This window comes from Vidua chalybeata, chromosome 5 (genome assembly GCF_026979565.1).
Source record: "Vidua chalybeata isolate OUT-0048 chromosome 5, bVidCha1 merged haplotype, whole genome shotgun sequence".
NCBI lineage: Eukaryota > Metazoa > Chordata > Aves > Passeriformes > Viduidae > Vidua > Vidua chalybeata.
The window spans coordinates 57,568,647-57,689,380 of NC_071534.1; the positions used below are offsets into that span (position 1 = coordinate 57,568,647).

The 120,734-nt window shown below is 38.5% G+C and overlaps 1 protein-coding gene across 5 annotated transcripts; it reads right to left on the reverse strand.

Annotated features, from left to right (window-relative positions):
* Positions 1-25,818: 25,818 nt before the first annotated feature.
* Positions 25,819-96,776, reverse strand: CPNE8 (copine 8). 5 transcript variants are annotated; one of them, XM_053943444.1, is made up of 20 exons: positions 96,538-96,776; positions 83,231-83,271; positions 76,530-76,576; positions 75,500-75,603; positions 72,503-72,542; positions 71,666-71,742; positions 66,302-66,365; positions 63,404-63,507; positions 61,469-61,573; positions 58,222-58,263; positions 52,539-52,614; positions 49,814-49,867; positions 46,637-46,698; positions 42,835-42,881; positions 41,972-42,153; positions 39,926-40,053; positions 36,672-36,774; positions 33,997-34,054; positions 31,220-31,293; positions 25,819-27,770 (listed from the first exon to the last, which is right to left on the reverse strand). In XM_053943444.1, exons 1-20 carry the CDS (start codon positions 96,675-96,677, stop codon positions 27,582-27,584), a joined length of 1,737 nt encoding a protein of 578 aa, XP_053799419.1. In that variant the 5' UTR covers positions 96,678-96,776; the 3' UTR covers positions 25,819-27,581. The 5 variants fall into 5 exon arrangements, with proteins under 5 accessions (XP_053799419.1, XP_053799421.1, XP_053799420.1 ...); XM_053943446.1 differs by lacking the exon at positions 96,538-96,776 and adding an exon at positions 96,091-96,117; XM_053943445.1 differs by lacking the exon at positions 58,222-58,263.
* Positions 96,777-120,734: the final 23,958 nt, after the last annotated feature.

Genomic DNA, 120,734 nt, shown 5'->3' on the forward strand with positions numbered 1-120,734 from the left:
AGCTGGGGCTTCCACAGCCTCTCTGGGCTCTCTCACTGTTCTGTTGAAGGGAGTGCAGCCTTACCATGGCTGATGTGCCAAGCAGCAGGGATTTTGCTCTTCTGCTTTGAAAACAAACAATTGGGTTTGACTGTAAAAGCTACTCTGCATCACTACTGGAAGGCAGCACTCTTGGAGGTACAACTGCTGGAGGTTATGTAGATATAACTGCTTTTTTCCCCCCTGGATGTCAGTGGAAAGTAAAGCTGCAGTTGTGACCACTAAGGACATGAATATATCTCTCGTGCAGGTAGGTTAAGTTTTAATTTACCTCCTGCTGTGTCAGTCAAATGTCAAGAAGAGAATGTGCATCATAAAGTACCACAAAGAGCCAAGGTAGGTCAGTTAATAATTCAGGTCCTTTAAAAATCATTTAGGTGTCCTTTACACAAATCAAATTAATATGGTCACTTTCATGGCTGCTTTGATTATGTTGTTGCTTCCTTCCTAGAGCTCTTTAAGCATTGTGAGTGTGCAGCTGATAGGCCAATATTAACTGCTAAGGGACAGATTATTAAGGGTAACAGCCCTGAGACAAAGAATGTGGGAGAACCAAACCAAACAGAATTAAGTCAATCAGGTTCAAGAAAGAGATTTCAGTAGCCAAAGACAGATAATAAATAATAGTTTGTAGAAAAACAGTCTAAAAGTAAATAGTTAGGAGAACTGTCAGTTCCTTGTACAAAATGATGTTAAGATATAAGTCTACCAGCATGTAGTCACACTGGAAATTGCAGCAGGAGACCAGTTTGGACTACTTCAGCTCTTCAGTAAACTCATACAAGAAAGAAATACAGAGAAAATGGGCATGAGGTCAAGTGAGCAAGGATGGCTATCAAAGAACAGTATGTGCTCGAAGGGAGAAAATCAAATTCAAGAGAAAAATAAATAAATAATAGCAAACCCCACAATGTGTGGAGGCATTGGAAAGAGAAATATCAGATGACACATTGGTTCACTACTCACTGTAGAAGGAAAGCTAATGACAAGAAATACCAAAGAGACAGAATGCCTCTTTTGAATCAGTGGTTACAAGATGGTAGTGATTGAACAGCTACTCTAACAGAGGGGAAATGGTTCAAACTCAGATTAAAAGAATAGAAACATGAAAGATGTTAGAAAGTACAGCAATAAATAAAATATTTTCAAATTGTTGGAGCCTCATGGAATTTGAAAGTTGGATGCTCTCCAAGGATGCTTTGAGAAGTACATATAAAAGAGTAGAAGTGAAGAACAAGAAATTCCATAAAAGAAAATTGTATTGCTTGCTAAGAATAGGCAAAAGGAGGCTCTGGTAAATGCACATCATTTGGCTTATTTCTGAATCTCAGAATAGGTATTGAAACAAAAACAATCCTACTTTTAAGTGCTTCAAATATATCACATATACAAGAAATAACCACTGTAGATTTGTCATACAACAATAGTGTGGATTGATGGCTTTGGGCAGTGATCTTCTTGGCACCTCTCAGATGTCATGGGATGGGTCCTGAGATTGGACTGTAGGAATGGCTCTTTAGGAATAACAGGCAGGAGAGATGAGAAGGGGATGTTACCCTCTAGGTCAATAGGCTGTGGGGATGTGCAGCCATGGCCTGGGAAAGGGTAGTGGGAATGGGTCAGACCAACATCCCTCCCTGACATGGCCCAGCCTGTCCATAGGGAATGTGGGAAAGGTGCTTCTCCGGTAATGAGCCTGTGACAAGCTGCTCCAGGCACCTCTCCTGCCCTGTGGAATGGGTGTTACCAAGATATCCACAAGGGATAGTGGCAACTCTTTGATTTCTTCAACAGCTGATGTGGGAGTGACTTTGAAGGGGCCAGGGCCATTTCCCTGCTCCAGCATGTGCATCCATGGGTACTGCAGGGGGGATCCCCTTCCCTGACCCCAGCCGTGGCAGGCACAGGAGGAGCTGCTTCCCCTCTCTAGTGTGGGGATAAGCAGGATCATGGTTGCAGGTGACCTGACCAGTGTTGTTCCTGGTGACACCGAAGAATTAAAATGTAACCAGTTCAACGTGGATGTAGGTGACCCTGAGACAAAAGCTGTCACAGGACATATAGGAATTAATTCAGGGGATTGTCAAATCCCATCAATAGCATGATGAAGGAAAAAATGCATCCTGCTCTAACAGGTCTTAGCACTCAGGCCTTTCCAGTTGATTGCTAAGAGACACACAAATAATTTTAATCCTATCTAGAGAGTACTGAACAGTGTCCTTCAACTGATTTTAATTACCATAAATACTGTCACTGTTTTTCAAGTTTCACTATTCAGATGCATTGAGCAAGGCCTGCTCTACAAAAAAAAAAAAAAAAAAATCAGACTGCACAATGTGAAGATTAATTCCTGGTTGCTGTCAAGGAACTTGGATATAATAAAGGAGAAATAAAGTGTTTCTTGTAAACCTAATATTAAAACATTGTTCCTTTCTGTTCTTCTGCAAAGAACATTTTAATGGGACTCTGTAGGTGAAAACTGCATTAAAAACAATTATCTCTGTAATTGCTATCTTGCTGCTCTTGACCTCAGAACACACAATCCTGCACTCACTGTAAGGGAATTATTCCTGGGATAGATACCTCTGTGTAAATGGGGTCAAATGTGTGAGACATTTAAGATCGATGGATAACAGGAAAACAGAGGCTACAGGTGAGTTTTCACTTGTAGAGGACTTGTGTAGAGGCTGAGCTCCCAGCACTTCTCACCCCCGCTGCTCCAAGCACTCACACAATCACTGCGTCTCTGGCACTGAACAGCCAATATTGAGGGTGTCTGACAGCAGCTGTACCCTGAACTGCTTCCAAACACCGCACTATTTACAACTGCAAATGAGTGCCCACGAGCAACTGAGGCTCACATTCCCTCCTACAATGGTACCTGGCACTCAGTCAAAAAAAAAATCCTGGCAATTGCCTTTGTATCAGATGATGAACCTCAGCCCAGATTTGCTGCACAAGCCGCAGATTTCCAATGGGAGATGTATTAATAAAACAACAATGACAAAAGTTTCATCCCACCTTTTTACGTATGACTAGATTAATATCTATGACACTTGGCTGCTGAATTAGGATTCAGGATTCTATAAACTGTCCTGTGGTGCTGGAGAAGGGCTCACCAGTACCCCTGATGGAAATCATCCAGTTGAGTTAAAATGAAAGCAGGTAACAGGACTTCTTAGAAACCCTTTCTGCTTTTGCACTGGAAAATGGGGAAGCACCATCACATTTATTTTATTTCAATCCCTCTGGCAGGATAGCTCTCCATGATGCTCAGACACTGCACACTCAGTTCTGCCTCCCTGCTGCCTGCCAGCTTGCAGCAAAGTGAGGGAGAGCCAGTGCTTGTACAACTGTTTCATGCACCCTGTTTGTGTAAGGGCAGGCGTGCCTCTGGCTTGCCCACTCAGGTGGAGCTGCTGCTGACACTCCTGACACCAGTGACGAGGGGCTCAGCACAGCCCAGCACTCACAGTGCATGGATTTCTGTTGGAAAGATGCAGCTGCTCAGATGCTCTGACCTAGAGATTGTTACGAGTTACCCCCATCACAGATGCTACTCTTAATCACATTGCAACTAATTCAACAAGAGGGCCTAAAATATTTGTTGTTTGTGCCTGGCACATGATGCTCAACTGGGGAATTTGAGGACTAAAAGCCTTTTCCCCCCATTATAAAAGTGGCTGTCAGTCACACTGCTGCCATAAATGGCATGGGGAATATTTTTCCCACCTTTTGCATAAGACAAAGGATGTTTCTACATCTTTTCATCTGCAAGGCAAACATGGAATACTCTGAAAAAATGTCCCATTGTTCCCCTGAATCTGCAGAAATCCAAAAGCAACAGCCTAGGACAGTGACTACCACATTTATCTGAATGAACACTAAGTGTCAGGTCTGGCCATGCCACAAAGAGCTGAGCTGAGAGGACTGGCAAGGGTGTCCTGTTTTTTTCTTTTTTTCTCAGGGGTTAGAGTATTAAACTGTCCCTAATGCACTGGAGCAGACAAGACTGAAGGCCCTAGGGAGAATTACAGCCTATCACACACAAGGAATCAGGGAGCACACAGCGAAAGAGGGACTCTTGGCCTCTACTTTTGAAAACTGAGTGCAGATGACTGAAAACAGCATGTGAGTCAGGGTTTATCTATAGGTATGACAGCTACCTGCAAGTAGCTCTATACTGGTAAGTGTGTCAGCTTGACACAACACAGTAACAGCAATCTTCTCTGCATGCACCAAGAGAAACTGTGAAGGCAATGATCTGCCTCTAAACATAACCTTGTTGTAAACATCTCTTTACCAGAATTGAGTCCAGATTCTTCAGAGAAAAATGCCTGCTGACTCCTCCTTAGGAGAAGAAATGACCTCCCTGCAATGCCTGTGCTGCCTCCAGCTGAATCTCCAGCTCCCAGGCAGAAGGCAATTAGATGGCCTAAGCTACAATTCCTGGGTCACATCAGCAGTGAAGCTGCTCCTGGATGGTGTCAAGTGAGTTTTTTCAGTGATACAAAATGCAAATTTTAAATCAGTGGGAATTATCAGTTTTATTGGGTTGGTCTCATTCTTTAAAAGCTCAGAAAGAACTTTCATTTTATTTTTGGCTACAGTTTCAATCCCTCTTACATTTGGAAATGGTTGTTCCTTCTCTCTCCTCACAGTGCACAGTCAGAATTTTCACAGGCTCCTTTATATACTGAAATTGGTTTTACAAGAGGGCACCTTGCCAGTTATTTTTCTTCCATTTTCTTGGAAAAGGATCAGACATATTTATTGTTCTTGTATTTGTAACCATGGCAAAGTATCTTATCTTCTCTGATGCTTATGTGGTAACGCTGCTGTTTTCTCCTGGAAGTGTGTCAAATTTCTTCCCAGAGCTTTTAAGTCCATTAACATTTTCATAGCTACCTTTCTTACAGATGTATTGGAGTTGAACTGTACAATCTCCTCAGCAGATTTTGGGCTTTGTGTTTTGTAATGACATGAGTTCTGTGCTTACATGATCAAAGTTGGAGATCAGTGGTTTTGTTTGGATATGGAAGAAAAAGGAGGAGTAACATTGTCCTGCCCAAGAAATGTGAATATCCCTAAGCAATGCCAAATCCCTGGGGCCTGTCTGCTGCAGAGAAAGACACTGTATTTTCTCCAGAAATGTACTAATCAAAAAGCAGATTTTTGGGTGCTCAAGAATGTCGCCAAAGCGAAACAAAATAGGGAAGCACAGGTGTGCAGAAATTGTGTGAAAGAATAATGTTGCATGACGAAAACAAATATAGTAAGATAAAGTGTAAATGTTCTAGATGCATTGAGGCAGTGAGGACTAAAAGAAACTATATTGGAGGAATATTGCAAATTGCTGCCTCCTATATTAAACAATTATCTTCTATTCAGATCTTCAACACAGCAAATTTTCTTGATTGGATTTTTGACCACTCTCAATTTCAATTGATTAAGCACAACTAAATCAGTTTAGGACATCTTTAAAGATGACCTGAAAGGGAAAGAAGTACTTCTGCTTCATTACCAAGTAAGCATCTTTTTCTTAATGTCACACACACACACACTTCTTGTTTTCTTCAGTGTTTTTAGTTTTTTATTGTGCTTTGGGAATTTCTAACTGATTTTCAGAAGGTATTTTTGTGCTTTTTGCTGTGTGCATATATCAGATCATACAATTAATTTTTCTGCAAGACTGAAGACCAAATATGTTGACAATACAAAGAGAATGACATTTGAGCAACTGAGAGAGACAGAAGTTTCAGTCCAATTATTTTAAAAGGTTTGACTTTTTTTTTAGGGTTTACTACCTCCAGCTTCCCACAGTGCTGTTTGTATCAGCAAAAATGTGGCCAGCAGGACTAGGACAGGCATCATTCCCCTGTACTTGGCATTGGTCAGGCTGCACCTTGGCTCCTGAGTTCAGTTTTGAGCACATCACTACAAGACAGACACTGAGGTGCTGGAGCCAGTCCAGAGAAGGGCAGTGAAGCTGGTGGAGGGTCTGGAGCACAAATCCTGTGTGGAGCAGCTGAGGGAGCTGGGGGTGTTTAGCCTGGAGAAAAGGAGCATCAGGGGAGACCTGGTTGTTCTGTACAAGTACCTGAAAGGAGGTTGGCCAGGTGGGTGTTGGTGTCCCAGGTAACAAATGACAGGATCAGAGAAAATGGTCTCAAGCTGTGCCCAGGGAGGTTCAGATTGGATATTAGGAAAAAAATCTTCACTGCAAGATTAACAAGCACTGGAACAGGCTGCCCAGGGAAGTAGTGGAGTCACAATACATGGAGGCATTTAAAGGACATGTAGATGTGGCACTTAGGGACATGGTTTAGTGGTGGATTTGGCAGGACTGGGTTAAGATCTTAAAGGTCTTTTCCCATCAACAATTCTTTGATTCTGTAATATTGCTGCCTGCAGGCAGAGGTAGAGCCCAGTGAGCTGCACAATGGAAAGATCTAGCATTGTAAGCAAACACAGCATTGTAAGCAAACACAGCAAACACTCTACCCTGGACCCTTCATCCTGCAGCTTAGCTCACATCTTCATGCACCTGGAGAAAAGGTTCAATCCTCTTACATTATTGGGATGGTTGGTTGAAGAGTCACGATATTTAAACTAGAATTGGAGATGAAAGAGAATGACAGAGTCTGTCTCAACAGGGATGAAAGACCCAGAGATGTCAGAGGGCAACCATAGCCTATGTGTGTAAATGGCCACATCTGAGCTGGCCTTCCTTTATAGCCACCAGAGAGAAACAGACACAACCTCTGTGAAAACTCACTTCATTCTAATGAAGCTGACGGAAATAGTCCAGCTTAGTCACACCCCGTAAGAGCCCATTTCTCACTCTTCACAAGAAAGGGAGCTCAGGGTGATGGGCTCATCTATAGATATTTGCACCACAGAGTTCTAACATTAAGGCAGATGAATTCTTTGATTCCTTCATAGCTTCAGTTCCAACACCTCCTGCCTCTATATGTATTTTTCCTGTCTTCAGAAGTATTATATGACTTACAAGACAAGCTTCTTTGGGAAAGAACAAACAAAATTGATCAAAAATGAACTATGCCCTCTTGATACAGCAAATAGACTTGGATGAAATGAGACAAGATAAAAACCTGTCAATATTTGAAGACCTTGTAAATTATAATTTTGGCACAATTGTGCTAATTTGCAGCCTGTCTGCTGCTGTAGAATCCAGAAGTGGCCCCTTGATGCTGCTATTAGCAGTCATTGATTCCTACCGTGCTACAGACATGCAAATTTCTTTGCCAAAGAAATTGACCTTTGGAGGTGTACAGGATTCACAAAACCTGTTGTCTGCCCTGAAAACTGAGGCCACTCGTGTAAGACATAAGGCAGGCCCCAATCTCTCCACAGTCTGTCCCAGTTCCGATGTTCAGAGCTTTCCCAGCAGCTCCCTTTCCCTGGAGGATTGAGCCAAATGAATACTCAGGATGATATTAATGATCTTGTAAAAGTGTTTGGGTTCCAAATATCCCAGCCAATAATTTCTCTTTAAAAAGGTAGGCAGTAATCCAATACAACAGACTTTCCTATCATACAAGCACTCTCCTATATTTGGTTTTCTTCCACTGTTTGTTGGCTTTCTTCTTTGCCCAGGAAGACATTAGTTTTGGTGGTTCTTCATCAGCCCTGTGCTCTTTTATCCCTGGATGTTGGACTGCTGGTGAGACCAGTTTGACATCATGGGACTGAAAGCTGAGAGAGAGCACAAAATCTGTGGTGTGTCTAAGGTAATCCAAGGTCTTTAGCTAACATCTTCACAGTTGTTTTACTAACAAGTGGTCTGTGCTCCTTGGTTTGTTCAACTCATAAGGACAGCTTACAGGGCTTTGGGATCCTAGAAAGAAATTAAAGCAGATTCAATCAGCAATTCAAAGCCAGTCTTGAGAGGGGAAGGAAAAGCCATGCTGTCCATGGCTAACCACAAACATGAAAATTGTGTTCTCAGTTGACTGGTGGCACAAAGGTAGGACAGGAATAAATCATTTAGTGCAACACTTGGCAAGATCCAGAACCAAAAATTTTGGCCTGAAATAAAAAGGTCTAAGGTTAATGGAATCCTCACAAAAAAACCCCCATGCTTGTCAATCAGTGTGACTCTGTTATAATAGTCCCACTCAAAGAATTTTGCTCAAAGAATCACCAGCAAAGGTATTGGCAAAAGCAGGTGCTGTTCATCAGGGCTGGGGTGAAACAGAGTGGAAATTTAACAGGGTAGAAATCCATTTTGGATTTAGGTGAAATGTGCTGTTTTGAAGTCTGGTAACTCTGCTGTGCTCAAGGCTCCCTGTTCTCAAAAAAAAGCTTCTGCTCACTGCCTCAAAAACTGCCTCAGCCAAGGAAAAGAATGTGAACTTCCAAGATAAGGAGGGCCCCTTGAACTTTGAAACGAAGACAAGAGCCTAAAGGAGAGGTTGCAAGAGATGGACAAGATGACCAGAGAGCTCTCTCTGTACAAGAGCTGATAAGGACTAATTGCAAGTTGTAACGTGAAACCAGTAAAATGAATATGCATGAACCTGTTGTGAAACTCTCTGCCTATGTACAAGTAAAGAGAATGAAAAGGTTTGAGAATTCTCAGGGGCGCACATGTCCTTTGAGGGGAACGATCCCCACATGCATCCAGCGCTGTAAGAAATGTACTCTGATTTTTTCCACAAATCAGAGGCCCAACGAGCATTTCTGGGATCACAGTGCAGCTCAGGGGTAGGGGTGGTTCTACCACCACAGGCCTGAAGGACCATTCCCTCCTCCTGCATGGACGGTCACGCGCTTTGGTGAGGGGCAAAGCAGGCATCACCCTGCTGAGGACAGTGGGGCTCAGGCTGCAGGCAAAGTCTTGATAGTGCTTTGGGAGCGATGAGCTGCAAAGATTTATCATCTAGCCTGTAATGCCTATTTTATGTTATCGGTTTTAATTTGGACAGGGCTTGCGTTATGCACTTTGACTGTATCACCCTGTTCTTGAGGGAGAAGGCTCACAGAAGTACCTGATTTATCTTCCTTCCAGCACTGATTGCTCTTTTGCTTACTGCTGCATCCTCTTCTGTGTCTTAGCTAAAGCCTAATACATCCAACTTTCTTGGTCCTTTCATGCAGCAGTCCCAAGATGCTGCTAATGAGAACAAATTATATTTTGGCATTAAAGTTTTTGAGATCCAGGGGGAGGCCTAAGGTACAAGAACCTAGAAGATATGTACCATCAATTTGTGCAATGACATTAAAATGGGGCTCTAATGACTGGAAGCTGGTCCTGGATAAATTTAAGCTAGCAGGGAAACAATGGCTTTCAACAGAGTAATTCATCAGTAAAATAGCTGGGCTGGGATGATGGAATACTCAATTTAATTGAAGAGGAGGTGTCCTCTTTTCTGGTCTTTAAATCTATGTGGGAATTCTCCTTTACTGGCTATTTTTTTTCTCCCCCTTGTCCAGGTTTGCATATTTTGGAAATTATTCTGTCTAGTTGAAAAATCAATTATCACAGGGAAGTCCACAGGAAAGTACTGTCATATTGGCCATGCTAAAGGGAAGACCAGGTAGCTGGTATCTCCCTCACAGACATGTAGGGCTGGTTTTGAGTTTATGCTCTTGTCTGCAGCCTCCCTACTGCTCTGTTTGCATTTTAACCTCTGAGCGTTCCAAGGAAGTTCATTACTTCATGGCCAGGGTAATCTAGAATTGGTGTGTTGGATTTCAGCAACAGCAAGGGTTGTTGTAGACACAAATAGATTGGGCAGCTGCTGTTGAAGGTCCATCTTCATGTCCAGGTGTAATAGATATGTGACCCTGCTTCCCTGTGTGCTGCCCAACCTCGGTTGGTGCTCACCCAGGAGTCGCCCAACTCCTTGGGCAGAGAGGCAGATAAAAGCCCTGAACTGCAGTGGGTTTGTGCCTCGTCTGTTCAGAGGATATGTGTTTGTTGACATCACCTGGAGAGCTTGACATGCTTGTGTTGGAGAAGCAGGGAGGTGGAGCAGTGGGATCTGGTACTCCATTCTGCCACATCCCCCACATGTGCTAGAGCAGTATTGCCCTGTTCCAGACTGGGGAAAGGATCTGCTCCCAAAAACTCTTCTGTTCTCTGTTTTTTCGCAGTGTTTCTGGTAGGGAAGGTGGTTTGGAGGAAAAGTCACATGAACTTATAGCAGGTCCAGCTGATGGATATTTCTCATCTGCTCCAGTAAAGGCCTCCTCCTTAAGACACAGGATCTGCCTTGTGTGAGGCATCACAACGCAGAACGTCAAACACCTGCACTCACTGGCAGCATTCAGAAAGCTCTGGCCCTGAGCTGAAACTAATATCAGGTGTCAGAATTTCAGGAGGCCATGGCTGTACTTGGGAAGAGTGATAGAGCTCTTCTTTGTGTAAGGATTTCAAACCTGGCCCAGCCCACGAGGCTCAACAAATGAGCCAAGAACCAGCTGTCCACCTGAAATATATGGTGATGGCCAAACCCAGCACAGCAGTGTCTCACATGAAACCTTCCCACTCCTGGGTGACCCCTGACTCTGCAGACAGCTGTGGCTCTTGCACCACCAGCAAGATATTGGAAGTTCAACATGTTTTATTACCATCTGCCTGTTGCCTATTACAGCATTTACCACAAAAGGAAGGCAAATTTTTCTCTGACAGTAAATCTACACCATGGAACAGAAGAAAAAGCTTTGTTTTGACTTGTAATCTGAGCAAACCTGACAAGGTAGGAACAAAAAAAGCAAAAGAACAAAAAGCCATTTTTAATAGCATTTTTTTACAAAATAGAAATCATGAAGCTTAAGTAAAACAGCTGAAAAGTTCAAAGTATTCCTGCTAGAGCCATTTCTTCTCAGTATTTTTCCAAAGTCACCTTCTAAATAACTAATGCAACTATTACCTCTGTGACCACATCAAAAACATTTGACTGCTTGTTTGCAAGTATTAAGGATTTACAAGGAAAGAGGAATTGTGTACCTGAAATTCATTCTCAAAACAGTTAAAAATAATCTAGCTCAATCTAGGGTTGAGGATTCCCTGTGAAACCAAATGAGTAAGGCAGTAAAGTACAACTTGCTCTGATATATCTGCTTTATCTCATCTCTTTCTCCTCAATATACAAGGAATTATACTTTTCAACATATGTGCACCCCAGACTTGCTGTCTTGACATGCTCTTGATCCCCATTAAAACTCCAAATCATACATGATAATATATGTGAGTTTTCCCATACATGATGCAAAAGTAATACTGAATTTCTTTCTTTGGCATTCACTGGATGAAATGCATAGTTTCAGTATAGCAGAGAAGACAGGCATAAGATTTGAATGTGGCCTTTGAAGATGGCAAACTGGTCCCACTCCAGTGCTCAAGTTACCCAGTGCTTAGTGTATGGCCTATGACAAGGGCTGCAAGAACCCAGGAGTCACCAGAGGTCCATGATCTCCAGGTGTGACATAACTAAACAGGTACTCCTTGAAACCACTTGGCTTTCCCAGCTGCAGCAAAAGAGGCATTCATCACTGAAGATTGCTCCAGAGAGCCATGACACTGTTATCTCAAACCATCCCCAGCCCAGACCTTGTGCATATCATAGTGGTGTCAGAGCCACATTTGGGAGGCTCAACTACCCTGCAAACAGCTTCCAGGGAGGGAATTTGGAGAATGTGCCCCATTAGGGTTTCTTACATTTGGCTGATATGCACAGAGCAATCTCCATGTATTACCCTGTTCAGTGCTTCTCCCTGCCTCTTAGATGCTGTCAAGAGATTTCTCAAATGCACAGAAGAGAGTTTGGGAGCAGATCCTTCTCCCAGCCTGGAAAATGGGGATGCTGCTGCTGTGGTACGTGGGAGGTGTGTGGTCCTGTTGTACCAGACACCACTTCTCAGCCCTAAATCTGCTTCCTTCAGCAGGACAACAAGGCATCCGAAGTGTTGTGGCACAGATGGAACCTCAGCAGCTCTGGCTGCCATGCAGCCCACGCAGCTGAGAAACTGTGTGAGCAGCCGTGGTGCCCAGACAGATGTCCATCTCCACAAGCCTCAATGACTGCTGGGAAGACTCTGGAACTATGAAATATCCCAGTTATTTCTTAGAAGTCAATCCAGAGGCCACTCTCAGTGGGACCCCATCATTGTGATGAAGCAAATACTCTTCTATCATCCTTGCTCTGTTTTTTCTAAAGCAGCATGGTCCTGTGCATTCAGCAAGGAGCACAGAGTTGAATGCACCAGGAGATTGCTTCTGAGAATGTAGATCAAGCCACTCCTTTCTGGGCACTCACCTCCACAGACTCCATTTCCTCAAGATCAGGGGGCTTCATGATGGATGACAGCTGCTCCAGTGCCCTGCTCAGGTTACATCAGATTTCTCAAGGTAATACCCAACTGAGAATGTTGCCAAGAGAGAGGTTGGCTGTTCAAAGGGGACCTAGTCTCCTCTCTGCAAAACATGTCGGGTTTGAGCTGGCCTGAAGGATGGTCCCTGGTCTGGATGACTGTGATCAGGGCAGTGCTGATGTAGAGCTGAGCCCTGAGTCATGCCAGCAGTACCTGAACTGCTCTGCATTGCCAGCTCACTTCCACACACAGCCTGTGAGCCTCTGAAACCATTCAGATTGTTTCCTCTGGTTGAAATATTTTTAATCTGCCTGAACAGCCCTAAAAAGTGAGATTCTGCCTCAGAATTTCTTTTTTCTGTGGATGAACAGATAAAGGAGAGAAGAATAAAGAGATGGAAGAGCTGTGACCTGAAAATAGGACATGACTGTGAGATGAAGCACAAGAGGGTCATACACAGGAAGTGAAGGCAACATAAATAGTGAAGGAAGACAACACTCAAAGGCCAGTTTATTTTAACAGCTCTCTTACTAGGAATGGAAGTCATATGGAAAATGCAAACTTCTCTAATACAGAAAACTCTTACAGCATCACCTGATTTTTGTCCTTGTACCTCCAAATGGAAAGGGCTCTGCCTCCCATACCAGGGAGGATGTGCCACAAAGGCACAAACCCAAATGGAAATGGCAGCAGTTCTTCCTCCACTGCTTCACTGAGGGCAAAGTAGAAACTTCAAAGCACAGTGTAGCCAAGACATGTAAGGAATGTGGTCATTTTGAGTTACATATTTAGAGCCATGTCCGTGTCTGAGCCCTGTTCTGCCTTAGCATCCACCTGCTCTCAGTGGGGATTGCCCCATCACCCTTTTCTCCTGACAGGGAAGCAAGCAGGAAGCAGGCAGTTACAGTGCTCTCCTTGCCATTCCCAGCTCCCACAAAGAGGAGTCTGTGTGGTACAGGGGCCTTACTGCTACCCAGGGGAGATAACTGCAACTCCAAATTTAAGAGCAGAAGCTTCACAGCCTCTGTGAGTGTAAAATCAAACAGAGCAGACTAAATGGATTACACTAATTAGGAGATGCAATATCCAGAGAAGAACAAGACAGTACTTTCTTTGGGGGTATTAGCTGTTTCACAGATGAAAAATAAAGTCTTCCCAGCTGATCTGTCCTGGCTAATGTCCTTGCAGATAGGCTTTGGAATATATTTGCAAAGTGATTGGTTTGGGCTTATATCTTCAGTTATCTCACATCCTCTAAGACTTTTGCTATTGAAGTTAATTCCTTGAAAGAATAAATAAAATATGTTTAGTAATTGAATGGAAAACTAGTGTTGTTTTCCCAGCACTTGGAAGCATGCAACACTGTCTTACATTCAGCTACATGAGAGTTAAGTCTTGATATGTAACCGTAGTTGTAGGAGATTTGGTTCTGCACCCCTCTGGCCAGGAGGCTGCCAAGACTGCCTTCAAATTCACCACTGTCCAATGTGATTCATGGCATTGCTGGTGCAGACCAGGATTCAGCCTTTCACTCACAAGCCTCTCAGTGTTGCAGCTGCTGACAGCTGTATCAGGACAGCAACTGCTGCTGCCAGTGACGTCTGCCACACTCATGCTTAAAAATGGAACAGCAGGACCTGAAAGCAGGGTAGGGTTGAGTATTGGTGCTTGGGAATGAAACAGAACTATCAGGAGTAGGGCAAAGAGCTTGCTGGTGCATCCAAGCCTTTTAATACTTCTGGGCAAGAGGCAATGCAGTGTGCTGTAAGCAGATAAACACTGCTGAGGTCTTTGGTTTGTAAGATTTAGTCACATCACACTTGCCACAAATAAAAGCTACACCCAAGGACAAATTAGTGAAGGAGGTCTCTTTTCTGACTGAAATCGAAATGATTTTTATGCTGCCACCTCAGCTTCTCCAAACCTTACAAAACCAGTCTTGACCCTAGCAAGTCATCCCTGTGGGTGAAGAGTAGAAGGATGTTGCTGGCAGTCCAACTGCTGGGCAGTGAAAATGCTAAGCTCTCCTTTCCCCTCCCCTGCTGCCCAAATTGCTGGGCTGCAGGCCTGGTAAAGCCCCCAGATCCCTGCCCACACCAGCTGCCCTGGCAGTGCAAGGCTCCTCCAGGCTTGCTCCTGGTGCCTGGGGGTGCCTCCCCACACAGCACTGGAGACACAACCTCAGCCCAAGCCACCTGCCCCCAGCTGCATGGTCCTGATGCACATTGCTGTTTACAGAAATGATGTATTTTCCCCTTTGGTCTCTGTTTTCCTTTGCACCGAATCTTCCAAATTAGGAATAGTTTTTTGGCTATTTAGTAGATCAGTCCCATGTTTATGTATTAAAATTTTCTTCAGCCTGTTTATTCCGCATCAAGGGTTTAATCAGCAATTATGCTTAAGGGTAGCCTGTGTTTTTATTATCTACTTAATCAGATGAAAGAAGGCTCTTCTGTCTTTTTTTATTTTATTTATTCTTAATTAAGAAAATTATGAGACTTGTTCCATAAGAGGAGTGCAGCCTTGTACCTCCTAGGCAGGAGCAAGCAATGCTGCCAGGGGAAATACTGTGTACACAATCTTCCTTTCAGATCTGGATATAAAAAAGCAGTGGCATGGACTTGATCAATTTGATAAAAACCAACTGCTCACTTACTGAACCCTTCACCAACCCTGGACAACTTAAAATACACTTATTAGAACAGCTTATCCCTATTTATTTTTATAGATAAATATATAAAGTTTAAATATATAAACTAACATATGTAATCAATACACAAACACTTCTTTTCTTTGAGGTTAGTATTGATTCCAGCAAAGCACAATTATGCTGAAAAACAGAAAAGATATAATAAAATATATGAAATTTTAGAACAGCTCTCTGGTCTTCCCAAACCATCTGCTTCTCAGCCAGGTGTCTCCTGCCCTTACAGGAGGAACACATACCTGGCTGGAAATCAAGCTACAGGAAAAGGACCCACTGTTACAGCAGCTTCCCTACTACTGGTTTTAGGTTAGTGACAACTCATCAGTTTTATCCCTTTAATATTCCCTTCACAGCTTTGCTCTTCCTCTTGGGAACCAGTGCTGTGCTCAGCTCCTTTCCTTGCCACTGCATAGAATTTCTGATCTTTCCATGGGATCTCCTTCAGTGAGCTCCTTGTGGCCACTTGCTCTTCCACAAGCTGGGGTTGCTGGGCAATGGCATCTCCAGTGTTGTCCAGTGTGTCACCAGTGTTGTTGTGCCCAGTGGTGACAGTGGAGGCAGGGCTGCACACCCATCCTGTGCTGTGCTTGTTCCTCTACCCACTTCCCTGCCAAGGTGCCCACTGCCACCACTCCCTGACCACACACACACCCAGCCACCAGCCCAGCGCTGCTCCAGCAGCCAATGCACTGGCTGTGGAGCTGCCTTCTGACCTGGGAAAGACATGAGAGCAGTAATTGGGTGTCCCTTTAGCAGTGTGACTGTGTTTGCAAATCCCCTTCTCCTCTAAGCCCAGAATGAATGCTCATGCACCACTGCTCTGTCCTTCTTCTTCCACTAGAGCCCACGACAACAGATGAAACCCTCCAAGACAACCTTTGCTTGCATCACAGCCAACACTTGACTTGAAAGAGATTTTCATCAGCTTCACAGAGCACTATCATGGCATTACTTCGAGTGCCAAGTGCTTGAATTTTAACCTGGAGAACTCCTTGGAGAGGCTCATTGCAGACCAAGACTGTGCAATCACTCCTGGATCCTCCAGTGATAATTGGACATCAGTTGAGGCTGCCAGCTCTGCAGAGAGCTGTATCCTAGGACAGCCTGTACCAGGACAGACTTCCAGAAGAGAGCCCAAGAAAGGAGGCTCACCACAAGACAGTTTCTTATGGTTATCCATACTCTGCAGTCTCTTAATTGAAAGCACCTATTTGGCAAATGCCTTCTTTTTGTGTCAGTTTTGTTGGGTTTTTTTTCTCAGTTCCTTGTGAGGGCAAACACCAGCCTGGTGATTTCTCACAGCAGGTAAGATCTATGTTGTTGAATTTTACCCATTTCACATCTTTGATCTTTGTGAAATTTGCCTCCTACTCTTTGATGCAACAGGACAGGGGGTTATTTTTGCTTTTCCTGTCAACTCCTACCAGCAGCTGGGAAAATGGTGATTTCCTTGCAAAAGAAGTGCATTCCAAAAACCATCAAAGCTGTGATTCTGCCTACATTTTGCTCAAGTTTTCTTAGGTTTAACTGAAGGTTTGTCAGCAGCTACACAGGTATAAATGAGAAATACCTGACTCATCCAATACTCCACCACATCTCCTACCTGTCAAGAGTTGCAGTTCATCTGCTGCAGCACAAATTTCTTGCTCTCAGGAGGGGGCTGAGAGGTCAGAGATCCCTTTCAGAACTGTGTTTAAAACAAAAATCTGTGAGGTCACAGCTTATGCCCTCTTATGTCCCAGGCTGATTGTGCCCACTGCCAGAGCAAGACCTATCCTGTCTCCCTGGCTAGGGGGCTCTGCTGGCACTTGGACCAGAGGTCTTCAGACATCAACTCTTCTGCCTCTGCCAGATGGAAACACTAGAGGAAACAAATGTGTTCCCAAAAATAGTGCCTCCCTTTGTGGCTTTGAACAACCATGTGTCACTCACACTCCTGCTGAGTCCAACTTTAGGTACAGCTGGCTGCTCTGGGTAAAGAGGGCTATTACTTCTTCCCAGAACAGATTGTTCAGATGATGGACATACACAATGATTCAATCTTTAGAAAAGCCTTAAACTCCAGGAGAAGGGCTATTGAACCAACCCTAAGGGCCAGGGCAGAGGCAGCACAAGGCACCAGATGGCAGTCCTAGAGGAGGTCACTGCCAGCCCTAGCCCCCTAGCCCAGGGCCCACCAAGCCCCCACTGGGGCTTGCTCCCTCAGGCACCTGCCTGTGGGGCTCAGGTGGGTGGTCATGATGAAACAGGGGTGGCTGTCACTGCAATGTTCTCACACTCCAGCCCAGTGTGCAGCAGAAGGTGCTGGACAAACCATGAGGGTGGAGGGATGGAAAGCACGACAGTGGGAAGAAAGGGAACAGACGGAGCTGCTCCTACTCTGAGTCTCTGCTGAAGCTCAGATTTGAGGTTAAACAGCACACAGACTTAAAACAAACAGGTGGGAGAGTTTTCAAATCATGCAGGGACTTCTCCCTCCTTCTTAACTCTTGTGACATCTGCCTGGGCACAGGCACAAGTCAGCAGGGAAGGAAAAGCAGTGCATGGCCAAACCCCTGCACTCCAACTCCTAATGAAATTCACGCAAATTTTAGAAAGCGATTGAGATGTCTGGAGCTTCCTCCACCTGTCACTGCCTTATTTCTAACAGATGCCATAATAAGGCACCTGGAGAACAAGATCATTTAGTTTTCTTTAGAGTAATCATAATTTAGATGGTCCATAATTTAATAAGAGTGAGAAGGGAACAGCAACCGGAAGAGCTCGCTGGCTTCTCAGGCCTGATGAGCTGCAGAACAATGAGCCCTGCGCTGCCATGTTAGCAATACAGCTTTGCAGTGCACACTTACAATAAAATGTGCCTGCTGCTGTCCTTGGGGGTTGAGCATGCTGGCCTGAGGCACAACCACCCAGCTGCACCTCTTAGAGCATGCAGCAGTACAGCACACAGCAAAAGCCAGCAGCTTCTGGAGAGAAAAGCACATATTGCAGCTCCTACCAACTCAGCTGGGCTTTTGGTGACCCACAAATGTGCCCAGCACAGCCAGAGCACCCCACAGCGGCACATCTGCCCTTGGGGAGTCTGGCTGGAATGGCAGAGGACTGCCTTTGGCTGGGAAACCTTACCCAGAGACCATCCACAGAGCTTGGTGCACCTGCTTGTGTATTTTAAACACAGACTTGCCTGCAGCTATTTCTGCAGGACAAACAAAGCCCCTGCTGCCCTGGGCTGGACTAGAGCACTTGGTAGGATCCCTTTGCATCCAGGCAGGGCTGGTGCTCCACAGCTGGGCAGGAACTGCAGCAGCAGCTGTCTAACATGATGTGCAGAGCTCAGCCAAGCTGCATCCTCACTGACTCCTGTTCTGAAAAGAAAGAAGTCCCTCTTACTAATAAAAAGTCTCCCTGGTGCCGGTAGGTATTTTTCCCCTTTTTTCCCAAAGCCCTCTGGATTTACTGATGACCCTGCTTTGTGGTATTCACATGCCCTCTGAACAGAGAGAGACTCAGCTTTCTCAGGATTTCTCCTGAGAGAAGCTGTGAGAGAAGCAGGGAAAAGAGGATCAAAACAATTCTTATCTCATTTGCTGCTCCCTGTTTGTGCCCATGTGGAATATGTTGTGGAGATTGTTTACCCAAGGTGATTGCTTGATTGGATTCTGGTGGTGGTGTTTGGATTCATTGACCAGTTGGATCCACCAGTGTGTTGGGTCTCTCAGGAGAGAGTCACAAGTTTTTGTAGTTAGTAGTTAGTGATAGTTCTTGTTAGTGTAATGTAGTGTAATATAGTTATAGTATAATATAGTATAATAAAGTAATTAATTAGCTTTTCTGAAATCATTGGAGTTCAGACATCATTCTTCCCGAGTCGGGGATCCCAGCACCGATACTGCTTCTCCAGGCTGGCCTTACAGAGAATTTTCCATGAGAAAACTCATGGAAACAAAGATCCTAAATGGTTGGCTTGTACCTTATTTGCTGTGATGCTGCTGGGAGCGTCTCAGAGCTGAGCACTGTGCTGCCCTTGGTGGAGCAGAGCCGGGACCGTGTGCGCTGCCTGGGGCAGCGGCTGTGGAGCCCCGCTGTGTGGCAGGGAAACGCTGCTCCTGAGCTGCCACCCAGCTTGTGGGACACACTGTGTGGCAGGGAAACGCTGCTCCTGAGCTGCCACCCAGCTTGTGGGACACACTGTGTGGCAGGGAAACGCTGCTCCTGAGCTGCCACCCAGCTTGTGGGACACGCCTGCTCTGCCCCATGCAGCTGTGCTGGATGGAGTCCAAGCCCGATCGGCACCTCGGGGTCTATCCCTGCCTGGGCAACATCTGGCTCTGCAAATGCTGCCATCTCTGCGGCGAGACCATGGGCAAGGTGGCTCCTGCCTCGGGCTCTGGGGCTTCTGCAGCACCAAGAACTCAACATCCATCTCGTGTGGTCCCTTTCCATCAGTCCCTGACAGCTGGTGTGAGGGGGCACCTGCGGGGGTGCCTCCACATGGCCTGGGGTGAGCAGAAATGCCCACACAGAGCTGGAGGGAAGGAGCTCCCCTCTATGGTGCTGGCTTGAGAATGGGAGAGAAAGGAGGAAAAGGAGGGGAGCACCTACCCTCAAAGTACAGTGATACTTCAAACACCCTCTTTTTCCTATTTCAGTCTAACATGTTTTAAATAAAGCAACATTTCAGTTGGTTATGTCATTGTGAAAAAGCCTGGTACTTCCTTGCAATGAGATGTAATAGACAGATCTATTGATAATGACACTGTGCGTGTATGAACGAGCATTTAGAGTCTTCTGTACCGTGAAGTACCCAACAGGGCCAAAAAAAACCCTCACTAATATGGTGGGTGTGCGCCCAAACACATTTCTTTTCTTGCTAATTCTGCCAGGATGGTGGGAAATGTTGCAGTGCAGCTGACAGCATATCTCCAAAACTGAAATGCTGCGATTCAGTGTTTTTTCACACTCACAGTGGCATCACCTTCTTCCTGCCTGCATTCTTCTGAGAGACTTCACTTCTGAGTGTTCAAGCAAGATGGGAAAAGCTGCTTCAGAAGCAACTGTGGTGTGTCTACAACTGAAGTGTAGGTTTGGGGTTTTATATGCTATAAAACCTCTTCCTATGCTGGAGAGCACTTAGCAACAGGTAAATAGCCAACTTCATTAGCAGGTGTGATTTCTCCATAGTGTCAGTTCTAGTGATTGAATCACTGAGTAAAATGCTAGAAAGCAGTTCATTTTAGGCTTTTTGTTGGGCTACCGCAGTGGCATTTGCTGAGATTTGTATAGGTCTGAGTTATAGAAAGGAGAAAAGTTTTGAGGAGGTCTAGATAGGAGAAAAGGAGGATGACTCATGTTTAAAACCAGAGGGGTTCTTGTTATCAAATACTTTTCATGATTACAACAAAAGAGTGAATGTCTGCAGCTCCAACTGGAGGAGAAAACCATGAGCTCAACAGAAGGTCAGTGAGGGAGTGCAATTACAAGCTTGCATTGTAAAGTGATTTCCCCTCCACACAAAGGTGGCATTTATTTCTGAATTTTGATATGATAAACATGCAAAGCACAGATTTTAGGGCATCTGATAATGTTAATCTAACAATAGCTTTATTCCAACATCCCTTAAGGATTCTTCAATTCTTTTATGCAGAGATTTGCCTGCTATCAGTGAGTGAATCAGAGATACAAGGCAAATACCAGTTCTTGTTACTGAGGGAACTGCATGTTTCAGTACAGCCTAGTGCTATGAATCTCGAGGAGCTGACAGCATATTGTGTGTTGCTCCTTTTAAAGGAATCATAGGGAATGTTTCTGGGTTTTGGTTGGTAAGAACAGTTGACCGAGTACATCAAGCCAAGGTGTCACGACTGTAGAATTGACTGTACTTAATTATCAGTGGGACAGTTTTACTGCTGTTCCAACACCTTGTTGCAAATCCTCAGGCATACAGGTGGGGCTCCCATCTTGCTGTCCACTTTTACCAATTTGCTTGGCATATCCTGCTCCTCACCTGACCTTCACCACAAGACTTCTCCCTCCTCATAGCCTTTGGTCACACACAGGGGCTGGTTATCTCACCTGCCCACTGCATGCCAGTCTCCTAAGAGCCTCTGTGCTCATGAGCCTCTTGAGTCCATTACTTTGGAAACAGGTGACTGGAAGCATACATGTATTTCAGACAAGGTCTCATCAGGGCTTTCTTCAGCCCTCCTGGTGCCTTCCTAATCACCCATCCATTCCAGTCTTCTCCCTCTGTCTTATCCTTTCTTCTTTCTTAATTAGGCCACCTACCTTTGCAGGATTGACAAAGGGGGCTTCAGGAGGATATTTAACTATTTAATGTATTATTTCCCTGTTCAGATGGAGGCTGCACAATTAAGGAATTCCTAGCAACTCTCCATAGTGTTCTAAACAAATTTCTAAGATAAAGATGATGTAATTTCCCTGAGATGGACTAGAAGGGACCTCCAGACAGTTTGGGAGGTTTGTCTATCTGTTCATGGAAGCCCCCCTTGCTGCCAAAGACAGCAACATCACCCATCACTGCCGGCCTTTGAGAACAGCACCCCTTGCACAGACACAGTTACCACACTCCTTCTGGTTATCTGCATACAAAACACACCTAAATGCTTTAATTTTTTCCTCACAGGTTAAAAACCATCTGCTTTTTTTCTCTCCTGGACTCTTTCAAAATTGTCTGTGTTGTTCCTAAGGTGTGGCCCCATGGACCAGACACAGCACCAAGCTCAGGCATCAGCACAGCTTAGCCCAGAGAAATGATTCTCTCTTGCCATATGAACACAACTGCTGTCAGCATCTTCCAGGGTAATCTTTGCAGTACCAAAATTTGATTCATATTCTGTTTGCAGCCCAGTTGTAATCCACAAATTATTTAGTACCAAACTGCTGCTTATAAAGGTGTCTTTTATCTTCATTCCATTTGTGCTTATTTATCTCCCTCCTGAATGTAACATTTCCCACCATTTTTTCCCTGACCTTCCCTCCAACTCATCTAAACAATTTTAAAATTGATTCAGGCTTCCCAGCCTGCAATCCTGGTGAGCTAGTACTTTTATTCACTCTATAAATGTAGCCTCTAACTCCTTTGTTTACTGCATTAATGACAACATTTGCCAGAAACAGTCATGAGAGACTCCTGCTGAACTTTCCCTTTCCTCCAGGTTTGACCACATATTGATATTTTCCATTCCCTCCTGCTCACAGAAAGCCACCCACCAAGGCTGCCTGGTCACTCCTGTACTTTCAGGGCCTTTCTACCTTGTACCCAGGGAAGTATTTAATCTACTCCACAGTCTGCAGTAGCCCTTTGCTCATGGAAGAGAGACAATTTCCTTCTCCTTGAATTCCCTCTGGCTGGTGATTGTGTCCTGATGGCCCACTCAGTTTAAAACACAGCATTCAGCGCTAATCACTCTGCACATCCAGTCAATTGCTTTGATTTCATGATCAGCCCGAAGCAAAGCAAACCACAGCCTGTGGCACAGGGACACACAGGCACCTCAGTCATTATGGCAATCCTGTTCTTCTCAGAGCTGGGCAGAAGTTTTGCTCCCTGGGAAACAAAGCAGGAGTGATGGAATTGTTCAGTGCACAGGCACAGCCCGCCGGGGCTTGGGAAGGTTCTCCCACCACCTGTGGCACACACTGCCCCAGGATCCACACTGCATGATTCCTGGACAGGTGTCTCACAGCACTTGTACATCTTCTGCAGGATGGGATATCTGTAAGAACACTCAGTTATTTCAATGCCTTTGATGGTTTGCAAAATAAAATCATCAAATAAAAATTCCAATGATTAAATTTATTATTGTCAAGTGTTCAGCTGTAGGCATATGCTCCAAGCTGAAGTACTACTCTACCCTTTCTCTAGCTGGCCAGCTTGAAAATACCAGTTATCTACAGTCACTTGCACACTCATGGCAATGGATAATAATGCTGGCTGGAAAGAACACCTAAAATCATACCCTACCAACTCAGTGGCAAAGAAACAAAAATACGCCATGGAGTGCTGCAAAAAATGTGTAAAAGTGCTATAAGCCAGTTTAAAAGCAGAGGATATTTCACATGAAAAAGATGAACGGTATGAAACAGCAACCCAACAATGGGAATGGACTTCTGAAAATATTTCTGCTGCAATGACATCCACCATCAGCTTCCCCACACATTCATTCAGTAGGGCTGGTCCTGCTCTCATGCACAACCCTTGCTCTGGTAGTTCAGAGTTAGAGATGACCTCTGGTGGGGAGGGCAACCCCATAGAAATCCTCCCTGATCATTTGCCCAGATTGTTCTGACAGTCCTCAGTGCCCCTCTGAGAGTCTTTCCAGCTGATCCACATGATATCTGAAGTCTCAAAACTGCACCTAGTACATAAGCCAAAGCCTAATTAACGTGAGAACATGGATTATCTCAGGTGGCCATTATTCAACAGTTTTACTTATGACACCTTCCCCTCACTATCTGTTTTGTGATCCACTACAACCTCAGACACTGTTCTAAAGAATTGCTCCACAGCCAAAAAGTGATGTAACTGTGCAGATTTTTGTTACTCCAGTACTCTTACTACTTGTCCTGATTGAATTTGCTCCTCTTTTAGGCAATTTTTCTAATTCATAAAAATAATTTCAAGTTTTAATTCAATTTTTGGAAGTGATCAAATTATCTCTAGTTGATATAATCCAATAATTTAATAACAAAATATTATATATTGTTTCATCAATGGAAATGGCCGAATAATACCAAAAGCAAGACAGGTCCCTATGGAACAGCAATTGTTCTATTCTATTTCTTGAATTTGATGATGGAAGTGTGATAGCATTTTTCTGAACAATCTAACCAGCCTTATGGTACTTCACAACTCTTCAAACAAGGCCAGTATCCTGCTTTGCTTTTAAAATGTCTTTTTAAAGCAGCTGTTTCTCTTTTTTTATCCTAAAGCTCATTATATTGCTTTTAAGAAAATCGTTTCAAAACTGTGTAGTAGTAGCAAATGTTTATTAGTAGAGGTAAACTTTAGTCTGGATTTATTTATTTTTAATTGACTATTTAATTCAATTATTATCTCTCTTCTGTGAAGCTTGAAGAAAAAAAAAAAAAAAAAAGAGCATTTTGGTTTTCCCTAATGGACTAAATGCTCATCCTTTTGTTATATAATTGATTTAACTTTCCTTCCCTTTCTAGTAGAGGTTTCATTAGGCTTTTACAGTCATCAATTTTTTTGAGTTTTTCTGTTCTTTTTTACACATATCTTGCTTATACATTTATACATAGCTACATATTCTTTCTATTCTTGTCAATTTTTCTTTTTAAAGAACTTCTGGAACAATTGTAACAGCCTCTTACTATGCTCCCAGGTTTCCCATTGCATTGGTGTAACTTCTCATTATGTATCCTTTTATTAGTTCTTAAAGATGATAAATAATTTATCATTCTGTTGGTTTCAACCATTTTATTAAGTATCCTGGAGTGAATTTCATCTGCTCCTACTTAGGTAAGAATTTCCAGCTTTCCAAAATGCAACTTCTCAGAGAATACCACCTTCCTGAATCCTCTTCATCTCCTAGAGACACCTCCCTGTGGCACCACACAACAAATTCTCTTTGTAGACCACTGAGCTGATTTGAATTCCATGTAAATTCTACTGTATAGCTTTCCATCTTTGCCTAAAATTACAAAATTCGATTTTGTAACCAAGATCAAACCAGTCTCATCTTCCAGATTAGTAAACAATTCCTCACTAGTCTGAATCAAACTAAGGAGTCACTCTTTAATTAAACTCCATGAACCACATTTGTAGGAACATTGGTGCCTGAAAATTTTCTGCATGTATTACGAAGAAAATATCTACTCCAAGATGGATGCCAATGGAAGAGAGCTTTTGTTAAGGCCAACAGTTTCTCTCAGGACAACTCATTTGTCACATAACGTGTCGTCTTTTACCTTTTGTAAACATACATACTCTCTGCTACTCTTCAGGCGTGGCAAGTTAGTAAGTTTTGATAGCAGCTAGCATTTCTTGGGAAGGAATAAGAATTTTGTGTTCCATTATTCTTGAGAATAAAGCCAGGAGTAAAAATGGCTGTAGGTGATCTTTTGGAGAAATTCAAGCTCCGAGCATTAACGCTCACCCCAAAACTGGAATGAGAATTAATATGTGAATCTACGTAACGAGTCTCACACATTACACATTCAAGATGTCAAACATAGAGACAGGGAATCTCACAGGCCTGGAAAGAGCCCTTTTCCACTAGAGTTCTCAGTCCACTTATCATAACTATTTCTTTCCATTAAATATGCTATATTTAGAACCCAATACTAAACAGAAGGAAAAAACCTCGACAGTGTGGAATAGAATAGGCTGGTACTTAGGCTGGATAGACAAAATAACTTCGATGAAAAAATACCTTTCTTTAAAAGTTCTTTCACTTGTTAAATGAACTGCTAGATTAGTTTTGAGATTTATCTTTTAACTAATAGAAGGTACTGGCTAAATGAGAGCTAATAAATTACTCTCAGCTGAGTAAGTTTGTTTTCTGTCCTTCTAGTGATATGTTGAATATATGGCCCACTGGGAACCAGCACAAATATCAGCATAAAGATTTGTTAATCAAATGAAACAAGAGAAACATATATAACTTCAGTTTTTTCAAAAGTGCCAACACTGTTTGTGAAAAAAATAAATGTAGAAGATGCAAGGAGAACACCACCACCATATATTAGATTTAAACTTACTCTTTATGATGCACTTTCATCAAAATTTGTAGTTGCCAAGTATCAAATTTCACTCATGCAACATCAATCCACTGAGAAATACATATTTTAGTGAGAAAATTAAAGTTCATATTTATGTAAAAACTGTTTAAAAATAAAAATAAAACAAGATTTTTTTTTACCAAAAAAAGATTTTTTTTTGTTTTTGTTAACAGAATTATTTGGAAAATGCAATTTCCCACATGAAATAGTTAAAGGAAGTTAAATATATTTAAAAATGGAAGAATCTGCATTTACATAGTTATGCCATTAATACTGAAGATATGTTTTCTGGCAAAAAACTTCTCATGCTTAAAAAATGCACCTTAGTTTTATACTGTACATTACAACATACAGTAGAAACAGAATTAGTAAACAGGTTATATGCAACGAAAAAAGTTACATATACAAGACAATTACAACTGTGACACAAAAAAAATTAATATTCAGTTTAAACAGTATCTGAAGGCAATTCACAATCATTTCAGGATTTCTGTGAAATTTAAGGCCATTAGTTCTAAATAAAATGTATCTGACACAAACTCACAAAACTGTATTTTGTACAAAATATACATGCAAAACCATTTTGTAATTATATATGAACAGGCATATAATAAATTTGTTTGGGCAGTTCCATACACAAAATTGTGAACAAAGCAACATAGTTGTGCAATTTTTAAACCAGTTAATTAACTTTATTATTCATGCACCCTGAATGGAAATGTGATTAAATGACAATATTAAACCCAAATATTATTAAACCCAATATCCCTTTGAATGGGCAATCTAGACAAAAATAAGGTTAAGATTTTAAATTTTTAGAGTTTAAAATGGTCCATTATAAAACACCTGCTGTAATAATTTCAAAAGACATTTCTGATGCAAAATTTCCAGTGCTTTAAGGAATGCATGATATGATTTAATAAGCTCAGTGAGTCAACTATAATACTCTGATAGTTCTGGATTGAGGTAATTTTCTTTAATTAATTATAGCAAGTAACTATTCTAATTTGTTTCAGTAGTTAGTTTAAAAAACTGTAAACTTAGATAAACTTAGAAATTGGAGAATCTCTGAAAAAATACACATACCTCCCCCTCAGTTTGGAGCTAGTTATAAGTCATATGCAATTAAGTTATTCACATTTAGGAGTTGAAATTTTCAATACATGAGATGAATGGATTACTGAGAACTGACTGAAGCACTTCAGTTACTTTAAAACACATAGATATATTTGTCCTTAGCTTTCATTTGTATTTGTCTGGACAAACATTCAAAGAGATATTGCTTCTCTTGTTATCTTGTGGCAGACTATTGCAAGCTAGAAGACATATGAGTCAATATTCCAAACTTTTATTCTTAAGAATAGTTATAAAAGTACTGAAATTTAAAAATAGTAACATGTAAACATTGATACAGAGTAATAGCATTCCTATACATTTATATACACACAGTATTCAGAGAGGATCCAATCTTCTGAGTTGAAAACCTGACTTGTACTTCCTCTCTTCCAATAAATACATCAAAAAATTAGGGTGTTTGGACTAAAAAAAAAAAAAAAAGTCTCAGAACATCAACATTTTGCTCCTAGCATTTAAAAGCTTTCCAGTTGCTTATGCAACTAATAGGAAAATTTTGGTATGTGAAGAGAACTTTTCTAGCTCCAAAAAGTTATCAGAAGCTACTGCTGCATCCAGAGATTTGTGATAAATGCTAAACACTTCAGAGCAGTCATATCTGAGTCTGCAACACATGAATTGGGGGTGTGTAGGGTGGTGGTGCAGGTGATGGCTTTATTCCTCTGACTCTCATGTAGGACAGAAACTGCTCTGGGATTTCAGCTAATACATCTTTAGCAAGTCTTGCCATGCTCAACACGTGGTTTCCACTTCTGTCAATGTAATCTCGGAATGGCACAAACTACAAAACAAAAGAGATGTTCACTCAGGCCATTATGCAGACACATATTATGGTGTATTATCTTATTATCCTACAATATTATCATACAACATTAAAATAAGAAAGCTTAACCTAGGGGGTTAGAGTACATGAACATGTTACTTTACACAGTTTTAATGTACATATACATACGTTGCATTTTATGTTATATATTTTATAAATACACATTGTATCTCAATTTTTTATAGATCTGCCTTCTAATAGAAATAGTGTAACACTTTCACTTGGGTGAAACCCTTCACATGAGCCATGGCTAGCTCAGGTGGCTGATGACATGCTTCACTGATATATTTGGGTTATCTCTCAATCCTTTCCATGCAAGAAGGTAATTTTGTCTCAGCCATTCTCAGCTTAGATTCCCTGCTCCTGGGGCCACCCACCAGACTGCCTTCACTCTGGCACTTGCTGAGTAGTTTTTTTTGACCTCTGAAGTGAACCAAACAGAAAGGATGACTTCAAATTTTTGACCATTTTGCATTATACCTAGTAGAACTGTGAACCACCTGAACACTTTTAATATGATACTAACAAATGCATAAAGAAGCTAAGCAAAAATTATTAGATCAAAAAAGAACTTGTTATGTGATATCCAGATGTTCAACACCTAACCCATTTACCTGCCCAGCCCTGGCTTGGATTTCATAATACTTAATGAGAATCTTGTGCTACTGGCATACAAAAAGGAAACAATCCAGGCTCCTTGATTTTTTTCCCTTATGTAAAAGATACATGCAGTCTGAGTTAAAGAACATGTATCCCATCCTAAGAGATCACTTTACCCATTAGTCTGCAGACATGAAATCTCAGACCACTCTCCTGTAGCAAAGTGGGGCTATTTCAACAGTCTAATTGTTGAAATGAAATTATACAACATAGATGGCCTGATTTAGCTCTTCTCCTCTCCTCACACTGCAGAAATGTCAGAGGAGCTGGAGGAACTATGGACAGGTAAGCAAACCTAGAGATGTACAAGGACAGCCAACATGGAGATGGCAGAGGAATAGAATGAAAGGCATAAGAGAAACCAAAGTGCTTTTTCCATAAATTAAGAGTTTAATTAAAAAGGTTAATATGCAATATTCCCAGGAGAAACAACAGGTGCATCACTACAAGTAAATATTCTCCCAAAATGTCTTAAACGGCAAAAGGAAAAGAAAGGAGCAGAAATTAAGCAAAACTGAGGAAGAAATTGTACACACATAATACAGTCCCACAATATGTATACCTACTAGTGAGGAGGAAATAGTGAAGAACATGCCCTTACGAGTTGCAGTCAGTAGTAAATATAACATATACAGTGACTCACTGTTAACAAACTTTTCCTGTACTAATTTAATCAAAATATTTCACAATGCTGTTAGAATTAATTGGTAATTTCATTAGTTAATTTTAATTAACCTAATACACAAAAAATATAAACTTTTTTTATTTGAGTAGTTAGTTCTATAAAGGCAAATCAGTTTCAGCCTGCTAGATACAAAATAAAGGTCAAACCAAATTTAGATGGTTCGACAGAATCCCTTTTTATTTAGTTAGTTAGACTATAAAGTAAATATTTTTTTAGTATTTAGACAGAAAAAGAGCACAAAACAATACTGTCTTGGATAATTCAATACGGCATGGGGCAACATTCTGATTAAAATATATTAATAATAAATAAACATTTTATTGCAATTCTGATATGCAATGAATTCCAAAGAAATACAGAAGGGTATTCACTGCATTTTTTTTTTCAGCACAGGTTAATAATCTCTGATGTAAAGCATTTTCACAAATCTTGTTTATTATATGTTAGAACTCTATCCATTTATGCTCTTTAAAGCTTTTTGGGCTGCTGTTATTAGAGAAATTATGTTGCTTATATTTAAATGCATTTAAACATAAGTGTAATGCTTGCCAGAAGATACCTGAATTAGCTTTAGAAAATCTGACATGGCACAGAGGGCTTTGCAGAAATACTATTTTGGGGTCCACCCTACACACTGCTCTGTTGAAAGCACTGACATTTACAGAACAACAAATTACAGACAGCCCCTCTCCAGCCCAATATGGACACCAAGGAACACTACAAAGACTTTGACAAAATGAGAAACAATTTCTTATCTCGTGTTCAGCTGTCTTACATTATCCCTACTTTCAAATCTGACAACAATGACCAAAGAAGCCAGCATGTTTTACTCTTCTAAGAGTTTTGGTATCTCACTTTCTCATCAGTTGTTATCGCTGTATGTTGCAAAAATGAAAAAAGTATCTTTCTCAACTATTAGAATTCAGGAATCCATGACTTTCTTTAACGTATATCCATAAAGAGTGTGAGGGTAATTTAATTTCTGCCATCTTATGCTCATTTCTGATCCCCATTAGGAAAAAAAAAATAGAGGGAATTTTAATGTAGTATGCAAGAAGACTGAAGAAGACTGAAAAAAGAGTTGTGATCATTTTAATTTCCATATATTTATGTAGCTTTCTTTATTTTTGTATTCTAATAACACCAAACTATAAAATCAGGTGTCAAATACATGTTTTGAACATGTCCTAGGATTGAAATATTACATCCACCAGCAGTTACCAATCCTTAAACATTCACGTATCAGTATTTGTAACATTACACATTTTGAAGTTTCAGTTGCTGCAGATATAAATGGAAACAAATAAACATATCCCAAAGTTCATCAGCTGCTATCTGACCTTAATTATCATGTAGTATGAGCTATTTATATGGCTCACTTATTCTTCCTCTATATATATTCTCTTAAACAACAATATACAAAACCAACTTGTCTTGAACAGAAATAAGTGCAAATAAGTAAGAGGAAAAAATAAGTGAACACTATGAAGTTTGACAAATAGGAGGAATAAAGGAAAAAGAAGAAATGGCAGGTCTAAGACGAGGTTTGAATCTAAGGATGCCTGTCAGTGTTTAAGAGGCATTTGGTCAATGCCCTTATTAACAAGCTCTAACTTTTAGTCAGCCCTGTACTTAATGTACTAGATGTCTGTTTTAAGACCCTTCCAACTTAAATACTCTATTTTATAAATGTATTCAGCCACTACCAGGAAATATGGCCTCTATATAAGATTTACTTTTAGCCAGAACCCATTTTTTTCTAGAAACATCATGTTTCTCCAAATTTTCAATAGCTAACTCTTTGCCACAGCTGTATAATACCAAAACTTTATAACAATGTCCTGCCAGTTAGGGGTCATTTCCTAACAAATGCAGATCCACTACTGTGTCTTATAAAAAGGCTAGAGCTATCATAGAGAGTTTCTGAGCTTGTTATAAACACCTCAAGATAAAGTATGTCAGTGCTAAGGTAAAATGAAAGGTAGGGATATGGATAGAAATGAGAATTCAAAACAAAGAGGAACAGTAAAATCTATCTATGAAAATATATTTTCTCTCCCACCTGCACAATGTCTCTTTCTGCAAACCTTCCTCTTGATGAAATCCTCACTACATCCCCATCCAGTTCTTCCATAGCTTAAAAAAAAAAAAACAAAAAAACCCCTATGAGTTCAGGTACACAATAAAATCATCTTACTGAGAAAAAGTTCAGACAACTTACACTTTTGAGCAATAAAAAAACAATAATTCTTTATGTAACTCTGTTAAAATCATTTGCATCAGAAAATACATCATGTTTTGTAGCTGTTTTGCACTTTCTCATGGTGACAATACATACTTTTATCTTTATTGTCGCCTTCAGAAAAGAACAGACTATGACAAAGTTTTTATCCTTTCATCTCTCAAAACAGCAAGTATATCTGGTTTTGTAAGGCAATATATATATACTTTCAGAGGTGGAGAAGAATTCGTCTTCAACAGCTATTGTTACAGAAGATAGCAGAGGATACAGCACAGAGAGGTAATAACTCACATTCACACTGAAAAAGCAGTATCTTCTAATGCTACAGAATGAGGAGCGCTTAAAAGAATTATTAAATTTATTGGGCAAGTCTTCTTGTATCTTCTGAGCAGGATACAGGAAAACTCTGTTGTCCAGATACCTGGAAGCTACTCTAGGTAGAAAGATGTACCTGCTCTCTTGTCAGTGTTGAAATAGATGGATTTGGAATCTCAGATTATTGCTGAGATGTTGGATCTGCAGTTCTACAAACCTTCTTTCAGTGTGTTCTATGAAAACCAAAGCCCTGCACCTCAGCTTCTCAGGGGTTTACAAACTGGGCTAAATTCACTGAAACCAACACTTCAAAACCTAGTTCTTCTGAAGCAAGAACTAGAAAGTATAAATGACACCATCAGGAGCCAAGCTGAACATAGTATATTTGTTCAAAGAAACAAATCAGTGGGTCTGCAGAGCACGTTGCCTGATGATGCTGTTGCAAAAACATACACATGTTTAAACGAGGAGACTGAACAAGTATTTGAAGGAGTTTCACTAAAAAATTTCAAAACAGACATAAAGCACATCCTGCCCAGGAAACACCAACCTAAAACCAATATTCAGGGAAATATCAAATTTGCTTAGTCTGTTCTTAACATTCTCTAGGGAACTACCTATGGCCATGTCAGGTACAGAATACTGGGCAAAAATGTTTCTGTTGTGACCTGTTACAGTCATCCTCACATCCTTTAAGTAAAGCTCTGCCAAATGTATGTGTCATCTACCCAAGCTTTAAATTTTTAAGAACCCCTCTGGTATCCCCCAGGGGCTGGGAGATCTATGGAACAGGGAGATCTGAAGAGGAGCAGCTTGGTCTCTCTAGAGCACAACTGAAGTTTCAGGGGCACTCGAATGTCCAGACACCCTAAACATCACCCTCCTGCAGGCACACTTCTTCAGCATGCACAGCAGACACGGAGTCTGTTGTTTATTCCAGAAGGAATTTCTGTAAATAGAAGTAATTCCTCTGTCCTTTTGGGCACTGAGGGACCACAGACTTGGCATTCGCCTCAGGGTGAATCTCACTGAGGCAGTGCACACTGGGATTGTGGCTCCAAAGATGGAAAGTGCATCCTGCAGTACAAACAGAATCCCAACTTAGGAAAGGGGGAGGGATGACACCCCAGGAACATGTCCTGACTGAGAAAGGGAGCCTGGGCAAATCCAGGGACTAGATAAACAGGGAGAAAGGGAAAACGCAATGGAGGGGTCAAAGAATGGTAAGTAACACAGGACTATGTTTGAATTCTCAGGAGTAAAAATGAAGTTTACAAATCTCCATCACATGCATTTATGAATATAAACTGTCCTTTCTCTGCCACTGATTGTGGCATACAATCATCTGAAGTGTAAGTGTTCACCTGGAAAATTTCTTCATGGAATAAGATACTTAAAATTGTGACTACTATACCACTTGCCAAACAGCATAAGAATAATGCTTGTAATAAAATAAAATAAACTTAAAATAATTTGTCTTGTTTTTTCCTATTTTTTCCTACATTTAGAGTATTTGTACAAAAATTAACATGTACAGTCATTAGTGAACACTAAACATCTGTGGCAGTAGTACTAAGTATATTTCATGTACAACAGAAGGCATACTGTCTAACCAGATGTACTAGAATTAAAAAGAAATTATTTAGGACTTTGAGGAACAGACACACACAATGTCTACACTTCAGAGTGCAGTGATACATACTTAATAAATTAATACAAATAATGGAAGCAGCTTAGTTATTACAATAGGGAATGGTGTTCCAGAATATCATAGAAAGAATATGTAAACAACCTGGTAATTTCTTTCCTGCTGTAATATTCTGTCAATGCTGCTGAACAGTAGGGCTCACTTCTGTTACCAAGTGAAACCCTGTTTAATCCAGATCACCTCAAATGTATTTATTTCTCTCAAGATTTTATTACTGCAGTAAGATCAGTATTTCCATTCAACTGACACTTCATAAGGCATCTAAATATTTGTGTTGAAGAAATTTAACATTTCTTGAGTATACTTACTTTACTGTAAATGCTGAGCCCCCATATGGTTCTGACTTGAAGAGAGAGCCTGAGGGGGCTACACAGCTCCACATGGTAGCTTGTAATCACACCAAGTTATCAATCAATCAATCAATCAATCAATCAATCCAGCTGGAAATGCCAACAGCACTCGCTCCTGGCTTCATATAATGTTATTTTAAAGACCAATATTTGTTTGAAAAGCTACATATTACTAAATTGTAAGCAGATATAAAAAAAATCAGAAAAACCACTAGAACACTCACCATCAAACTCTGCTGGTCCTACCCCCACTATAATTATGGACATTGGAAGCTTTGAAGCCTTCAAAAGAAGAAGAAAAAGAGGTTTAATGCATTACATTAATGCCAATAATAGGAGATCTGAGAACAAAGTCAACAAAAAATATACAGAAATTATGTTTTAAAGAACAATTTTTCCCCCTAAAATGTTGAGTGGTGTAAACTGTCTGCGTAAATGGTACAAAACATCTTGGATGAAGATAGAAAGGAACATGATTATTTTATTTTTTCATTACCAAGCCTTTGAATCATATAGGATGCTAATTAATGACAACAAACTATGTTAGCATTTAATACTAATATGACAACTAAGAGGACAAATTTCTCCTAGAAACTTTTGTAAACTGACAGTAATTGCAAATATGTATCTAATAACATTAGGTTAGACATTTAAATGTGCTTTGCTGTTTCTTCATCTTACACAGCTGCTTGCAACTATGGGACACTATTTTGAACATTCTTATACCAATTTTTATAAGAAAATAAATAATTTATTTGAGCAATATGTATGTTACATTTATCCCATTAATGACATTTTACTCTAGTCGATCATCCATGCCACAGACAAGCAAGATATAGAATTGGCCTGTGGTAAGATTTTAAATTTTACTTTTCTTTTTCATTCAAAGATGATATCTGGTTTTCTCTGAATAAACTCTGTAAAATCCTTAAAATTACAAAGACAGTATCTTAAATATTGGACTCTTCTGCCCTGATAGTAGCATCAGTTTATAGAAATAATGTGAATCTGCCTCTGATTAAGAAGGTATCAACTAAAACTAAAGAACATTCAGCAAATATCAGGGCGGACAACTTACTGAGATAATTCTGATAATTCTGTTGCTTATTGAGATATTCTAATAAACTGTAAAATGTCTACAGTCATTTTAAACATTAAACAGAGCATACACTAGTCAAAAAAATCATACATGGACACCTTCTGATCTCTTAGTACAGAACCTTCTGTTTTCTAGAATGTTATTGTTTGTAAAGAAAGTATCCTTTAAAGAGATTCCTACTCACACAGACACAGAATTGTGATACAATGAAATACAAAACAGTAAGTGGCAAGGACAGCATAAAGACAGAGTTAAACTTTTGCATATAAGCTTAACTGTTAGCATTTCTGAATGACAGCATAACCTTTAAAAAGTTTGATAAAACAGAATGTGTCTGACATATATGCTGTAATGAGAAAGATGCATAAAAGCACAATTAATGTTAAAATTGAAATATACTCTGAGTTTTATACACATCAAGTTACACTGGACATCATTGCCCTTTTTAGTATTATGGATATTATTAAGACTGAAAAAACTGCTATTGAATAGCATTTAATTAGTTCTGTCATGGTATACTGTGCTCACACTTCAAGAAACATGCAGAAAAATTAAGGCATCTTCAAAAAAAAAAAACCAAGACAGCAAATATTCCCAAACTTCCACTCATTCCAAGCTAACAGCATATCTGCTGTGTTTCCAGACAGTTGCAGACTAACAGCCATTATTTGTTGAAATGAACTATTCCTGAAAACAAGGGTTTTCTGTATGCCTTAGTGGCAAATGAATCAATCTTGCAAGGTATCAGCCAACTGCACTCACTGGTCTCTTATGCACAGACTTCAAATGGAAGGGTGAGTCAGAATCAAGAGCTGCTCTTTTTTTTTCTCCACTGAGTCTTTTCATCACCTAAAAGCAGTTCATCTAAAAGAAATTATGTTTCAAACTTCTAGTCTGGGCTAGAGAATGAATTTCCAAGCTTATTATTACACAGACTCTGTGTTATGTGCTGCAGGCTGGGACTCGAGGGCATCTTGGTCCCCAGGGAAAGGCAGAACACTGGGGCAGCATTTTCATGTGCACCTCACGAACTGAAACAGCATTAAATCTCTACAGGAGGTACTGAAAGTTGGTCTTCAAAACTATGACACCTAATTCTAAACTACTGACTTGGACATGAGGCTAAATTACTTTAATGTAGGCTTTTCAACTCACCACTCTGCTGTTAACTAGATCCACTGTGGTATGTTACAAACTACTCGTAGACATCTTTTCCAGCCATGTCTAGGAGTGTTTCTGTGTGTACTTTTAACTGAAATTTCCCACGGGCAAATCACAATAGAACCTGCTCATAATACAGAATATTACCTACACCCATGGCAGTTTTGAAGAGAAAAATACTGAAAATAATGCAGAAACTAAGAAATAAGGAACTTATAGAGTTTTAGGGGGCTATTTTGAGGGAATCAGATGATTGGTATGCTTGCCATTCAGGATCAGAAAGTTGGGAGCAGTTTTTAGAAAGTGGTGGGGGGATCAAAGCTGACTGCAATTATGAGAAAGATAGAAGAGAGTTTGCAAAACTGCATGGTGGCATGTGCATGAGGAAGGAGGCACGAAATAGATGAGCAAAATCATACAGACATACAGTGTTAGAGAAACTTACCACAGAACACTATCTAATTACGTCAAGTTCAATTTTTGCTTTCTTTTCATCTTTATGCATAATGAACTTTTCCTGTTTGGTAAAAATGGGTACCCATGGAACAAATCTAGTGCCTGAAGTATTAATCCACTTACTTTATTGCCTAAAATATTAATTCCTACAAGCATTATTTTAAATTTTTCAGTAAAACTTACATTCACTATGGATTCTTTTGTCTGAGCCATATCAGATATAACTCCATCTGTAATAATGAGAAGAACAAAATACTGGGAGCCATCTTTTACTGAAGCAGCATATCTAAGGGAGGAAAAACCAAAATTATAATAGTAAAGAAACATTTACAAAAGGAATTAATATGAAAACAAGCTGTATTTGTAAAATTTGACTATCAAGGACTAAAAAACACAGTGAATTTCAAAAGTAAAGACATTCATAACTAACCCAGGCTTTATACTTTTAAATGAGAATATTTAAAAAACATAACTAATACAATATCGATAATCTGTATATGTTGCATCAGTGAAAAATGGGAACTGCACCACTACCAAAAGGAGTAGGGACAGAATGTGCTTTATAGAATTATGAGATGTTAGAAAGCCTAAGTTGTTTAATAGGTATTACCTATAGGGTACATAGCTTTGGCTTCTCCTTGTGCTGTACAGGAACGCAAGATAAAATACACCCAGTGCCATTCCCACCTCAGTCAAAGGACCCAAGAAGCAACTACTCTTTGAAAATGACCAGCTTTTGAAGGTTTGCAAAGTCCTGAAAGAAAGTGAGCCCAAACAGCCTCACTAAATTTGATGGCCTGAACAGAAGAACTTTTTTTGTGGGAAGCTGTTTGCTGCTTCCCAGCCACTACAGTTCCTACTTTTATCAAGGCTCTTGGTGCTGTGAAGAAGTCAAGAAGTAGAAACTTTGCAGTGAGTTGTACAGAGAGCAGTAAAGAAAAAAATTAGTTGCCACAGGAATACTTTTCAATACATGCCCAAATACCTAATATGACTGTCAAATAACTCACTATTTTTTTGGTCACTGAATATGAAAGACCTGGTTCACTGAACAGAGTATGTTCAATGATGGCCATGATGCTTGCATATACTTACAAAATCCTCTGATGATAACACAGTGCATTGGCAAGCAAGTACTTCTGATAAATAATGCTGCAGCCACAACATTTATAAGAGTTTGGAGAAAGGCACAACTGACTAACAGAACGTCAGTATCTTCCACCCTCTCCCCAGGATCCAGATGGGTAAAGAAGCCATACAAGCAGTGAACCTGTTGGATATCACCTATTTGCACAACGGCAGTAGGGACTGATAGTTAAATATTGACATTAGCAAGACTTACCACGGAACACGTTTTCACTGCCAAACAGAAACTTTTTTTTTATCTCCCTTTTCCACACTGCTTATAAACTTTTCAATGATGATTGCATTGACAAGGTATGATGAGAGAGTAAAATAAACACTATTATCCTACCTGAGCACTTAACACTGTCTACATATCTACACTGAAGAAATGGAACAGAAATTTAGTTTTTTTCAAATTTTTCACAGATTAAAATCTCCAAAGCTTTTTACCAAAAAGATCTTACATGAGGAAGGGAGATGGGAGATGACACTAAGTTGAATCTGGTGTAATTTAGATAACTCTCTAACTGGGGAAAGGATAAAGAAGTCATTATTTGCCTAAAGAGTATCCAAAGAATACCAAGATCACAACAGGATCATAATATCTGACATTGGTTACAGAGATTTCATCAGAGGCATTCTTTTAAGTAGAAGGGATGTGGAAAGAAGAAATTTCTTTGAGGATGAAAGTAGGTTCAAAGAGTAACTGCAGGACAGTACCATGTCTATGAGTATCACCAGAATAATCAAGAAATTGAACCTTGAAGGAAAATGGTGTTACTGAGAACTGGACTGATACATAGATTGCTCTAGGGATGATCATGCAGTAGAAATCCTTGTGAAGACATGTAGCTTTCCCACTATAATGTAGTATGATTTGCTACTAGGAGGAGCTCCCAAAGTTTGCAACAAATTGATATTTAGACAAAAGTTCAGTGTAAGGACTACTAATACTGGTGAACAGTCTTCTGTTATTCTGCAAAAGTTGGCAAATATTCCTGAAAAACAACTGGTGAGAAAAAGAATTAATTTTATGCCAAAACTGGATCAAAAATTTCAATTTTTTGCAATGAACAGCAGGCTTGAGATAAATTGCCAAGTTCTGGATCAGGCATCTCAGCTGTTATGACCAGTTCTGAAGAAAAAGAAAGAGCCAGAAAAACTGTTGGGTTAGATTTCCAGATAATGTGGCTAATGCAGACACTGAGTGCCACATACATGGAAAACTGCTACTGAAGAGATCATGTCAAAGGAAAGATTAAAGGAGACAGATACTCTCAAATGACAAACAATGTAAAATACACATACATAATTTTAATGGTATGATCTGAAGAAAAACCAACAAACTCTAACAATAAATAGCTGAAATCAGCTATCTAGCCATGCTCGAGGGCACAGAAAATTCTTCGCCCCACAGAATTTGCAAACTATTTTCCGCTGGTCTGTAGAACTAACAACAGCAAACCAGATAGAACATAAATATCTCTTGCTATTAAAATTAGCTATTTTGCAAGCTCATAAATAAAACATTACCAGTACAATGATTTACACATCCCTACTTGTTTATTTTGTAACCAGTAGCTCTTTGTGTCTATAAATAAAATAAAATCTGTTCAGCAAATCACCTAAGCCTTATCACTTTCCAATATAAATTCATGGCGGTATTATACTGCCAAGGTCTTGAGCTCAAGATTATAAGTCAAGATCCTGTCTGCCAAAATAAGGCAACATTATCCTTCTTAAGAAACTTCTATAAGCACAGGAAGGTTTTTACTTTGAGAAGTTAGATGAGGTGTTGCATAACAGCACCATGGCTCCCCAGTGGTGACAGCTGTATCACTGCCTTAAAAGTACCACTACCAGCTGGGAATTGTTGGCACAGAGAGACCTGGAAGATTTTGTTGACGTTTGGGACATTCAGAGGTTAGAGAAACTACACATACTTAAGAAAACTCACAGCTTATAAAAATTTTTCATAGGTGCATGTATTAGCTGAGAAGCAATAATTCTGTGCTCTAAAGGACAAAAAAGGAACATGTCATGACAAAAATGTTCTTTCCTTATGATTTCTGCTAAGATTTTGACTCAGGCTGGTCAACTGGATCACTTGCATTTCTTTTTAATCAGCAATTAAATTAGGCATAATACCAGCAAATGGTCTTCAAACCTACTCAAAGTCACAAGGTAATTATGGGACTGAATAAACAAAACAACTGTCAACAAATACTTTTCTCTGTAACTGTCAGCCTTTTATATGCAGCAGTTATTCTGACATGAAGAAGTTTCTGCACAGCACCTGTTGTGATGCTTACCTGGCTACATGATTAATTACAGGAGCAAAGTTGGTTGGTCCATAAAGCTGTACAGATTTTAGACTCCTGTAATATGCCTCCATTACACCATCAATTCCATGGCAGTATGGATTTTGAGGGTTTCCATTCTAACAAAAACAAGAGATGATTAATCATTATAAGTAATTATGAAATAAAAATTACATAGGTTAATGAACACTACCCAGCATACATATTTAAAGGGCTAAGACCTAAGCATTCAAGGATCTATTCAGAGATCCTACAAATGCCCAGTGTATGTGCCACATCTGCTTGTGAGTGTTAACTGCTGAGGTAAGGAGGTTGTACGAGTCTGAATCTCTAGGACTGGCTCCTAGACATAAACACCACCTTTAGTGTAACTAAACTCTCCTTCACACATACAACAGTAACAGGCATTTCCCCGTGTGGATTTAAGGTATGAATTACAGGTCAGATGTAAATCTGGAAGCATGTTTAGGAGCACAGTTCAGGCTCTATGATTTATTCTTTTAAAAATGTGAAAAAAATGATAGCCAGATCCTGAGTTCATAAACTTATAAGTGTGTAAGGTAAACAATAAACTATTCATTATTTTGGCCCGATATTTCTGCATTGAAAATATTATTTTTGACCTGGTATAAACAACTGAAGAAAGGAATTTACTATTTGGGAGCCCACAAAATGGCTAGTACTGTAAATTCTTAGGGTAGGCATTTTACTACCTATCTCCGTAATGACTCTTTAATGAGGATACCTATTTACAGATAGCAATACAAACATAAAAGCTGAATTCCAGACCAATGTCAGGCCAGAAAATGATCTATGTAAGGCTTCAAAACATTTCAAATCATCCTACCCTCCTTCGTATGCCAACATCTCATTGGCTTAGTGTGCCAGTACCTCAGTCTGAGGCAACATATACTTGCTTGAGAATCTAGACAATCAAAGGGGATTTTGGATAGAATTTGTCTAAAACATTAAAAGAGAGAGCTGAAAACACTGCTAAGCATTACGTGGGAGACACCTATATATGTGCATATATGGAGGAAGGAAATACACACACACACACACACACACATATATATGTATATGTATGTATGTATGTATGTATGTATGTGGTGCTTTTTCTCTTGTAGAAGTATCACAATGGCTCATAAAGTAACTGAATTAATTTTAGAAATATCCTTAAAACTGAAAGATGTATCAATATATTTGGGCTTTCTATACAAAGTCCAAAGTCTGCAATTTAAATGAGTAATTGCACCTGTTTTAAATGACTATCTATGTGGAAAACATTTCCCTGAGGTAAGATATGTTGCACTCTTTTCTAGCACAGGCTGACAGAAGAAATATACATCCACAGTCACTAATCTGCTGCCATGTCTTTGATGCTATCTGATTAGAACTCCCCTGATACACCTACATTTGCTATAATTCTGACAAATTTATCCTACCCTGAGAAGAACAAAAACCTCAAAATAAGCAAGTAGATAAAACACCAACACCAGTCACAAGCATCACATTTCTGGCAAATCCTGGTAGATTTTAGGTTTGTAATTTCTGACCCATGGACCAATCTCAGATTTGTTCTTATCAACTCATCAGTCCACTTAGATATCCCTATGTCTCTGAACTAGCAGCCTGTAAAGATAGAGAGCCCAGAAAATGAGACAGAATAATAAGAATAATAATGGGATACTATCTTGGCATATGATTCGTTTGCTTCTTTAGAGATATTGGCTTCAGTCTGAAGTCTTTAAAGCATCTGTTTCTCAAACTGCTACAGCTGAGGTTAAAGATCATTATTTTTCTTTATTACAATTTTTGGCCTACAGGGACTTCTTGACTCCAGATTTCTCTCCATAACTTCAAGCGAAATAACTTCACTATGATGAAAAGTTTTGAAACAGCTATTTAGAGTAAGCACAGAAGACTTAGCACATTCTCTGTTCCTTACTTGTCCAGTAACTGCTTAAGACTACAAACTTAACTCCCAACATTCTGTTGTAGTAAAGAAATTTTAGAAGTATATATTTATTTACTTACCAGTGCAAATTCATGTGATACTCTTCCATCTGGAGGAAGTCTAGCTCCAAAACCTAGAGCTGGGAACATTTTATCACTATCATAGTCCTGAATTATTTCACCAACAGCTCTCAGTGCCATGCCATAGGCATTCAGCTGATAGGGATTCATGTAGTGCAGTGATGTTGGCTGTAAAGGGTTACCTGTTGAAGCAAGGATCAGATTTACTTTAAAACTGAATCACTTCAGAATTTTCTCTCTTAAAAATAAGAAGTTGTATCAGGTAAAATGCAGCGTTCTGAATAAATATTAAAAGCGTAGTTTCTTAGTAGTTCTAAATACATTTTAGCAGAAGTAGCTGTACTTCAGCATTGAAAAGGCAGCAAGAAACTTGTACATTTGTGGAATTTATACACTTTTAAGATGAAATTTACAAAAGTATTACGACATTCTGAAAGCAGCTTTGGAAGAGGATCACAACTTATCTCAGTTTCACCCCACTTCAGCCTCACTCTCCCTGGAACTATTTGGCCCTTTTTAATGGGTTCCAAGTTTTCTCCCAGCAGTTATAAAAAACCAAACAACGACAACAACAACAACAACAACAACAACAACAATAATAATAATAATAATAATAATAACTACACAAATATTTGCAAACAGCTAAACAGCTTCTGGTTATTAAATTTTGTATGTAGCTTTTCCAACTTTTATCTGTTCTATTTGTCCTGCTTTCCTAGACAGGAATTGGCCTCTCATCTGTTCCTTGGCAAAATGGAATCCCAAGTCCAGTTGGTGCCAGCTGAATACTGCTACAAACACATATGTACACTTAAAACTGAACACAGCACAAACACACACAGTATGTTTATTTTTATTCTTACCATTGGAGGCTGTGAAATCAATAGCGACTGTGAAATTGATTTGGGTTCTGCAGAAAAAGCAAACACAAAGCTTATTAATAGTGGTACTGCTATGGAGAAAAATAAACAAGAGATGGTAACATCATTTGTGAACAAACAGTAGGACACTGACTTTCTAATAGAGGAAATAAACACTGAAAAGACTCATATAAGGTTCAAGCCAAGGGGTACACAACACTAACTTATTAACACACTGAAAACAGTTACTTGTCTCCATCATTCTTTTTTTCATTGTTTATTAAAAATCCTAAATAATTAGCAAGAACTTCCATAAATATCATTAATTCTTTTTAACAGTAATACTGATTTTCCCTTGGACATATTTTAACCCTGGTCATGCAAGATGTCCTCTCCCAACTAAGGTGGAATACCCAAACAAAGCAATGTGCCTTATGGATTCAGTGCTGCATAGATCACTACTACTCTGCCATAATTTAGTTGGTATAGAAATACATTATGTAGTTGGAAGTGTACAGGTGATTTTACCCTATCTTCCTATATACCACAAGAATGAAGAAAGTATCTTTAAAGGCACAGCAATCCTCACAGTCACAGAGAGAGCAAAATGAAACCTGTCATCTTTTAATAAGAGTTCCATCAGTACCGATATACATAAGGGAACAAATTAAGCCTGAATGTAGTTTTTGACTAGGCTTGATTACAGTTTTTTAACCAGTACATTGAAAGGAATCTGGATTTCCCCCTGTGGCTTCAGAATGACAACCAGCTGGTCTGTCAGCAGGGGGGAGCAGTTGAAGGTTTGAGGACCACTTACTGCACAGAACTGTACAACAGAGCTGTCAGAGTAACTAATTCTACCAAGAGGCTGCATCCTCTCCGTGGCATCTAAACCCCCAGTGTCACTTATAATTTCCCCTTTACAGATGCTTATTGAGCCAAATGCTGTAACAACAGACAAAGATTTTTCCAATAAAGTCTCTTCAAGATCTTCCTCTTACATAGTTTTATTACTCCTTGATAGTCTCCAAGGATACAAAAAACACATGGCAAAGCTTCCAAAATACTTAGCTATGGCAGCTCTTGCTTTGAAACTTTCTCATGCCAGGTCTCCTGTGAACAGCAAATATGACTCCCATTACAGTGGATAGTGTACTGCCTGGATTAAAACAGCTGTCATGAAAGGAGATCTGAATTTCCGTTTTGACCATCAATGATTCAATACAGTTCAGTTAAAAATATGTGACCAAATCCTTTTGAATCTAAAAAATGTATGAGTGGTCATTTCTAAAGACCTGGAAGAAGGTAAGGCTTTTAACATGATGGAGGAAAAGATTTCCTCTTATCTTCCAGTAATCTGGGACAGAAGAGATGATAAGATATTCCAGTTGCAAAAGGATTCAGTTCCTGAATTTCACTGATTTACAAATAACTACCTTTTCCAATAAATCAAACCAGCTAGAAACATTTGCACAGAAATATCTTTTCTGTCCACTAAGTCTTGGAGCTTTGTGGCTTCTGGTCTTTCTTCCAGACAAAAAAAAAAAAAAAAATAGACACTAAATTAGAGTTGATAGTCATTCCTGTAAATTCAATTGCATTCCTTTCCAAGACTGTATCCCTTACATTGTTGCACTTATTCATATATTTGGAGAGGTTTTGATAGGAATATGTTACTAACTGGGGGCTGTGATTTGGAAATATACATTATTTTTAGCACAACATACTTACTTTAAATGTGGGAAGGTCAGTGTGGCAAAATATGTGATTAAGTATCGAGATATAAAGAAAAGTCAGGTATTAAGAAAGTGCTATTTGATGTAATATTCAGATGGAAAAGAGACATCCTCCTCTTTTCTGCCATACTGCTATAAAATCCAGTCTTATGGAGTAAAACAAAATCTGAGTTTGTGGACAAACCTCTATTTCATTTTCCAAAGGTCTTGAAAAGAAAACAACAGTCATATAGATGATAGTGGTAATGGAATATCCCCATTAAACAGATGCAGACTCAAAACACATATCAATACTGTAATTATAATTCCTTAAAGCTGTCAAGATTTCCATGACACCTCCAGTAATTCTAAACACCTCAAATGAATTACAATGAAACTTTTGAACATAAAGTATTTTATAAGCACCCATTTATGGAAGAGTAAATATGCAATTGTGCCAATTGCAGAATCACTGCTTTCTACCTCTTGCCTATCTAAATGGAAGAAAAAGAGGGAACTTAAAAACCAGTTTAGGAGGACATGATGGGAAAACAGACTGATTAATGACAAAATCTTCTTTTTCCCCTTCCTTCAAATATTTGTCAACTGGACTTTAACTGATATGTAGTCATACTAAATGAGACAAACAAAGTAAGGGAGAAGCCTAGAAAATAACTGAGTCTGAGCCTCCTGACATGAGCCTCATGTCATGTTTATGTAACTGCATATGCTGCAGAAAGAAAGGTAAGATTTTACACAAGTATTTTACAGTTTTCATTGGCATGTACATAGAAATAATTGTATGAATCACTAAAAAAGATTCTATATAAAATAATTAAATAAGTATTACTGCTCATACTTTTAAACACAGAGCATTCCACTGAATGATATTACTTTTTTTGTAAAACGAGCAGAAAATAGTTAAATTTTTTTAATGAAATGGAATTTATTAATATCACAAGTCTTCTCTGTCTTGCAGTTAATGAGATATACTTGTATTGTAACCTCTCAGTGAGGAATGTGATAGACCACCCTGGAAAGATTTCATAAACAGCCCCTATATAATTTTCAAATTTAGACATAAGCCTCAACTCCTCAGTTCCTTATACCTGCTCTTTCGGTAGAAATGAATTTTCAATTAATGGGGAATAGGATGGTCATGGCAGATTTGTACAGCACACTTCAAAGGAAACAGCTGCACTAGAGGCAAGACTGTTTCTTCATGCATTTGTGCATACACAGACTTCAGTCAATAGAAATTTCTGGTAAACATGGATGGATGGCCATTTTCAGCTTCTGTCAAAGTCCCCAACAGGAATGCAGGACTGCCACTGTTGGGACCAAAGGCAAAACCCTATATAGTACTGTCAAAACACAGCACAGACTTTTATTTCCACTGAACTCTGGTTGAAGACTTAAAAAAAAAAAAAAAAAACAACCCAAAAAAAATGGAACTTGTTTCTTCACAGGTAATCAATGCTCTTAAAAACATGTGGAATGTATATGCAGAGTCTATGCTCCAAAAATAAGTGCCCAGGAATGCATAACAAATTTCCATTATTTTAGAGAAGTACAGTGTTCTGGCAGGGATTTAAGAGCCAGGAATTTTTCAGATTTGATCCCATTTCCAGGCATGTTCTAGGGCAAGACATTTGACACTTCTGTCTCTACTTCTCCTTAGAAAAAATGACAATAAATGAGAAATCAAATGTTATAAATTTTAATTAGCATTGAAAAAATGCCTTTGAAGGGGAAAAGCTCTAAATAAGTGCCAATATTAAATACATCAGTTCACTATAATTGGAAGAAACAGGCAGCATTTTAATAATTTAATAATATATAGATAATTCCCTTGTATTTAATCAAATTTTCTCTGGCTGATCAGAAGTCACTCTTTCTCAGTGTTTTAGTATCAACTCCAATTCCAACAGTATAAGTAAAGTTCCATAACTTAACTTAGTAACTATCTGCATGCTTTATGTAGGAAAGTACAGCCCCTAAAATGACGAAATAGTACAGCTCCTTACAGATGCTATTGAGAGCCATAAACAAATTGTGAAAACAAGAAAGGTTTGTTGCTAATCACATACCCGCCTTTAATATAGTCAAGGAATGAAACTTCTGTTTCAATTAGGAAGGAAAGCAATGTTACCTGAAAGCAAATAAAAGAGAGTCAGACATGAATTGTGTGTTTCCCAGCTGAACAAGTAGAGACATAAGCACAATGTTTTTCGAGCTCTGTCCTTAGGACGTAATTTCCTACAGTATTAAGGGAAAAAAGAAGATTAAAAAAGATATTAAATAATTTCAGTAGGTAGCTCTTGAAAGGGAAGAGAAGGTTGAGAAGTCTATAATTGCCTTCTTTTTTATAATTAAGGAGAAGGTAAGGGGCAGAAGATTGTATTCCAGAGCAGGTTACCACATCCATGTTTTCTGATTTCTGTGTACTACACCTACAATTGAATATTACAGGGTATATGATAATGCATCTATTCTATGAGCACTTCAACACTGTTTAAATAACTCAATTACCATTATTTATGTAATTACTCATCTCACATTAAAGGTGGTATTGAGTATTAATGCAAGCCTAGAATGCAAAAATCTAGTAAAGTATACACATACAGGAAATATATAAAATTTTTTTGAAGTAGTATGTATATATATACTATATACTATATACTATATACTATACATACATACATGTATGTATGTATGTGTATACACATATATCTGTATATATATAAAAATGCAACAGTAAGAAATTTCAGCAGTTCCAGATTTTACCATTCAGAAATTACAGAGATCCAAAACAGAGTAATCTAAATGTGTTATTGGCATTTTCAGCAATCAAGTCACACAGGTATAAGCTCAAGTGGAAAAGATACAGCATTGTAAGATCTTCATATATTATGCAATATTTATGAAGCAAAGAATTAAAATTTTAATTTTATTTACACAAATTCTCTCATTATATAAGTGCAGCAGGCAGGCAGTGAAAACTGCTTTAGTAACTACTCAGAGCAAATCCATGAATAAAGATACAAGGAATAAAAAGGGAGTGGAAATCTATCACAAACTTTTGTGTCCACTTGCAGCAAAATATAAAAATTGAAAATACTCCTATGTTGTAAACTTAGACTCAGAATGAAATTACATGTAGCAATTCTGTCTTCTGTCCAACTTCCTTCGTCACAGTTCTGTGTGATTGAGCGATCAGCTAAGCTTAAAATCACCAAATTAACTTTCTAGCTGAGAACAGAAGACCGTAACAATGTTCTGCCAGGCTATTAGTAGCATAGCCTTGCAAAAAAGATCAAAATTTCTATGCATTCTCCCACTGGACACAGTAATATTAATGGTTGATCTGCTCTTACAGCTGGTTCTCTTGCTCCTAATTAATTTAAGCAAATATTTTCACTGCATCTGATTTTAAAAGTCAAAAAATGGAAACAAACAACTCCCAAAGTGGCTGAAGTATTTAGTTACATATAGACAACGACTACCAATGCTTCAAGTTTTATGCAGTGAATTTTTTATTTCACTACTAGGCTTTGTTTAAAACTAACCATGTATTGTGAAACACCTCTGCCTAGCATGTAATTTGATTGCCTGAATTTAAAGTGACCCCTTAAGTAATAATAAATTGAGACATGCACTGTATGTACATAGTCTTTAAAGGCAGTAGTGAGATAGCTGTCAATTATTTGTATCCACCGTAAGTTCTCCAGAACTCTACCTTCTATTAATGAAAATTATGGACTTGGTGCCTGGATTGAAAATTTAAAAATTTGCAAGATAAAGAATATCTTGGGTAAAAGATGAGGACAAGAAAAACAAAACTGCAGGCAAACATACAAGAAAGTGACCATGTGGAGAAGCAGAAGGAAGCCTGAAGGACTACTAGAAGTAAGGGCAAATGGGGACAGAGATGACTCGATATCAAAAAAAATTTGCAACAGAAAAAACCAACAGAAGAGAAGGAAAAAGAAAAAAAGGGTAAAGAAGGAAAAAGGAAAGAAAATAACTAAACGATTTATTGGAAATTTTGATGTAATTGGAAGTAAAGAACAAGACACAGTTGATTTTGTCTGTTCAAACATGAGTAAAATACATTTTTTTCAAATGCAGACAGATACTTGTGAAGATGTTAAAGTATTTTAAACCAAAATTAACATGAAAATTGAATGTGAAAATACATTTTTTTGCTCTTCTGTACCCTATGCCAGATTTCATACCTAAAATTTAGCACTGGTTGAAAACAACCACTTTACATAAGTTTCTCACTAATTTAATGCAATAGAACTTGATTTTAACATGATAGATTTTAGTAAAAGGAATATGTTAGCAAAGAATAAATCACCTAATGAATTAGATATTGTATGGTAAATTTTAGCAGGCAAGCTGCTTCTGCCAATTTTTCATAATTTAAAGCAAAGGTAGAAAAAGAAGTGTTTCTTTTCTCACTGATAAACAGACTTAGACAAGAATGTGAGAATGTCAAAACATTCCTTTAAGGCTACTTTTCAGCATGAAAGTAGCCCTACTGAGCCCTACTCAAGAGTGGAACCGTTCATGTGGAAAAACCCACATGGTGGATGTGTTTACAAAAAACTTCTCTTATAACTGATTAGGCTTTCCAATAAAGCAATCCTCAACATTTATCTTCACTTTTTTGTAAATGATGGTGTGAACATCATGGATGCCAGGATATCAAAGCTGAGCAAGTGCTGAAGGGAAATACTTGCATTGCCAGCAAATGGTTCATAAACATGAGAACAGAACACAGAATGCAAGTCAAATAAGAGAAATTCTCATTCCAAACAATACTAACAGATCTTTCAAAATAAATTTGCAAACACTTGTTGTTAATAAAAAACTTTTTTTTTATTTTGCGAAGATAAGCACAGTAGTTTTTAACAATGTTAACTCAGCAGATAAATTTTAAAAGAGAATTTATTTGTAAAAGTGCAGGTATGTTCCAGATAAAAATTAAAAAGTGTTCAGTCCAATATTTTCAATTATTTGACTGAAGTCTTGGTAGCACTTATTTTGAAAACCATTGGTGACTTGACAGCACATTTGGACAAATTTTATATCAAACTCTTCAAATGAGAAAAATCTTTAAATAAATGCTGTGTAAAAGTAAATAGTTTATTGTGGCCCTGACAGAAAGTTCTATTCTAATCCTGTTAAAATACAAGTCAACTACACTCTGTTTGAAGCAAGAAGAAAAGCATCCAGTAACATAAAATACATTTACTTACTGTTCCAGAATTAACATACTTTTTCTTTTTTCCTTTTTTCTTTGGATTTATTACCTAGAAACACAGATACAAACATTAAAGCAGTATGATCCAATATAAAGATAAGTGTAAGGTATTTTCAATGCAGCAATATTCTATTTTCAGAGCATTCTAAGTGTATTCAGCATCCTGTCTACTGATGGATCTCGATGCTGGGATATGTGCATGTTGAAAACCAGTGAATTTACCTTCATGGTACTTGCCAGGGGAGCCAGTGCTGGTACTCATATTTAACAAATAAGGGATGAAGGCAACAGACATGACAATGTTCATTATATCTGAGAGCTCAGTTAAAGACTCTTTGAATTTTCATAAAGTTCTGCATTTTTCTGCATTCCTGATCACAGCGTTTCACTGTATGATGTCACTACTTTGTCACCTCACAATGCATCTCTTCACAAACCAGTTAATCTGTTTCCATCTGCTCCTCACAGCACCTGAGAAACACTGAGTTGTTCTACTCTCAATTTCTGTACTTGGTGCAATGACAGGACCTGGCTGGCAGGAAGATCAAATTTCATGAAAAAGGCAATTCCATGAAAATGTTGAAGATCACCATCTGACTGGCATACAGGAGTTGGGTGGCCTCAATGTACTCCCCATACCCAAGAATTTTCTAGAGCTGGACCACAAAGCATTAAACAGTTTTCTTGAATGTCTGGAACCCATGGCTATAAAATTTCTCACTGCAGCCACCAATATTTTTTTTTTCCCTTCTGAATTCCTACAAAAGGCAAGTCTCAGTTAATTTTGTTACATACACATGAAAATGTACTCCTGCTTTTCCAGAAATGCACATGGAATTAGAAGCAAAATATTCTTTTGTTAATTAGGTCATTCAAATATCTCCTATATATCTAGGAAATGTAATGCTTTATGACTTACTGCCAAGTTTTACTGTAAACTACTCACAGATGTCCCGCAAATGATAAGGAATGAAAACATTCCCAATAGGAATCTTAGTCACTTATTTGGTATAAAATATTTAAAGAATTTTGCCTGAAAATGGGCAAACTAGTAATACTTGTCTTCCAAAGATTTTCTTCCCCAACCAAAATGAAATTACATTTAAAGATCTATTCCTTGCACAACACAGAACAGCTGTGAAATGTAAGGCAGGAAGAGACAACTATGATTTGAAGTCTTCCCAAACAGGCTAAACAAGGGACTCCCTCTTTTCCCCCAGTATGCCACACTGATGTTATACAGTAAATATTCTGCCAAGTTTTTACTCCTTTACACACATATAAGCCTGTTAGCACTTTAAAAATCCCAAGTAACTCCTGCCCCTCCATGTAACAGCGTCTGATGAGCAATAGATTAAGCCTGTATAATGGTGGCCATTAAACAATGCAGTAATTCTTGTTGAACCAAAATCTTAGCCAGAAATTGACTCCTGCTGACATCTGCCCAGAAGAGGAAGATGAAGGTAACAGGCTGCCTGTCTGCCCTGTGGCAGTTCATTCATTGTTCTCCAGAATTCAATGGTCAGGCCTGAATTAGCAGCATATTGCTTGCCAGCAGTCATTAAATGCCAAAGAGAAAATTCACTTGAACTTTCTGCTTCAGGTGACTTGACAATTGGTTTCTTAGGAATTGCAAGAAACTGCACTAGAGCTTGGAGTGAAATATCATGGGAAACAAGGCATATACTTGGAAGCAAAGATGAATTAAATGACAGCTTGTTTCTCTCTTATAATTCATAGTACTATAATTATTATAATATTTACGTAGAGTTCTTTTTTGAATTTCAGATAACTTTAGCAATTAAACAATTTTTTAGCCTCTGAAAATTTTACATCCCAGCAGGAACCTAGAAAGCTACATGACTTATAATGAACCTATTAAAAAAAGCTCAGTTGCAAAGAGGTGGCTCTAGCAAGGTTCCTAATCTTTACATATGGGACACTCACTCAAACTTCTCTACCTGCCTTGGGTTAGTCTGTAAAAGCAAAATGTTTAAAAAAGAATTTGCCCAGTAACTTTTGTTCTGATACTGTACAGTCTAATCAAGTAGAAGCAGTACCCAAGTATGAAGTATTGCAGTGTGGGGAGGCAAACATGAGCTGCTCAGGAAATGTACGCTGTCGCTGGGAGTATGATACTGACTAGATTTAAGAAACTGAAAAATTACTTAAGATGTTATGACAGAATACTCCTGGTAGGGTAGGATTTGTGTCAGTGATACAACAGGAGAGGACATTTTCACTACGCACAGTAATCTGTGTTATGACACTATTCACAGGAAACTACTATAACTTACTGTAACTCTGGGGTTGATCTTGGATCTAAGTGAGAAAAAAGCCATGGCTTTTGGTTATCTTTGTCCTGCTCTGCACAGCAGCACCTTTGCCCATCTTCAAAATAAAACTGCAGCACATAATTGGAGCACCCTCCTTCCCTGACTTCTTTAGTGCTTACCTAAACCATTATATTTGTTACCACCTATATTAGGACTATGAAAATACTGAAGTTTAATGGCAGTAGTCTGAGACCAATTAAAGGATACCTTAAGGAATACCAAAGATCTGCACACCATGCAGAAGCAAAAAAAAAAAAAAGGGTTATAGCCACACAGGCTTGCCTTCTCATTAGTGGCAATAATAGCTTTCCATTGTTTTCAGTGTTTTCCATTGTTGTTTTCTCATTTATTTTCTGAGAGTGAGTAAATACTCATAATACTTACCTCATAAACATTGAACTGAGACTGCCCTCTTGACAACTCTCTGTAACTTGTTGTGAATTCTCCAATGAAATCATGGCTGTTTGAAAAATAAGATTTTAAATCAAATGCACAATGTTTAGGAATTTAAACGTATTTTATCTATTAATGCAAAAGAGACACACACAGCCAATATGAACTGACACTCAAGAAACAAGTAATGGCAACAGATATAATTTGCTTTAAAATCTTTATTACTCCCTCTGTTTTCATGCTATTAGTAATGCAAATTCAGAATTGGAAAGTATTAGCTTAAATATTTTTGATGTCTTTTGCTTAACTTAGCTGCACAATGAGGACTATGCTGTAAATCAGTGACTGATCCCAATGTAAGTTTACAGAACCTGAAAAAACAGAGCAGGCTGCCAAAAACTGTCACCATTTCCTCAGCTGATGACCACTGGCACTACAGACTCTGAACTGTGTAGGAGGCTATGTGAGAGAAAGGGAGTTACTGAAAGCAGGAAAGGAGTAACTTAAACCGGGAAAGACCACCCCTCACAATCTGTGTAACGTGACATTGAACTTTTAAGGGGAAGACCCAAAGTTTTATTTCAGCTCCTCTGTCTTCCCATCTGGGAAGAGAAAAGCAATCCACTGAGGCTACTCAGCTTATGGTATTATTGGAAAGCAGATCTTAACCTAACAATAAAGCAGTGGTTATCAAGCTTCTCCTTTCTAAATTCTATTCCTGCTCCAAGAATACATTCAGCACTCCTGTGCTGTCATTCACATTTTAAAAACTGCTTTGCCAATGTATAAGCAGGGGCTGGCACATTGCCCAGGAGCCACTGTGAGCATGGTGCCCCGAGGGAGTTGTGGCAGGGGAAGCACTGCTGAGGAAGGTGCCCGGAGTCAGGGAGCTGGGGCACAGAACCCACAGGGCTGCCAGATGTGACGAGCTGCAGGTCTGTATCTCAGACAGGTATGGAATGGAAGGACTGCAGGGCTCAGCGCCCCAACTGTCACTGCACAGAAGTCACAAGTTCTGTTCCCATTCTCTGCTCTGCCCAGCTGAACTTTCCCCACTGCTGCTCCAGATTTTCCCAGCTGTGCTCTAAGAAGGCATTGTATTTCCTCTACACTATGCCTCCACATCTGGTGAGCTATGAAGCTAACTGTTTTACCTTCCCTCCAATGGTAAACTACAATAGAAATTCAAAGTTTTATGACTTTGTGACTTGCAAAACTTGTTTTTCAGAAATTCAGCAGTTTTAATTAAGCTATAAATATTAAAAGCAAATTTAAATAAATCTGAATGTTGCAAGATAAAAATTGGAAACAATCCATAGCAACATGAAATTTCTTTCTTGCTTTATTCATAATGAAATTAAACAAAAAAACCCCTCAAATACAAATCTCATTTTCTGAAATCAGCATGAATTCACAAAATATGTAAATCAAACAACTAAAAGGTTCAGTCCTCATGCTGATACAAAAAAAAGCAAAGCACACTGTAAGAAAGCTTGAGAAATAGTGTATGTTAAAGATATTCCTCATTACCCAGATTCAAAAGGGACCACCTCACATGAAACACTCCCCTTCCAGCTGGAGATCATCAAATTGCTTCCAAAACCAGGACTTCTCTTAAGAAATGTATTTTGGAGGTGTATCTCTGCTCTCCAGAGATGCTCTCCAGAATGCAAGGATTATTTAAGCAGGGAATAGAGGAAGTCATCCACAAGGTGTATTTAACCTTGGGTAACCATGGCACTGGAGAAGAATGTATATTGCTTAAAATGGAACTTTTCCCTTTCGTAACAGTTCTAAACTTTCATTTTCAAATCAGGTTGTATATTTAAGGCAGAAATTCAGACAATAGTTCAATGACAACCTACAAGCATGCTGCAACAAACAGGAAACATGAGCCATTCCAGACAGAACTGTCCCTGGGGAACAAAAGAATCTATACTGCTTAAAAGTAATTGCTCCTTTAATTCCAGGAGACACTGGACAGCCTCCTTTCCCTATGGCTATATCCAATCACTGACAAGACCTGAGCTAGAAAGATATGATTCCTCTGATGAATCATGTTAAAAAGGTATGGGCATACACAACCAGTCTCAGAGCCCTCTGTACTTACAAGATCATCAACTAGGATCTTTACACTGGGTATTCAGGTGGATGTACATGTCACCACTACGCTGGTTCTGAAGGCTGAGTGCCTGTTGGACAAAATATGCCTTTGCCAGATGTATAAGTCGTTAAGAAAATATTCTAATATTAATCATCACACTTCAGCAATGGATCTCCTTATTAGTCTCTGGATTGAGAATCCAAAGTACTTACTATTTTTGCCTGCCTAACACCAAATTTTCCTAGACTTACAGACTTTCATCCATGAGTGGCATATCAGAACACCAAAACAGAGAGTCTTAGCACACAAAATTATCTTAAAGCCCATCTCCCTAAGTTTTCCACGTTTAGCCCTGTGTTTTGAAGTGCTGAAAATCACTTTCAAAACTGTATTAACTTTGATTTTTTTATTATCTAAAGGAAAAAACCAATAGAGGAAAGGACATTCATAATCAGAAGCATGTCAATGAATAAGGAGAAAACGCAAGAACTTAAAATCAACTGTCTAGCTGGAGAAGGAAGACGAAGGACAAAAAATAAGGTGGAAGAGCTTAGAATCTGAAATTTAAAATCCCTCCTGCAGTATTGATATTCTCAGACGAATGCTTCTGTGGCCCCAGGTTAGCATGACAAAATTTACTGCTTTATAACCCAACCCCCCCCTTTTTCTATGTAACAGTTCATAAATACCGAGAAATTACTTTTGCAACATGTATGCCAAGTGATATTTTTTCTGAAATTAAATGACAAAGCTTTTAGAGAGAACTAAAACCATCATAGTATTGCTGATGTGAAGTTGTGCACTATCTTATTTGTTTCCTTCTGTTAGACCTGTCTGCTTCATATATAAGGACACTCAAAAAAAAAAAAACCTAAAAATGTGACTCTGTCAAACAATTGGCCCAGGAACAAAACCAACTTTTGTGACTTCTTATAGCATTAAATATTGGGGTTTGTCACTGCTCTTAGAAGCAATAAAAGGTATCAGAACAAGTTGCTCATATTTTGACAATTTTTATTCCAAAATTTTTATGCAATTTTAATGCAAAAACTGGTTTAACACAAAGGATGTTTAATATTTAATAGTGTTAATGTTACCAAGGGTATGTATTACTTTTTGTCAAGAAGTTTTGTGTGATATTTGAAAATAAATAAGAGCTATTTGATGACAACAACATGATCATATTACAATTACTCCAAAAATGTAGTTTAGGAACATGAAGGAAGAAGCTCAACCCAAAGCATCATGGTGCTATTTTTCAAAGCACAGGTAACACGGAAAGAATGCGGAAAAGGGAAAAAAACCTCTTAGTCAGGACTCAAGAAGTCAAAATCAACTCAAGTCATGATTCAGAAATCAAGTATATGCACTGTAATTTTGTCTTCCTGATTGCAGAACAGCCTGTAATATTCAGAATAACTTGCTTTGATATCAAGAGAGCAGGCAATCTTTCAAAGATTGGTCCTGCCCAGTCTGCACATCTCTGGAGCAAACAGATTCAGCGTGGTGACGTCTCCAGCTGGTGTAACAACAGCTTATAAAAACTGTCCATCACAAATGGAGATTAATATAAACTGAAGAACAGTACAGTTGCACAAAAAATTGTTACAGTAACTCTTGAATGGGATTCATTTCAGATATACTTGGCAATGTCAAAGTTAAATTAGGCACTTAGGTTTTGCTACGATCACTATATAGGTTCCTAGACACCACCAAATGGCAATTTATTCCAGGTAGGATGGATTCTATCAGACCATTTTCCCCTGTAAGCCACTGAGGTAGCTTAAATGATTAGTTCAATCTACTTGTCTGATTTTTGCATTGTCTAAAGTCACATGAGATGAATGCTGTGTCATCTTTCAGAGGAATTTTACATGAAAGATATCAGTGCTCGGTGTGCTTCTAAATTCAAAATAGACAGAAAGCAAAAAGCAAAAAAAAAATCATACCATTAGAATAAAAAGGAAAACATGTAAATGCTATCCTTCAGTTTTGTTTTTTAGGTATTAATTTTATAGGTATTCAGATTGTGATGTGAGCAAACGCAGATAATATTTAAGACTGGAGAGGCTAATGATTGCCTAAAATCCACAGTATGTTCAAGATTTCACTCAGACTTGCAGTTACTTAGTGTTATTTGTCAGATTTCTTCCTTTTCTTTTTAATCTTACAGATTTTGGATAAAGTGAGACAGCACATGGGGTCTGATATCTTGATAAAACATATTACTTTTTTTTTATTAATGTAGCAATAAGATTTAACTTTTCATTGCTAGCTTATTTTCAAAAAATATTTTCACAAACATATAAATTTTTTTAAGGATTTGCCAAATCTCATTGAGAAAAGAATGTTAATAGAAATTCCAACAGGGATGCAATGATTTTTTGCTAGTATGGCTTTTTAAATTTAAATACACTTGTTTTAAATGGTAGAATATGTTATGTATATGCATTATTTATCTCCAGGAAATATGTAATCAAGAAGGATGAATTTACGCTGGCAGGTATTCATAGAGGGTAAACATGAGATAAGAATGCTTGTAAACCAACAGGCTTCATGATGGAAAACCAAAGACAAAATTATAACCCAAGAAAGCTGAATAGGCTTTTGGATCTTTTCAGCAAGGTAATGAACAGTAACACAGGATAAATTTGCTTATTATGATTACAAGACATTGCCACAGAAGCACAATATCATTATCTATTATACTAGAAGCAAATTGCTTTGGCAGTATTAAAGACATTACTGTAGAATAAATAATATGCTTTTAAAAATCAAAATGCAAGTGCATATCCATATGTTTTAAAATATTAATTAGGATTAATAGGAAATAATGAAGACATAGTAACTTAAATGGAAATAAACATATTACTGTATTACATTTCAGTTCTAGTACCAAGATTTATGAATACAGTTTCTAATCAACATATGAAGATATAAGCTTAAACATTTTTAAAAGAACAAGAGGTATCAAAACACTGTGTTAAAAGACAATTGTACCGTGTTGGTCAAAATAAAGGCAATTTGAACAGCTCATTTCTTCAGAAAAAAATGTACAGCCAGTACACTGGGGTTCACAGCTCTTAAGAATAACAGATATCCCTCCTGAATTTAGGAACAGAAATTCCATGTATATTCCACTGTCCTCTTTCAAGGGGAGTTATACAAAACTCAGTTTTCCAACTCCATAGTTTACTATAATGTTTTGATGAAGGCAGACATGGAAATGAACACTCAGGCCCAATCTGAAATTAAGGTAATGAATAGGTGGCTTCTACATTGCATTATTTAGGCCACCATGAGTAGCCACTGCAGGCAGGTGCATTTTATCATGTTCCATGGATGAATATACACACAGCAGGTTTCAAATAGGCTAATGCATCAGTATTTACCACAATTGCAAAACACAGCGCTGTATCACACCAGAATTTTTCCAGTACCTGTACCTTTAATTATTGACAAATAACTAACTTTCTAAAATATTATGCTGGACACTAAATATTTGTATGTTTTGCAATAGATATATACATGCAGGAATAACCCTTAAGTTTAACAGAAATAATGTCTTACCTTCCATCTCTATCCCAGTCATATACTTCTACTTTAATTGTCCTAAAAAAAAAAAAAAACAAACCAACAACACAACCCTATTAAAATGTTAAATTTGTACCTGGATTGCCTTTAAGATTAATAGCCTAGGGGTGCATCAATTGTGCCAAATCCAAAAAGCAGAGTTTTTCAGTCATTTCTCATGGGACAGCAAATAGCCTGTCAGGTTACACAACACTTCTTCATAAATCAATAGCTAAATACAGTGGAAACTAAGGAAACAATTAAACACATTGGAAGTTTGACCAACATATTTTTACTTGCTGATGTTCTGAATTTTCTGTGGTTTTTAAAATAAATTATTATTTAAACCTTGAAGTATTATCAAAGTTTGTAAGAACTGTTTCCTTATGAGTAAAGTGAACTCTTGAGGGCAGCTCTAACCTTGCTTCAGGGATGACTGGGAAACAGATAAAAAGGAAAAAGCAGACATTTCCCAAGTAAAAGATCAATCATATTTCATATAGTTACTTCAAGAGTGGATTTCTTAAAATGGAAATACTACAGAGCATATGATCATCAACATACTTGATGAAACAGCAAAGATATATGAGGATAGCGATAGTATATAGCTTTATTCATCTCTTTTTACTACGCAAAGTGTATGTACATAAGCAAATTCAACTACTGCTAACAGTGAATCCTATTTGGCCTAAAATCAACTGATTTTGAACATGGGATAGAAAAATAACACCTCCAGACCTCCTGTATTTTAAGCAACAATGTAACTTACTTTTAGTCTTCAGAACAGTTTAACATGAAGTGAACTTATCAGGGCTGTCTTATTAATAGAAGGGACAAGAATCTAAGCAATTACTTTATAATGGAAGCTGCTCCTCATTCTTCCAATTACATACAGTCCAATATATATTGATTAATATTCTTTACTAAGAAGGGACTCTTTGGGGATAAAGCTGAGCAACAGCTGGTATTATATACAATATAATATCAAGCAATTCACACCTGGATGTTTTTCACGTTTTTTATGATATTCCAAAAAAGGTAAAGAAGGGCTCGCTTTGTCTGGATGCACCTCTTTTCAACTCAAATTTAAAGGCTCCTAACCACACCATTTGTTATATTTCATAGCTCTTGCATATTTCAGGTTGGATTTAAGTTACCTTACAATGAAAACTGATTAAAGTGAAAGTTGTTCTGCAGAACAAAGTGAAAAACAACTCCAAACCTCTTATCCTACCAAGTATTTCAACCTTCAAAGGAAACTACTTTCATCTTTGGAGGAATTCAGCAAAAAAAGGCAATATCACAATTTTTTTTTCCCTAGACAACCATTATTTCACTTACATTTCAAAAACTGTTATGACAGACAGAACACACCACTAAGTTAAGATTTATGTAAGGTTTAGTGGGATTTAAGTTTTGAATAGTCTTACAAATCTGTGTCCAAATAGCAAAATCATCTCAGTGAGAAAACTCAGATTATTAAACTAAATTATTAAGAATATCAAAATAAATTCCTGAGAAGGATCCTCAGACAGGTAACTACAGTAAGAACAATTTGTCCTTGAATAAAGCTCCTCTCTTTAATATGAAATTTATTTCATATTAAAGGATTAATTACAGATCTTGACTTTTATCTATTTTGCATGCTATTCAAGATATTAAAAGACCTTTCCAATCTTCACATACTAAAACTTAACCTTTACCTTAAAGGACACAGTTTAGAGGATGTGTTTCCTATTTTAATATTAAAAACACCCTTTTTATTTAAAAATAATCAAAGTTAGACATGGGTATCTCTGTTTTAAAACTTTTATGCAGAAAATAACTAAATGCTTTTTGAAAGCTCATACTAAAAGAAAGAAAGAACAAAGACATTAGACTCTAAGTACCACTGCAGTACTGAAACGCCATTCCTGTGATGTCTGAAAACACTGTATATTGCATAGTTTGAGAAAAATTAAGCAAATCCTGGTCATTCCATAATGAAAACATGGACAGAGTTCACTCAGAAGCATGCACTAGCTGAAGATTTAGTCTCCCCAACACCAAAATAAACATTTACTGTGACATACTTTTACTAATGACATTATTCCCACCTTTCATATCTATCACAGAACCCAGAGCACCAAAAGTTCATCTGTGAAACTATCACTATCTGAAAGAGACCTTTGGGGTTTGTGTTTTTATATTACCATGTGGATGTTAGGAAGTTAATCCTTACCTTTAGAAAGAAGGGTTTTCTAACTAAAAAAACTCAAACCTCTGAAGTTTTTTCTGGACTATCAGCAGGTTAATTTGAATTAACCTGACAGCTAATGACTACTTCTTAATTTGAAACATGATTGCTGTATGCAGGACTATGAAGCTCCATGGAGCCTTTATTCACTGAGCACATCATGTTGAAAATAGGTCAACAGTAGATACACAAAAATACTTTGAGGAATGCTATTACACTTTTAAGTTCCCTTAATTTGGAATGGTGGAGTTATTTCAATATGCCTGCACCACAACATCTTTTCTAATTATTATGAAAGCTTTTTTCCTTTAATATGATAAACAGTGCATTGTCCAGAGACGAGCCTAATGAATACTATTTTGCTCATGCATTATGCACATTAACCCAAATACAAGTAAAAAATTCTATTTGAATATGCTCATTACAAAATTGCTTTGTTTTTATTGCATCTAAGTGAAAGAGTAACCATTTCTAAGGAATCTAAAAACACCCATTTGCACTGAACTAATTTGTTTGTTATTAGTGGTAAAATGTCGATTAAAACCATGTTATTATTACCATCTAAAGATAGATCCTTTTGCATGGCACCACTGAAAACTTCAAATCTGAAGATGACTACCTTCTGTGTTTCTCATCTACTCATCTATGTATTTTAAAGGCTTTCATTTATCAGCATCCTCCGACATTGCATTGTCACCCAAGGAAAACAGATCATCATTGTTTTTTATTGAAACATTAAAAAATACTTGTGTACACTTGTCACAAAGACCATGTTTTAAATTAGTCTTTTCTTTCTAATTCACACCATAGAGAACAAAGAACTTTTTCCAGAAAACACCACTACCAATTCCTACAGATTTAGCATATTTGCTGTATTTTTCTAAATTCTTTAATGTGATGAACAGTTTTGAACACCTATTATCCTTTCAAAATGTTGATTAAATAAAGAACACATGAGTTAGGGAGAAAAAAATTGTATAGGTTAAAAAAGCTTAAGCTACATCTTACCGGTCATAGTCTCCATTACACAGTGCTCTCACAGAAATCTTGAATGCCTGCCACACTGGATTCAATGTATTTTTTACAACTTCTGTTTTGTGACAGATTGTAAAACTGCAATTAATACAAAAAATTAAGATACATTTTGTATTTATTTACTTTTTATTTTGTGTCATTAAAGATGGAATTAAAAGAGCTGTAATCATTCATCCATACTATGTCCATTAAAATATAAGGTAAGAAAAAAATAACTATGGTGAAATCAGAAGGAAGGGAAGACTGAAGAGTCCTGCTGGAGAGAGATTACAGACTAGAGTGCTAAACAACTCTTTATCTAAAATGTTTTTGCCCAAAACTTCAACAGGAACTATAACTATTCAGTGAGTGTTTCAGGGAAGAGTAGTTTCCATCTCACTAGTTTAAACAGACCTTGTACATACAGGAATTAGTCACAGATCCAGAAAGAAAGTGATCTTGTGAGGATCTGACTCTTGCTTAGAGATTAAGAAACTGAGCCAAGGGAGTGATGGCTTTCAGATTTTTATTCCCCGTTTTATGTCCATGATTTTTTAATCAGGGCTGTGTTAGGTCAAACATATAAGCCTCTCTGAGATTCAATGATCACCTTCTCTCATGAATTGTATTAGCATATTCTGCTTTCTCTAAATGATGCAAAATTAAAATACCTCTTTTGAGCCCCATCCTGGGGACTGAATTGTTCAAAAGAAAGCAAGAGACAAGGTCACTGATGAAATCATTACTGAAATTCCTCATCCAGTTGCAACTAAAGTTATCCTTTGAAGGACTGTCCTCCTTGCACCCCAAACGCCTACACTTTTTTCCTGGCTATGATTCAGAAAACATGCCTGAAGCCAAAAAAAAAAAAAAAAAAGAAACTTTCTTCTGCCAGAAGTGCAGAAGAGTACTGGCCAAACATCCTGTTGGATTCAGGAAACCTATAAAGTTCAACACTCACCCCTTAGAAGGAAGTGGGGAAGAATGGCACTCAAGGCCAAGAGAGGCTGCATGTACCAGCACTCCCAGTAATACCCAGAGAAATATCACAAGTGACCTTAATGCCCCTCACAAAGGAGCATAACTCCTCCAGGCTTGGAGTTTTACATAGGCAGTGTTTACTCAGGAAACTGTTCCTATCATCTGACTCCAAGAGAAAAAAAGCACGTAATAGATGCACACACCCATACACAGATTTATGTTAACAACTACTCCAGTTAAGCTACAGAAAAAAGTAGTATCGTATATGTCTAGCCTGTGGTTTGATACATGTTAGATGTGAGGACTTTCAATTTCCAAGAAATCTTAAGCTGCTAGTAGAGCCCCACAAAGGCAGAGTGTTGTGTTGACCAGTGCATGTCAAGGCTTAGCAGTGGAACAAAAGAGATTTGTCTACTTTAACAAATTAAAGCATGAATGTAGCAAACAGCCATTTGTAAAAATATAAATTCTATTTTGGGAATTTTTGAATTCAATTTCCTAGAACTGTCAAAAAGATAAAAGATACTCCCTAATTTAAATTTGCAGTATAAAATGTTTTTATCTAAACACAATTTCTAAGCATTAGCATATTTTGCAGCTACAATTTTCTTTGATAATTCTATTTAATTGAAATGCATACTATATCTTCGCAAACTATTTATCTATTTTATTACAATTAATTGTCATAGTGCTTTATATTTATGAGACATTTACCTCTTAAAACCCTAAATTGCAGTATTTGAAAAATTTGTTGTAATAGTTTTATTCCTAAACTGCCTAACATGACAAACTGAAATCCATCAAACATTATAAAAGAAACACAGCTTAATATGGACAGCGTAAAAAAAAAGAAAACGACATTATCTATATTATTACCTATATATTATTATTATGTAAATAATTAAGTTGCCTACTGATTAGCAGCAAAAATACTTAACAGGCACCTACCTGCCATCTTCATTGCTTCGATGAAATACAAGGAAAGGATCAGATTTCCCAAAGAAGTCCTTCTTGTCTAGCTTGTTTGCACAAAATTGCATTAAAACTGAATCCTGAAATTGGTAATATAGAAAAATTACAGACAGCATGCACTCCACTACACTAAAAAAAAAAAATTGACTAAACTATGCAAATAGAAAACAAAATAAATGTGGGTATCTGTCTTCTAAATGCCCCTTACATATTCACATTTGTGCAATGTCTTCATAGTGCAGTTTGAATGGCTGGAACCAAGACTTCCTTTGTAGGCACATCAGAAAAAGAACAATTTTCTATGCTAAAATGGCTCAGGATTTTTCAAGGATTTCCTGACATCCAAAACTGCATTCTGAAAGAAGTAGATGCACAGGCAAGGAAAGCATATTAGAATTAATTTTAAAAACTCCAGTCAGGCACGACTCAGCCTCATTCCTTCAGTGACCGAGCCCTGTTGTTGTCTGTTCCTACTGCTTGTCAAGCAAATGGCTGCTGGCTCTTAAAAGTCTGGAACCTTCAAGAAAATGAGCCTGAAAGGTATCAAGTACATCCAATCTGACAACAAATAAGGAGACAAGTTTCTTTGCTGTAATCAGGCAAACTAAGTCACACAGGTAATCTCTTTGGGTAAAGTCAAGAATGAAAAAGGATATAAATAAAAATGCAAAGATAAACTTGCAGACTCACCAGCTAACTGGGGCAGGGCCTGCTGGAAGACTGCTCCATAAACAGATCTGGAGGTGCAACAGCAACAAGAGGATGATGACAGAAAATGTGGGCTCACCACTGAGTGGGGCAGGAGACCAGTGACAAAGGATATTGCAAAGTCCACATTTCTCATAGATTCCTACATCTTGGTCTTACTGCTAAGATTTGCCTTCAAGATTCTTGGAAACCTGAGACCCAGACCTGAGAAAGTCTGGAACAAGGATAACTTGCACTTGGTAGAGGAGGACCAGGAATGGAACATTTAAAACAGACCAGACATACAGAAGTCCATGGGACTTGGTAGGAGGCACCGGAGAGTGCTGAAGGAGTTGGCTAATATTACTGTGGGGCCACTTTCAGTTACCTCTATAAAGTTATGATGTTCAGGGGAAGTTCTCCTGTCTTTGAGAAAGGGCAAGAGGATCCAAGCCAGTTTTATCTCAAACCTCGAGATGATACTAGAGCAAAAAATCCTGGAAAACATATGCAAACACATGAAAAAGAAAAAGGTGGCTAAGAGACATCAGAAAGTATTTTCAAAGGGAAAATTCATGCCTGATCACTGGAAGCCTTTCCTCACAAGATGAGTGGCTGATTGGATGAGAGGTGCCTAGTGGATGTTGTTTATTCTTCAGTTTAGCATGGCCTTATACACTGTCTCCCATAAATCCTTGTTCACTAACTAATGAATTATAGACTAGGAAATTGGACAGTGAGTGACACTGAAAAATGGCTGAACCGCTGGGCTTCAAAGAGTCATATTGAGCTGCACAAAGTCCACCTGGGACCAGTCATTAGCAGTGTATCATTAGCAGTGGCATCAAAAATGGGCCAAGAATGTTAAACATCTTCATTAACGACCTGGATGATAGACAGTGTAGACCCTCTGCAAGTTTGCAAACAATACAAAACTAGATGTTTATACAGCTGATGGTTGTGCTGTCAGAGACATATGTACAGGCTGGATAAACTAACCAGTATGAACCTCATGGGGCTCAACAGAGCAAAATGCCAGGTACTGCACTTGAAGGGGAATAACCCTATGCACCAGGACAGGCTATAGGCCAAACAGCTGGAAAGCAGCTTGGCAGAAGAGGACTGAAGGGGCTTGGTGGACCAAGTTAATCAATGTGCCATTGGCAGCAAAGGCCAACAGCCTGCTGGGCTACATTAGGAAGAGTGGTGACAGAATGTTGAAGGAGGTGACTCCTGAAGTACTGTTCATTCCTGGAGCACTGTTTTAGACTACAGTACAAGGAAGACACAAACATGCTGAAGCAATTCCACCAAAAGCATTGGTGGATTAAGGGATTGGACCATCTCCCATCTGGGGAAAGGCAGAGAGAACTGAAATTATTTAGCCAGGAAAACAGAAGGTTTATCAATTTGTGTAAGTACATTATACTAGGGAATAAACAGGGAATATTATATATATATATTTTATAATATATATTAATATATAATTAATAATACATTAATGATGTATATTATATGTATTATATGTATCTTTTTATATATGTATTAATATGTATATATTAAAAAAATATATATATATAATATATATGACATACTGGGGAATAACACTATGGTTAGTGGCATCCAGTGGAAGAAAAGATGGCAATATGTACACACTTGAAATGGAAGAAATTCTATTTAAATATAAGGAGAAACCTTTTTACTGTGAGTGTGCTGAAAAGCTGCAACAGAGAAATTGTGGAGATTGCTTGGATTCAAAACCCAACTGCACAGAGCCCTGAGTAGCCTGCCCTGAGAGGGACAGGAGTATTGGACTAGACAATCTTCCAAGTTCTTTTCCAACCTCAACAATTCAGTGATTCCACAACTCATTGACATTCTGAATATTAGCTGTAGAAATTTGGACAAAGTTCAAAAATCCAGAAGATCAAGCATGTGACAGCTTGAGACATTGCAAGAGACTGTGAGAGAGTGAGGAGCGTTAGAGAGAATGCAAGAGATATTGAGCGTTGGCTTCTGATGCTTTCTGCTTCTCTCTAAAACTAAGGGCAACTTAAAGGAAAACAGTATTCTAACTTCTTACATAAATCACAAAATGCAAATTTATAAGTTATACCATTAACAATCTAGTGCAGTGTAAATCACAAAATTTTCATGTTATTTTTGGAAAGCAATGAGCACACTTACTCTGCAACACCCTAGTTCCTCTGCTGTTACTATGACTGTTCCACACTTCTTCCCAGGAATTCCTCTGCAAAAAAACACAACCACATCACCTTAGATCCTTAATATCATGTATGAAAGTTACAACTGACACAGAAAGCACAAGGTAAGTTTTCAAGTGACAGAGCTGATGGCATGCAATTCAGTTTCTGTCTTCTGCCACTTGTCCTGTGTAAAAAAGTTGGTTTATCCTAAGTGAATTGGTAAATGATTTGCATATTTATTCTAACTAGCAAGAAACAAATCAATTTTGATTTTAAAGGAAACAGCATTCAAAGTTTCAATAGGTTGAAAGTATCCACCCTCCCATTGATGTTTCCTTTAGAGATGACTCTACAACTCATTTGTGAAAAACATCCTATTGCAAATTTTACTTAAAAAAACCCCTAAAATATAGTTAAAAGTAAATACTAGCATTATTTTACAACATTTATTCTGAAATGTCTATGAAGACACATAATAATCCCACAATCATATCCGATACAGGAGTTGCAAAAAAAATTACTATTCACCCAGACAGCAATTAAAAATACGGGCTGCAACACCAGAAATCCCAAAACAGTTCCTCAGCATAAAAAGCAGCAGAGAAACAGAAAACCCACAAATAATCTGATAGAAGTCAGTGCCAACAGCCTTTTGGATGGGAACACACTCAACACAGAAGGCTATGGGCCTTATAAAAAAGAACAATATTAACATGATGGTTCATAAAGAGGTGAAATACTTCATCAAGATTAGCACAGAATTTCTCTACAGATCAAGTTCTCATTATTCAGGAACTAAAAACTCTACCAAATGACTTGTACAGTTTTTGATGCTATTAAGTACAAACTTCATATGCTTAAGTCTACATGCATGAAAGTAGTACTGGAACATTTGCAGACACTAAAGAGTTGGTTCTCTTACAAATTCCCTTAAAAATCATTCATTAAGAAAAAAATCCTTAAACCCTGAGAAAAACTGCAGTGGTTACAAATCAGGCAAATGGAACAAATTTTAACTAGCAATAATGTAAGAAAATAATACAATAATTTCAAGCTGGTCAAAACTTCAAGTATGAAAAAAAATTACTTAGATATTTGTCATTACAGACCAGTCTTTCCAATTGCCAGAGAAATATGGTCAAATATTATGTTAAAGACAAGCATGTAAGACTTCCACTTATTTAAATCCAGGATGCAGTGCCATTGCTCATCTTCCTTAGCTCTAAGGGATAGCTGGTAGTGAGCTGCCCTGGAACTGGTTGTATCGCACTGAAATTACAATAGAAAATTTATGTTTGGGCAACTAGTTTCTCAGAGTTTCTCTGGAAAGAGTTACAGATCAGGGTTTGTGGGGTAATAATGATTAAGATAGAGAGAGAGAGAGAGAGAGAGAGAGAGAGAGAGATAGATAGATAGATAGATAGATAGATAGAATAACTGTAATCTGTATTGCATAACTGCAGTCAACTCCACCATTCAGGGCTAGTTATTTGAAACTCAGATATAGAAAATGTGCCAGTCTAAGTGTGAGCAGAGTGCAAACTGAATAAAGGAAAATAAAATGTGAAAATCTACATTTCAGTGGGCCCTACTGGCTTGAGAGTCCAGAACCTGTAGGCTTCTCTGCAGTGATCACCTCTTTCTGGACAGTATTTGAAGGAGCAGGAAATGCCATTGTTAGAGGAACAGAACAGACAACCATTATCAAAGAAAGGTTTTCAATAATACTGCATGTCTATATAAGATACAGTCTTGAGAAGGAATTATTGTCTCCTTAGAACAAATGATTCCACAATTGAGACATCACATCTGCAACACCAAGAGAAGTTTAAAAGGACACTCTGAAGAGTACTTGGGCTTTAACAAGGACTGAAAGGAGGATCTTTACAGAGCCTATGTAAAAGATGACTATTTATGTGGAAATTCAAACCTGAGAGGTGAAAAAGAGCCTCCAATTTTGCAAGCTGGAATTGCAACGAGGCAGAGGATGGAACATCTTTCACGTCATTCAAAAATTTACAGGCTTATCCCTGAATTTGCAGAGCCTAGCCCTCTGATAATAGGATAGGACAAATATATATGGGAACTTCAGGTATTTTTCTACCAATTATGTTCACAGCAAGATGACAGGAAAAAGAACTTCACATAATAGGCCAGCTGGCTCCAGTAGAGCCTCATTAGCAGGCAATGGCACTCAGATGTGAATAACTAGCATAGTATGCTCATTAAGCTTTGCAATGGCCCCATCTCCTCATCAAAGGAAATCCCTACAGGAATGCACTTAGCAGATCCTGAAAAAAAAACATTGCTCAGAGTTATAAATGTGGCTAGCATATTCTCTCTAGGAAGAAAACGTGCAAAGATCTAATTCTGGATAATGTCTGAGCAGGTGGCACTCTTGAGAGAAAAATGAAACCACGCCATTTCAGGAAGTCGATGTATCTGCACATTATCCTTTCAAGCCAGTACAGCTGGAACACATGAGGCCAGGCAGAGTAAATCTTACACATGGAGCTTGTCTTGAGAAGGCATTTAATGAATCTAGTAACATAACAGGTAAAGAGAACAAACATTACTGTTAAAATGTCACATTATCCATTTCTTCTTTGTATTACTAGAATTATTTTCCAATAGAAATTATCTAAAACAAATGTTCACATTTGTATCTGGCCAGTCTGTAAAATAAAGTGCAACACTAAAGTATGTTGTTGAACAAAAAATGCTCACTGTCACAAGGATAACAGGCTACCACACTAGAATACTGGGAGCAAGACTGACAGACTGCATAAAATTCCAAGTCCTTAATGATATCAGAAACAGAGAGGGAGGTTCAGGGGACAATCTCACAACTGTCAAGAAGAAATACTGTCAGGTTCATGCCTCAGAGGTGTAATCCACTGGTGCTTGTAACACAAATGAAACTGCAAGGCATGCATGCCATGTAGGCAAAGAAAAATGTGAACTGTGTACCTTCACTTTTGTACTTGCCAAGAAGATTAGTGCAAGGTGTGTTACAGCCTTCCTGCCTGACCACAGCAATGGTGACCTTCTAGTCTTGAGATGTTTAACTTTGAGGAAGGACAAGACTACCCTTTCACTGTAGACTTCCTAAGGGAACTTTCCCTGATGATACATAATCTGACTTGAAGCTGGACAGCTCACAGCAGCCATGGAATCCTGAATTGTGTAAGACATTTGCAAATTTGTGTAAGGCATTTGTGTAAGGCATTTGCAAATGCCTAAAGTACATAGAGCTTCTTCTAGAGAAGAATAATCTTCAAGTCTTTCTAATTTTCATTTTGAAAGAACATCAGAGCTTACTTGAATGCCAATCAGCGAATGGAATTTGAGCTTCTCAAACAGCTTAAGTATAAAAAGTGCTACTTCTGTAGGGTAGCTGATTGGGACTAAAACATCACCAAGCGTTCTCTTCTTTATACAGCCATTGGCAGAGAACTGAAGAGGGAAAATGTTAATGAACTTCAGAAATATGGTGAAAAGATAAAGCTCTCTTAACTCACAGATCATAAAGAGCATTCATGCTATGAGAACACAGATTTGACTTCATAAAGAGAGCAGTAAACTCAAAGCAGCAAATATCCCTAAGAAGGGAAGACATGCAATATTGTCAATTCAATTCTCATTGCTTGACTATTAAGAGACATTAAACACACATCTATAAACAAACAATTCTGAAATGGAATGCAAAGTTTCATGAATAACAGAAATGTCTCCTAGACACCCAGACTTCAGAGAGTCCAGAATGGACAATCACTCAGGCACAGTTGTCAAGTCACAGCACTGTCAAAAGCAGCAACAACAAAATAAAACAGGGACACTATGAAGAATTAATAAAAAGTCAACCATGCTCTCATTAACATGTGTCTACATATTGGGTCCACAATACAAGACAGTATCAGAATCCAGACCTGAGAAATGCTTGTTTACCCAAGAGAAAATATATTACACAGGCCAACACAACTGTGAAGACCTCTTTTCTACAGAATCTTCACTGATATTTTTTCTTTTCTAATAGATCATTTCAAACATTGAACTTCACCTGTTACTCATTTCAGACTTCATTTAACTTGTACCAAATGCTAACTACTGAATGAATGCCTTTTAATCTACATGTTCAAAATAAAGTTCAGAAAAAAAAAGTGTACAGCACTGAATAATTTACTAATTGAGGACAGAAACAAATAAGACTTTCAAATAGTCAGGTAAGATTCATAATACGAAATACAGGTGTCTTCAAAGTTAGCACTTTATCTGACCAAGTGACCACAGGCTTCCAGTAGAATCAACTGACAATCACTCAATCCAGTCCATGGAGTTGTGACAGTGCAATTTGCTGAGGCAGCTGGCATAAGCTAGGCCTAGACAGTAGAACAAAATAGGGCCAACCTCTTGTCCCGATTGACAAGACAGTGTTTCTATGCCCAAACTGTGCAGCCGTCAAGAATCAAAACATGGCCAGAACAAGCAGTGACTTGTTGCGTGTTGCCATCCCACAGTGCTGGGGCTCTGGTTCTCCTGGGACAGCCCCGGAGCTCGGCAGGGGTTGTCTCCTTAATTGTGTTACTGGAGGTCCCCTGCCCATGCCTTGTACCTCTGTGATTCTCTGAGTGTGTGGAGATGGGTTTCCATAAGCTGATGACTCTCCTGGGATGGGCCTGAAAGCAGCCAGGGCAAGGTATTTGGGCTCCCCCACCTACCATTGGGACACTCCTCATTTGTTCACAGACAACCTTTTTAATCACATAACCTAACACAACTTCTCTATTATGACACTTACTGTACTGGTCCTCAAGGTTATTTCCTAGACATGTTTAAAAAGTTTAAAATCCAGAATGGGATTAAGGGGAGAATCACAAAATACTGTTGTCTAATAACCACAATATTTGCTGATGTTAATAATTTTGTGTGATTGTATTAGAAATCTGATAATCTGGTCAACTGATTCTTCACTGTTTCTTTGTGAAGTTTTTTTTCAGGAATTCAAATGCTTGAACAAAAGGTAATTAAAGTTTTATGATGTGGTAATTTGCAAACTAGAACAAAAAACATTTTTTAGATTAGTACACTCAACCTATTTCTAATACAAGATGTAACAAGGTTGACAAAAATTACAGATTAGTTAATTCCTTTGCTAATTGTCCAAAATGAAACCTAAATTATCACAGCCTATATAAAGAAAAATTTCTATTGCATGTAACTATTTACTCTCTCTTAAAAGCCATATCTGTCAATTCTGTATATTAAGATATCTCACAGCAAAAAAGCTCCACAACTCTAGCCTCATGCAGAAGTATGCATTCATCCAACATTCCAGAATACTTACACAATTGATTTTTCCAGTCTGCTCCCCTGTGATCCCACTATTTCTCCCAGTGTGCAAAACATCTGTCCCAAAAAATCCTGAAAAGTAGTAACATAAAAACTCAGAATTCATATTTCACACAATGAAATTAGGTTTCCCCTTTATCTGAGCTGTTCCCTACTGAAGAACAGATTCTGCTGAATCTTAGTAATAACTATGCAATAGTGAATCATAAACAGACTCCCTACCACCTATTTGACATAAGAGTAGGTTACATTTACAGATGCAATTCTAAGGCACTACACAATCACTACAGTGAGGATGTAATTGGAGATCAATGACTAAAAGTCTCATCTTTTCACAGTGAAGCACACACACAGTATTCCTTCTACTATGCTCTTTTCCTTTGCTCCAGGTTCTCAAAGGTTCTCTTACCAAAGCCTTCCTGTATTTATTTTTAAAAAAATTCACTGAGAAGCCTCTGAATTCTACTCTTGCATCTCTAAATGTTAAAGTTACTATTTCATCACTCCCACTTCAAGACAACATGAGTATAAAAGGTTTCTTCTAACAATGAGACACAATAAAACATGCTTCAATTTTAGGACCCAAAAAAGTATAAACTAATTGCAGCATATTACATATCTGAAAAGGTATACATGCATGCTCAAATCTGCTCTTTGCAAGAGAAATGTCCCATTAACATTATACTCATTAGCATTATATGTTTTTACTCATAGCAAATCACTGTATTTGTCTCTGTGTATCTGATATTACTTACAGTCAAAAGAAAATAAACATACTTAAGAAATGTAAGCATTTTAACACAAGGAATTATAATAGTGAGGAAGAACTTACATGTTTTGACAGGTTAGGACTCTTTGAGTCAACATCATAGCTTAGGAAAAAAAAAAGAGAAAATTTATATCAGAGTTGCCAGATGACATAACTGAGGACAATTATGTAAAGAAACAAAAATCAAACAATTCTTTCACCTTGCCATGTGTGAAATTTACACAAACAGATTTGTGAATGGAGGTTCCCCAGTAAGGAAGACAAATTGCATCATCACGTATTACAGGACTATGGTTCACTAGTTATATATATATATATATTTTCACTAGTTATTTGAAATTAAATCATTTTCAACAAAGTGAAAGCTTTAAAGATAAATTCTTCTGATATTCCTGTTTGAACAGTGAAAGATGACAAAAAGCAGAGCAAAAATTAAAAATTAACCCTAGAAAACAAACTAACTTGTAAATTACTTTCTTATGTAATTTTTCAGTCATTTGAATAAGCAAATAGAAATAACTGACAATAAACTCAACTGCTTTTAGCAAGAGTTTTACTGGTTCTTTTGAGTTTATCATAATCTTGGTCTTCCTCCAGCTAGAAAATGTCATTGTTTCCCTTCCATAATCAAGTCAAGAGTTAAAAAATGTTTCTCTCTGAATTTAAGAGACATCGTAAAAAATAATGTAAGAAATTCAAACAGGATCACTAATCTCTATACTTTATTAGTCCCCCATCTTTATCAGATAATGCAAGTAATATTCTTACCAAATAATCCATTCAGATTCAATACCAGTAACTAAACTGAAAAAGTTTTCATCTGCTATGTTACTGCCCATCTCAGGCTCCCCTGCATGGAATGCTATCCCTTTGGTTGTGCTGCCACAACTGGTTGCTGGGATGCATCGTGGACCAGATCACAAGTCAGGATGACAGGAATACCAGAACATAGCTGGATGTGGTGCAGCACAGTCAAAGCATTAGAAACATATTCATAAAGAAAAGAAATTCCTACAAATACCATTAACATGAGTTAAAACCTCCAATTAAAAGCAAACTATTTGGTGAAATTGAACAGAAAGACATAATTTATAATTTGACCTGAGGGATAGCTACATAAGTAAAACAAAGAATGACTTCATTGGCAAAATCACTTACTAAGTACCAGCTGTGAGCAGAAAGGGGCCTGTGACATTGATGGCTGTACACTGTCACATTGTCGGGGGGGGGCGGGTCATGCTCATTTATTGAAGCACCAAATATCAAAGATAGACTTGCCACTTGATCTTTTTTTTTTCACTGCAAAATATATGAATCATATAAGGAATTTCTTTGAAAAATAACACTTTGGCAACAGTAGTACACAATTTTGCCAAGGAAATGAATATAGGAAGCTTTCTAAAGCTTCAGAATGGGGATTTAGTCCATGACTGGCTATGTGAGATTCACATTTCTAACTCAGAGTTCGAAGATATTTAATTTTTCAGCTATCATTTTTATAGGGCTCTACAGTAAATTCATGCAATATGGCTATCTGGTCACTTGCAGGCAAAGACAGCAACAGCTATTCAGCTTTGAGTTCAGAACAGACTTGTATCCAGGTAACTCAGAACAGCAGCAGAAAGCAGTCAGGTCTTTCTTATAAGTACAGATAATGTGTGATATTTACAGCTTTTCATAAACAGACAGGAGTCCATTTCTCTGGCTACATAAAGAATTAAACAGGGGACTGTGTTTTCCCTTCCAGGTCCGAGTCCTTTCCAGACAACACTTATCCAGAAGGTCTTTACAGACTCCCCTTTCTTTCTGTAGACTGAGCTTTCTCTTTTTCAGTTCACTTCTTTCACTTCTCATTTCTACTGCACTGCACCCTCCCCATACCCTACATGCATCCTATGAGAAGCAGAAGGCAAACAGCTACAGATTTCCACATAGCCCCCACTGTGTGGCTGTTTCAGCAATGCTTTATACTTGGAGAAGAATCCTTTATTTCACAAATTGATTAGCTCTGACTTAAAACTTATTTTAAACAACTCACAATAGTTATACTCCACAGATTGAATGACATTAAACCTAACTTTCAAAACTACAATTAAAGTCTGCATTAGGCTTCCATTGTGATTTGTACCAAGCCACCTCAAAGCACCCTGTAATCTTCCTGGCTTTAGTATTTCCTTTCATTCCTTGAAAGAGGTGGTCTAGTACATCTTACAAAGGAAGTGAAAAGAAATAGGAAAAGGATTCTTCAACTAAAAAAGGACATACAAAGAAAATTTGTGGCCACAATGCATAATGTGATGCAAAACTGCAGCAAAAGCTTAATTATCTATGAGGATTATTCATATTCTCTCCTAGGGCAAGGTTAAGAAAGAACTGCTAATAAAAAAAGAAGATGGAAATTAAAAAACACAAGACAACCTTGATTATCACAGAGACTGAAATAATCAGAAAGGACTGAAATGTAAGAGATGACATGCAATGGTGACATGAGCTGGTGACTGGACTCTCAATTCTATTTTCCAAAGAATGAAGTGAAAGTCAAAACAATTCCACCAGTGGAATGAAATGAGCACATCTGGAATAATGCCAAAAGCCATCTACTTCTCAAATAACTGCTGTTGTTTTAAAATCTTAAAATTAATATATTTAGATGCATAGTAAATAAAATTTTGGCTTTGTACTACTTTACAGTATTTTATTTCTGGACAGTATTTTATTTCTTGTACAGTATTTTATTTCTGGACAGTATATCTGTACCTGTTTTGCTGGCTGTGTTGCAAGAATATTTTAACGTTTTGACATTTTTTAATTTATATTTTCTAGAAGTAATAATTGTAAGCATAATTGTACTTTGACTAGTTAACATCTGCCCATTTCTTAAAACTCAGTCATTATTATGTTACACATTTTTTTATGAGGAAGCAACACTAAATCAATTGTGTATTACATTAATTTATCCTATGTCAATAGATACCATCTCTCTTCGAGTAAATTTTATCCTGGACAAAACTCTACATGCTTACAGAGCTGCAATATTAGAGTCAAAGATTGTTAACTTACAAATCAAATCGCAGATTCTCTCTTTCTTCAAAGAAGTAGTCCATTATAAATTTTCTTACAAAATCTGGATTTAAAGTATTATCAATTACTTCTGTTCTTCCAAACTGTAAAAGAAAAATGTAAGTTTAAGCTATATGCTAAAAGGAAGTATAATTAGACTGCCAATACCGGGAATATGTGAGATCTATGACAGCCTGGAAAAACCTCTCAAACAGATGCCATGAAACAAAATTACTGCATTCACATGAATAGACCTGTGGATGAAGACAGTGGCAGAAGACCTCATATTACAATACAGAGTGGTACACACTTTGTATAGTATAACCTAAACTTCATCATCATCTTCAAAGCCAACAAAAATCCACCGTTTCCTTAGAAAAAGCACACACAAAAAAAAAAAACCCAACCAAACACAACAGCAAGAAAAATCTTGCATATATTATTTCTGACAGCTTTAAATATTAAGGAACACAATCCTTCCATTGCATATGTATCATTTTTGCACTGTCCACCTCCTGTTTCACCTCAGTTCAACTCTCTATCGCTCCTCTCTCTGAGCTTTTGGCAAAATGTCTTTTCCTTCTTGATGTTTATAGGAAGTGCCTCAGCCCTGTCAAGCTGAAAATATTTTAATTTTAAAAAATTCAAAGGTAGATCTTTACCACTACTACAGATGAGTTTTGCTGACACTGACCATCACCACAGCTCAGTCCTGTTTGAATGTCTTCCTCTCTTGAGAGCCACAAACTTCATCCAAATTGACAGCTAAGTCTGGTTTAATTTATCTGAGGGAGACTGTAAAATGAGAAACTCATGTGTTTTCTCTATTTTGTTTTCTTTTTTGATGGAAATGTGTGATACAGATATGAAAACTGAGATCAATAAGACTATATTTTAAATGTTTGCTAGGACATAGGACCCCCATAAGCCTAGCATGCCATTCAAGAGACAATGTCAGGCCCTCTTCTGCTAGGACAAATGACCAGCCTTAAATATACCCGAAAGGTATATCTATGAATATGCACCTTACCTCTCTCCATTCTTTGTTTCCCATTGCTTGTGTGTATAAAACACAGACTGTGAAAAGAAAAAAAAAAAAGTTTGGTTATTTTCAAACTTTAACATATCCTTAAATTAAGTTAACTAATTTTGTAGTCTCTTATGCTGTGGAAATTAGTAACTAGGACAATCAAATAGTAATGTTTTCCCTCAGCTCTCAACAAGCTTAACCAGACTGGTGATCATGTGGAATAGTTGCAGAAATCAGCTAATAAATGGAGTGTTTCTAAAATGGGAAGCAGCACTTAGGCCTGACCTCCAGCAAAGCACTTGACAATCTTTAAAGGCAAAATTAGATAAAAGCAGGTCTTCTTTAAGTGTGGGTGGTCAGGCTACTCTAGATAATCTAATGCACAATTACCGTAAAATATACTTCCTCCAAGAGAGAAGAAAATTGAAGTAAAAAACCAAATGAGAACCCTACTGAAAAGAAACAGGAGAAACAGAAGCAGAGGAAAGGAACAAAAAAGACTTCCTGGATTTTCTTCCTTAATTTTGCTTCAAATTATTTATACATATTTAAGCATCTCACATATGCATATTTTATTTTTTTAAACTAAAGCCTGACAAAAAATAGAATCAATTAAATTTGCTGATCAAGCCTGATTTTGAAAGACCAAGCAGAACAATCCCACAGGTGTCACTCAGATCTCTATTTCCAGTAGAGCACTCACTACACATTAAGCTGCAGCTTTCATCACAAGGACTGGTGACAGGAGTGCAGTGATTATAATCAGGTCTTTTAAACACTATTTTAAGTACAGATCATTTGCACTGAAGGAGTGCAAATGATTTGTAGAAAATAAAGTTTATTTTCTACAGTCCTGAATGAGTTGCAGGTAACTATGATAAAGCAATTTTTACCTGAGACTCCCTTTCAATCCCTTTCTAAACACCAGAAATATAGATTTTTCAACTTTTTTTTTCCTCAACAAGTTCTTTTCCTGTACAAATCATTATTTTTTAAAAGAAGGCAAAAATAATAGTTTTAGGTTGTAGCCTTGAACAACAAAGGTAGAGGTTTGATTTTATTTGCAGTGAAGTCAGAATCATTAACAGACGAAAGCAGAAATGAAGTGAACCTTCTAACTGCATTTTCTTCTTACTTAAAATGCATTTGCTCCACACCAAAAAAAAAAAAAAATCCCCTTAGGCAGTAGAAAATAAGATGAGAAACAGAAAAAAGCAATTTCAATATTTTAGCTCACATAGAAGCTAAAAGTTAACACTTTTAGGTCTTAAGTAAGATGCCTTGTAGATGAAAAAAAGCTTTTATAAAAAAAATATTCAAAATAATTCTCAGGAGATGTCCATCTTTCTCCATTTACTCTAAATAAACCCTTGCAATCATGTGCCTGCCTTTGGTTACTGTTTATAGTAAGGTGAATCCAAACCAAAAAAAGCCTATTTTTACAACACACTCTGGAGTAGGCTGCTAGAGTGTATTACATGAAGAATGAAGTGAAATGGGAAAATGTGAGAAAACAGAATTAAACAGAAGCTATGAAATCAGCTAAAGAAAGTTTTGGAGGTTACTGAACTTCTGACTACCCATCCAGAATTGTAGAATCATAGAATATCCTGAGCTGGAAAGGACCCAGCTGGAAGGGATCCATCAGGATCATCAAAGCCCAGCTCCTGGCCCTGCACAGGACACCCCAAGAGTCACCCCATGTGCATGAGAGCATTGACCAATCACTTCTAGAACTCTGTCAGGCTGGTGCTGTGACCACTGCCCTGGGGAACCTGTTCCAGGGCCCAGCCACCCTCTGGGTGAAAACCTTTTTTTCTAATACCCAACCTAAACCTCTCCTGACACAACTTAAGGCCATTCCCTCGGGTCCTGTCACTGGTGATCACAGAGAAGAGATCAGTGGAAGATGTAGACTGCAATAGGGTCTCCCCTTCTAGGCTGCAGATGTGGCTGATATTTTAAATATAATAAAAATATAGACTAATAAGCAGTCACTTCATACAACATTTTCTTGTGAGTAAAAGGTACAAGTCTGACAGGGATACATACACCTCTGCATCTCAGACTGACATTTCAAAAAAAAAGTGAGCCCTAATGAAAACTATAGAAAAGACATATATTTCAGTCTTTCTGATAAATATTTTGTAAACTTAGAAAAATTTAAAAAGTGTTTCTACCTTTCCTCTAAAATGCACCCCATAAATTTTAGGAAACCAACCATGATATTGGTCTCCATCAATGTTAAGATTCACTATCTCAAATGGCTCTTGGAGAGAGTTTTGTAAAGATCCTGATACACTAATTGCAGTAATCACTAAAAAAACTTTGTCAAATTCATATCCAACTGAAGAAATGCAGATAAATATGGTAAAGTTGATCTAAAGCACTTGAAATTATCAAACCAGAGATTAAAGGCTCCATATAAAGCAACCCATTTTTTAGCAGAAAACAGTTAGAAGCATTGTCATGAGGGAAAAGAAGGAATACAGAGGGATAAATAATATTTCAAAAGCCATCATATCATGCAACCACATCCTAAGACAGAGCTAAAAATATAGTTTTTCTCTCATAATCTCAAAAACTGAGGTAGCAATGACAAAGTTAACAGCAGCACACTGATGAAGAGTAACTGAGAAACCCTTTGGAAGGCTTTGCCATATGAGTTGTTCTAAGAGAAGATACAGCTACATCTATAGTCAGGAATATTAATATTTAGTAATTTTTAACTCTGGACACTGATTCCAAAATATCACATTCAAGGTAAATTTAATTAAATCTTGCAATGAAAAAGAAGGTGGAAATGTCAACACTTATTACTCTGCTATAGATACAGTTCCCAAAATATTATAGATTATTATAGCCTGCACCTTCCTATTTTCCCAGACAGACTGGCCTCTGGTCCTTTCCCTTTCAATGAATATATGCTTATCCTTTAGTCTGGCAACTACTGTTACATCAACATTGCCCATCTCAGTTTTCCCAAACACAACAACACATCTACTCCATTTCAAGGAAGACTTACCCACAATAAAATTGACCCCATGCTACCTAAATCTTTGCATGGTACCAGTTCTAGCAGGGCTCCCCAATACTCTTCACTGACCAGCTTTTATACCTTGCAGGCAGAGGTGCCCTAAGGTCCCTTTGTCCCAGCTGCCAAGAGATTCTTCTTATTGTTACTATCCTCTATGGGGAGATTTCCCAGTGAAGGGTTTTTATATTTTCAGTCATTCATCCTGGACTCTTTTGATGATCAATACTCAGCAGCCACAGGGCTCCACAGGAGAAGTGTGATGCTGCCAGCACAGCTCTGCAGGGCTCAGCTTGAGTCGTCAGAGCATGGGAAGAAAACAATTCTGCCTGTCATTAGACAGGAGAAATGTGCCAAAATCTGTATCTCCTTGGCAGGTCTTATCCCTGCCTCATCAAGGAAGCACTACTTTAGCTCAGCTTTCTATAAGAAAATAAAACAAACCAACAAACCCATTGATTAAAAATATATATATATATTCCTAGTAAAGATGGTCTCCAAACTCTCCAGCTCTACTGGAAAGCAGAATGCTCCAGACACTACAGTAAATCAGTATATATGACTTGCTTTGACTCCACTCAGCAGAAAGCACTGTCAGTAATAGGCTTCAGTATTGTTTAAAATACTTCCTGAGCAATGGCTATCCAAGCCTGCCCCATCTATATCTACTATCTCTGCAGTTACTTCTGTCACTTGCCTTTGCGCATGCAAAGTGACGGATTCCTCTTGGCATGAATATTCTAGATCGCAGGGAAGTTGTCAGAACTGGAATACTGAGTAACAATTACAGTATTAAAAAAAAGGCCAAGCATATCTCCCAAGAGAACCAGGAAAATCACAAGTTCCTTTTTAATTTCAGGAGAAGGCTGTTTATATTGACATGGAAGTCAGCTACATTCATGTGTGTCCCTCTGAGAAAAAGAGCAAGAAGATAAAATTGGATTTTCACTACCAGTATGATCCTTAGATAAATACATTGGAGTATGAAAAGCATATTAGAACTCGCCTAGCCAAAAGCAATGAGACCTCAGCATATAGAATGACTCTACATGGTTCTTTCTTCTGAGATCTAATGGGGCAAATTCAGTGGCTGTAAAAGTGGATCTTGTGGCAGCGGCAGGATGCTGATTTTGACACATTTTTAGCTACAGAATAAACTTACTGTATACAGGGCAGCCTAAGAATGGCCTTTGTGAATAGACATTGAGGAAAGTTGTCCTGCTATACTTCCAGACATTTTATACTACTCACCCCTTTTATAGTAGGGCCATAGCTCTGTGTCCAACTCAAGGACAGTACAAGCAAACAAACTAAACTGGCTATTTAAAAAAAACCTGCAGAGTACTAAAACTGCATGTACCCTGTTTGGAGAATACCCAAAATCAAAGCTGCTCTGACAAGTAATTTCTAGAGTGCAAATATAATATGAGTACTTCCAGAATCAACAGTTTCCCCGTTCTCTATTCACCAAAGACAGTAAAACTGTACTCCATGGTTTTATACTGCTTACCTGTGACAGACAGGCCTGATTGGCAGCATAATTGGGTTCTCACTACTGGAGACCAGACCCTAAAGCACACCACCAATTTGAGTGCTTTAAGTAAGCTATTTACATTAATTGAAAATGATGTCTCAAATTGATAAGCAAGTTTATGATACTTTAAAAATATTTCCATATACTCTGAATCCATTAAAACATACCACTAAGTTTACTTCTCAGAAACATTTTAAAATAGATACTAAGATTTCTTTAGGTTTTCCTGCCACTTTGTTTCCATGTTTTTCCCAGAAGGGGTCACCCACCAGGCAGGATCACTTTGGTTCGCCCACCTGTGTGTTCTTGGGCTGTGCACAGGCTACAGAGCCTTTGGAGGTACTGCTCTTTGCGTGGAGCATCTCCTTTCCAGAAGGCATCTCCAGCAGTCCATCTGCACACATGTGGCTCTGGCAGTATCTTCAGCAGCTCTGTCTCTAGCTTGCAACTGCTGACACATTTTACTGTGATATGTTTGAGCAGGGCACTGTGTGCTCCCCTGGCTGGCAGAAGTTCTGGCAGGCAAGTGCTACTGACGTGGTTTCCAGAGCTGACTGGAACCAGCTGTGACTGTCACAGGGTGGTTCATGGCCTTCTTCCACAAAGCTCACACTGCAGTACCCTGCCACTCAAACCCTGCAATTTATGCCTCATACAGTGCCCTATCTGATAAAAACTTGAAGCACTTGTCCTTAATAATATTTGAGCTTAAGAACTATAGACACTATCACTTTTGCCAATATGAGAGATCTCTGAATTCATTACGGGCAACAGGTCACTGAGCATTCTTCAAAACAGTTTAACTAAGGGTCTTTTTTAACAGAATCACAGAATTGTTAGGGACCTTTCAAGATCATCCAATCCAACCCCCAAAAAATTTTTACTAAATTTTTTAGCCAACTAAAATTCTTTATCAATATGCAAAACACTGTTTTGTTTCTGTGCGACCTCAATATAGAGGCATGGGACTGCCTATGTCTTCTGGAGTTGTTTTTTTTTTTTTTTTTTTTTTTTTTTGTTTTTTTTTTTTTTTTAAAGCTTTAGAAACTTCAAAGGTACTCCTAACTTCTTGCAGTTTTTCCCCAGGAAGTAGAAGCTTTTACCTTCAAAAGTGTACTGTGGAATCTCTCTCAAGAATTTTTTGATGCAGAATGTAAACATACACTCTAACAAAAGTACTCAAATGTTTCATACTGCTACATGACTCAGTATTCAAATATCAGGACATGGTTGCATGTCCAGAGACTTGAAACAAATATATGTATCTTGGGTTATTTCCAATGCCAGTAAGCAAAATATGTGGTATCCTAAGGAAGGAAAGCCCAGGCTTAAAGAAAGAAATTGAACTTATGGATAAAAGCAAATGGAGAGTTGTAGGGGAGACAAGATGACACCACAACTTAAGGACCAGTCTATTAACCATACAAAACTCCTTTGAGTAACATTACCAGAAGAGAAAGGAAATTTTTTGTGATCTCGGTTCCTTGATTAAAGTTTTCATAAAGCATCCAATACAGGAAGATAGTAATGGATTTTAAATCAAAAGTCCCATCATAAATTTATAGACATGAGAGTTTTGGGGGATCCTGTCATAATACAGCTCATGAGGAAAGTGAGTGGCACTAGCTTACAATTCTGAAAAGATTAACTAAAAAAACAGCATACTGTTTTTTATCAGGAAAGACAGTGTTTCCCGAAGATTAATTAACCTAATTTTATTTTTCAGTATTTGACTCTAAGATTAGTGGAGAGTATGTACTAGCAGCAACAAATGCTTCTAGTTTATTTAGTATTTTGCCTAATAGCTTTGAAAAAGATCTAAAACAACAGATACTAAAAAAGAAACAACAACCCAACTTTCCAGAATTTATTCATTTTAGGAAACTTTAGGTTAAATACTAAATAAGAGACTATTTAGCTCAGGAAAGCAGCATTAATAACAGTCTTTAAATTTCCAGTTGGTAAAACATTAATTATAACTTATTCAAGTGTAACTTAATTATTCTAAGTAATTGTCACAAAGACAATGTAAACCTAACTGACACTGAAGAAAATCACCCACCTAATTTTATTCCAGTGTTTGAACATTTAAAATACTTAATAAGAAGAAACAATAAAATACTATATACTCACTTGGATCAGACTTAGAAAATGTATCTCTGTCCAAAAGATTTCTATAAAAAAAAAAAAAGAAGAGATAAAAATAATCTTAGGTATAAAAACCTGTGAAGATGCAACTCAGATACCAATGCACACACATTGTTAACATTTTTAATCAAGAGTCAGCTTAACCTTCTCCCCTCCTAATACACAAGACTTAGTCAGCACTAACACTGGAGTCAGCTCACATTTCATTTTATTATCCATTTTGGATTTGAGCAAACTGTGGCTCATATACTCCAATATTATGAATCAAAAAACAACATGTATGTCATATCTACATTAACAGGCATCAGGAAGAGAAATACCTTTAAATCACAAAAGTCTACCTGAGATTAACTTGCCAGCTCAACCCAAAAACCTTAGACTTGACTTAAAAGATAAGCTATGAAATTTCAGAGCCATCAGGAAGTATCTCTAAGAATCTGTCATGGACAAGTAAGGTACAGAGAACTAATCCATACATAGGACACATCTAGAGATAAATATTAATTTTGTTATGGAATGCAGTTCCAATATCATAACCATACTTCAGCCAGCTGAGAAACATACACAGATGAATGGATTAAATTAATAATTCTAAAGAATCAGGACTGGCCAGGAACCACTCTCAGCATAGCTAACAACATTTCATCAATGAAAAAAATTAAAATAAATAAATTTTTAAAACTGTCTTGACAGACAAGAAAAATGTTCTGAAAACAAGATGTCATTGAAAAGAGACAAGAAAGAGCTAATAAACTTCAGAAGGTATTAAACTTAACAGCAAAAATGCAGCATATCCACATAGAACTGGATATACAGCACTTATGCCAAAAATAGTCCTAGACATTACAATTGACCACAAATTGAATGCAAGTCAGGAGTCTTGTACCTTTGGGAAAAAAACATACTGGAATACACAAACAAAAATGCCATTTTAGACTAATAGTCTGCCCTTCATAATACTGATAAACACTCAATTCAAGCAATAATGTTTTGGACACTCCAATTTCTTGCAATCTAAGACAGATATAGAGCCACTGGAGTTCAGAGAAAACAGAAATAATTGGAAGTATATAGACTGTATCTATGAGGGAAATACTGCTATACAAATTGAAACTGATCTCAGTGTAGACAGAACAAGTAGGAACAGGTTTTACCACAAATTGAATCTTCTGCACCACAGGCACAGAAATTGAACTTTATTCCATTTTTTTACCATCTTTCACTGTTAAAAGTGGGAGACATGATGTGAAATCTCCATTGAATTCAAGAACATGTCAGATAGCTACAATTTCTAGTAAAGGTCTTTGATCCTACCCCAGAGCAAAAGGAAGGATTAAATAACCATTTTATATCCCTTATATCTGATTATTTTTAATAACCAGCAGAACCTCTTCAAGGGTCACCATTAATTACTCTCATTCAGATCTAAATTACATTATTTTTGTGCTACTGAACAGTGCTGAAAAGCATATTAATATTTTATTCAATAGAGGTGTTCTAAGTGGTCCAATTAAGACTTTAGCAATGAAAAGATACCATATTCCAAATTAAGGTATTGCCAAGTTCACACTTCAGAATTAGCAATATGAACAAAAAAAAAAAAAAAATAGCTCGAAAAGAACATTGGACAAATCTGTTTTATTTAATCTAGCCAAAGTACACACCAACTTTAATATCACTACTTGTGAACACACCCGAATTCTGCACACACTAATTATTCTGAACTTCTCTACTCCATTCAGAAATGTAATTTTTATGCATACAATTACACTCAGTGAAACTGTATCCTACCTTGATGAAAATAATGCAAATATAAATTGGAAGTATTAAGAAACACAGGAAAATCAGTGAACCCAAATCAGTAGCTGACAACAATCACTACAAACTGCTTTAAAAGACAAAGTACAGGAAGTTCTGCAATACTGGAATTGCCAACCCAATATGAAAATTGCCTCCTATTCCTCCTTAATTATACATACCTAGATACAACACTAATTCCTGGTAACTAGAATTGGATTATTCCAAAATGAATTGCAATAAAACCTCAAAATTAGACTTATATGGAACAAATAGTACATTAGATTTTGGAACAGGCCTCCCATACTCACCATTAGAATTCCAAACAATTTTAATTCCTCTGCATGATGACCATACAGTGACCTTATAATTGGTATGTTAGTGCTTGTCACTGTAGATTAGGATTAAGGAATTTTAGTCATGCTTATACTGAGATAAGGTGCTTTGAGTTCTTTAGCTATTTCCTACTCTTCTTGTGTTCCTTTTTAAGTTTTGCTCCCCTCTATTTTCCCATACACATACTAACATAAAGAGTGGCCTGGTACTGTAAAGCTTCGTCTATCCTGATACTTCCAGCAGCTGCAGAAAGCAGTCACCATAGGAACAGCATAAAAAGAAGGTAAGAATCTGTAGATGAGAATCTACAGGGTTAAAGAATCTTAAAGAATCTAAAGATAAAGAATCTTTGATGAGTTAAGGACATTTCTACAGCAGCAGTATCCCTGAAAGGATTGCAAGGGTAGACACACAAGTTTAACATTGTAATTCAGGTGAGTTCCTGCAAGGAAGTAGTGGTTTTGAACTAGTACAACTTGCAACACCCTCAATTCAACCCTTCACACACTTTCCTACAAATAAACAATGTCTTCAGCAAAGTTTGCTGCATGCCTAATTGTCCAAATCATAAAGAGCCAATCAAAATAGTAATGTAAGAACTTGGCACGCTGTTCAAGCAATGCAGCTAATTTCAAGAGGAACTTTAAAGTGCCAACAGGGAAAAAAAAAAAAAATCTGATTTGGCCACTAAATCATCTAACACCTCAATAGGCTGCTCAATTTCATTTGTGCATTTTCATTTCAGGAGAGTAACAATCAAAGTGCTCCTTTAAATATAAGAAAACTACACAGTAACCATGCATAGGACAATCTACAAGAAATGGTAACACAAAATAGAAAGCAGACTGAATATATTTCTAGAACTTTAGGTGGTCTTTGTACTCTTAATTTTCAATGGCACTTTCTGCACATGTTGAGCGATACAGAGTGTATTTTTTTAGTGAGAAAAACCTTGTCTTTGGTAGTAAGCTGTTTTGTCTCAGGAAAGCTCACAAACTCAGAAAACAGAAATACCTGAAACTTTTTTTTCTTTCTCCTAACCAAAGTGTTGAGAGAAACAGACTATTATTTTAACTGAACTTGGTGAGTACACTTTTTGTCTATGTCCATTAAGCCTTGCAGATAAAGAATGCAAAAAGAAAAGGAATTTCTATCAATTATGAGAGAGGCAAAAAACCAAAACTTTTTTTCTTGAGAAACATTTATATCAAACATCTATAGCAAGGAAGTCTGGGAATATCTGTGCAGAAACCAATATCCTACTAGCACAGATCTTGAAGGAATTCATGCTGCACCTGCCTATTTTGGTGTGGACCTTCCAAAACAGTTGCAAGAGCATAGATGTCCAAGGGGAAAAAATCAATAGGAGCCATGGTAATAACACTGGAAATTCTGGGATAATTTTTTTTTCTATATAATGAGAGCAATTTCCCCAGGGTGGGAAAGAAAGTGATCAGTAAATAAGATAAAGTTAAAACATATTTAGCTATGCCTCACAGAATCACTTCGTTTGCATAATTTCATATACTCCATAAAAATTTATCAAAATAACAGTCCAGTGCTCAAGCAGTTTTTTAGAATAGAATGTTTCACTTAGAAGGAGCCTATAATGATCATCCAGTCCAATGGCCCAACCACTTCAGGGCTGACCAAAAGTTAAAACGTGTAATTAAGGACATTGTCCAAATGCCTCTTAAACGCTGCCAGGCTTGGGGCATCAACCTCTCTAGGAAGCCTGTTCCAGCATCTGACCACCCTCTCAGTAAAGAAATGCTTCCTAATGCCAAGTTTTTTATACTGTTTAATCTAAAACAAGTCACATGTACAGATCAGATGCTTCAAAATTCATTGATCTAGCTAGCAGGGGTAGCTCACCAGGAACCATCACAGCCTTTGCTGCTTCCTACAGTGTCTCACCCACTATGCGCTATGTGTATGTTGTCGGATCTATGCCTAAAAGTAGCATTTACTCTCCTTGTCCACATACACTTTCCTTCAAATTTTACTTTATTTTAGTGATCAGTATCTGAACTTCCTTCTCTGTAAGGTTTTTTTTTTTTAAGCCTTTGTTACACCAAACTGCTAAGCAGAAGTAAATCCAATTCCTCCGTCAGAAATTATAGCATTCTGGCCTTGAAGAAGAGACCACAGTATCTACAGAACTGCCCAGTTTAAAATCTGCTTTTCTAGTTTTAAAATTTAAAAAAAATTAAAAATCTGTATTGACTGGAAAAAGACTTACCTTACCTTGCTTTCAACAGCTCTGACAACTGTAATGAAAAATATGTGGTTCTCTTCAGATTAATTTGTCAAAATCTCTCTGGGTGTGACGGCTTTATGTTTCTCTTCCTCTTTAGACTTACATTTAAATGCACACAAAGATTTCATGGTTGTGAAATAAAGCACTCAGCAGTTTGCAAACACAGAATTTGGTTACTCATGAAAAAGAATTTTTAGAAAATATACATTTTCAGTGTATCATATTTGTATTATATATTACAAGCACACACTAATTCTCTCACACTTTTATCAATCCATGGGAAAAGGAATTGTCCCTAGCTCATTAAATAAATGCATTTCTGTTTCCCTCACTTAATGATGGGCCCACATCACTTTTTCACAGAAGATCCCGATAATGAAAGGAGCATCCTAATAACTTTTTAATGTGCAGAATAGGACCCACTGTACTACTAATTGTAACATAACTCTATTATTACCTAGTAGGCACTACCCCTCAGCCTCAATGGTATCACTGAACTTGCAATGATCAGTCCTAAGATGACGTATGAGCCAAAGAGTCCACTCAAGTGAAGAGCCCACTTGACCTACCTGCAGAGTAATTTCACAAATTACTTAGTGGCAGCTTAAGCAGCCACCCTTCCACAGCTATTTACTCTCTCCTTCTCTATTCTGTCAGAGCACAACAAAGCTAGCTATTAGCCTCCAGATTTCTAGGCTCAAAATGCCCTGGATCTAACAGCAGATCAGACAATCTCTCAGAATTTTACATTATTGTCAAAATAACTGGTTTTCTTACAATAGGCTCACAGGTGAGACAAAAGTGACTCTACTGACTAACAGGCAATTAAGATGACCTGCTCCTTTCTGTTCAAACCATCTCCATTCTTCAGGGCACTAGAAAAACCGGAAAGCAAGCAAACATATCTCTGATGTGCAAGCTTAAGAAAACATTCACAATATCTCTTCATAACCTCTGGAGAAGTAATTCACCAGAAAACAAATAATTTTCAGCCTCACAGTAACTTTCATTGTCAAGCTAAGAATATATTGATTCAGAAGCCATAAGGGAAAAAAGAAAGGGAGAAGCAATGAGAAGGGTAAGATCAGCAGTGCTTCCATGAGTTTTAACACAATCCACAGAAAGCCATCTCTGGCTAGATGTACACAAACAATTGTAGGATGAAACCTCTATTAAAACTGCTGATTGCTCCTGAGGGTTAAAAGAAACCCAAAGGAATTGCCAAGTTTATTTACTCTCACACAGCAATAGTTTTACAGGAATTCTGTTGAAACAGATGGGAAGTACTGGGTTGTAAAAATACATTTGTGCAGATGACATAATCTTAGACTATCCCAGTTTAAATTTAAAAAGAAAGACCAATTAGTGCTATCACAAACTGGTGGAACTCTGCTTCAGTACCAACCCAAATTTCTATTTGAAAACAACAGAATAAACCATCCACATTTATGTTGTTAGGGCTGGGCAGGTAAACAGACTCTGTCTCTGAACTGCTGGTGATGTATCCTGGGAAATGGTACTAATGACTGCTGGTGGTCAAAAGAGCTTTTCAATCTAGTGTCAACACACCACTCCTTTCCAGTTACTTTCACCCAGACCATCCAAATCCATGGATATGCTGCCCTACGTGAGATCTGATTTCTTCAGGAATGTACAGTACAGCTAATACAGTGCTTCATTAATGTATAACAGCATATAAAACCTACAGATCGGTTTTGTAGTTTTTCTGAAACAACTCTTTAAAAGGTGTATCTCAAAGAAGTATTTTTAAAAGGAAATATATAGTATCAGTGTAATATTCATCCTTTCTCTGCCAGTGCAGGACTGTAGGTCAGTGAGCCACTGCTCAGCTGAGCAGATGAAAAAATGAGGAAAATTCTACCACAGAAAGTCTTCATAAAAATACACAAAGTCATTGCACACTTCCTAGCACCTAGATCTTTTCCTGCTGCCAGGCCTTCCTGTATGCCACCTTTCTGAGGCCTAGGACAGTGGGCTTCAGCTGAGGGAGGGTGTTTCAGTGAGCCACCTGTCAGTGTCCCACCTCCTGTCTGAGGACATCTATGAAGTTTACAGTGGTGGCAGGGGTGGAAGAGGTAGTCTTGGAAGGAGTATGATGCTGATGACTTCTTCCTCCCCACTGCAGGGACCCCAGCTGAGTTAACATGCCCTGACTTCATTCATCTGCAAGTCCATTCTACATCCACATGTACTGTACATCATATAGAGCCTGTATTACAGGTCTCTGCTTGAGACCTGCTCCTTCATCACTTTTGGTTTTGCCCAGCTCTCAAACTGCACTTCTTTACCAGCCACTGGTGACCTCTTTACAGCACTGGCACCCCCAGTAAGGGGGACATCCCGAATACCCTCTTTTCACCCTCTGCTGCCACACTCCATCCTGTGCCCCCACTTGCAAAGCCTCTGCTATAACACCATGACAATGCTCCTCTGCACTACACCATTCTGTGAGGGTCACAAATACATTATTATACACATAATAACAACTTGCTACTACTATCTGCTGAAGGAAATATGGTTATATCACACAATTACACATGGACAAGCCAAAGGGAAACTAAGCAGTAGCCACCCAGTAACCAGAAAAAAGGTATCGGGTTTGGGTTTGCAGCCAAGCAAAACCAAACAAAGCTCCATGCAGTCAAAGGCACATTCAGACAAAACCTGACAAGTCCTGACACTCCCAAGGTTGCATGAAACCTGAAGCCTGCATGAGAACTGAAATGTTAAAGGTTAATGACTCGAAAATCAGATTTGCAAAAGCAACAGGTGCTTTGCTGAGGCCAGATTTGCACCCCCTAAACAAAGGGAAGGAGAAGAATTTTTGGGCGTGGTGAAGCCGTTGATCTTCCTAAGAACAGCCCAGGTGCAGAGGAGGTGCACACCCACTCACCAGAGGATGACCACAACAAATCGAAAAGGCCAGTAAGAAGCAGATCCTGCAAGGTGAGGTAATGCTTTTTATCATGCCAATGTCCTTTCCTGATGAGACTCAGGTGTAAAACCACCCCCTGGACGAGGTATCGGGACACTCACAGGTAAGCCTGAAGGTATTCATTCGTTCTGGTAAGTCACAACTGGCTCAACCTGTGCAGTCATGAGAAACAGTGGTCATGTCTTAGAAAGGGCCACAAATCTTCAAAGTCCCGCAAAGCACCCCCAGACTGTGCACGATCCACAGTATTTCATAATGTAAGATTCCACTCCCAGGCACCTGGGCCTTCCCACCTGAACATATATTAACCCATTGAATCTTTTCTTCCCACCCATTACTTCCCTGTATTTCCTCCCATTCCAAACCATGACAGGGGGACTTCTCCAGCCCGGATGGATAAAGACTGTGACCACAACTTTGATCAAGAGACATTGAAATTCCAACAATCGAGTCTCAGCGCTGGATCCATGGGTAATGATATCTTTCCTCTTCTTTTGTACTCTTACCCTTTCTTTCTTTTCCTTGTATATTTTCCTAAGTGATATTTTTATACTTTTATATAATTATATTTCTATAAATAATAACCAAAGCACATACATACCTCCTTTCCAATGTAACCAAACTGTTCTGAAATAAACCTGCCATGTGTATACACACTAGTCATTCAGTCTCGTTTCACTTTAATCCACCCCAAGGGACCTAGTAAGAACTTTCACTTACCCCATCTCAGGGGTGGGTTAAAACAGTCCCTAGTATGCAGAAAATCACTCTATGAAAAGCCACTGTCCATGAAGAAGACAGAGAAGTCCTACGCCGTTATTCGAATAAACGGAAAGAGTCCACTCGGCCACAGACCCATGGGGTTTCTCTCTCAAAGGTTCAGAGGACACAGCCCCCTTTTATCCTAAAATCCCAGCCACATTTTGTCATCTTCCATTCCCCACTGGCTGCAGTACTAGGAAGGTACAGTCTTCCCAAACCACCTACAACATTCCCCCCCTTGAACACGTAATTTTCTTCCAGAGTTTAGAAATTCAGGCTATGTGGGTTCTGCAATAGACTTTGTGCTGACCCATTTGTCTATTACCCTTAAGTTCAGGAGTCAGACTGTCTGGGTTCTGTAGCTTGAGGTTGGCAGAGGCACTAAGACCCATTTCAAAGACATTAATGCCCATTTCTCCTTAAGACACTCACCCATGGAACTGTTTGTAAAGACACTAGCATCCATCTTTCCCATCACTAGCAATCACAAGACAGAACTTACAGTGCAAACAATCTGCTTTAAATTCTATTAGTCATGCTGCTACATGTTTAAATTTCAAACAATAGAGACACACAGGTGAAAACTAAACTGTGCACTCTATCAGGAATACCTGTCCATGATTATAGACACTGTAAACTATTTATATTCTCATCTGAAACCAGCTAGTTCTCTAAGCAGTATAACTTCAAAAAAAAACCATGTAAGATCAACCTTCTGTTGCCAGTCACACATAACCACCCCATGGACTTTTAATCCAACCTAGATACACATACACAAAGAAAGCAGGAAAATGAAAACCAGATTTACAATCAAAATTCATTTTATATTCTGTATTTTGTACTATACAGAGTTACAAGCTCGAATAATTTGTTCTGAATATCTCTTTAATCATTATATCTTTCTGTGACAGAGACTTATAACAAATTATTAATATTGTTTAAAAAATCCAGAAGGTAAGTATGATGGCTGGAGAGACATGATCTTACCAGAAATCGATGCCTAGGACAATCAAAGATATAATTTAACATACTTTAGGTATTGCAAATACGCAGAAGTAGCTGGTTATGACTTTCAGACTGCCAAACAAAAAGAAAAAATCTGAAGTGGTATGCTTTGTTTGTTTGTGCAAGAAACTTGAAATTGAATAATTTCAATTACTGAGAATAGGGGTTGCTTAATTCCATTCAGCTCATTCATTAATGTTAGATTTCTGTGCAAATTGTGAAGTGGCATAGGAGTGATCCAAAACAGGCATAGGGAACCAACTGTACTTCTGCTGAATTAGCCATGACAAGGTATTTATGGCACCTTTACGCACATAAATCCTGCTGTGGGAACACAGGCAGTGTAGAGTTTATCCAACATAAACCCAGACCAATAAAGACACACTGCCTGATTGAACATAAAGCATTTCAAAGCAGTATTATCATAACAAATATTCTGAATTCGCAAAGTGACCCTGCACTGTGTAAGTATTTTAAAACTGTTTTTCCAATAAACATGTCATCTTTGATACGTTACTAGAAGTCAAAATGATAAAACTACAGCTTCAATTTCCTATAGATATTAAAAAAACACTCTCAATAAGATAATTCTGATTGATGAGTCCATAAGTAAACATTAACATGAGATATAACAAAACTCTTGACCTTTTTATTAACATAAGACTGCAGAATTATCAGGTACTACAGGAAAAAAAAACCTAGACCTGTCCACACAGTAACCATGATAGACAGAAATCATCATTATACAGTTCATAACAAAAAAATTAAAAACTTGAACCCATTAAACTACACTGAACTTTGTGTGCTCACTCAGAGCACAAACTTCAAGATATGCAATAATCACAATCTTGAGGTTCTCAGCATTAGATAAACTACTTCAGTCAACACATAGTAACAGCACTAACAGAGGGAAAATGGGAAGAGAATATGACGATTTTCCAAGACTTAACTAGATTGGAATCAGTGGAGAACATCAACAGAGGGAAAACAGGATAACAGACATATGGCCTGATGCTTACCTGAAGCTCTCATGAGACCATAAGCTCACACACAGCTGGTAAGAGAAGAGTCGTGTCTAGACACAAGCAGCATGCAGTGCAAACACCCCTGTAGAGGAAGAGGAATCTTTGGGCTGGAAAACATAGTGAGTAAAAGGATAGAGTGCAGCCTATTTCCACTCTTTCATACAGACTGCACGGACAAGGTCTTGGTCCTTCACCACATGACAATTGTGCAAAATTATGCCAGGCAGCAACAAATAAAGATTGCATGGCAGGTGACAGTAACATTTTCATCAGACCATAAATGCCCTTCAGCACATGTGATGAAGGGAGAGACAGGGTACAGAGGGAGACGGCTACTAGAACAATTGATCCAGACAACAGTGGACAATTACCAACACCAGAGGATCCTCTGGGATACGTATTTAAGTTCTTCTGCCATATTCGAGCTGGCTCTCGAGTCAAAGACTTCTGCTTCCTGATAAACTACATCTTAGAGAGTCAGAAAAGAATTGTGACATTTTTATTTGATAGGCACTGAGTAGTTACAGCTAGAATTAAATTAATTTCTTGCTTTTCTAGCATTTTTAACATTACAGCTAATGCTGGCATTCAATAGTCATGGGAATGATATAAAAAAACTTTTAGTCATTAAGAAATTCCAGAAAGAGCATTGCCTGACAACCAAAACATTTCTGGATTTTACAGTTTTCACAGAATTTCTCATCCCATGAGATGCATTTCTCCTAAAGGCTACCTGATGTGAGATGTGACCCTGAAGCTAAACCAGGGTGGCTTGGAGAATATCAAGTAGTGCAATGCCATCTGCATAGTGGTGAACCTAGATACTTTGGCAACACTGGCAGTATGAGGATGCAGGCAATTGGGAAATGCTGACAAAGAAACTACATGGAATTGAGAGTTAAAGGAATATAAGCTGTATCCTTACTGAATAAGGCAGACAGAAAGACAGAAAAAGAAAAGAAGAGTCACAAATTTACTTTATGGCACAAACAGTTTGCACTACTTCACTGACCACAAGTTACACCACCTGTACAAACTGGAAGAACTTCCCTCATGTCCTACAAGGAAAACAAAACAAAATACAAACAACACCCCCCCCAAAAAAACCCCCACAAAACATCACCACAACAACAAAAAACCCCGAAGCCAAACAAAAAGAAAAACCCAAGAAAAAAATCCAGGAATAAATTATAGTTATCAACTTACAATTGTTGATGTAAATTAGTGACCGTATTGGTCCTACAACCCTTCAAGTATCAAGGAAAAAAACCACAATGACCCAAACTGTTGTCAACAACATTTCTCTCCAGGTATTAAGGAATATACAACTGCTAATTATTAAAGACTTTTCAGCATTCTCTGAATTTTGCAGTTTGCTCTTGCAGTCTTTCACAACTTCATTTAACACCACATTTCACAAGCTTTAGCCAATGAATGTGTTTACAGATGAATCACAAACGTGTTAACCATTAATCTCTGCCCTAGTGTCGCTCATTTTATACTCTGCTCTGAAGCATAATTTTGTAATCAAAAATTGTCATTCAGCACATACAGAAGAAAGGAATCTCCATGGAAATTCCCATCCTTCTGCACTTGACATCAAGACAAATGAAAAAGTTTTAACAAAACTGACATGGCTTTTAAGAACATCTACAGAGAAACTGCTGCTGTAAACTATATACTGAAATTAGCTACAAGTAAGGTCAGAATCAATTGACTATGTTCTATACCTGCATTTCTATGTAACTATCTGATGGATTATTGTGAAACACGGCAGGTTTTACACAAATGATACCTGGAATTAAAGGAACTCCCATACCAAGTGAATTGGGTCAAATTCAACATAAATGCTCTGACATCTGTAACTGTGACAGGCTATCTGAAGAACGTAAAAGTAAAGGTCCTGGACTGCTTTTACACATTACAGCACACCCTTTTTTGGACAACAATTAGTGCTTGTGAACCTTGCAGAGACAGCAAGTACAATGGGGTGTTAATATGTCAGCCTGGTGACTGTTTCAGTATTAAAAATTTAATCTTACTCTATTTCTCACTGCTTCAGCCTTCTTTTGAAATCCACATTTGATAAAACATCAAATCATACTTTATTTACTAAAGAAAGAGAGGGAGTGGTCTGACAACTTAAGTTTAGAGCACTGCCGTTCTATCGTGGTAATAGTACCGGTAAACAGCAACATTATAAAATGAGGAGCTACATTATAAAATGAAGCAACGGATTGTAAAAGAAACTCTGTCTCATTTCCCGTCAGGAAATACACTGACAGTTCAAATTTTCCGCTAGAAGCTGCCAACTATGCTGGTGAAAGGCGTCACCGCTTTGCAACTACTGGGAAACACTTAAGGAAGTCGCGGAATGTGAACGAAGACGTGAATAAAAAAAGCGCACAAATAAAACTATTTTTTAGACCTCTAATGAGAAAATCTCTGCATTACGGGAGAAAACAGGATTTTTGAAATACCGATGAACAAGCGTCAAAGGAACAAAACCACAGACACTACATTTGGTGTTACGGGTTGGCATTCCCTCAGTTTCTCGGCAGCAGCGTTACGATAAGACATGACGAAGCGATACAACATGCCCGTACTCCTAAGTTTTGCAAGAGAGCCTTGAAGAACCCACAGGATGATTACTCCGGTCTCCGTCCCCACCACGGCTCTTGGGACAGCTCCAGAAGTTAAATACCTGCGGGATAACGCGCCCTGCGCGCTCACCGACGCGACTCCCGCTCCCCGGCGGCGGCGCGGGCAGGATGCGGGGCGGCGGCAGCCGCTGCCCGTCTCGGCAGAACCCGGAGCCGCCGCGGGAGCCGGCGCTTAGCCCCCGGGGCCCGCCGGCAGCAGCCGGCGGCGGACACGCCCGGTGCGCGGCCAGAGGGCTGCAGCGGGCTGGCAGCCGGCCCCGGGCTGCGCCCGGCTCTGCCCGAGGACGCACTGGCAGCTGCTCGCGCTCGGCACGCTCCGAGGGCAGGAGCGAGAGCACCTCGCACGGCGCCGGGCATGCGGAGGGCATCCCGCACTGCCCTTCTCCTGCCCGCTCCGCTGACAAGCCCGGGACGAGGGGCCCCCGCCCGTCCGCCCCCTCCGACGCCGCGGGGCGAGCGGGTGGCGCGGCCGTGAGCCGCCACCGTACCTGCAGGATACGGAGAGCTCCACCTTGGTGGCCGGGATGCTGGAGCTGAGTACGTTAAAATCCCCCACGGACGCCATCTTCGGAAGCCCACCGCTTCTGCCCAGCTCCTGCTGCCCCGCCGGCTTCCCCAGCCCGAACATGGGACAGAGCGGCGCGGGCGGGAACGAGGGACGGGGGGAGGGAGGAGGCGGCGCCTGCTGGCCTCCACAGCGCGACGCCGCTGCCGCCCGTGGCGCGCGGCCCCGCTCCGCACCGCTCCGCACCCGCGGGATGCGCCCGCCGACTGGAGCGGCGAGCCGGGAGCGGGCCGTGACGTCACCGCCAGCGGGAGCCGCGCGTGCCCGCCCCGGGCGCGGGGAGCCCGACGGCCCGAGCGAGGGGACAGAGCGGAGCCCTCAGGGGAAATGCGGCACCGGCGCCGTCGCGACCCCAAAGCGTGCGGGGCGGGGAAGTGCCCCGGGGGAGACGTGCCCAGGGTGCAGTCCCGAGCGATTTCGCTCCCGCGCTTCCCCGGTCTCTTCCCTCCTGGCCCCTGCACGGAAGCTCCCGCTCCGTCCCGTCCCGCAAGCTGTCTGGGGAATCTCCTCCCGACGCGTTAGTGAACGAGGAACCTCCCGGTGCCTTCCCCTTGGCTCTTGCACGGAAACTTCCGCGCCGTTCTGTCCCGTTCCGCGGGCTGTGCGGGGAATCCCCTCCTTCCGCATTAGTGCGTGTGCGGGTCCCCGCGCCCCGAGCAACCGCAGCGGCGGCTGGGGACGGCGCGTGCGGGCCGAACTTCAAGGCCCGGCGCGGGGTGACGCTCCCGGGGCCGCCACCACAAGAGCCCCCGGGCGGAGAACGCGCGAGGTTGGCGGGGCACGGCCGGGGCGCGGGGCAGGGCTGGCGCCGCCAGGGGGCGCGGCGGAGCGGCCCGGAGGGCCGGCCCGTGGGGGATCCTCGGGGCGGTCGCCGGCAAGGGGGAACACCGCGGAGGTGCGTGCCCTCGGAAAGCCTACAGCCCTTCCACTTGCAAAAGAGGCGAATTTACCTCGGTTACTGTGTGCATTGACACACTGAAAAACGGGGGCTTCACTCTCACACGTGCGCAGACCCATTCCTTTTTTTTTTTTTTCCAAGACCACCAATCCGGTTGCCCTGAATCTGTTCATAGTAATTCACAATAATCACGACAACTCCATCATCTTATATGTAATGTGTTTAATTTGTATCCATTATTATAGCATCTAAGTAGTCCCCAGTATTTATTTCTCATCATAGCAGTTTGAAGAGAGATAGAAGTGCTTCCATTCCCATGTCACAGCTGCGAAGTTAAGGCACGGGCAAATTAAAAGTCATGTCTGTAGCTACACAATATGTAGGACAGGTCAAAGTCCCCAAAAATCATATACTGAAACCCAAAATCATACACTGAATTCCTCCACTCCTCTGTCTGTTGAGTGTTTTACATATAGCAATAAAGAAGTTTAATGTGTTTATTTGTAAAAAACAAATTCATTCCAAAGCCACAAACATTATCAAAATACATTAATTTTGAATTTCAATTCTAGATTCTTGTTGCTGTAACTCACGTTCAATGCTTGATCTCAGGTAGTACATCAAAATAATGGTAGGAGAACCTGACTGTCAACACTTGGTTAGCTCCTAGCAAACAGAAGGAACAGCAGTGGGAATGCAGAAGACAGTAACATGTTCTTATGTACAGGAGATATACTCCCTGTGCACAGCACACATCTGAAACTCCAGTGGCACAAACTCAAGGAAGATATTATGGATATTTTATTCAGAAACTTCTGACCACATCCCAGTTCCAATCTTCTGCCTCTTTTTTGAAAGAGGTTATCACCTGAAATCTCATTTCTTTATTTTCATTCTCTTGTCCAGAGCAATTTGTTAAGCACAGAGCAATTTCTCATCAGATATCTCTAAAGTATTTCCTCTAAAACCAATCTGTCTAAAGTTCTCAGTACAGCCAAGAAACCACATACCTTCACAAGTATTCTAGGTGTGTCTGCAGGCAGGCAAACCAGTAAGCCTACAGCTGAAATTCCTTTAAAAAGCCAAACCACAAAACCCAAACAAAAAACCAAGAAGAAATTTAGTTCACTACTGTCTTTGTCTGTACAGTAATGTGAAGGGATGTATGTAAGATCAGTACTGTCTTGAGAGGCTAATTCTGAGTATAAATAGGCTACTAGATGACTAAAAGCTAAAGGACAGTTTTTGAGAAAAAAACAAACTGTTTTTCAGCTTTATAATACAGTTCCTCCGTCTTTTATAATCCTTTATAAGTATCTAAATATGATCAGTGTATCCCACAGGGCATGGCATGAATAACCAAAAACGTATGAACAGTTATTATAGTAAGGATAGTACATCACTATTAATGATATAGCAGTTACAATTCTATAGGTGTGAGTAATTTAAAAGTATATAATGTAAGTGTGACATGATCTTACATTATTCTCTTCTAATCCATTTTACTTTTGGTTATGTGGGGGTTTGTTTTGATCCTTTTTTATATTACCTGATCTTAATATTTTATTCTACTTAGAAAAATGGAAAATGTTGGCGATTGCTGATTCCATAAATAGAGCACCCTGTGAAAATAATGGAGAAGTTAAGGAAATTCAAGTCTTCAGTGTTGCTGGGGAGATAGTCATCTTCTCTCATCACATTTATAAAGGCACAACAATTTTGTCTTATAATGTTTGAGCTTAGACTAAATACATAATTCTCATGCACTGAGTGATTTATATGGGAAAGAGAAACTAAAAACTAAACCAAGGGGTAGTTGAAAGATAGGCACCAATGGGACTAAATATACATTATTATCACTACAGAGAGGCACCTTGTATTTTCTCATTTTTAAATGGCACTAAGGTGTGGGGACTGGAAAAATGTCCAAGTATTAGGACAGAGGCAGTTTTAGTACCTGAAATTTATGTACAAAACACCTATCAGATTACAGTGCAAAAAGAAACATAAGATCTGTGTGTGGTATATGGTAAGCTGACATTTGAATGACATCAGTGACTAAAAATTTTGCAATGGAAAGCAGGACATATTTTCCTTGCTTTCTTTTGTGATTGTTACTTTATTATTGCTAGCTGTTGCTAATTATCAGATGCCTTTATCACTTGTTTCAATACCTGCAACCTAATTTAAGGAATGAGGGATATATTTGCAGTAATTATAGCATAAACTATGAACAAACTAGTGATTCCAGAATAGCTGTAATGCGTAACACTAGATGATTGCTTTAAAACATCACAGCTTCCAGGTTTCAGCAGTATAATTGAAGCTGAATGCCACAGGATGCAAACATTGATTACTTCCCTCCACCCCCTCAGCTTTCTGCCTTCTAGATCATTATTAGATGTCTCAAAAAAGAAGTTTTATGATTAAATCTTTGTACTACTAAAAAAAATGAACCACACACAAAACCAACACAGACTAATCTGTAGAAAGTTAAGGAACTGGAAATAGCATTTATTCCAGTTATGTGATAGAATAGGTGGATGATTATAGAAGTGAGCTTAGAAGTGAGCTTCAGCATTATTGGAACAGAACAATGTGACAATTGCTCTGTTCCAATAACAATGCATTTTCATGACAATGACATGCCTACTCAGTCTGTATTTGTGATGAACATACCATATTCCCTTGTTCTTCTTCAAGTATACATTCAATAGATCGCTCATGTAACATCATATTTTTATCATGGACGCTACCAAACTGTTTCTTTCAAGAACATGAAGAATGGGGTGAACTTAGCCATAACTTGGTCCTTTCTGATAACTGAACACAGCACTGAAACAATTCCAATATCCTAATGCACACTACAGTTTGAGAATTGTTATATCTTTCTTTCCTGCCTTTGATTAATATAGTTAATTTCTTCTTTCTTTGCTAGTGCTGATTGTTTCAATCCATTGAACAAAGACAAGGAATTTAGCATTTGCTGGGAAAGTGGAAACATCAGTGCCACCATCACTAATGGAACCATCAGCAAGAGCTGTGGCTGAATACAGACTACAGGCTTTAACCATCTATAATAGAACAGCTGATGGATACATTCAGTCCCTTTATTCTTCTAAGATTAATTATCTCCTATAACTCCATTATTTTATGATCTTCTTTCAAAACACACAAATACCGATGAAGCTCTATTTTTGTGAAAGTGAAGTCTAAAGGAGGTGTTAGACTCAGAGGTTAGACATAAAGAAAAACTCTCCACTTCTTTTAGGGTTTCACTTTAAACACTACTTTTCAAGGGCTAATGTCTACAGTCTCACAGGTGTCAAGAAGAATACATTTCTTCTTCTTAAAAAGTATTTAGGTCTTCTGTGTTTAAAAGCCTTTGAAACCTATCCTCGCTGTCTGCATAAGAGCACCTCTGTCGTGAGGACCTAGAAAACCTTGTCACCATGGCATAAGCGTGAGGAAAGTTAGTGAGTCATCAGTGCAGAGACAGCTAAAAATTTCACCCTTTCTGTACCATGATGAAATTAGTAATGCTTTTGTTTGTGTACCTCTCTATTGTTTCCATGCAGAATAAAATCACAAAGTACAAATACCACTTCCCCTCTTCATACACACAAAGGACAGCTATCTGACAAATACACTTACTTACACTAGAACTATGTTATGTATCAAAGTACCTTCGGCACTAGATAATTTTCCTGTATTATTTCAAATTTTCTTCCAGTTTGATCCAGGCCAGAAGAGAGAGAACAGCAGCACAAGCATAATGTTCCTTCCTGCCACATCCTAAGAAAAATGTTCTTCCATAGAATCAGGTTAAGTAGTGTCAGTTCCTGACATAGATTTCAGTTAGTTCAAGAGCTCTTCAAAATGGCAAAGACCGCTGAAACATTCTTAGAGTCATCCAGGAGGTGTAATGGAATCCATTTCACATATTACACCTAGTACTGCATAGTAAGGTCTCTACATCTATGAACAGAGGAATTTTAAATCTACTGAGCACTTTTTCTGGCTCTCAGAGTGAAGCAAGTCGTGTGGAACTCAAGTTCTGAAAATGTGACTTGGGAGTATTTTTAGTACAGGCTTTTAACTGTTAACAAAGTCAGATTAAAGTTCAGAAGTTCAGGTTTCATTTTAAAGAACAAAGAAAACTGATTAGATGTTTTTGGGTGAAAAAGTATTATTAATGCACCTTCAACTGAGCATTGACCATCCAGATTTCATTTGTGGATAGGCTGCCAGAAAAAATGTAAGGATGCATTTAAAATAATTTTTCTAGAAAGACAATTTATGACGGGCTCATGGTAGCAGATAATTCCAGGTTCTGCTAAACTAAGTGTTTACCATGGCAGAAAGGATGGTAAGAAGAAGATTGTCTGCATACAATTAATCTCAAAAATTCTAAATAACAATGTTCTTTTCAGTGAACATAAGATTAGACAGCCCCAAAATGAAACCTCAAGATGTTTGTCACAAGATCAGCTGAACAATTCAGGAAAGCATTTTAGTCTCAGAAGAGGTAAAGGAGAATCTACTTCTTGCTCTTCATGCTCTTCATGCTTCATCTTCTTTCCTCTTCTTCTTCTTGCTCTTCTACTTCATGCTCTTCTTCCCATGTTCTTGGACTACTCTTGATGATTGCAATTATTTTTTCCTTCCCTTCCATGCCCAATCACTTCTAGGCCTTCCATATTTCTAAGAGATATCAGCTGATTTGCAGAAAATATTTGTTTGTTACAAATCTTTTAGGAATATGTTTCATAGTTTTTTTCTTTACCTAATCTTGACCCGTATCTTTTCCCTCAGCATGCTTCCAGAATATTCATTAGCAATAGATCTTGGATGGCCAAGTCTTCACATATAACAGTTGCTTTGTGAATTTGGCTAATGCAGAAGAAATTAGCACATAGCCTCTACAATTTAAAGGTGTGTTATCCAGTTATTTTCTTCATGGCAACTGAAGTCAAACTCCATTCTTTTAGGAAAAAAATCATTACGGCATTTCTGAACCCAACAGCAGCAATGCCCAAACTGTTGTATCCTCCTCCATCATCCAGGAGGAGGCTTCAGTACTCATGCAATTGACTTTGTGTATTTCCTGATAACATCAAGGAGATATTGGGTCATGCCATTTTAGGCGTGGAAGAAATCAGTAACTCTGCCAAAATAGACACAGACTTAATCTTTGTGAGTAGCCTCCAACACAGATGTCAAGCACCAATTGCTTATCTATTACCTACCCGTAAATATTCAGCCAGCTGTGTACACGGTGAGGGGGATGACCTGGACTAATCTGGATAAGTGTGGGATCCACTGCTTGTCAATAGTCACACACTTGAACTTATATAAATAAATACTCTGGATGATATATCAGGTTCACTTATCATTTCATCTTCCCAGAAGGATCCCTGTGAAGTCAGGGTAACACTACATATTCTAATTAGCCACCAAGAAGCAACCCCAAACTTTTCTGTCAATTGCTTTTTAACAATTTCTTTCACAAATTTCTCAGTGTAAGCCAAGATAGTGGAATTCCTGAAAACTTGTCACCATATGTGCTCATACCATTTCTATGGCTTCCTCATTTTGAAAAAAAAAAAAAAAAAAAAACCTCATATGTGTTTCTGTATTCCTCCAAAGATTGCTGAAATCCCAGCATGTTGCCAGGCCCCTCCATGTACTATTTTTCATGCAGTCAGGCTTACACTGAAGCTCTGTCCCAAATTAATTTTGAAGGCTGCGTGTGATTTATTTTATTGTCTTCTTGATTATTTTTTTCCGCCAAGATTGTACTTGTTTTGTGGAAGAAACCGACAAATGCCCTTTGGGCAAAAAGAGAACATGGTTCTATTTTCACAGAGGAAAAACTCCATGGCTCCTTAAAACTTTCTGTCATATTTGATAACTCACTGTTAGACACAGAACCAGAAAGCATAAGCTTCTCCCACACAATGGGTTCCTATGGTCTGGGTTCTGGAAAGAGGAGGAATTGTGCCCGGAAAGATCTGTGAAATCATGTGAGATTATAAAACATTCTGATTCCCAGCTGAAAGATTTTCTGAGTGGGTAACAGATCTTACCAGTACTATCTGTGATGTTGATTTGGCTTCTGCAATTGATTTTATGCCTCCACCTACAAGGACTCAAGCAGCAGTAAGTGCTTGAGAAATAACAGCAATATCATGAAGCACCTCCACTCCCATAATTATCAATCATTAGTCCTCGATAGGAGCTTCAAGGTCATATGCTCAGTCTGACAAAGCAGACTTTGATCCATTAAAACACTTTGGCTTTCACCTCCAGGCAAGGCCTCTAGCAGAAGGGGCTTTATCTTCAGCTACTCAAAGGAAGTTAATCATTTTAGATAAAATGCAAATTTCTGAGCTTCAGTATGGTTGGGTACTACAGAGCCCATAGTTTTTTCCCAGTGTGCAACCAGACACCAGATTTCTCTCAGGGCAGGAGCTGTGCAGTGATCTGGGTTGCTGTGGGCCTGGCTATTTCCTACACAGCTGGGAGATGTCTGCAGCAAAAGGGAGGTCCTTGTACACAACATATTTTGAAGAAATACAATTACTGCAAGACATTGTCTTCTTTTTCTTCCAATTTACCAGAAGCAAGCTTCAAAGTGACTATACAAACTCTCAGAGAAGCCGATTTTAATCACTCATGACTCATTTATAACTATGAATTAAATTTCCCAACTTTACAGCATTTATTTTGATTGCATTTTATAATGACAGTTGCCATCCTAGTTACCAAGCACTAATTTATGATATAGGTTAATTTTGCGTTATTAATGAACTATCAAAAAGGCAGTGTGACTTATAGTACTGACATTTAGCAAGTCACTAAAATATCTAGAAAAGAAGAACTTCAAGAGTTTCTTCTTTTCCTTTCAGGAAAACAGAAAAGTACCACAGATAGAAAAGTGAATTTTGTAAGGATATTTCTTCTTTTTTCATCCTCATGTATTCCTTCAGTTATTAATTTTAATTTTATATTATTTTCCATTCCATTAAAATACCTTAAACAAACATTTAACAGCATGTGGATTGTCTTTCAGGAACACTGTCCATCAGATTTTTCTCATTTCATGGCAACATTCAAGCAATTAAGGTTTTAATGAGGCTGATAATTTCCAGCCCAAATAATGTAATGAGTTTGACTGTCTTCCAGACCAACTGTGGCACTAATTCAGGAATGCATTTAACCATATGCTTGAATTCATAACTGTGTTGTTGGGCAGCAGCTGTGTACCTCTTAAGTGAGGTGTAAAGCTCACACTTAACATTTGCTGAGCTCAGAGGGTTCATTGCACCATTGCTTTGCCTGTGTGAGAAGTACAAAGTACAATATTGCCATTTTCTCACATCACATTCTGCTATCTCAATGTACTTACCCATATCCACAAATCACTCAAATCCATTACTTATTTTCAGCTTTAAAATACCACTAAAGATTGCACAGTATTTCTCAAATGGGAGGTAAATTAGATTCTGTTACTTAACAGAATATGAAAAATTGAACTGTATTGGCACCATGGACTGGGCTGTGCTGATGAGCATCAGGACTTCTGTATCTGTGGTAAATTAGAACCCTTCATTTCCTCTTCTTTTTAGAAGGCGCCCTAGGGTGACTTTATGTTACTTGTATCATCTGTTCTGTTTATGCTGGATATTAAGTTCTGCACCTGTAAGGCTGGTCCTGAGAGGGAGGCAGGGGAAAAAGAAGCGTGCAGTTTGTTTTCAGGAACTGCACTCACTCCTCCACATTCCTGCTCCTGGACTGTGCTGTCTGCAGCACGGACAGACAGCGGGACAGAGCTCTCCTTTGCTGTTAGTTAGGTTTTAGCTAGCTGAGACTGAGAAGTTCCCTGGACAGTGGCTTTTCTTTTTCTTGGAGCTGTTCAAACCTGCTCTGGACTGAACACCCAGAAGAGATCTGGGAGCTCACGCCTGTGGCCCACCCAGGCCTGGGCCGTGGCATTTCCAGCTCAGGAGGGGCTGATAAGAGACTGAGTGAGCCAAGCTACAGCCCATGGAAAGGACTTTCTGAGTTTGCCATCTCTTCAGAACAGTGAGAGCTTTTATGTGCTTCAGAGATAAACACAAAACTCCTTGAAATAAGAAAACAATTTTTTATTTGAATAGTGATTCCCTCTTTCATATTTATATGTTTATTTTAAATTTAACTATAAACACACAAAAAATTAAATTAGCCAGTTCAGTAACTTTTAAAATGGTAAATTAACTTTACTTTGCATGATTAAGAGAAGGATTAGAATTATTCTTAAACACTGTATTTTAAACAACCTAGGCCAAAATCATCCTTAAAGGAACTCAACAGAACTGAAATGATCAATTAACTAATTAACCCTCTTGAATTTAACAGATAATTCTGTACAAATTAATATTACACTTTAAATATTAACTTCAGGTCCTTAATAATTTATAGTTTGGTATATCTTTTCCATAGTGATATAATTAGCATAGCTATGTGGGGATATATAGTAGTTTTTGAAGAAGTTTGATTGCAGGATATATTTTGAGTCTAGTTTGTGTGTCTCCCAAGAAGCATTATAAACTTTTGAAAGGGAAAGGCACTAAAAAATCTTTTACTGTTGGAAGTGTCTACTTTTTAAAAGCCTTTTGGGAAAATAATATGCAGTCTTTAGCATCAATCTATATAAAGAACAAATTTGGGCTTCTAACACAGGGATAAACTCCCTACATATAATTGCAAATTCTCCATAATACTACACTACATTATTGTTACATATAACACTAATCCTGACACTCAGGCCTAATACTCTAATCTAACACTAATCCTAACACTCAGTTTTAGTCTTGTAGCATACCTAAATCCAAGAACCAGTCCTAATTCAATGCAGAATAAAATCTTCTGCTACCTGGTACCTGGTAGAAGCAGACTCCTAAGCATTCTCCTAAGTGCCATTTAGATCCCAAGAATTGTAGCATGCACTGTACGTCAGAAAGGGTCACTCTCAGCTATAGTGAAAACTCAGCTTCTTTTTGCAGCTCCATCAGTAATCTTGAGTTTACCTTCTGCAAGACTAACCTTTGCTTTGGCTTAGCATTGGCTGAGAAAGCACTTACTGCAGAAGCTTGGTATGGCAAGGAAAGTTTAGGAGTCATGCTTCAAAACCTACTTTATCATCTATTTTCAAATTAAAAACATGTTTTACCTAGTATTCTATGATTCTAACATCTCTAGACTTAACAGTCCTTCCAGGTAGAAAATCTTAATTATGAAAATTAATTATTCTTCATTATTATCTAAAGATTCGTTTTTATCTAGCTTTTTTAAATCACTAGCTTTCATTTTTCTTATTGCTGTAGATGTTTGTCAAACTATAAATCTTACATGAGCCTCAATACATCATGAGGTCATCTTGGCACAGCAGCTAACTTAGCAGGAAAAGCACTGTTTCACATTATCCAAAGCATGGAAACCTGCTGGTTTTTATCAAAGAATGGTGGGATCATTGGAGTTGAAAGCGACCTCTTATGTTTCACCTAATCCACCTGCTCTGAGCATGGCCATTGTCAAAGCTCTGAGAATGGCTACTGTCAAAGGAAGGACAAGTTGCTTAGGGTCTTGTTCAGCTGAGGTTTAAAACTCCCTAAGGCTGGGATTTTGCAGCTTCTCCAGGTGGCCCTTTCCAACATCTAAACACTTATAAAAAATTGTTTATATCCAGTTAGGCTTTTCTTTGCTGCAGCTTGTGACTGTTGCCTTTTGTCCTTTCTGTTGTGCACCACCAAGGCAAGACTTCCAGGTATCATCAGAGCTCCACTCAGGTAATAGACAGCAGCAGTTACACTCATCATCCTTCTCATCTCCAGGCTACACAAGGAGAGTTCTTTCTGCTCCTCTTGCTGATTATGATCTAATCATCAGCTCCCTAATAATTCTAATGATCTTGCACTTATGTGTCTCTGCAGTTGAATGTCTTTATAGCAGTGGTCCCAATGCAGTTCAAAGATGTGACCTGGGGGAAAAATCCCTTCTGACTCTGCTACCACAAGCTAGAGTGCTGTGGTGCCTGGAGTAGTCTCATTCATGTTCAGTTTGCTGTCTGCCAATGGCAACACAGCAAATCAATGTGATAAAAGTCTTTAATGCTTATTGTCTCAAACCTGATCAGGGTTTTTTGTGTCTGATGATAGCTTTTCACAGCATAACGTAATGTGGTAAAGCAATAAACATCAGTATACAAAAGTTAGCTCCATTTGGTTTCTTTTTAATAAACCATATATTTTGTTTCTTTCAGAAGTCCAAATCATAGGTAGAATGTAGTGTAGGTCTTAATATCATCCTTGGCACAGCTTCCCAAACAGTCTGTGAACTTGACATAGTAAAAGAGTCTCTCAGGTTGCAGAAGCCAAGCCATAAGCATCTTCTGCACCATTGACTTTTGTCCTCCCCACAGCCCTTGGTGTTCCTAAAAAGCAGATACAGCACGAGAATCTATATTGCATTACTCTTCAAAACGTATATATTTCACTACACAGAGAATCTTTGCACTTTACATTTATTTCATTCTTTATATTGTCTGAAACTGAATTTCTAATATTACCATTTTAGTTTATCTTTGTAAAGCTCTCCTAAAATATGCTGTTCCTTTTATAGTTGCTTTCCAAAATAAGCTTCTTACAGACATTTGCTATCTAAATCTAATTAATTAAATTGAATCTTTTTTGTGTAAAGGAAGACAAATAGGGCAAGAAATGCAAATACTAACACATATCACTTCTCCATCAAAGGCTTTTTCTCCCAGTATTCTTTCTGAGAAATTGCATTTGCAATGCAAATGAAAAATAGTTGATATACAAACAAATAGATGATATACAGCTTTATTTAACTCTCATTTTTTTGATGTTTAAAACATTTTTAAATGTTCCTTCCACTTTGCAGAGAAAGGCCTTTGAAACATAAGTACCTTATTTTAGAGCAGCAGAATTGTTCAGATTTTAACTACTCAAGATTGTTCAGATTTTAACTATTCAAATTGTTCAGATTTTAACTACTCTCATTTTTGATGTCAGTGTAATGCATATACTTTATTTACAGTCACACAGAAAGAAATACTTTCATGACCTGTTTGTCATAGAAAGAAATACTTTCATAATGTCATATTGATGAAGAGATCAGATATGTAAAAAAGGTCTCACAATGAAAAGGGACAGCTTCAGTTGTATAAGCAACATTATTGCTGCAGACTTTAGAATTGTAGAAGTTATCTAAATATATAAAACTATGACTACAGAAAAACAATCTATCTTTTCAAAACTACTTGCTCAGAATAAAGTTAAAAATTAGTACTGTAATATTAATTAAAGTTTAATATTAAACTATGATGTAATGATTTTTTATGTTGCCACTGCTCCATACCAGTGTTATTACATAAAGTGAATTCTGAGAACAATTTTGCATTGAAAATCACATTATGGGCAGGAAAGAAAACACCTTTTATGGAAGCCAAGAATTTATTATCAGTCTAATGAAAATCTCAATACTAATTACAAAACAACAAACAGTTATTAAGATTTGTTTAGTCACAATAATACTTCCTGCTACAGTACAAATTATCTGATCAATTCAGAATGACATTAAAAATGGAGTCAAAACTGTTGTACAAAACCTTCCTAGTTATCTTGCTCTGCTCTTGGGCTTTGTTCTTGGGCTCTCCCATGGGCTTTCATGTTTGGTCCTGTGTTTGATGGCATCAGCACTCCTTGAGAAAAAGAGGACTGCAGCAAGCCATCAGCACCTCATGCCCTTTGCCACAGCAAGTGTAGTGTTCATGATGGAGTTCCTTCTTTGCTGAAAGGAGGTGCACGATGTTGATGGTTTCTTCCTCCCTACTATGAGAACCCTCATTTGGGGCAGATTTTCAAGACTGGTCCTGCGAGCTCCTGCCTCATTGCCCTGCAACTCCATTTTACATCCAAATTTACTGTATATGGTGAGCTTTGTGCTTTCAGCCCTGTCAGCTTTGTCTAGCTCTCAAACTGCACTTCCTTACCAACCATGGGTGATTTCCTTACAGCACTGGGGTCCCCAGTAGGAGGACATCCCAAGCACTCTGTTTTCACCCTCTGCTCTCACACTTCGTATCCTCTACTCCCATTTGCAACGTTTCTGCTATCACACTGTGACGATGCTCCTCTGCACTGCACCATTCTGTGAGGGTCACAAATACATCATTATACACATAATAACTGCCTGCTACTACTATCTGGATAAAAACTCTAATTATTTCTCTTTTCCAGATGTTGGTGAGTATATATGTTCTATTTAAGAAGTGTGAACTTCTAACATCAACTCTAAAATGCTTCTTAAAGGGAAAAATCTGATAATTTGGACACTCCAAGATGTAACTTGTAGGGACTTTGGTACTTCTGGACTCGGTACTTCAAATTCTGTTCTGACCAAAGTAATGCAATAAATGTGAAACAACTAAATCACAGCAGAGAGCTGAAGAATAGCTGGCACACAGTTACTATTAATAGTTCTCTGAAGTACTTTTGTGCTCTGTACTGTCTTAACACTCGAATTGTTCCTGCTTCAAAGAGATTAAATTAGGCTAAGGTTCAACATGTGGATTTTAAAGATAACTTCAGAGGATGGGTAACAGAGAGCACACAGAAAACAAATAATGCCAGATAATTACTTCTATTGATAAAATTTTTGAATGGAGACAATGCAATGCAATACATCTAGATTTTATTAAAGGATTTGATATAATTTCTCACCAAATGATGTGTTGATTAAAAATCAGCACTATACAAAAAAAATGCTGCACATGCTAACAAGAATATGATTCAGAAAGTAATTCTAGAGAGCAACTATAATGGTGTCTTTCAGTATCAGTTCTATTCAATGTATTTATTCTTTACTAGGAAACTTCACTGACAAAACATAATGGAGATCATTAAAAGGAAAATAAGTAGATCGAACAAGTGATTGGAATTTCATGGTAAACTGGGTTCCCTGGAGTAATGGTGCAGTGTAGTTCAGTGCAAACACATGCCTATAAGATGGAGAGATATGGATCATTCACTTAATATACAAAGCCCTTTTTTAGAAAGCAGCATGTTGAACACAAAATTGGAGACAAGATGGATAGCAGCTTTAAACAGTTTATAGAGCTGTGGAACAAGAGATGAGTTGTAGCCCTGTTCCAAGCACAGACTGGCCACAAGCAGCTTTTCAAGAGGCCTTAGGAAATACAGAACAGGAGTCTGAGTGTCTCAGGAGAATTAAATCAATGCAGCTAAACCAGGAAAATGTTTCCCCACTGGCAAACAATATTTTGTACACATGAGTTTAAATAATAAAAATTTTTAAGGGATTGGCTGCAAGACAATTTACAGCAAGGAAAACTACCCTTCCTCAGAACATACTGGCCGCCGTCCACTCCTCTTTTCATCATATAATCCACCTAGTCAGGAACCGAGTTGCTGTCCCAAAAGACAGAGCTTGGCTGGTACTGCATCAGTTTACCATGTCACCACTCTGTGTTGGTTTGGAGAAGCCAGAAAGGCCCCTGTGCTCTAAGCTGAAGTTTGCAACTGCACTCGGCTGCTCAGCACCCCCTGGCCACTGGGCTGGCTCACAGCTGCTCCTGCCAGCTGTGCTCTCTGCCAGTTGTCCCCACCAGCTGTGTTTGCTGCCTGCAGGCTGCTCTGCCGTGCCTCTATAAGCAGAGCGGCTGCTCGGCACCCTTAGCTGCGGGCTGCTCCCATGTTTTGCTGAATTATTTCACTTGGGATATTTCAGCTCTCAGGGAAGGTTCAGTGATGCGCAGGAATGTGGTAAAGTCATTGCCACAGAAAAAAGAGTTCCCAAATACTATCACTTAAAGATAAATCCAGTAAATCCTTGGGATTATTTTTGTCAACTCTTCCTACTTCAGCAATTTACTGTAGATTTGTAGGATTGGCCAGGATTTTCCTATCCCTATACCTTAGCAGATTTTAAGATAAATGTTTTCAATATTACAAAATACCTATGAAATTTAAATATGTTAAAGCCTGAAATGTTGTCTGTTGAAGTCAGTAGTTCTCACTGTTCCACAGGTGCCCAGAGTGGGTGCGCCCTACACCACAGCCTGCAACTCCCAAGGAAGGCCCACTGGTCCCTGAACAGTTTACCTGAGCAGAAATAAAGCCTAGAAGTTAATGCATCCCAGTACTTGCATGTAACAGAACAAACAGCAAAAGCATGCTTGTAAAAGCAATGCTTTAGATTGTGGTGGGGGTTTGAGGTTTAGTTTTTTTTGGTGGACTCTCTCTCTGCAAGAAATTGTTTTCATTCTTTGTTTTTCTTACAGCTTCAGCTACACAGTTTGAACATCCATCTTTTCCTGTCTGTCGCATTTGCTGCAGTACTGAAGCAACAGGAAAAAAGCAAACTTGTTAGGCAACATCGGTAAGACTGTTCACTTGCCTGTTTTTGGCTGGTTGTCAGAACAAGATTATGGAACCAGTTATTCCACAAGCTAACCTTTAATGGCACCCTGCAGTGCTACTATAGATCACTTAGCTGAGACACCAGTTAGATGGTCATTGCTGTCATACATATAGGATGCAAATATTTCCCAAAGTTAATGCTTAAACTATTAGCCCTGCTCTTCACTTATTCTTCAGATAAATTTTAAAAACTGAATTTCAAAGAAAACTGAAAAAACAGAGATGACTCTAAAACTAGTCTAAGGGATTGTGTGGTAGGTTCCCCTAAGCTAAAAGAACCACAGTTTGAATGGGAAGGAGGAAAAGCTCTAAAACTACTGTTCTGTGACCAGCTGTGCTATTCTGAACAGTGCTAATAGGAAAACCATAGCCCATTTTCATGCTTCCTAAGTCCATACACATGCACAATTATTGTGTCCCTTCCTATCTGTTGACAAAACCTTTATAGGTTATAGTGCAAATAGCATAAATTACCTCATCCTTGCAGTTGGCTTTGCAGTGTTTCAGTTAACATTATTTTTCTGCAGCACAATACATTTCATGCTGAAGGACAGTTTATGGAAAATGTGGGCCTCTCACCTGCTGTACCAACTGGCTTGCCTGGGGCCTTCTGGGCATCAATTCCTTGGAACCAAAGGACCATCTCAAGAAGGAGCCCTCCCTCTATACTTTCTTGGGGACTCATCTAGGGGAAAAATTTTCACAGTGAGATTTGCTATTCAGTTCCAATATGCTGCCTGATGACCTGAATAGCTGCAATTTAGAATCAGTTGAAACTCTTTGGATGGAAATCTTTTTATCTGGTATTAAAATCTACAGAGTAGATGTGCACGTGGGGATAGGTGTCTAGGCTTCTGCTGTGATCAGTGAGAGCTAGCAAATGCTAGCAGTGGAATCCAGGCTGGGGTAGACCCAGCCAGATGTAAGAGCCTGCTTCAGTGTGAGTGATACCCTCTGGAGGTGCCGTTGTCTGCACTGGTGGCAAGGGGCACCCCCGCTCACGTCCAAGTCTGGGCTGCAGATACCACATTTAAACAGGAAGAATCTCACTCCATCTCTTTTATTTTCTGGGTTCAGTAAGTCCATAGCAATAATCCTGTAGCAATTTATAGTCATAAATGGTATAAAAAAAACAGCATTAAGAAAAGGAACTGTAATAGGCTTGACTTGTTAAACATATGCAAGCATTGGTTGCATAGGAACTAGCATAAAACTCATTGTAATTGTGTCAGTTATAATATCAACTACAGGGAATATAAATTTCATACTCTCTCTAAATTAGCATCTCCTGTTTTCTAGAGGTGGAAAAGAAGAAACCATGAAGAAAATATTTGCAGTTTAGGGATGGATTGTGAGATCTACTTATAATAAGATAATTATTGCTTTTTAAGGTTCAGCAGAAGATATGCTTATTAAGCTTAATAATGGCTCTATTACAAACACAAAGCCAAATAATCAACAATTGTCCTGCCTCACAAGAGTAACAATTAAAGGGTATGATGATCTGGAGCAGTAAAAGGAATAACAGCAAAGCAGATGAAAGTGAGAGAGAAACCACTCTGCTTGGAAACTGAGTATTGTAGAACAAAAGGCTATTAAATATCTGAAGTAACCATAATACAGTAGAGAATATTTGCCAAATCAGTGAGTATCATTAAACAAAAACTGAAGTCACATTTAAAAGCATACTGCTTTTTTTTTTTTTTTTCATAAAGCAACATTTCAGTAATTGCTGATCTGACCTCTTGGCCTCAGAACAAAATATCACAACAGTATTACAGATGTAACATTAGGAGTTTGAGAGTTGATTCATTGTCCCATAAAAATTAGCAGTAGCAGGCTAAACTGATAATGCAGAAAGAGGAGCACTAGGAGTATTTTAACATTCTGCTGGTAGTGCTGGATTCACATTGTCCTTCTATATGTTGGACTGAAAGTTTTTCAAATTTCTGTCAAGAATGAGTTTTTGCAAGGGAAAAAGATACAGCATGTATCCTCCCTGATGTGTAAGGATTAGCTAAAACAAAAATATAAAGCCCAAATTTATCTAATTGTTTTTTTCTCATGTCTTTCTGTCCTTTCACAACTTTTATTAATCTTTAGTGAATGCTTCAAACAGTTTTCAGACAGTTGAACCAAACTGCTGGGCTTAATTCGACCTGTCTAATTTAGAAAGTAATACAGTGCAATGGGACCAAACTACTGGGAAAGACCAGGTGTTGAACCACCAACAGCAACCCCATGCCCTTTATGGGTGACTTACTTCCATACAGCATGAATGCTCCTTGATGGCTGGGGTGCATTCCATGCTGTCTTAGAAGGCCTGTTCTAGTTTAGCTCATGTGAAAAAGATTCATTTCACATGCCCCTAGACCCAAGTGGAGACAGTCAGGCGGTTCACTTGAAAAGCTTGCTGCTTGCTTGAACTAAAATGCTATCACAGGAGCACCTTTGTCATATACACTACTTGCAGAAAAGTCAGTAGGAATTCTATGCACCACCCAAAATATGAAATTGAGTCCTCAGACAAATTAAAAACAAGAGTATATACAAATATTTTATCTAACAGTGGTTTCATAATCTCCTATAAAATCTTTAATAAAACATCATGTTATTCCATATTTATTGCCAGTTTGACATGAACATTTAATGTGCAAGTCTATTTTATGAATATATAAATAACTACTTTTTAAAAACAGAATTCAAATGGGTATCTGCAAGTGAGAGAAAGAAAGAAAGAAAGAAAGAAAGAAAGAAAGAAAGAAAGAAAGAAAGAAAGAAAAAGAAAGAAAGAAAGAAAGAAAGAAAGAAAGAAAGAAAGAAAGAAAAAGAAAGAAAGAAAGAAAGAAAGAAAGAAAGAAAGAAAGAAAGAAAGAAAGAAAGAAAGAAAGAAAGAAAGAAAGAAAGAAAGAAAGAAAGAAAGAAAGAAAGAAAGAAAGAAAGAAAGAGAGAGAGAAAGAAAGAAAAATAAATACTTATAGCACACACAAAAATACTATTGTCTGGTAAATGTACATAGAAGAAGCACATCATCCACAAACAAAAGAACTCTTGAAGACATACTGGGCATCTTTAAATTGTTGCTTTATGGTTTGAAACTTCCCTTAGGTGCTGAAAGGCAGGAAGTGTCTGTGTCAGATAGGCAAACAGAGTCTTGGCATCACACTGGAAATGCTGTTTTAACTTCCAGTGCTTTCCAGCTGCCTATAAATTCCAGACATTTTAAGTTAGAGTTTCTCAAACACCTTTTCCTTTTCTAGCCTCTAAACCTCTATGATCACATGAAACAAATTAAGAAATAATGAAATGCTGCATAGTTTGTGCACTATATTATTTTCTTTTATGTGTTACTAAAAGAATTGTTTCTTTTCTGCCATTAAGTACAGTACTTCCAGCTGCTTGATCTAAAACACATCGATGTTATGAAACTGCTCTTTTGTCTTTTCCAACTTGGCAATGGCTCAGAACAGCCTTCCCATCAGACTTGGCCCGTGGAAGGAAAAAGAGAGGAACATTGCTTGTATCTTCAAAATTATTGTGTGAAGTTTTATATATATATATATATATGTATGTACATGTGCATATATATAGATCCTGTAATTGCCATGCTTTTTTTTCTCAGCTTTCTCAGATTTATTCTCCAGAAAGCATAATCAGGTGGTGAAAAAAACTGATCAACACCCTTTCAAAAAGCAGAGAAAAGTGTTTCTTTCCTTTTTGCTTCCTCTGAATTCATATTGAAATTTCTATATTTTATCTGGGCCTAATTTTTTTTTTTACATTTTTTTTCCTTAATACTAGGAGTTTAGAGACCTATTTGATATAGAGGGAAAATGTTCCAAAATGGCATTATTACTGCTTGGAGAAAATACTGAGACAAAGATTTAAAGGAAAAGGTTCAGACAGACCTAAAATGGGCATCCATGGCAGAACTGAGAAGAGCTTTATCATCCACCATCATCTGCTGATAAAGAGAGGATATGGAGAAGGCAACTATCAACTGAGAGAGTATTTCTCACACAGTTTTAGTAATGGTTATTCATCCACAGATGTCCTGTTAAGTAAACATCTCACTTGGCAGACACAATGTAGTCTAATCATTCCTGACCAAGAAAGATCAACTAAGAGCAATATCTGTGGGGACAGCATGAAGTAAAAGCAGGGCCCAAGAACAGAAATGGTAAAATTTTGAGCAGCTTGCCTCAAGTGAGCAACCTTCCAGGTGTGAGTTACAGCAGTATCCCAAAACACCAAGCTTTGCACTGCTTTGCAATCTTGTTTGATAAGTGAGAAATAGATTGTATTTCACAGCACTTTTCCAGCTAAGAGGCTGGTCCTTTGTTCTCCAAATAATCCCTGTATCTGCAGGAGTTTGAGATCAGCAGCACATTTAATTTCTACACAACCTCATTATCTCCCTTCCATACGTGTGTTTATGTGGGGGAGAGGGAGAGAAAAGGCAGGAGGAAGAAGCGTAGTCCTGAGCTGTTGGCAAGAGACTGGAAAGAATTTTCTGTATCCCACGAGTGCCGGACTTTGGTTTCACCAAAACAGGAGGTGGGGCTGCTATCAAGCGCTTGTGAAATTGCAGGAACCAAGAAGGAATGGATAGAGCAGAACACTTAGCAGGAAACTTTGCTTTACAAATAGTACCCCAAAATGGTTTTGGTACATCCCTGAAGCTCCATTATATCTGAGTACAAGCTACAACTACAACAACCCTCCCAAGCAAAGTTCAGTGAACAGAAAGGACACACAACTCTCATTATTTTGTATTTTTTTCCATTTGATTCTTTCTGCATGGTGAAACTCTGCAAAAACCTTTAGAGAGTGTCTACACAATCCCTTGTGGGTCACCAGGAAAAGTTTCACCATCTGTCTCAGGCCTGGAACTGCTCAGAATAGCTCCAAGGCTCCGCTCCTGCTATCCATGCACCTCTCTCTGCCTCTGTACTCTCAGGGCTTCTCCAGCTGACTGCATTGCTCCCAGGAAAGGGCATTTTCCTGCCCTTCCTCCTTCATGGCTTCACTGTGCCCTGAGCATAGCAGCTCGGACAGTACACAGGAGTGTTTGGGGACCGCCAGCCTTGCTATTTGGAACTGTGCCGTTTCCCTAAAATTCACAGAGCTTGCTCATTTCACTGAGTGACCAACAGGAGAGGACACTGCACATTTTTGTATTCTTTGAGATACTTGTAGGATGACTTCTTGGTAGCCATGGGGCAGTGGCTGCCAAATCTGGGGCATGACCTTGGAGCATTGCTAGAGCTTATATAAGCAACACTCTGCATCTGTGCTAGTTTTAATCCCTATAGTTTGTTAGTCCCTAGAGAGAGATCCCATGTTTGTTGGCACATCCTCTGGCAGCTCTGTTTCCTTCTTGGGATGGGAACGTGCCCCACAAGAGAAAGCCCTGGCAGTCTCCTTCCCTCTGAGCCCAGTGGGTTCATGTCACCTCCATTTCATAATCCTCCACCATATATTTGCATTTTATGCATTTGTATGAGCACAGTGCCAAGTCTCTAGCCAAGGTCTCTCTGTGTCACTGCTGAGGCTCCAGACACCTGCCCCATGGATCCAGGAGCAGGGAAGCCAAGGTGCTACTTCCCAGCCCAGGCAGTGGATTCTGGTGGGTCCCTGCCCTGGGGAGCATCCCAGGAGAGCTGCATTCTGGCTTGCCTGATGGTGCTGAGCCCTGATGTCTGACTGTTCCTCTATCTACCCCTGGTCAACAGAGCACAGGGGAAACTGGCATTCATGGGTGTCACACTCACCTTCCTGTGTCACACCAGCAGCTGTGTGGCTTTTGCCCCTGGGCAAGGGGTGAGGGCCAGGAACAGGGTCACTGTTCCCCAGAGCCAGGCACCAGCTCTGCTGTTGGAGGCTTATTGTCTACCTCATGCACACTCTAGACCCAGCAATATTTTTCATCTTTGTTGCAGACCTGTTGGCAAATGAGTGGCAAATAGTCCCTACATGAGAATGGCAATGAATTGCTTTAATTTTCAGACAGATTCAGGTTCCACCGGGTGACAGGAAAAAATTAATTACCAAACCTTCACAAGAAGTTATTCAAATATATTCAAAATATATTACATAACAGTATTTACCAAAAAATCTGATCATATCAATGATATTTTATAATCTTTGTAGCTATGTGGGGGACCTCCAAAAGCACTGACTTGTCACAGAAATCTCCATATGTTTTGCAAAAAAACCTACAAGATGTCCTTTCATTATTCATAATCATGAACCCATTAGGCACATGTAATCCTAGTGTAGTCACGTGCTGGTGGCGTAGGCGGAACCGGAAGCCATGTGACCGGATGTGCTGTTGGCGGATATGACGTAGGCGGAGATGACGTAGGCTACATGGCAATCGCTGATTGGCCCCTTCGAATGAACGAACTCACCAATGGTAACTCAAAGGACATGGAGATTTGGCGCCAGGAAGTCACGTGACCGGATGTGATGCTGACGCATATGATGTAGGCTACGTGCTTTTAGAAAAGCATCCACTTCTCTTTTAAAAATCTCTACTGCAGGAGGATTCCCCGTAGTTCTTGAAAAGCTACTCCAAAAATGAAAATATCAGTGTTTGAATTTGTCTAATTTTTTTAACAGACACCAAATCTTACCTTTGCCAATTTCAAGAGCTTCTGCCAGTGCATTTCTGCCCCCATAGGTACACTGAGATTCTCAAGGGTCTGAGTCTGGTCATTAGAGACAGGTTGAGCTCCTCAGTGCATTCACATGAAAATGCATTTTTTGGCAGCCTTTCAGACAGTGTTGTGTCTTTACTTTGAGGCAAGCTTATTTATTTCAGTATATTCCACATATCTCTAACACCAGAATGGGACAGAGTGTTCCAACAAGATGGTACCAGTATGACAAACAGATGAGTTATAGCATCTGCCTTTGCTTGTCTGTATTTCTGAGGTTGCTCTACCTCCTTTTTGATTAAACCTTTTATTGGGAGCTCATGCTCAGGTCCAACAGGCTCCCACATCTCCTCCTGTGTCTCCTTTGCTGTAGCAGAGTCACATCTTCTTTTGTCTCTTCTTCATTCCAAGACATGCAATATTTCATCAGGCCATATCAGAAGAGATATTTTACGTCTGGCTTACTGAGCACAGCAGAGCCCTCTGTGCATGTCCCCTTCATTTAATTTGTTCTACTTCAGCCAGTGTAGCTGATTCACCCTACCACCATCTTTTCATGTTACACAAAATAAACATAAACCTTTTGTAAGAATGGACAGTGGGGATCCTTTGAGATTAAACCTAAAATCATCCATTTTTGATGAAAAAAATGAAGTGTACATGGAGTAGTACGGAGAATGTTTATTTTTCCTTTCTCTGCAGAAGAAAAGCCTAATGACATATTCTTAGGGGTCAGTGTACCTTGGCTGGTGAATTTCTGTGTTCTTTCTATGGCTTTGTAAAGCAGAAGCATAGAATCACCAGGGTTTTGAAATGCAAAGTAAGGTTTTTTCCTTTACATTTCAACTCCTTCAGATTCTGAGGAACTCGGCTGGTGGGTTTTATGGCTAACAAAGGCAGGATGGAGAAAGCAGCTGACTACCAATGCTTTTAAACCCCAGCCTGAGAAGTTCTCACTCCACTGAAAATCTGTAATAAATACAATCCATGCCAACACTTGGGGAAGTTCATTCTTTAATCCGATCTAACCTTAAAAGGTGGTAAAATATTTGTCTGTAGATTCTTGGGTTCGCCTCATACCACTTTTAACAGGTGTCAGTATTTTTTGTTGAAGTTGTTATCCTTTTTACAAGAAGAAAAAAGAAATTTTTTGAATGGGAAGGAACAAGCAATGTAACCAGAATTTCAACAAAGTGTAAATGATCTAAAATTACACCTGCACCTCAATGCTCAGAGAGGATAAATAGCCAGATACACACACATGGCCACACAAACTCCAGTTTTCTTTGATGTCCCTATTACAAATGCTGAAAAAGGGCTGTCTTGCTTACATTTATGAAATAAATGTGTGAAATCAGAGCCCAAGGCAGATGTATTACTGACTAGTGATTTCCTGTTGTGTTCACTGAAACTACAAGGCACAAAATAACAAGAAAGGAATAAAATTCAGGTTGTAATACAAGCTTGAACATCATATTGATGCTGGCAGGAGTGTATTTTTCTGCACTTATTTTATTAAGATGTATCTGCAAGTGCCAGCTTAGTCACAGATTTCACAGAAAACTTGTGAGCACTGGCTGACTCCACATGTTTATCTATCAAAGAGCTCTTTACAGAAGTGACATCTCCAATATCTCCATTGCCCTCCAGCCACATCCCCAGTTTCCACACCAGTCTCCTTTTTCACCATTTGTCAGCAAATTCACCACCTCCCCTCTCCCAATCCTGCTTTTACCCACACTGTAAGGCAGATTAGAGAGAAACCCACTGAACCAAAAAGAGCCCTGCTCACAAACCAACCAAATTCTATTCCCCAGTCCAGGCCAGGGTGTTTACAAATTTGCTTTCTCTAATACATTGGTCTTTTGCTCACTCTCTTTGCTCTTTTGCCATGGTGAGGAAGTAACATCCTCATATTTGGAGGAAAACTGAGAGCAGGTACCTCTTTGATGCCATTGCTGCAAAGTCACATGGAGGAGATTGGATTCTGCACAGAAGTGGTCTGCTTTATTGGTCCCCATCCATCCCACATTGTCAAGCCATGCAGCAG

What these genes read in the sequence shown, in the direction of transcription:
- CPNE8 (XM_053943444.1), bottom strand. Translation starts at nt 96,677, where the DNA reads ATGTTCGGGCTGGGGAAGCCGGCGGGGCAGCAGGAGCTGGGCAGAAGC. An exon ending in CGAAGCAATGAAGATGGCAG is followed by an intron (nt 61,574 to 63,403) that starts GTAGGTGCCTGT and finishes TATTAATTGCAG; the next exon opens with TTTTACAATCTGTCACAAAA. An exon ending in CAGAAAGAGACATTGTGCAG is followed by an intron (nt 27,771 to 31,219) that starts GTGGGAGAGAAA and finishes TTTGTTTTGTAG; the next exon opens with TTTGTGCCATTCCGAGATTA.